We start from the raw sequence: 144,179 nt of genomic DNA, 5'->3' as shown, positions 1-144,179 counted from the left end.
GCAGACTGGTCATGGTGCCCATGCTGACCCGTGTCCATAGGCAAAAGCACCAACAATCGGCACATGGGTATCAGAACTGGACCATGGAGCAATGGAAGAAGGTGGCCTGCTCTGAGGAATTCATGAGCAACATAACAACAAGTTACAGGTGTTGACCTGGCCTCCAAATTGTTTCGATCTTAATCCACTGAGCATCTGTGGGATGTGCTGGAAAAACAAGTCATATTCATGGAGGCCCCACCTCACAACTTAGAATTTTTTCATGAGAACACAGCACAGCCAAGAAGTTCACCCACTTGACTCCAACAAGACATGCATGTCTGTAAATATATACTGTATAAAAGTAGAATCTTTCTCATACACTGGCTCAACACTTCTTATCCTGAAAGAAAAAGGATTCAAACTTTCCATGTAGGCAACATCGTATAGATACTAATGAGCATTTCATAAAATATCCAGGAAGCTGTTTGTGAGATCTATATTGAACATTGGCTGGAGGGTTTACAACATTCTGTATAGATGAAACAGGATGTAATTACATAATGCCAATGCTTATAATAGTGTGGATACCCCCACCATGGAAGGGCCAATGTTTCACTGCACAATTTATAACCGCTCTGTTTCTGTGATAAGCAAATTTAAATTATTTATGACAAGCAGAGAAGTAAACCATAGTTACCGTTTTAATAGTAAATATAATGTAGCATTAAATAAAACGTTATGTAGACAGCGATAAAACTTTCTGCATAGATTGAGTGATGCAGTAAGTTGGGAATATTGCCTGCAGGAGTCTGTGACATCAGGAAACCTGTCCACATGAACAAAGATTTCACAGTAGTCTGGACCAATCGTGTAAATCTATATCACATCATGAAGTTAAAAATAGATGTATTGATATTCTGTAAAATTAGTAATAAATATACAAAAAAAAGCTAGCTAGAGGTCCATTTATCACTGCTTGTATCTAGAATGGCCAAGTAACATTAGAGTTAATGATATCAATACCATTAGAATTTTAGAAAAAACAACCGCCCTTTCCGTATAGCGATTTTATATGCCTTTACCTGGCAGGACTGTCTGATTGTAGTTCCTATGTGGGGCCACTCCTCATAGCTAACCTGCTATTCTCACTGTAATTCCGATGCACCAATAAATATCCTTCTAGGACACCTATCATAGACCTTTTTTTTTTAACACATTGGAATGCGCCCAAGTTAGTGTTACTGGCATTGTCTTCTAATATGCACAGTTTAGCAATTACTCAGAAAATGTTCCTATATGTCTTTAATTTTGTGGATTGGATTAATCTAATAAACATGAATGCATTTCCCAAACACTTTTTATGCCGCGTACACACGATCGGACATTCCGACAACAAAATCCTGGATTTATTTCCGATGGATGTTAGCTCAAACTTGTCTTGTATACACACGGTCGCACAAATGTTGTCGGAAATTCCGAACATCAAGAACGCGGAGACTTACAACGTGTACGACGAGCCGAGAAAAAGTTCAATAGCCAGTGCAACTCTTCTGCTTGAATCCGAGCATGCGTGGAATTTTGTGCATCGGAATTGTGTACACACAATCGGAATTTCTGACAACGAATTTTGTTGTCGGAAAATTTGATAACCAGCTCTCAAATTTTTGTCGGAAATTCTGACAACAAATGTCCGATGGAGCCCACACATTTCCGACAACAAGCTCACATCGAACATTTGTTGTCGGAAATTCCGACCGTGTGTACGGGGCATTACACTACTCAAGCATTACCTATTCTACCAAGACACTTGGATCATAAACAACTCTACAAGCCATTCTGGGAATTTATATGGACTTTCAACACACGTTACAGTCTGACTATAGACTTTAGATCTATCAATAACTATGTAGTGCAAGCAGGGCCAAGCTGCACATGGGGTCAATTGAGGTGACAGTCATGGAGGCATGGTGAGAGGCGGCACTAAGGATGGAGTGTCCTTATCAGTCGCTTTATCCCCACGCAGCTCAAAAGTCATGGTAGTGGTGTATTATTCTTTATTACCATTGCAATGTGATGGAGCCATTTGCCGTCATGACAATGGTATTGATACCCTCCATTGACATGCCAATGGGCACAGCAGATAGATCCTTCTGTCAACATGAGAATGGTAGTGTAACAGATCATGTCCTTCCCTGTGGCAATAGTGATTAACCCTCTGTCACTCAGGCTATGGTGGTGGGATAGAGACCCCTCTGCCAAATCTGTACAATTCAGTCTTATCATGTCCATATTTTTTCACACCACTCTATACCACATATTCTATTCACAATACTATTTGCTGTATTCAGAACAGCACACCCCCTGATCCTGCTTTGAAATATACCCTACCTTGATGCCCACTGTTTTGACACCACTTTTGTGCATTATTCTGTTTTCCCTGTTCTCCACAATGCTGTCATTTCTCAGAATGCTTTCTCCAAACACTGTCCAGTAGCGGTTATAGTCAAGACAGAGCTTCAAGCACATATGAAATTTAGATTGACATTTCAAAATATGCATCAGTTTCTACGTTCTTGAGTCTTACCTTTAAGCCGGCCATAGACGGTAATCATGTATGAGAAAGCTGATTGTACCCAAGTTGATCGATTGTATTCAAGTTGGTTGATCAATCAACTTAGGTACAACCAGCATGTCAGATTTTTCATGCAATTATTGCCAGCGGCTATGGCCGCTAGCAATAATCACTGCGTGTTCTCCCAGCAGTGATGGCTCTCTCCACTCCCACTTGGGAGAACACAATAACTCAGTGGGAAGGATTCAAGAAGGATCAACACAGTCAGTGTTGGTGGGGCAATCGAGCAATCTGCTTTCCTGCAACCCGTAGTTGCAGGAAAGAAAATTGCACCATCTATGGCTGGCTTAAGCCCTACCTCTTTAAGCCATGATCAGTTTCTACTCTGCCTCTTCTATTTGTTGTCTACAGTCAACCACAAAACTGCCTCCTCCCTCCCTGCTTCAGTTCTCTCTGCTTCCTCTTCCTTCATTTCTCAATGGATGACCACCCACTGCCCTGTATCCTCTCCCAATAAAATATGATCAGCTGCTGTTGCTCCTTTTCCTCCCACTCTGCCTTCCCCAACTATCTTATCCTCAGCCACGTCCACAATGTTCAGCTCTCACTCTAGCTATTCTCTAAATGGTCCTCAATCACCCAATGCTGAGCATCCTATTTTATTTGTCAACAATTAGATCCTACTCTTCCACATATCTCCCCTAGTCCCTCATCAGCTCATACTATGCCTCTGCTCTGCCTACCCTTCAAATATGCTCAGCTGTCACTACTTTCTTGCTCCCACCCTCAGTCATTTGCCCCTCCAATTTACCCTTCTATGACCCCTTTTATCTAACCATTTCCCCATTCATGATGAGCTGCCTATCTGTCTTGTCCTTTTTTCCCACAAATGTCCACAATCAGTTCCCATTCTGCCTCACCTCCCAATGGTCCATGATCAGTTCTTGCTTTACCTCCTCGACTACTTCCCACCATCAGCTTTCTCCTGCAACGGTTAGTTCTATAGCGATGGCCCACCTGACCAGATTATAAAAAAACATTGTCTGAATGGGCGATAATTCATACCAGTAGTGTATAATCACTCATGAGAGCCATTACGTGAATGGGTACACATTTGTTTCTATATAGGAGAGGCATGTCTGGATAAGTTTACCGTCTTTTGTGTCACGTGGGAGAACTCATTGTGGTATCTAGGTTACCTTCCATAAATTTTTTGGCTAACTTAGTATAGGATTCTGAAAAACCTCCTAGTGCTGATGATATAAGTATGTCTGACAAAGTCCATTGCAATTGAAGATGCTCAAGCCAATCTGATTAAATAATCACCTTAAGATCTACCATCAACTATGTGGTGTACTGTAAGGGCCTGATTGATTGGCATATTTTTAATGCATTGTTTTGGTTTTTCCATATATTACATAGTTTTGGGAAATTTTATAGAGAATATACAATCAGATTGTATAGAGTTTGGCCAACTTTAGACTCTCTCCCCATTCAGAGGAGAAGTATCTCGACATATTCTCTTAAAACATATTAGAAACATTCCATGTGCAGTATATCCTTTTGCATGCTAGCCAGAATACATCTGAATTCAAGTTGAAGTAATCCCTACTATTTCTGATCTCTCCCTTTTTATCCTCTTACACTTCTTCCTGTTTACTTTCCTTTCTCCCTTTTCGCCTGCTTGCATCCCTTTTTATTTGACCTGACCTTGTTTTTTCCTTTTTTTCCCCTTTCCTTCTTTTTTTTAACATGTTCCTAAATCATTCATCTATACTTGATTTAATAATTTGCGTTTGGTTCATATATTTACATTTGCACTGTAATTGCTCCCTGCTTTGCTTTTTCTTTGCTTTATGTGTACAGTATTGTAAATGGGTAGATGTCAAGTTGAATTAAATGTTACATTTTGAGGCAGTTATACAACTAGAGATGTAAATGTTTATCGATGCGACTTGAAAATAGTTTTTTTTTTTAAATACACAGTTGATGATGGAGTGTACCCTCTGTACTTTATCGATGATAAAAATGAAACGTTTTTATTTCCCAGAAAGATTATGACTAAAATCAGTAGTTTTTGTTGAAGTGCATCTGAGTTTTTAGGGAAGGAGTAATAAATAGTTTTTTTAAGTGTGCAATATGCTCTAAATGGCTCATGTGGGATATGAAAGTTCCTTTAAACCAGTCTAGACAGTCTTAGATAACATCAATGTCATTAGCCTTACTATTTTAACTAAAACTGAACTACTCTAAGTATACCCTAAACACAAACACACCCTCTAAATCAGGGGTCTCATATCATTACAACTGTGCAAGAACCTTTCAAGGATGCAGTGGTGGCTGCGGCGGAGAGCCGATACCTCATAAGCCGTCTTGCATGGTGAAAGCATTCCCTTTTCCCTCTTATCTTGACAGTATTGTCCTTGAAGACTGGGAGGGTCTAGAGTGCATTTGTGTTTCAAAAAAAAAAAAACCCGCTTGCTGTAAGGTACCCATTTGGGAGTTCCTCTGCCTTTGCTGCATTGCCGGGCCTATGGTCTAGGCACTGCAATATGTCAGCTACGGCTCTTGGCCGTAGTTCCCCTGGTTGCTGAGCTTCTAAGGTCTCCTCAGTGGTGCTTTGACAGGTATTTTGGGGGCTACCCTGGATGTCAATACTTCCATTGGGCGTCTACTGCCGGACCGCTGGCTGTTCTCCGCGGGGGGGATGTGTAAGCTCTGTTGCTGCAGAGTGTGGTTGTCACAGTTCCCGTGTCGGGAACAGTTTAAGGCCCTGACCTGCCTTATGTGGGTACAGAAGGTCAGGATGGAGTCCGTTAGCACGGCGATAGCAGCCCTTCATCATGGGGACCTTCTGGTTTCTATCGACATCACAAATGCTTGTTTACACATTCCGATATGTGCCCGACTCCAGCACTTCCTCCACTTTGCTGTGGGTGCGGCACATGATCAGCGCATAGTCTGGCCACCACTCCTCGGGTATTCGCAAGGTGTTGGCCCCAGATCGGGCGTGGTTGCATCTGTGGAGGTTTACGGTCCTGGCTGCCTGGACGATCTTCTTCTGCCACTCCTTGACTACCCCGAGGGGCAATGTAGTTTCTATACAGACCTTGACTGATTTCAGTACATATCTATACTATATGAAGTCTGCCTGGGCCCTTCCAGAATGTCAGATTATCTAAGCCCGAGCTTCAGCTCTGGCCAGCGTGTTTTCTCCTCTTGGACAAACTCCAGAAGTTGCATGCCGTGTTTTTTATTTTTCTGTCCGGCAGATAGACCCTCTGTGGACCTGCGTGTGGGTGTTGGGTCTGAGAGTTTCTACCTTTTTTGAAACTATTCCATTTGCGCAGTTCGATACAAGCTCCCTTCGGGGAGATCCTGGCATGAGACAAATGCCCGAGGTCTTGGGACAATCGGATTCGGCTGAGTTAGGAAACCAGGGTTCCCTGGTCTGGTGGCTCGCTCTCCGATTCTTCGGCAGGATAAATCCTTTCTCCCCTTAAACAGGGTGACCACCAATGCCAGTCGGTCCAGGTAGGATGTCCTGGGACTTAGGTTTGCTCTGAGTCATTGTACGCTGGTGGAATCCAGACTACCAAGTAATATCCTGGAACTTCGAGCGGGCCTCTTGGTGGCTTTTACCTCTGCTCACAGGGTGTCAAAGGGTGGCGTTATCTTCTCGTTCACCTTACCCAGGATAAGACGGTGCTTTGCCCTTTTCTATAGTTCCGTCCCTGGGTTTCCATTTGAACAAGGACATTGTGTTTCCTTACTTGTATCCCTGGCAACACATCCCAAGGAATTTGCCTTATCTGCTCGGGATGTGGTTTGGGGGATTCGGTTGTATTTGCCAGCCACTGAGTCTTTTGGAGGTCAGGCTCTCTGTACTCACGGACAGGCCAAGAAAGGGGCTGTCTGCTTCTTCAGCGACCTTCTTCTGGATGGATCAGATAGATGATGACTCTGGGCTATTCTGTCAGGAATCGGGTTCCTACTTTCCCTGTTACGGCACATTCTTCTCGGGCGCCATGGGCCTTCTGTCTTCAGGCGTTCGTGGCGCATTTTTTCAGAAGTTCTACGAAGTGGATGGTTTGGTGCCCTTTTTGGCCACAAGCTTTTTGCAGGTTGCTGTTAAGAGGGTCTAATCCCTCTTGAAGGGGTATCGTTCAGGTTGGATTTCAGTTTGTCCTGTGTGACGCTCCTGTTACCTGGTTTGCTTTTGTGTTAGCCTTGGGATTTTTCGCTGTCCCACCCCTCATGTTCAGCACTGCTTTGGGACATCCCTACCGTCCTGAATAAAGAAGGCTGTGTCTGTCAATGAACAAATGAGAAAATAGGATTTTTTACTTACCGTAAAATCCGTTTCTCTGAGTTCATTGACAGACACAGCATCCACCCCTCTATGGAGTTTTTTGATACGTCTATTACTGCTTGCTACTAAACTGAATACCTAGAGCAGGGAGGGGGTTATATACTGATAGAGGACAGCCCATGGGCATAGCCAGGGGTTGTTTTTTTGTTCTGCCTAGTCCTACTCCTGCGGAGATGATATAACCCTACCCTAAAGAAGGCTGTGTCTGTCAATGAACTCTTTATCTCATTTACTAAGCTCTGGAGCAACTGCTCTTGCAGAGTGCAACTGCACAGTCTAATTGCCATTAGTAACCCCTTGGGCTCAACAATTTATGCAGGGCAATAGAGCATTGTACTTTCTCATCAGTCCCTACCCTCAAGTAGCTTACAATCTAAAGTTCCTAGTTTACATGCATAAAAGTACTAGGGCAAATTAGCCTGCCAGCGTGTCGGAGTGTGGAAGGAAACCCACACAAGCACGGAACACGCAAACTCCATTGCAGGTGGCGTCCTCGGTATTTGGACCAAGGACACCACTATGATTTACTACACTGGTGGTTCATACTAATCTATGCTATCTTATAGTGGTGCAGATATTTGCACTGGTCATTGTTTTTAAAGCAGTATTAAACTAAAAGAAAAATAAATTAAATTACAGCTTACTAATTCTTACATGTGGTGACTGCATTTGTTTTCTTTTTTAGGCTTTTTTCCTAAGTCTAGAATAGACTAATGCTGGCCATACACTATATGAAAAATCGTCCGAAACGTAGTTATTTGGCCAGTTCATTTGTTTTTCGGCCAGTTAATGGCACAAAATCGAAAATTGTTGGGACGTACATGAGCCGAAAAAACAAAGGACAAGTTTGGAAACTTTCTGCCGAACGAATGGTAAATTGAAAGGTTAATGTGCTTCCCATCTGAACTGTTTGCACTATGTATATATAAAAAAATAACAAAAAATTGATTCATTTATGTCCACTGAACGATTTGTCGGTCATTACATAATGGCAATATCGTTTGCTCTCACGGCCCAATGTTTGTTTTTTTTCGAAAATGGGTTTGGCCAATTTTTCATATAGTTTATGGCCAGCATTAGTCTATTGTTTTTCATTTTTCTTTATCAGGCCAAGCTGTCCACCTGAAGTGTCAGTTAGAGGGTCGGGATAAACCATCAACATTGACAGGTGTGCTTACAATGGGCCATTTGCTGGGCATTTAACACTACTTAACATTGACTGCTCAAATCCTGAAGAAGGTGGAAGCCCCCCCCCCCCCCCGAGATGGGTTGACCTTTTTTGATGCTCTTAAAGTGATACTAAAGTCTTGATTTTATTTTGGTTAAAAATAACAAACATGTTATACTTACCTGCTCTGTGCAGTGCTTTTGCAGTGGTTTTGTACAGAGAAGCCCAGGTCCTCCTCTTCTTAGGTCCCTCAGCGCCGCTCCTGGCTCCTCCCTCCTGCCGAGCCGCTGCTCTGTGTGTCCATTCAGACATTGAGCCGTGGCTTGGCCCCACCCTCTCTCTCTTGTCATTGGCTCACTGGCTTTGATTGACAGCAGCAGGAGCCAGTGGTGCTTGCTGCTGTCTCAGCCAATGAGGAGGGAGAGTCCCGACCAGCCGAGTCTCTTGTGCAACATCGCTGGATTGAGATGGGGCTCAGGTAAGTATTGGGGGGGGGGGTTGAGGGGGCACTGGTGCACACAGAACGTTTTTTATCTTAATGCGTAGAATGCATTAAGATAAAAAAAAAACCTTCTGCCTTTAGAACCACTTTACCCATTAAATGTTTCAAAAAGTCCTTCAAGTGAGATGAATTTTTGAACCAGGCGCTCCTCTGGACACATCCAAATATTTACCCTCCCGCGTAAAGCACCCTAAGACAGGAAGTGTGTTATTGGTTAATTCATCTGGTGTAAATAATGGGAAAAAAATCTAAAATAAGAAAATTAAACAAGCAGCCACTGCATTTAAGGACTGTAATGCCCCGTACACACGGTCGGACAATGATCGGACATTCCGACAACAAAATCCATGCATTTTTTCCGATGGATGTTGGCTTAAACTTGTCTTGCATACACACGATCACACAAAGTTGTCGGAAAATCTGATCGTTCTGAACGCGGTGACGTAAAACACGTACGTTGGGACTATAAACGGGGCAGTAGCCAATAGCTTTTGTCTCTTAATTTATTCTGAGCATGCGTGGCACTTTGTGTGTCGGATTTGTGTACACACGATCGGAAATTCCGACAACGGATTTTGTTGTTGGAAATTCCTATGGAAAATGTGTGAAGGAGCCCACATACGGTCGGAATTTCCGACAACAAGGTCCTATCACACATTTTCCATCGAAAAATCCGACCGTGTGTACAGGGCATTAGGCTGCAATATATTACATTTTTGCTTTGAGGTTTACCACTACTTTAAAGAGGAGCTCCAGTTGTTTTCGTGAAAATTAGAAGTCAGCAGCTACAAAAACTGTAGTAATAAACAGTCACTTACCTGTACCAGGGCCCAGCGCTGTGCTCACCTGAGGGGGCGTCTGGGGACTGTCTTCGGTCCCAGACGCCGGCATCTTAACTGTGGGCATCTAGATCTTCACAGCTAGGTGCCCACTGTGCATGCCCGAGCCGCGCTGCGCATTGTGACTGGTCTTGCAGTCTTCTGGGACCTAAGACGTGTCCCAGAAGACTGCGGGGAGGGCGGATGGAGAACTGTCAAAACCAGATAACCCCCCCCCCAGAAAGATTGCCAAATGTCAAAGAGGAAGGAAGGAGGAGGCCTTAAAGCGGAACTGCACCTTTTGGGTGCAGTTCTGCTTTAACTCCAGGGTATGCATGGTTCCTTGATCTGCATACTCATTGGTGCTGGTTTGCTGTGGTTTGGAAATACAAGTGCTTACATTACAGACAGTTCAAGTGCTCTCTTTTATATACTTAATTTTCTGTTTGGTGAGATCTCACATTACAAGTCTTCAAGAAATAAGCCAGTCGGTAACTTAGTGGTCTCACTTTTTATAGTGTATGATAGACTGTGTAGGGACATCTGGCAAATACTTAACCCAACAGAAAATGCATCTTTCCAGAGCAAATTGTCCCTCATCTGCCATTTAAAAAGAAAGGTAGTTGATGCATTACATGATACTAATGTATGTAAATGGAAAGTGTGGCTATTTTGATACCTAATGCGTAATAGGTCAGTATACTGTACAAAGGATTATGATCGGAAAGCTCTAAATTGCAAACATAGATTTCAATCATCCGGTTTAGTCCTAATAGAGTGCCTCACTATTTCAGAATCCATTTGTGTGAGACAGATAAGAAATTGGTGCCTAAAATACAAACAGGCTGACATGACACACAATATGTGAGCTAAACTTTCCCCTTCCCTGTTACATTGACATTTTTCTATTGGTGCAAACTTCCAACCTAGCAGCTTTGGTAAAATTATCAATACCCAAATGTAGATTCTGGTTTTTGGTAAAGTCGGTGGGTGTAGTTTTTACAGTATGTTTACTTCACCTAAATAAGTGTGTTTTGCAATGCGTCTTCTCATTCATTTCCAAGTTTCAAGGACATAACTCTTGTGTACTCACATTTATGCATTGTGATATGTTTACAGGTAAGCTGTGCTGATGTGTGTTGGTGGCCCATTAAAAATTAATGTGGTGCCTGGGGGCATGGCCTAATGCAGCATGTGAGCGGACATCTTTCGTAGCAGCTCCAGGATCCCCTCTGCATAATCCTGTGTAATTCTGCGTCCCTGCTAATCCATTTTGGCTGGTTTCTTCCCAGGCTACTTGGTGAAGGCCTCGTGATATCTTGTGAGTATTTGGTGGATGGGAAAATGCAAGAAGTACCAGCCCCCGGCCAAGATGAGTATCTCCACACGCTCTGGACAAGATGGCCGCCGCTCCACTGCTCCTCAACCATCCCTTGCTTCCACGCCAGAACTGTTTAGAGAGGAGCAGGACCCCTCTCCACCACCCTCCCCTGGGGCCTCTGCTCTGCCAGGGCTGCTGTCCCAGACCTCCCCTAGCAATGACGGCATGGAGAGCGATCCAGAACCGAAGCCGACCCTGCTGGATGTCCTTAAAATCATCAAGGTAAATCATTCAGATCTACCTTTTCGAAGGGATACCTTCTTCCTCAGAGTCTAGCTGCTAGACTTTGAGGAAGAAGGTATCCCTTTGAAACACGTCAGCCGGCAGTGGCCCTTGATATCTCCTGTATTACTATCTGGAGTCTGTTTGTCAACTAACTGCGGTCTTTTGGAGATCATTTGTACTGCGAACTTTATCCCACATGTTTGTGAGTAGTTTTTTATTTTATTTTTTTAATAAAAAGACGTTTAAGGATAATGCACAAGGCTGGTGAGCCCTCTTTTTCTCTTTTCCCTTTTGACTATTAGGATACCCCTATCCTTGAGGGCAGCAAGGCATGAGGCACCTTATACCACAAACTTTAGTCCACCGGGTACTCACTTGTGCACAGGAGTATTTGTCTTTCTGCTCTTTGAATCACCATTGGAGGTACTGTTGTCCTACCCAGATATTGAGAAACTGGTTACGACTGTCTACTCTCGTTTTCAGTCGGCTGGAATCAATCCCTTCCAATTAGCGCAAAGGAAATGGGAGGTTCTGAATCCGGGGCTGTCCCAGGAGGGGTGGGAGGAGGCCTCTGAAATCTGCTTGCAGGACCTTATAGGTTCTAACGATAAATATACACAGTTTAAATTTATACACCAGCTGCACTATACTCCTGCCAGGTTGGCCCGCATGGGCTTTGACTCTGCTTCCTCCTCTTCAAGATGTGGGTATAAAGAAGCAGAATACTTACACATGTTTTGGTCTTGCCCTGCTTTGTCGGTATATTGGAAGGCCTTATTTTCTTTCTTTGTCAACACTTTATATATCCCTTTACCTCATACTCCTAAAGTTTGACTACTTGGTGTGTTAAATGACTTCGTAGACAGGACCCATTCCTGTATTCTTGTATGTATATTATTATTCTATGCCAGGAAATTAATTCTGTTGCGATAGAAAAATGCTAATGTTCCGGATGTCCAAACCTTTAACCGCATGGTGAATAATGTTTTACTCATCTTCAAACTCATTTACAATAGCAGGGCTTGCCCCAAAAAGGTCTTCAGAATTTGGCAGCCATGGCTTGATATTGCTGATTCCTTTTGGAGTGACACTCCGCTCACCCAACAGTAGTGGGTAGTCGACTAAGGTTCATATCACTGTATTTGTAATTCGTCACGTGTTCAGATGTGGGCTTTAAGTTTTTTCCTATCTGATGGCTAGGGAGGAGGCAATGAGCTATTTATGGTTTTAGTACAATTGGTATGTTTGTGTGTGAATGGTGTCTGAAAGTTTTCCTCCTTTTGCTAAACTGTACTGTACAAGCTTTTGGTCCTATGCGGTCTCTAAAAAGTAACATGGATAACCCATTCTATGACATTCCCCACGTTAGGGAATTGGGGGTTCTGATTCTGTTGTTATACTAAGTTTGCCATGTTTGGCTAGTGATTCTATAATACTCATTGTATACCAGATGTACCTTTTGAAAAGTGCCTGTTTATATTAAAATTTAATAAACAAATATTTTAATAAAAAAAATGAATGTGATGCCTCCCAAAATGCATTTAAAACATGTGTTGCCACACATCTTTTATACACAGTGTATCTGTGGCTCAAGAAGAAGCACATTAAGGTCATGGAGTGACCTAGCCAGTCTCCGGACATTAATCCTATAGAAAATTTATGGAGGGAGCTGAAACTTCAAGTTGCCAAGCGACAGCCAAAAAACTTTAAGGGTGTAGAGAAGATCTGTAAAGAAGAGTGGACCAAAATCCCTGAGATGTGTGCAAACCTGGTCACCAACTACAAGAAACGTCTTACCTCTATGCTTGCCAACAAGGGTTGCTACACCAAGTCATGTTTTGCTTGGGAATCAAATACTTATTTTACTCACTGAACTGCACTTCAATTTACAATATTTCACAAAAGTGAGTACACCCCATTTTTGTAAGTATTTTATTATATCTTTTAATGTAACAACTAGGGGTGAGCCGAACACCTCCCCCCCCCCCCCCCCCGTTCGGTTTGCAGCAGAAAATGCGAACAGGCAAAAAATTTGTGCAAACACCGCTAAAGTCAATGGGACGCAAACATGAAAAATCAAAAGTGCTAATTTTAAAGGCTTATATGCAAGGTATTGCCATAAGAAGTGTTTTGGAACCCGGGTCCTACCCCAGGGGACATGTATCAATGCAAAAAAAAGTTTTAAAAACGGATGTTTTTTCGGGAGCAGTGATTTTAATAACACGTAAACTGAAGCAATAAAAATGAAATATTCATTTAAATATCGTGCTTGGGGGGTGTCCTTATTATGCCTGTAAAATAGCGCATCTTTCCCATGTTTATAACAGTGCCAAAGCAAACTGACATTTCTAAAGGAAAAAATGTAATTTAAAACTGCTTGCGGCTATAATGTATTGTCGGATGCTGGCAATATAGATAAAAATATCAAATATAGCAAAAAAAATGCTGTGGATGTCCCCCCCCCCCGCAAATCCATACCAGGCCCTTAAGGTCTGGTATGGATATTAAGGGGAACCCCGCACCAAAATTTTAAAGAAAATGACGTGGGGGCCCCCAGGCACTATATACTCTGAATAGCAGTATATATATACTATACGGCCTACCCTATATACTCTGCAGAAAATTGGGCCTTAGGTGTTGGTGGTACCAGAACACTGTAAGCCCTCACAGTTACTCTTGTTGGAGGCAGGAACGGGCCCTGCTGTAAAAAATATTACCAAAGATTGTAATTACATGCCCCTGTTAAACAGGGGCAGAAAAATTGGGCCTTTGGTGGTGGTGGCACTCCCACAACACTGTAACCCCACACAGTTACTCTTGTTGGGTGCAGAAACGGGCCCTGCTGTGAAATATTATGTCAACAATTGTAATTACATGCCCCTGTTAAACAGGGGAAGAAAAATTGGGCCTTGGGTGGTGGTGGTGGTCCCACAACACTGTAACCCCACATATTTACTCTTGTTGGGCACAGGAACGGGCCCTGCTGTGAAATATTATATCAAAAATTGTAATTATATGCCCCTGTTAAACAGCAGCAGAAAAATTGGGCTTTTGGTTTTGATGGTGCCAGAACACTGTAAGCCCTCGCAGTTACTCTTGTTGGGCGCAGGAATGGGCCCTGCATTGAAACATTATACCAAGAATTGTAATTAGGTGCCCATATTAAACAGGGGAAGAAAAATTGGGCCTTGGGTGGTGGTGGTGGTACCCTAAACCAAATATATGGTTGGAAGCTAGCATCATCAAGACTGAGAAGGAATAGGATAGCCAGCATAGGCAATCTTCAAGGGATCCCAGATACATAGCAAATTCAATCAGTTACATCAGCATCGGGTGCTTGATAGCTACTGATCCAAGACTGATTTATTTTTATGAATGTGAGCCAATCAACGGAGTCTGTGAACAGGCGCACTCTTTAATCTGTTACAAACCCTCCAGCAGCATTGAATGTGCGTTCAGAAAGCACGCTGGATGCGGGAAAGGCCAGTAGCTCAATTGCATATTGAGCAAGTTCTGGCCAGTGGTCCATCCTCAAGACCCAGTAACCCAGTGGATGCCCTGTTGGAAAGGTCTCCAAGTCTGCTCTTGCCCCTAGATATTCCTGCACCATATAATGCAGACGCTGGCGATGGTTGCTTGAACTGATCAGACCTTGGTGCTGAGGACTGAAAAATAGTTTAAAAGCAACGGTCAGCCGGCCACTTTCTCCACCGCTCTTCCTCTGACTGAACGAAGCCTCGGCAACACGTTGTCCAGCACCAGGAAATGGTAACCTCACAGGGTCTGGAAATGCGTTGCACAAACCTTTCTTCAAGGCCTCCTGAAGATGTTTCATCCTCTGCTCCCTCTGCGAAGGCAGGATGCGTTCTGCAACCTTACCCTTGTAACGTGAATCAAGAAGGGTTGCCAGCCAGTAATGATCCCTCTCCTTGATACCACGAATCCTAGGGTCCTTTCGCAGGCTCTGCAGAATCAGGGAGGCCATGCAGCGTAAGTTTGCACAGGCATTCGATTCTGAGTCCTCTGGGTCACTAAGGATCACATTATCCGTAACTACCTCCTCCCAGCCACGTACAACTCTGAGGGTTTCTGGGGACTAAAAACCATCCCTTCAAGACTGCTGCTGAGTGTTAACCTCTTTAATCCATGCTGACACAATCCTCCTCCTCCTCTTCTTCCTGTGTGTTTGGCGGGCCCACAGGAATGCTATCTGGATAAAGGGGGCCTTGAGAGAAAAGGAAGTCCTCCTCTTCCTACCGCTGTTCTGCCTCAAATGCCCTGTCCATGATTCCACGAAGCGCGTGCTCCAGCAGGAAGACTAGAGGGACAGTGTCACTGATGCATGCATTGTTGCTGCTCACCATCCTTGTGGCCTCCTCAAATGGTGACAGGACAGTTCATGCATCCTTGATCAGTAGCCACTGGCGTGGCGAAAAGAAGCCAAGCTCCCCTGACCCTGTCCTGATGCCATACTCGCACATGTACTTATTGATGGCCCTCTGCTGTGTGTGCAGCTGCTGCAGCGTTGCCAAGGTTGAGTTCCACCTGGTGGGCATGTCACAAATGAGGCAGCTGGTGGGCATGCTGCATTCCCTTTGAATGTCAGCCAGCCGAGCACTGGCATTGTATGACGGAGGAAATGACCACAGACCTTTCTGGCCTGCCTCAGGAGATCTTGTAAGCTTGGGTACCTGGTCAAGAACCGCTGCACCACCAAATTCAGGACGTGTGCCTAACATGGAATATGGGTCAAGTGTCCCTGTCGGAGGGCGGAGAGAAGGTTGGTGCCATTGTCGCATACAAACATTCCTGGCTGAAGCTGGCGTGGCATCAACCACCTCTGAGCCTGCCCCTGCAGAGCTGACAGAATCTCTACCCCAGTGTGGCTCCTGTCCCCTAGGCAGACCAACTCCAGCACCGCATGGTATCTTTTAGCCTGATTGCTTGCATAGCCCCTTGAACACTTACAGAGCACCGCTGGGTCAGAGGACAAATTTGCAGAAGATACCATGGAGGAAGAAGAAGAGGAGGGGGTGGAGGAGAGAGCTGTGGCAGAATCACCACTAGCATTTTGGAGGCGTGGTGGTGGAAGAAGCTTCAACAACACTGAACCCTGTCCTGCATCCTTTCCAGCTGCCAGAAGAGTTTCCCAGTGTGCCCTGAAGGAAAGGTAACATCCCTGCCCATGCCAGCTGACCCTGAGTCAGCGGTAATATGAACTTTATTGCTGACCGCCCTGTCCAACAAGGCCAAAACATTGTCTTCCACATGCCGGTAGAGAGCCGGAATAGCCTTCTGTGAAAAGAAATGGAGCTTTGGAACCTCCCACTGAGGTACAGCACATTCCACAAATTCATGAAAAGGGGCAGAGTCTACCAGCTGAAAAGGCAGCAGTTGCAGTGCTAGCAATTTGGCCAAGCTACCATTTAGACGCTGAGCATGTGGATGGCTAGGACCGAATTTCTTTTTACGGTTCAGCAACTGGGGTAGGGAAATTTACCTGGTAAAATCAATTGGTGGTGTACTGCTAGCAGATTGGCTGCAAATACTTGGAACACTTATTGCTATACCTTCATTCCTCTCAGTGCAGGTTTTTGAGAGGATTGGGGGTATAGTAAGGTTGGAGATCCCAGATGAGGAGCAAGGAGAAGTCTGCCTTTTTCTTTGATGTGGGTCTTTCAAGTGCTGTTGCCAACGGACTGCATGGCAGGTCGTCATATATGTCTGGTCAAGCATGTGGTGCCCAAGCGCCTGCTGTTCTGGCCACACTTGATCCGCTTCAGACATAGGTTGCAAACAGCAACGGTGCGATCTGCTGCACACCAAGGAACTTTTAAAAGTCAGCGGGGAGTCAGCAGCGCCCTGCACCTGTGGAGCGATGCAATAGGGTGGCTGCCCTTAAGCTGCCCCCTAGAGGACATCCTGCCTTGTTGGAGTTGTGCCTCCTCCTCCTCCCTTTCCTCCTGTCTTCACTCAGGCACCCAAGTACAGTCAGTGACCTCATCATCCCCTCCCTCCCCGTCACTGGAGCAAACTTGGCAGTATGCTGCAGCTGGGGGAACATGACTGCCAGTTTCTTGTCCTTCTGTGGCACCCCCTCTCTCTAAGCTCACGTTATTTCCTTCCTCAACCTGTGAACCAACATTGGAGCCTTCAAATCTCTGCACATCCTCCAGCAGCATATAACCGACACTGTGGTCGAATAATTCTGGGTACTCCTCTGTGCATGATGGTGGGGCTATGGAAGAAGTCACTGGACAAGACGCCGGTGGAATAGGCCTCTTTGGCAGCTGCATTGGAAGGCAAACTACTCTGAGTCTTGGTGACAGAGGATGAGGAGGATGAGGACAGCTTAGTTATCCACTCCACCAACTGTATGTTGTGGCTCAATAACACGGCCAGCAGCAGCAAAAAAGGACAAGCATGCCTCACGGCCACCTGCAGAGGATGCACCATGTCCACGACCACCACTGTTGACTGTAGACACAGAGGCTGCTTGCCCTCTTTTAGTGGCCTGTGAGCGTCTGCCTCTCCTTGGTGGCCTTCCTGACATGATGTATTTTTTGTTGTGCAACACTACACTACACTGTATTAGATACTGTGTACACCACCTGAAGTGTATTCGAAAGTGTACAATGGCTGCACTGTATTAGATACTGTGTACACTGCCTAAAGTGTATTAGAAAGTATACACCACTGAATGCACTGTATATATAGGCTACACTGAATGCAGAGTATATATATATATATATATATATACATATATATATATATATATGTATATATATATATATATATATATATATATATATATATATATATACAGTGGGGACGGAAAGTATTCAGACGCTCTTAAATTTTTTACTCTTTGTTATATTGCAGCCATTTGCTAAAATCATTTAAGTTCATTTTTTTTCCTCATTAATGTACACACAGCACCCCATATTGACAGAAAAAACACAGAATTGTTGACATTTTTGCAGATTTATTAAAAAAGAAAAACTGAAATATCACATGGTCCTAAGTATTCGGACCCTTTGCTGTGACACTCATATATTTAATTCAGGTGCTGTCCATTTCTTCTGATCATCCTTGAGATGGTTCTACACCTTCATTTGAGTCCAGCTGTGTTTGATTATACTGATTGGACTTGATTAGGAAAGCCACACACCTGTCTATGTAAGACCTTACAGCTCACAGTGCCTGTCGGAGCAAATGAGAATCATGAGGTCAAAGGAACTGCCTGAAGAGCTCAGAGACAGAATTGTGGCAAGGCACAGATCTGGTCACGGTTACAAAAAAATTTCTGCTGCACTTAGGCCTCTTTCACACTGGGGCGGTGGGGGTGTCGGCGGTACAACAGCGCTATTTTTAGTGCTGCTGTACCGTCGTTCTTGCAGCGGTATTCGGCCGCTAGCGGTGCGGTTTTAACCCCCGCTGGCGGCCGAAAAAGGGTTAAAATCCCTCGTACAGCGCAGCTATAGCCGCGGTATTGCCGCGGTATAGCCGCGCTGTCCCATTGATTTCAATAGGCAGGAGCGGTGAAGGAGCGGTGAATACACCGCTCCTTCACCGCTCCAAAAAAGCCATTTGCAGGACTTTTTTCACCGTCCTGCCTGCGCACCGCTTCAGTGTGAAAGCCCTCGGGCTTTCACACTGAACAAACAGCGGAGGCTGTTTAGGGGCGGTTTGCAGGCGGTATTTTTAGCGCAATACCGCCTGCAAACCGCCCCAGTGTGAAAGGGGTCTTAAGGTTCCTAAGAGCACAGTGGCCTCCATAATCCTTAAATGGAAGACGTTTGGGAAGACCAGAATCCTTCCTAGAGCTGGCCATCCGGCCAAACTGAGCTATCGGGGGAGAAGAGCCTTGGTGAGAGAGGTAAAGAAGAAACCAAAGATCATTGTGGCTGAGCTCCAGAGATGCAGTCGGGAGATGGGAGAAAGTTGTAGAAAGTCAACCATCACTGCAGCCCTCCACCAGTCGGGGCTTAATGGCAGAGTGGCCCGATGGAAGCCTCTCCTCACTGCAAGACACATGAAAGCCCGCATGGAGTTTGCTAAAAAACACCCGAAGATGGTGAGAAATAAAATTCTCTGGTCCGATGAGACCAAGATAGAACTTTTTGGCCTTAATTCTAAGCGGTATGTGTGGAGGAAACCAGGCACTGCTCATCACCTGTCCAATACAGTACCAACAGTGAAGTATGGTGGTGGCAGCATCATGCTGTGGGGGTGTTTTTCAGCTGCAGGGACCAGACGACTGGTTGCAATCGAGGGAAAGATGAATGCTCTCAAGTACAGGGATATCCTGGACAAAAACCTTCTCCAGAGCGCTCAGGACCTCAGACTGGGCTGAAGGTTTACCTTCCAACAAGACAATGACCCTAAGCACACAGCTAAAATAAGGAAGGAGTGGCTTCACAAAAACTCCGTGACTGTTCTTGAATGGCCCAGCCAGAGTCCTGACTTAAACCCAATTGAGCATCTCTGGGGTGCTGTGTGTACATTAATGAGGAAAAAAATGAACTTAAATGATTTTAGCAAATCGCTGCAATATAACAAAGAGTGAAAAATTTAAGGGGGTCTGAATACTTTCCGTCCCCACTGTATATATATATATATATATGTATATATATATATTAGACTGTATATATATATATATATATATATATATATATATATATTAATACACCGCTTGATGTCTATTAGAAACTGTACACACTGTATTAGATACTGTGTACACCGCCTGCACTGTATTAGCAACTGTACAACGGCTGCACTGTATTGTGTACACCACCAGAAGTGTAGTAGAAACTGTACACACTGTATTAGATACTGTTTACATGGCCTGAAGTGTATTAGACACTGTACACACTGTATTAGATACTATATACACTGCCTGCACTGTATTAGAAACTGTACAATGGCTGCACTGTATTGTATACTGTGTACACCACCAGAAGTGTAGTAGAAACTGTACACACTGTATTAGCTACTGTGTACACCACCTGAAGTGTATTAGAAACAGTACACCACGGACGCATTGTAGATATAGGCTACACTGGATGCAGAGTATATATACAGTACCTCACAAAAGTGAGTACACCCCTCACATTTTTGTAAATATTTTATTATATATTTTTATGTGACAACACTGAAGAAATGACACTTTGCTACAATGTAAAGTAGTGAGTGTACAGCTTGTATAACAATGTAAATTTTCTGTCCCCTCAAAATAACTCAGCACACAGCCACTAATGTCTAAACCGCTGGCAACAAAAGTGAGTACACCCCTAAGTGAAAATGTCCAAATTGGGCCCAATTAGCCATTTTCCCTCACCAGTGTCATGTGACGCGTTAGTGTTACAAGGTCTCAGATGTGAATGGTGAGCAGATGTGTCAAATTTGGTGTTATCGCTCTCACTCTCTCAAAACTGGTGACTGGAAGTTCAACATGGCACCTCATGGCAAAGAACTCTCTGAGGATCTGAAAAAAATAATTATTGCTCTACATAAAGATGGCCTAGGCTATAAGAAGATTGCCAAGACCCTGAAACTGAGCTGAAGTACGTGGCCATACGGTGGTCATACAGAAGTTTAACAGGACAGGTTCCACTCAGAACAGGCCTCACCATGGTCGACCAAAGAAGTTGAGTGCACATGCTCAGTGTCATATCCAGAGGTTGTCTTTGGGAAATAGATGTATAAGTGCTGCCAGCATTGCTGCAGAGGTTGAAGGGGTGTGTGGGGGGGTCAGCCTGTCAGTGCTCAGACTATATGTCGCACACTGCATCAAATTGGTCTGCATGGCTATCCTCCCAGAAGAAAGCCTTCTCTAAAGATGATGCACAAGTAAGGCCGCAAACAGTTTGCTGAAGATAAGCAGACTAAGGACATGGATTACTGGAACCATGTCCTGTGGTCTGATGAGTCCAGTATAAACTTATTTGGTTCAGATGGTGTCAACCGTGTGTCGCAGCAACCAGGTGAGGACTGAGGAGTGTCATGGTATGGGGCTGCATGAGTGCCGCCGGCACTGGGGAGCTAAAGTTCATTGAGTGAACAATGAATACCAACATGTACTGTGACATACTGAAGCAGAGCATGATCCTCTCCCTTCAGAGACTGGCAGTATTCCAACATGATAACAACCCCAAATGCACCTCCAAGACGACCACTGCCTTGCAAAAGAAGCTGAAGGTAAAGGTGATGGACTGGCCAAGCATGTCTCCAGACCTAAACCCTATTGAGCATCTGTGGGGCATCCTCGTGATGTCATCATGGAGGATTGGAAGAGGACTCTAGTGGCAACCTGTGAAGCTCTGGTGAACTCCATGCCCAAGAGGGTTAAGTCAGTGCTGGTAAATAATGGTGGCCAAACAAAATATTGACACTTTGGGCCCAATTTGGACATTTTCACTTAGGGGTGTACTCACTTTTGTTGCCAGCGGTATAGACAATATTGGCTGTGTGTTGAGTTATTTTGAGGCCACAGAAAATTTACACTGTTATACAAGCTGTACACTCACTACTTTACATTGTAGCAAAGTGTCATTTCTTCAGTGTTGTCACATGAAAAGGTCTAATAAAATATTTACAAAAATTTGAGGGGTGTACTCACTTTTGGGGATGATAAGGGACTATATACAAGATTTTAGTAATAAGAATGATATCATTAGCAGTAATCAGCATGGATTCATGAAGAATCGTTCTTGCCAAACCAATCTATTAACCTTCTATGAGGAGGTGAGTTGCCATCTAGATAAAGGAAGGCCCGTAGACGTGGTGTATCTGGATTTTGCAAAAGCATTTGACACAGTTCCCCATAAACGTTTACTGTACAAAATAAGGTGCATTGGCATGGACCATAGGGTGAGTACATGGATTGAAAACTGGCTACAAGGGTGTGTTCAGAGGGTGGTGATAAATGGGGAGTACTCAAAATGGTCAGGGGTGGGTAGTGGGGTCCCCCAGGGTTCTGTGCTGGGACCAATCCTATTTAATTTGTTCATAAACGACCTGGAGGATGGGATAAAGAGTTCAATCTCTGTATTTGCAGACGATACTAAGCTAAGCAGGGCAATAACTTCTCTGCAGGATGTGGAAATCTTGCAAAAAGACCTGAACAAATTAATGGGGTGGGCGACTACATGGCAATGAGGTTCAATGTAGAAAAATGTAAAATAATGCATTTGGGTGGCAAAAATATGAATGCAATCTATACACTGGGGGGAGAACCTCTGGGGGAATCTAGGATGGAAAAGGACTTGGGGGTCCTAGTGGATGATAGGCTCAGCAATGGCATGCAATGCCAAGCTGCTGCTAATAAAGCAAACAGAATATTGGCATGCATTAAAAGGGGGATCAACTGCAGAGATAAAACGATAATTCTCCCGCTCTACAAGACTCTGGTCCGGCCGCACCTGGAGTATGCTGTCCAGTTCTGGGCACCAGTCCTCAGGAGGGACGTACTGGAAATGGAGCGAGTACAAAGAAGGGCAACAAAGCTAATAAAGGGTCTGGAGGATCTTAGTTATGAGGAAAGGTTGCGAGCACTGAACTTATTCTCTCTGGAGAAGAGACGCTTGAGAGGGGATATGATTTCAATTTACAAATACTGTACTGGTGACCCCACAATAGGGATAAAACTTTTTCGCAGAAGAGAGTTTAATAAGACTCGTGGCCACTCATTACAATTAGAAGAAAAGAGGTTTAACCTTAAACTACGTAGAGGGTTCTTTACTGTAAGAGCGGCAAGGATGTGGAATTCCCTTCCACAGGCGGTGGTCTCAGCGGGGAGCATTGATAGCTTCAAGAAACTATTAGATAATCACCTGAATGACCGCAATATACAGGGATATGTAATGTAATACTGACACATAATCACACACATAGGTTGGACTTGATGGACTTGTGTCTTTTTTCAACCTCACCTACTATGTAACTATGTAACTATGTAACTGTATAACATTTATATCATTTGTTTTTTCTGAATACTTGGTTGATATTCTGTCTCTATCATTTAAAATACACCTATGAAAAAAAATTGTAGACTCTTCATTTCTTTGTAAGTGGGCAAACTTACAAAATCTGCAGGGGATCAAATAATTATTTCCCATATATATATATAATTAATGTATACAATATCTTACACATGTACAGGTGTGAATCAAACCTAAAGGTAGCAATCAATGTTCCCAGGACTTTAGAAGTCCATATTTGTTTTGGTGCCAGTGGGAGGAATAGTGCCCCATCATTGGTGTCAGTAGGTGGAATGGTGCCCCTGGGGGCCATATAAAGGCAAGCAAAGGGCCACACCTGGCCCCTGGGCCGCAGTTTGGAGACCACTGGGTTAGATGATCATTTGGTTAGGGAGGAAAGAAATAACTACAAATGCTTATATTAGTCCTCACTTGCAGGCTTCTTCTTCTCCATGCAACTGGCACCCTGAAGCTGCTTTGCTACCTGGCCAGTTGCAGCTCTCTAATGTCATTATGTACATGCAAGAGCATTCTATGCAAGGACAACATGAGCTCGCCCAAATTCCGGGATGCATCAGACATAGGAGGAGTAATCCAGCTGCTGGTGGGAGAGTATTAGGTAAGTACTTATTCCTTCTCCCACTAACCTTCTCTCCCTAGCCAAACAAGCATTTAAAGCGGCGTTCCACCCATATAAAAGTCAGCAGCTACAAAATGTGTAGCTGCTGACTTTTATTAATCAGACACTTCCCCAACCCCCGGTCCAGCGATGAGGGCAAACGAAGCCCCGCTCCTCTCCCCCTCCTCTCTGCGGTGCTGGCATTGTCACTGTGGGCGCCCGGCTGTGGCTTCACAGCCGGGCACGCACTGTGCATGTGTGAGCTGCGCTGCGCACTGTGACTGGCCGGGCAATCCTCTGAGACCTGTGACGTGTCCAGGATGATTGCCGAGAGGGAGCGGGGGAGAGGTGAACTTCCTTCTGGCGCAGCGGTGCCCCGGTAGGAAGTGGGAGCCGGATGCCTCTAAAAAGAGGGTATCCGCTCCCCGCCCCAAAAAAAATGACATGCCAAATGTGGCATTTCAGGGGGTCACCTTCACTTAAAGCGGAAGTTCCATTTTTGGGTGGAACTCCGCTTTAACTTATGTAGTGCGAGGGGACACCACTATGTGGGTAAATTTAATAGCAGCCTTTCCAGGTACACCTTTATGTCAAACAAAGGATCAGGTTCAGGTTCAGAGGACAGGGTCAATTCAGTGCAGTTATGGTACATCTATTAAAACAAAGTGTAATTGTCATATTATCTCCTTAAATATACCACCGGATTAACTAAATAAATAAAACTGTCACATTAGGGGACCCCTGTATTCACAACAAAGAGCAGGATGAAACTTCATTCTTCATTCAGACAGCTTTTCTCCATTCAGAAGATTCTCTTTTTACGGTTTGCATTCATTTAATTCAGAGCTTTCAACCCAAAGAGACCCAATAGATAATTAGAATCATTATATAACGTGTCCATATGAGAGGGGATCTCATTATCTGTGAATGATCCTTTTCACTTCATACACACTTCCACTATTCAGTACTGTTGAGTCATCTGGCCTTAAAGCTGACTTTATAGTCTGCATATATTTTGCCCTCCCCGGTTCCTCATTTCCTAGATCTTTAACATGCTAATGAATTTATTAAATATAACCTTTCTGTTTTTCTTACATAACTTACGTAAGATCAGTAATGTAGTAATTGCATCCCATGCTTTTTAATGTAATACAGGCACATCATGGCTGACCTCAGTATTACTCTTTAGAACTCTCAGCCTTGATGCTGGCCATTGGGAGGAGTTATGCAAAAATCCAAATGCCTTGATGAGCCGATGTCAATCTGGAGGTGTGGGTGTTCCTAGGAAGGATGCATTCATAGGCAGGCTGCCCTAGGCAATGCTCACATGTGAAGCCGAGTCTCCATGATTGAAAGAATTGAGGGATGGGACAGGGTCAGTCAGGCTGGGGGGGAAAGAGCTAGATGATGCTGGACAACTTCCAGGTGAAGTGGGATCTGTTTGATGTGCAGCAGATTCTGATGCACACTGTGGGAAGATAACAGTGTGCAGTCAAATCAGAGTAAGCAATTTCAGTACAATTTTAGAGAGGAGCCTGCACAACTTTGTAAGTTTGATGGAAAGGCCAGAGATCATTTTTAAAGTTTGATTCCCACCTTTGCAGAGCATAACTGCATGCATGTTAATGTGCTTTGTAATGAGATACCCCATTCATTTTGAATGGGCTACCAATGTGCCACAACAGACTTTCAGAGCACCAAAACACACAGATTGTTAACATCTGTCCTTTGTGGTGTGCTAAATGTAGGTCTGTTTGGTGCGTTGGGGATGTGTGTTGGGGTGCCACTGAAAATGAATAGAGCCACCACCTGCTGCAGTCTGTGTGTTTCTACTCATTACTGCAGTGCAAAGATGTAAACCTGTAATGAAAAGACCAAGGAGCAGCCATTGCTAACCTTCTTCTGTAAATGCTAGTTGTCTGGCTGTGTGCTGACCCTCTGGCTTGATGCAGATCAGGACAGTCAGTTCTTATCTGTTCTGAGTTAGCAAATAAAAACATTTGACATTAGATGTGCAGGCAACCAGCATTTTCAGGTTTCCTACCTAAAGTCTCACTAAATATTAGTAAAAATAATAATGTTTCCGTTTTTTTTTAATTCTTTTTATTGAGTTTTCAACAAGTGGCGAATACAATAGAAATCACCTTAAGTTGGCCACGCAGGGCCATGTAACAAAAAAATTCTATCTATCTAATAAGGCCCACAGTGCTTACATGTTAACAAGGAACATGCTGATAGAAGAAGGAGCAGAGTGACAGAGAGATGAGCTCATCAGTCTGCTGCTTCTCCTTCACTATCCAATCACAGGGTTTGTGTGGGGAGGAAACCTGTAAGGGTTCTTTAACATGTGCAGCAGTGCTTACCGCCAGGGGTGGACTGGGCGGGGACAGGGAGGCAATTAATGGCTGGTAAAAAGGCCGCACTGCTTCTGGTGCCTTATCAAGTGCGGGATGAGGACAAGGGCAGAGAGCAGGCCGCCCCTGGCATGGATGGTGTACTCGGTGTCCAAGCAGAGGCCCGCTCTGTGCCCCACTGAAGGTTTTCCTCCTCTGGCCAGCCCTGACTGAGCCGCCCCAGCTACCCCCGGCCGCAACCTGCCAACCAGTTTGCATACCCAGAATCAGTGCAGCAAGCAATGTCCTGCCCGACCTGCCCAGTGAAAAGAGAGTACCTTGCACCCTAGGCCAAAAGTTTCCAGTCAGCCCCTGCTTACAATGGAAGATGAGTACTCGTTAGCCGAAACATGTTGGGTGGACTCCCTACGATCACCGCGATTGATACATAGTTTTGAGCTTATTACGATCTCCTAACATGTGAGTGTTCTTTTTTATTGTTTTAATAAATCTATGTTTTTTAAACGATATCATGCCATGTGAGCTTTATTTCTCCCATGGTATGTAAATACATCCGGTTGGCCTGTTGAAAAGTCTGGACGGCTGAAGCTGTGACGAGATTTTAATTCCCCCCCCCCCATTTGAAGTTGAGGACACCTGAGGATCCATCTTGCCAGCCTTGGTGGCTAAACAAGCTTTCTGAGACTTGTAAGACGTATGTCTTCTCAAGTCACCTGGTTCCGGTAAGCCTCCTCTGATGCTCCGGTGGTGGTCCCGGCACTCATTTAGACGTCTCATCTACTTGGTGTTCTATCTATCCACTTGCCAGATGCTTTCCATTTTTGTTTTCATTATTCAACCCTCAAAGACTTTCGGTGGCGGGTGTTGAATTATATTAAGATTTTAGTTTTCAACATTTATGGACATTTTCTAATTTCTTCACTTTTATAGTATTTGTTTTCACATTGTTTTTTCAGTGGTTTATTAGAATCAATTTATATGACATTGTGTGGCACTCAGTACATTTTTGATTGTGTTCAGTTATTTGTATGCAATTTTGAATTATATTATTTCTATTTATTTTTCCGTGGGCCCTTCAGGAATGGTTCGGGCTTAGTTTATTATGTTTTTTCATCTATAATATTTACACATATAGCGCTACACTTTATACACTTTTATTTTTAGCCCCTGCTTACAGCATGCTGAAAAGCGATCCGCAGTGTTTTGATTTTAAGAGGGTGGTATAACCGCAGCTGGCAGGCATTCAGGAGGTGCTTACCATCTGCTGAAAAGCAATCCGCGGTGGATTGCTTTTAAGAGGGAGGTATAGCAGCGGCTAACAGGTGATCAGGAGGTGATCCTGCCACCTTCTGAATGTCTGTCTTTTTTTTTTTCTGTAATCCCAATGGGGATTTTGTATTCAAATATCACACTGCAACTGTGAGCCAACAGATGAATTTAAAAGAGAAGTATGGGTTTTTTTTTCTAGATGCATACTTACCTAGGTGGATGCAGCATCAGACCGATGCTGCATCTGTACCCCGCTGTCTCTTCACTGAGAACCGAGCCACCGAACATCACCGATGGCTCGGTTCTCTCACCTTCCCGAGCGGAGAGCTGCTGCCTGTCAGTCAGCAGCTCTCCTCTCTGCTCCTCCACGCTCATTGGAGCGCTGAGCTGTGAAGGGGCGGGGAGCAGCCGTCTCAGCCTCATAGCGGCTCGCTGGGAGGCTGAGACGGCCATCAGTCCAGGCAGCTGGTGGATCCAGACTTCCTAAGTCGAGATGACACGCTGCCTGCACTGATTCCAATGACGTCAGCAGAAAGCGGACTTCAGACCGCTCTCAGCTGAAAACGGGTCACAGGAGTGCAAAACGAATTGCACTCCTGTGACCCTTAGGAGAAGTCCAGCCTAAAAAGCTCAGGCTGGACTTCTCCTTTAACAGGTGGTGCTTTCTGTCAAACTCTGCAGGCCAAGCCAAAATTGCCCCAGCATGTGTACAGTACAGCCCCATCTGGCCGTAATGTTAGAATTTAGTTGGGGGGCAACTCAGCTGACTGTTTATACCACCATTTGGCTGCCCGTGTGAAAAAGCCCTAGAAACAAAATCAGGTCCTCTCCCCTGTCAGACAAGACTGTGCTGTATATAGCACACAAGCGGAATGTCCGACCGAAAAAATCAGATGGAAGCTTTTTATCGTCTATTCCGATCGCGTGTATGCCTCATGAGACTTTTTTTTGGAAAATTCTGACAGACCTAGAAATGGAACATGTTCTAAATATTTCCGACGGAACCAATTCCTATCGGGAAAACCGCTTGTCTGTATGCTGTTCCGACGGACCAAAAACGACGCATGTTCTGAAGCAAGTACAAGATAGAAGCTATTGGCTACTGGCTATTGAACTTCCTTTTTCTAGTCCCGTCGTACGTGTTGTACGTCACCACGTTCTGGAGGGTCGGACTTTGGTGTGACCGTGTGTATGCAAGACCGATTGAACGGAATTCCACCGGAGAAACCTTCAGAGTTTATTCCGACGGCAAAACCGTGTGCACGCGGCATAAATCTCAGAACTGGATGGACAAAATACAAATTCCCTGGCGGGTAAAGTGACGGGCATATATGTATTTTGTCGAAAAATGTAGCTGTTTTCCTAGAGTTAAGAATATGCACCAGAGCTTTTCTTTGGATGACAATATACATTACACAGAGAAATTGTTTTAAATCTGCAAATTTTGGATGGAAAACACGAATTCAAGTGGGTTTACGTTTTTTGACAAGACTATGCATTCCTCATACACATAAAACTGTTTAATCTGTGTCTCAATACATTTATATGACTGGTCTGAATGGGAAACTAAATACACAGCAGTTTGCGAGCTTTATCTATTGAGATCAATATACCTATTGACTGGTCTCTTCATTGAAGCAGGCTTCAGCCCATGCCCTGACAAGTTCATTAATGAATCATCAGTAAGCAAACGCCTGTCTCTCCTGCTCTGGCTGCGTCCCCTCCAATGTGTTTGCTAACTTGCAGCAATTGGATGAGCACTGCAGCCCTGCACTTCCAGTTAGCATTACAAGTGGAGTGTGGGGAGGACTTCGCTGCAGTCATTTCCAAGCCTGCTTAAGAAAGGCTCATCCTCATAGGGGACTGAGAATAAAGGTGATTGGCTAAAGGCCTAGGGCAGTACAGTGATTGGATCAAAGGATTGAGTCACCTCGGTGGTGATTTAATTTTATTCTCTGAAATTCCCACATGTGAGCCTGGACAAGTCAAGCAAACAGACTGACAGACAGAAGGGGCTAGCTATCAGGACCAGATTTGATTTTTTTTTTTTTTTTATAAAATAAGGGTGCTTCCCAAGCTGTCGGAACAAATGAGGAGGCTTTACAAAAGAAAAGTGCGTAATTAAATTAGGGGATCTGAAAACTTTTTTACGCAAGAGCAGAATATCAACAAGTCAAGTATGTCAAAGCAGGCAGTATTCAAAGGTAAGGACCACTTTTATTTAATATTCTATATAGGAAAAAAACCTGCGTTAGAGTTTAAGTGTACAGAATAATATGTGGTGCTTTGGGAGTCATACAGAGGTAAGGTGATGAGAGGCCAGGACACAAGGATTAGAGGAAAGAGAGACAGGCTTAAGGGAAACAGACAAAATCACTTGATCCTTTTTGAAGAGGTGAAAAGAAAAACACCATCGAGAACAGGATGTAAACTGGCACGCAAAGGCTAAAAACACTTCTGAGCCATTAATAAAATAGGGCAAAAGGAGGACACGTACTTAAAAAAAAAAACAAGGACAGTTAGAAAAGCAGGGGGCAGGAAAATACTGAACTCTGTGTATATTTTGAAAATGCGTATACTTTTTCTAAAGTTTGTATTGTTGTGTAATTGCTTATTTTTTATATATTATGTGACATAAAGAAGTAGCAAATTGCTTGACTTTAGGAAAGTCAAGATTATTATTATTATATCAATATTATCATCAGCAGCAACAGCGGCAGCAGTAGCAGCATATTATCATTATTATAAGTAGTGGTGGTATAATATTATTAATATTATTATTGTAGTATATTTATTATCATATTTATATTATTATTATTATTATTTTAGCTATGAACTAACATTTTCTAAATTATAAGCAGCAGTGCAGTGACCGTGGGCAAAATGCGGTAACCCATTTTCCATTTTTTTTTTGTGGTAAATTCAGAGATTATTCTTGGATTAGGTGCCCTGGATTACTGCACTTTGTACCTGGTCACTGCATGTTGCATTTATTACCTTACAAAATAGTCCAGTAAATTTAAGGATAGATAGCTTTTTTCCAACAATTGTCAAACTTTATAGAAACATAGAAAAGTGATGGTAAAAAAAGACTGAGCAGTCTATCAAGTTTGCCATTTTTATTTATTTATTTATTTATTTATTTATTTTTTGTTTGTTGGTTTTTTAATTACTTTTTTGTCTAAGTATAGATCTATGTTTGTCCCAAGCATGTTTACTGTTAGCATTAACTACCCTTTCAGTAAAATAATACTTTCTAAAATTACTTTTGAACTTTCCTCCAGTTAGTCCTGTCCCCGTGTTCTTGATTTTGGTTTCATATTGAAAATACTGCCCTCTTGAACCTTATTCACCTGCTTGATGTATTTAAAGGGTTCAATCACGTCTCCCCTTTCCATTGTGTCCTCCAGACTGTACATATTAAGTTCCTGAAGTCGCTCTCGAAATGTTTTACCCCCAAACCTTTCACCATTTGTGTTACCCATCTCTGGACTTGTTCTATCTTATACAATATCTTTCTGTAAGTGGGGTCTCCAAAACTGGACACAGTATTCTAAATGAGGTCTCACTATATAGGGTAATCAGGACCTCCTTCCTCCTGCTGGCGATCCCTCGAGTGATGCATCCTAGAATTCTATTTGCAAGTGTAACTTTTTTATAGTGTTTGATCAGATCATATCCAAGCTTCTTTCTAGTTGTAGTAAAAAAAAAGAAAAACATGTACTCTTATGTTAGCCACATCCATTGCAATCTGTTGCTTACAATCCAGTTTACTTTTGTTTTGGTCTTCTGGTGCTTCATTCAGTGTCCCCACACATGGCATTAAAAACTGTTGAATGTGTGTTTTAAATAATTCTATTTAAGGTCACACACAAAGATAAAGAGCCACCCTTGCATACTGCTGAAAGAAAAATCTAGATTATGTCAAAGTCAAACCCTCAAGTGGAATAGGCACTAAAATATTATGACATTTCTCTATGCACCTAAATGTTCTGATTGTACAGGCATGCTGACTGTCACAGATGACATCCAAATGGTACAGTTACATATACAGTATATAACTACTGTAAAACATTTTCAAGTTTGCCATTCTTTCATATACTTCCATCCTGTATTTTTAACCTGCCTTTTTTTTTTTGGGGGGGGGTGTCACACATATGTTGTCTTTTGCATACATTTCAGCATAAGTTTAGTGAACGTACTATCATTGGAAAATGTGTAACCAGCATTAGTGGTATATAAGGAGGACAGAAATATGTAATTATCATTAAACGTATTATAGCAGCCAGTATTTTATAAAAAACAAACAAAAAAAAAAAACAATATGTAAAAATATTACAAGTAATTGCCAACATACGGATTATAAATACAGGTAATGTACAGATCAGCAAACTTTTCCATCGTACTCTACTTTGTTGGACTCTTGTTTTTTCACCAACCCAAGTAGTCATTTAAGGCCATTAGTATTTAAAATGTACAATATGTCCAGGCAAAACTTTTTTTTGTTTTGTTTTGAATAGAGTGAGGAAGGTTAAGAAACGCTGTTCAGTTTTTACCACTATCCGGGGCTCTCCATCTCCAACAGCAATACGGATTTTTTTTTTTTAAGTAGAATAGGGTAAAGCTAGAACCCCTATCACTTTTTTATTGTTGTCTGTGTCCCTTTTGCAGTTTTTTCATCACTTCCTGTCTTCTGAAACCATTGTCAATAGAGCCTCATTAGCAGTAAAACTCGACAGGGGTTTGACTCTTTCCCTATTCTTTCCAACACTAAAAAAGAAAATATTTGGATACAGACCATCATTTAGTTTAGATGAATAAACGTAAATAAAATTGTGCACATCAAAAATTCACAACCAATAAATTGGCCTGGTGGGGGGGGGGGGGACATTTTCATGTGCTAGATCCAGGCTGTTGAGAGCTTTGGTTTTAGTTCATAATGTTCTGTTTTAGTTATGTTATTTACTAATTCTTATACTTCATGGTATATAATAGCAGGCAGAGTTACCCTTTGAGACTGTACCTAATGGTCTATTATAAAACAGCCAAAGAATTTACACTATGGTTTTATGCATGAAGGAATCATATCAATATAACATTATTAAGTTATTATTTATTTCTGAAATAATCCCTGTTTTCTTGCATCACTGTATCTATCAGAGTTTATCTGTGTTTTTTACAGAGACAAAATATAAGGTGATTTTTCACTTACATACATGATAAAAAAACAACCAACCTGTTTTCTGTTTTCTTCATAGAGAGTTTCTAAACAAAATACGATATGCCACACATAAAAACCCACAGCAACCAATCATTTGTGGAGCAGCTGTAAAATGATGTAGGGTGAAATGTGATCATTATAGGTTACAATATTCTTGTAGTACGTCTCGTTTTTTGACTGCCTTACTCAAGGATTAGCATACCAAAGGTGACATTTAAGATATAGGTGGAGTCTGATGGTCTGAGTCAGCTCCTAGTTTCCTATATGTCTGATACTCCAGTGGCGAGACTTCCCAACTCTACTCCACCTGGAGGATATAAACCCAACTCTATGTGTTCCAGCTCCTCCTGATCTGTTCTCCTTAATATTAAAAATAAAAAAATCTAGGGAAAGTGGAACCCCTCCTAATGGGCACAGCAGATGTGCAGATCTGGGAACTTCTTATCTCTAATGCCCCTTACACACGATTGGAATTTCTGTCAGAAAAACCTTGGATGGTTTTACCGATGGAATTCTGCTCAAGCTTGCCTTGCATACACACGGTCACACAAAAGTTCTCTGAACTTTCGACCGTCAAGAACGCAGTGATGTACAACACTACGACGAGCCAAGAAAATTAAGTTCAATGCTTCCGAGCATGTGTTGAATTGTTTCTGAGCATGCGTAGGAATTTTGCGCGTCGCAACTACAACAGGCGATCGGAATTTCCGATAGGAACTTTTTCCGTCGGAAAATAGAGAACCTGCTCTCAATCTTGTGCTGGCGGAAATTCCCCCAGCAAAAGTCCGATGGAACATACACACGGTCGGAATTTCCAACCAAAAGCTCACATCGGACTTTTGCTGGCAGAATTTCCAATCGTGTGTACGGGGCATTAGAGTTTTAAGAAACTGGTATGTCAAACACTGAGAGCCTGTTAAGATCTATGTACTACGATAATGCACAGTGAAATTTGTACAAAGTACATAACAAATATTAATCTCACAAACATTACAAACTTGTGTAATAAAATTGGATCCAGCTAAAATTCAATCTTCAAATGATAATATATTCAAAAGTAAGAACCGAACATGCATTCATTTTATTTGTGTAATCACACTGTTCATTATGTACTCTATGTCTTATGTATGTTATATTATTTTCTGGGCTGTAATATCATCTTATTACACGCAACAGCTTAGATTCTCCCAATTTAGGTTTACCAGCAGTTCCTCTTACCCTTTTTTTAGGACCTGTCCTGGTAGCAGTTATTTTCCCTGTAATTTACACCTTCCTATAAAATTACCTAAAACTGATAAAAAAAAATTTTGCCTGAGTAATTTATAAAATTTATAATTCCAATATTAGATGTGCTGGCCCTGGCACTAAGGCGTAAAATATATTCCTGAAGAAGATGTCCATAAAATAGGTGATACTTGGATCACGGAAAGTTTAAATAAATAAAATACCTTTTAGGTACTGCTGTACCTTTCTAACAACTAGCTCTAAATCCACCCCAGCAAGCTAAACATCACAAACCTCCCCCTCCCTAGTTGCTTACCATAGTTCCAGAGCTGCGGCCTCCTCCAGATCTGAAGTCTGGCTCCATTCATGTCAATATGCAAGTGTGACCAGTATGGAAAAGGTTTTTGTTGGAGAGGCTGGAAAACTTGAGAAGGCAGCAGCTCTGGAATTAAGGCAGAAGGGCAACTGTGGAGGAAAGGTGTGTGTGTGTGGGGGGGGGGTTAGAACAATTTAGGCCGGCCATAGACGGCCATAGATTTGAACCCTGTGTGGGCAGGCTGATCGTACCACGTTGATCGATCAATCAACTTGGGTACAACCAGCCTGCCGGATTTTGCTTGTGATTATCGCTAGTGGCTGCTATAGCAGCTAGCAACAATAACTGTCTTCTCCCAGCGGGGATTGCTTCCCCTGTTCACCTCCATCGGGAGCAGATGATTGCTCGGCAGGAGGGACCCCCCTGTCAGCACTGTTTGTGTTGATGGGGGAATCACACAAATTTCTTTCCTGCAACCCATGGAAGAAAAAAGTCGACATCCAGCCCGTATGTATGGCACCATGTTTGACAGAAGCCAGCCTTTTGGCTGGTTTTGCAGCGGCCAAGAAAGGGTTAAAAACCACCGCAAAGCGCCTCCGGCAGTATAGCCGCGTTGCCCCATTGATTTCAATGGGCAGGAGCAGGGAAGGAGCTGCTGCTAGCTGCTAGCAGGACTTTTTTCAGGTCCTGCCAGCGCACCGCTCCAGTGTGAAAGCCCTCGGGGCTTTCACATTGGAGACAAAGCAGCGGCACTTTCAGGTCGGTTTGCAGGCGCTATTTTTAGGGCAATAGCGTCTGCAAACCGCCCCAGTGTGAAAGGGTCCTAACCATTTGCCAGGTTGATGATAAGGAGATTACCATACTTATTTTATTTTTTTATTTATTTATTTTAGGTACTTATATAGCGCCGTCAATTTACGTAGCACTTTACATATACATAGTACATTCACATCAGTCCCTACCCTCAAGGAGCTTACAATCTAAGGTCCCTAATTCACATTCATACATACTAGGGACAATTTAGACAGGATCCAATTAACCTACCAGCATGTCTTTGGAATGTGGGAGGAAACCGGAGTACCCGGAGGAAACCCACGCAGGCACAGGGAGAACTTGCAAACTCCAGGCAGGTAGTGTCGTGGTTGGGATTCGAACCAGCGACCCTTCTTACTGCTAGGCGAATGTGCTACCCACTACACCACTGTACTTGGTAACTTGATGGCAATAACCCAGCTATGTTCGGCCCAGAACGTCTGTAAACATGCTCTAGCAACCGCAGTGAGTCAAATAACTGTGGTCTCATAGGCTCAGAGAATCTACTCCTTCATTGTAATGTGTAACCAATGTGTAATGAGAAATCTTGAAACTGCAGCCAATTTAGAAGTTCTGACACTGTCATTTCACTGTGTCAGATCATCCCTGAATGGCTGCAGTTCCAGAATGTCTGATTGGTTACACATTATAATTAATGAGTTTATGTCCTCGATGCGGATTGCTCACATGACATTTTGGAAACTGTACGGCTTACTGCTTGTGAGTGCCTTCCCCAATCGCCCCCTTCTACATCTGAGACTGGCGCCCCCTCTGTGGAAGATTGGGATAAAGCTTTTTGTTTCCTTACAAATTGACAATAGCCTCCCAGGCACAAGAGAGGGACTATAAAATATTCACTGGGTTGTACAGGAGTCCAGAATTCCTCCATAAAATAAATCCTTCCATACTGGACCAGTGCTGGAGATGCGGAAAGCCAGGCAACACTCATCTCCACCTGTAGTGGCCCTGTCCTTATATCAGACCGTTTAAGAAGACCATTTTTAATGTTAGGCCACGTAATCATGAGTAATCATGGGTAAACAATAGCCAGAAAAGGTGGAGATAGCTCTTTTATCCATGATTCTTGGTTCCATCAAAAGAGGCCTGTCTCAATTTCTAATCTTAGCTGGTCGAGCTCTGATTCCCAGGTACTGGAAATATTCCACTGTCCCTACCATTAGGGAATGGGTAACTGAATTGAATTATGTAATGAGGATGGAAGAGCTACATGCGGATGCTCCTGAGTTTTATGAAATTTAAAGACTTGTGGTTTGTGTGGATGGGGTTCTCCACATCACCCAAACTATTAACTTTTCTTGGATAATATTTGAATTAGCACTTTTCTGTCTGCCTAATTAGGTCGCCCCTTCCCGCCGCACAACTCCCCTCTTTCTTTCCTCTCCCCTCTTCCCTCTTTTTGTTGCTCATTTTTTTCTTTTCTCTCTCGCGTCCTCTTTTTTCCTAATCTCCGAAAAATAAAAGTGGCCTCTCGCCATGATTGTTACAATTTCCTGTAGAAACGATCCCTTAGGGAATTGTACCCTTACTGGTACAATACTGGTGTCCAACCTGAATCAAAACCTGGCCTTACCCAGCCTGGTAGACCCCATCCCCACTTCAGCTGCCCTTCAAGTGGTAACTTGGGCCTGTTACTTGCTAGATGTTGAATTCCAGTCCATATTCTACGTTTTATTGGTACATAGTCAAAATCCCATTTTTGTATTACCAGGTGTGTTATTTGCTTTTATTCTGACACAGATGTGTGAAAAGTATGTATCAGATTTCTTGTGCCACAAATTTAATAAAACAAATGTATTCTTTAAAAAACAAAAAAACAAAACAATTAATGAGTACATTCTCTAAACTGTGAGACCACAACTATTTCCCTCACCGGACCCCACAGTCACCACCTATGAGACTGAGCGGCTGTGGGTTTGGTTGGCTTATTTCCTGGATCTACCAGAGATGCAGATTGAGCAGATCCTGCAGGATGAGTTGCTCAGATATGCGCAGTGCTTCCACCTGGTTCTGGCCTGGAACCTCCTGAGGATCTGTACTCAATACCTGTGCCCAGAGGGTGAAGAAGAGGAGTGGCCACACCACCTATGCTGCCACTAGTTGAAGAGCCTATTACATACCTGGTAGAAACTAGTAGCTGTGGAGGCTTCTCTTGCATCTCTTGCCCAACACTACTGAAGTTAGAGTGGGCACAGAGTGGCATGAGTACTGGAGTTTAAAGGCTAGACCTGACCTGTGCCACAACCAGATGAGTAAAGATGGAAGCTGTAATTTAGTGAACAGTAACCAGACACAGGAACCACTTGGTACTGGAACAGGAGACAGGAGTGGAGTACAAAAAATGAGCCAAGGTCAGCAACAGCAGGGCAGTGTGGTAGGAGAATCAGGAAGCAAGACAAAGTCCAGGAAACAAGCCAAGGTCAGTAACAGCTGGGCGCCATGGTAACAAAATCAGGAGGCAATGACAGGGTCCAGGAAGCAGGCCAAGGTGAGTAACAGCCGACAACCATGGTAACAAAATCAGGAGGCAAAGACAGGGTTTAGGAAGCAATCCAAGGTCAGTAGCAGCTGAGCTGATAAATAAGGCAGAAGGTAGTAGCAAAGTCCAGGGAGTAAGCTGTGTCATACACAAATCAGCAGGTCAGGTCTCAGGTAAAGCAAGGACAACCTGAAGACCATGCAGCAACTTCTCTCTGCTATGCATCAGTTTATATAGGCCACTGGGCAGCAAACCCAGTTCATGCTAACTCCTGCGTGCGACTTCCCACTACTGCACATCCAACCTTTCCTCATAGAAGTGCATAGAAGCATGGGCAGTATAATGTGCACACGCATATGCCTGTACTGGTTTCTTTTTGCTGCTGAGAATCTGGCCTTCCTTACAGAGCCAGTGTCTCTCAGTCAGATTTAGTTACACAGGCAACAGGAGGGTCAGGGATTTCGGGGGAAAATTAGTGTAATGCTGGGGTAATGGTTTAATAGAGTGAGTCTTGGTGTTATTGGGGTAAAAGAGAATGGGGGTAAAAGAGAATGGGTATAGCCTATAGCCTATAAACAGTATATATAGCACTGTGTTTTTTTATATTGATGTATATTGGTGTATTTTACTGGAGTTTCCAGACCTAAGCCTCTTAAAGCGGGGGTCCACCTATCTATCGTTTTTTTTTTTTTGAGTTCATTCACAAACTTTTCTTCTCAGCATTACATACTCACATATTGTGTGTAATATGTCCGCCTGTGTCAGATTTCGTCGGAAAGAATAACTTATATTATTCACTGCAGGCGGTTTCCATCTTCATTGTGGGCATTTGAAGCCCACAAGCATTTATTTCCTGGATGTGGTGAATGCTGTGCTCCCAGCATTCACTGCTCATTCCCGCACATGCTCAGTGGCATCCTGGGAAGCCTGAGACTAGCTCCCAGGAGTCTGGGAGAGGCTAGAAACACGCCTACTCCCACGGGAGGAGAACTAGGAAGTGCAAAGAAGAATAGAAAAATAAAAGGTAATTACGGCGATTTAAATTTTTTTAAACGGCATGTCAGCATCTAGGCAAGGAAGAGAATACATACAGATATTGTTCAAAATTTGGGTGGAACCCCGCTTTAATTGACTTGCCCACTACCCCACCCCCTGCTCTGTCCCATTATCAGGAATCGTACATTTTCAGAAGTTCCCAAATATGGAGATTACACATAGAAATGGGTGTCACCTGCTGGGCTGTGCTGTGTGGTAGGGTTGTGTAAAGCTAAGAACTATTCAGAAATATAATTACTTTGGCAGGTAAAACATCTTCCTCACGTTTTTCATTAGTGTCGGTAGTAGTATATTTTACCTTGTTAGCCTTTAATTAATGCAGAAAGTGTGGAGTTCAAGTGATATACTTTTTTGGGTAAGATTATTATTAAAGATGCAGATGTTTGAGAAGTTCCTTAATCAGGCTTTATACATTTTTTTTTTTTAGTTTTGGACAGAGTAGAGAGGGGATAGAACATCTGTCAGTTTTTATTGCTGTCTGTACCCCGTTAAGGAGATTCCCCCTCTCTGTTTGTCCTGTTTACTATCATCATTATCATTGAAAGTGAAAGTAAAAGAAAATTCAGAATTTTGGGTTATCCCCAGAAAAGTAATAGAGGGGAAATCTTCCAATGGGTACACTATTTCTGGTGGCCTGGGGGTCCACAAGGAATTCCTTTAATTTGCAGGGAATTCATCGCACTTCCTGTTTGGCTATGAGACAGGAAGTAAAGGGAAATCTCCCCAATGGGACACAGATGGGGAAAAAAATCTGAATTTTTTTTTTAACTATAGTTATACTAGTTATACTTAGCTATACTAAGTCTACATTAATCTTTTACATAAATGTGCCCATGCAGACCAGAGGCCACATCAGTTTAAAGTGGAACTTCACTCTCTCAATCAACACTGACTATTTTTATTTATGCTGATAGCGTTAGTAAATAGATAGGAAAGTATATCATATTTACTTGTTTTAAAGGTTTTATTTTTAAATTTCTGCAGATATTTCCTGGTTTCCAGGCCTAGGCATATGATGTCATACATTTTCACAGTTCAGCACACCTTTCTGCTTGCATGCCTCAGGTAAGGGCAGATGGACTACAGGAAGTAAATGCTACATGTATTCATCTGCCCTTACTCTAGATGGCCCTAGCCAGAAATGCCAGGGGGTGGTTTTCAAAGTGATTTTTCAGCAAAATTTAGTATAGAGACATGGATAGATGGATGAATTTGCTTTGAATTTAAAAAATGAATCAAATAGTTTTTTTATTTGTGGCGCTCAGATACAGTGTAGTCTCCACTTTAAAGTGTACTATACTGTATTATTGTTTAATGCAAATGCCATGCCTGTAGGCCTTTTCTTTTACCATAAAACCTGACTGGTTTTTGAATCAGGAAGCAACCTCCACCCAGGACAGGATTTATCTCTCAGGAACCTACAGGCAGAGAATTCTGAAGCCCCCCCCCCCCTAAAAAAAAGTCAGCAAGACCGACATTTTTGGAAAATTGTCACAAAGGGCTAGGAAATGCAAAATGTCAGTAAATAACATACTAAAGAGAATTTTAGAACAAACACAATAAACTACCCAAATTTTCATAGGATGTATTAAGGTGAAAAAACACGAGGGTTTACAAGCCCTTTAAGTTGTTGCAGAGACAAAATCAGAGGTTACAAAAATATAAACAAAAATATTTCTTGCCACAAATGAACATAAACATAATGAACGTAAACGAATGGCATCCGTTTACATCTGCTCTGTTCCATTTCACCAGATCTGGATAGGGCCTTGTCCGTTTAAAAAAAAGTGGATGTGGATGTAAACAGAGGCATACCTCCCAACATTTTGAGATGGGAATAAGGAACATATACTAACAAACATATGTAGGCTTAGGACACGCCCCTGCCACACCCCCTTAAAGGAGAATTAACCAAAAAAAATGAATTAATTAAATCCACAAGGGCTTTTTTACCACTACTGTTCTTTATACTGGCTTTTAAAATTTACAAATGCAGCAATTTAGAAAGATTTAGCACTGGGAAACACTTTTTGAAAGATAAAAAGTGCATTTTATATACAACTCTATAGATCAGACCAAAATGAGGGACAAATAAGGAAGAAAAAGGGACAGAGGGACATTGCTCCAAATCAGGGACAGTCCCTCTAAATCAGGGACGGTTGGGAGCTATGCAGATGGTAAATGCATGATCATCCATTCACATCCGTTGGTCTGTAGAAATGCATTGCTGTCCATTTTTCATCTGTCAATGGATGAATAAAAAATGGAGAGACAGTCCCACAGTGTGAAAGTGCCGATTGTAATCAGATGACCACATAATTAGGTGTTCAGACGTCAGGCCCTCTAGTAATCACATCCCTGGCTGTTTGAAAGAAAGACTGGCTGAGAAAAAAATTTGTTTTGTTAGTGAATTTTTTGTATTGCCATTAAAACAGCATCCATATGAAAATGAATACAAATGGCATAAAAAATAGGCTAAATTCTCGTAATAAATTCATGAAACACCTCAATTAATGTAGGATTTTACACTTAACCATGATCTAAAACTCCCAGGATTTGGGAACAAATTAGCAAATTAATCTACAAAGGTTAAAACATGTTCACAGCGCAACAGAATTATTATAGCACAATTAAAATGTTTAGTGTAAAGAAGGGTGGTAAATGTGTTTGCCTTAATATTCTTCTTGTTCTGGCGTGCAAAGGAGTGTCTAGTTCCCAGTCATGTCTTTTTGTACAGTTTTCCCTGAGGGCCTTCACAAATGCACTGACCATTGCTAGGATAATTAAAACTACATTATGTAACATTGTGCTCATGTAAACAGGCTTACCATTGCTAACTTGTAGGTGAAGAGTTAACTATAGATGAGATAAAGGACAGTGCTTTTTTCTGTCTTTTTAATTTAGTCATATAGTACAATTTCAAATAGCACAATAAAAATCATCTGTACAAAGTTTAGTAGCTTTTAATAAGCAGCTAGAAGAGATTTAATTCCCTTTCATACCTTAGTTTTGCACTACTCCACACGCTTTAACATGTGCTGTTTCTTGCATTGAAATGCATTGCATTAGGGCAGCCAGTTCATTTTTAAGAGTGTTCCCAATGTACCACAAAGCAGCAAACAACAGACCCAAAGTGAATTTTTTAATGCAATGTGTGTTGTGTAATGTGCCCAATGCATAGGTATGAAGGGGGTCTTTAAGAAAATCTTTAACTTTGATGCCACTAAACTCTGTGTAAGCTCTGTGATGGTCAGTGTCCAAGCCTACTCAGGGTTAATGATCTTTCCTTCTTCCTCAAGTCACAGTATTAGGGCCTGGTGATTGGTCGCTCGGACCCAAACAATGCATCCGGGGAAGAAAGTGCACAAGGACACTTGCTGTCCCAGGAAGACAGGAAATGTGTAGGGAATTATGACAGGGAGGCTAAAATATCATCCTTTTTAGGTGTATTACAATGACAGCACACCGCTTGCTCCCATGCAAAGTCTCGCGTCCAACATGTTTCGCCCACAGCAATCGCTTAATCATAGGGTGATCCCCATGTTGTGGGTGAAACATGTTGGGTGCTTGGCTTTGGGTGGGAGTGAGCGGTGTGCTGTCATTGTCATAAACCTTGGCTGGAGTTAAACTTCTTCAGTTTGTGGCCTGTGTTTTGGCTGGTGGATTGTAGGAAGAGCAAACACCAGGGAATCAAGAAGGATACAGGATTGCCTGTGAGTGGGGAGAAGAGTTGGGTTTGTCTATCACTTTTCGGTGGACTGACATTTTTTAGTAAAGAGTGTCCAAATTAACCGCTCTCTAACCAACCACCGCAGTTATACTGCGGCAGGTTGGCTCCCCTGCGCGAGCCGTCGTAGCTATACGTCGGCTCACGGTATAGCAATTGCCGCAAAGGGCTAGGAAATGCAAAATGTCAGCAAATAACACACTAAAGTGACTTTTAGAGCAAACACAATAAACTACCCAAATTTGCATAGGATACATTAAGGTGAAAAAACACGAGGGTTTAAGTTGTTGCAGAAACAAAATCAGAGGTTACAAAAGTATAAACAAAAATATTTCTTGCCTACAAATGAACATAAACGTAACGAACATAAATGAATGGCATTGTTTACATCTGCTCTGTTCCGTTTCAACAGATCTGGATAGGGCCTTGTCCGTTTAAAAAAAAGTGGATGTGGATGTAAACAGATGCATACCTCCCAACATTTTGAGATGGGAATGAGGGACACCTACTCTCAAACATATGTAGGCATAGGACACGTCCCCTGCCACACCCCCTTAAAGGAGAATTAACAAAAAAAAAAGGTTAATTAAATCCACAAGGGCTTTTTTTTTACCACTACTATTCCTTTATACTGGCTTTTAAAATTTACAAATGCAGCAATTTAGAAATTGGATGAAAGGTTTAACACTGGGAAACACTTTACGAAAGATAAAAAGTGCATTTTATATACAACTATATAGAGCCACCTCCACTTTGCATAATTAGTCCTCTCTCCTCCAGGGAAGTATCTGCTCCCCAAGGTCTCCAGCACTTATAGTCATAGTACGTTTACTATGTGTACCTGCCTTCCGATTGAGAGCTGTGTTAGCCATTTTGGGAGTAGGTGTACACAGTACATTTTGACACCACATGTGAACTGTTTATAGACCTTTCCTTGGATTACAGGCAGTCCCCGAGTTACAAACATCCGACTTACATTTGACTCATACTTACAAACAGAGGGAGACAACAGGAAGTGAGACGAAATCTACCCCTAGGAAGGGAAATTCACTCATGTAAGAGATATTATGGGAAAAAGGTGACTCCACTGAAGCTATGTCACCAATCCTTGTTTCCACAACAACCCAAAATTTTCTAAATCCAATTGTCACAGGGACAGAAAGGGGAAATCTTCTGAACAGGGGCACAGACAACAAAACAATCATTACAGGGGCGTTTAGCCTTCCCTATGCTAGCCCAAAAACGTAAAAAAAATGTTTTGGCTGAAGTTACACTTAAAAAATGTACCTGTTCCATCTTACATCTAAAAAATGTACCTGTTCCATCTTACATCTAAAAAATGTACCTGTTCCATCTTACATCTAAAAAATGTACCTGTTCCATCTTACATCTAAAAAATGTACCTGTTCCAACTTACATAAAAACCTTCAGTTTGTAACCTGGGGACTGCCTGTACACATTAATGCCCCGTACACATGGTCGGATTTTCCAATGGAAAATGTGTGATAGGACCTTGTTGTCGGAAATTCCGACCATGTGTAGGCTCCATCACACATTTTCCATCGGATTTTCCGACACACAAAGTTTGAGAGCAGGATATAAAATTTTCCGACAACAAAATCCGTTGTCGGAAATTCCGATCGTGTGTACACACAGACAAAGTGCCACGCATGCTCAGAATAAATAAAAAGATGAAAGCTATTGGCCACTACCCCATTTATAGTCCCAATGTACGTGTTTTACATCACCGCGTTTAGAACGATCGGATTTTCCGACAACTTTGTGTGACCGTGTGTATGCAAAACAAGTTTGAGCCAACATCCGTCGGAAAAAATCCTAGGATTTTGTTGTCGGAATGTCCGAACAAAGTCCGACCGTGTGTACGGGGCATAAGTCACACATTTGGTCAACGTGATGGTGATGGCAAGGATGTTTAAGTATGACTAGTTATGGCTAGCCAGAAAAAGGGATCCAATTTCAAACACCTCTATATTAACTGGGCTCCTATGATACTGCCTTCAAGACTAAAGTTTACAGCACTTTTATGTCATTTTGTTATAGCTGCATAAGCCACATGTCAAATCAAAACACCTGCATTTTTGTAAGTTCTCAGAATAAATTACTCCTTAGAATTTCCTAGGCTGAAGATGCTGGAGCAAAAGCAAACAGGAAGAAAATTGTACACTGTTACATAACTTTTAGCACCCTAAATAGCAACCCCTCTGATATGTTTTTTTTTTTATCCTAACCGGGCTAAGAATTCTGTGAGAAATAATGTATAAATAAGCGTATAGGATGGGAGGTCAGAACCCTAAACCACCCACTTAAAGCTTCAAAAACATGTGCATGAAGGTCTGCTTTCATTTTTGGGCATTTACTGATATGTATTGTGTGTTCTCTGGTATCAAAGTGCAGTCTTCTCCGGTTAGAAAATCCAATTGCTAAAACTCAGCATCAGTGTCTAGCAGAATGGTAATGTACTGTGTAACCTCAAATGTCATCTCTTAGATGTCAAGTTTATGTAAGTAGGTGATGTAGATGGACAGGATCCTCTCAATAAAGCCGATGTTGTCAAAATCCAGACATAAAGAACAACTCAGCAAAGAATTCTACAATTTTACATTAAAACCCATAACACAGAGGACAAACTATTCCTTGTTAAAACATGGAAGATCGATCGATCCAACTATCTATCTATCTATCTATCTATCTATCTATCTATCTATCTATCTAGAAATACGTTGCGCTAGAGTGTGCTGAAATGATAAATTAAAATATGTGTATGTCCATAGACGTAGATGGATCCATATAGTGACACTTAAAAATTAATATAGATAATAATAAACCTAATACTGAAACATAAAAATATATAAGCTATACCTAAGTTCATTAAGGTACAGTACATGCAACCAATGTGACCTTGTATAAAGTGCAAAATGTGAAAACAATATACTACAGTGAAAACAATTTTTTTTTTATATAAGTTACCAAAAGGGCTTGGTGCCACACAATATATGTGAACAGACAGTCCTCAACAGAACAATAAAAAAAATATATATATAGTGAAATCAGGAAAATAAAAAAAATGTGCTTAAGTGTCGAATGATGTTATTTTCCAGCGTGCTCATAAATTTTCTTAGTGATGAAAACCATGCTTTGGTGCAATCCAGTGCCCCCCCCAGGAAATATGCTCACCTCAGGGCGTGTGACTCAGTTGTTAACTAAGTCAAAATACGCCTTTGAACCACTCCAGGGTTCAGTATGGGTCACCAGATATCAGGTTCCAATGTGATCAGCAAGATTATAAGGGAAAAAAACGCTTGATGGTGTGATAACGTTTTATGAAAATTTAATCAATAAAAACTCTCCCCAAATGGGGTACTCACAAATTCAAGGTGCGTCAGTGCACCATTCTATATACAGTGTACAATCAATAAATCGGTGCAGGGGTATGGTGTGCGTCCCATCTGTGACGGATCCACAAAATCTTGTTCCATCCTGGCCCCTCCACTATGCGTGTTCGACACAGGGATCACGTGTCTTCATCAGGGGGATTAATCCCAAACTCCGACAAACCTCTGTGTTCCCGGGGCAACCATGGGGCATAAGACAGATTCCATACTGCCATACATTTCTCCAGGGGGATAACTTGGTCCCCCTTGGTCTGATAACCCTATAATACCGCTTGATATCAGAAATTCCTAAGCCACCTGCCTTTTTAGAGCACTTCAGTACCTTCATAGCTATTTGCGGTCTCCGTGCATTTTACACAAACCAAGAAAGCATACTTGTAAGTTGCAGGAAGAAACTTCTAGGTGAGGGCACAGGCACCATCCACAGGAAAAAGAGTACCCCTGGGAGGACATCTTATAACTTAATGATATTTACCTGCCTAACCAGGTAAAGGCTGTCTTTGTCCAGATCGATAAGTCCCAGCGTACTGCACTCAGTAGAGTGGGGTAGTTGTTAGTGTACAATGTTTCAAAGCGATCTGTGAGTTTGATGCCCAAAATACTTTTAAGAGGATTTAGCCCAGGCAAAGGGAAAGGCCATCTGGAGGTTGGTTGCGAGAGCCGAGGGCAGCGCAATGAGCAAAACTTCAGATTTAGTATAATTGATCTTAACCCCTTGGAGCTTTTCTGACCCTTGTTGCTTAGCAGTTAAAATCAATATTTTTTGCTAGAAAATTACTTTTAACCCCCAAACATTATATATATATTTATAGCAGAGAACCTAGAGAATAAAATGGCGGTCATTGCAATATTTTATGTCACACAGTATTTGCACAGCAGTCTTTCAAAGCAATTTTTTTGGAAGAAATACACTTTCATGAATTAAAAAAAAAAAACAGTAGAGTTAGCCCAATTTTTTTGATAATATGAAAGATGATGTTATGCCGATTAAATAGACACCTAATGTGTCATGCTTTAAAACTGTGCACGCTTGTGGAATGGCGACAAACTACGGTACTTAAAAATCTCCATAGGCGACGGTTTAAAAATTTTTAACGGTTCCCTGTTTAAAGTTACAGAGGAGGTCTAGTGCTAGATATATTGCTCTTGCTCTAATCATCGAAGCGATTTGTGGTGTGAACACTGTTTAGATTTGCTGGCGCGACTTGCTTCTGTGTGCGAGCACGGAGGGATGGGCACTTTAAATTTGAGTTTTTTCTTATGTATTTTGTTTAAATTTTTTTTTTTTTTTTTTTACACTATCCCTTTTTTTTCTATCACTTTTATTGCTGTCACAAGGGATGTATACATCCCTTGTGACAGAAATAGGCAGTGACAGGTACTCTTTATGGAGGGATCTGGGGTCTATAAGATCCCAAATTCCTACTTTGCACTTAAAAGCATTTAAAACACCAAGTTTGGCTGTTTTGAATACTCTCGTTTTTTAAAATCTGGCGCCTTTACTTTAGGGCTCCAGCAAACTGTAAGTGATGTCATGACATTGCTTCCGGGTTACTAGATCCGAGACCCGAGCAAAGCCAATTCTGGCTTTGCTTGGGTCTCTGGCTAGCTGGCGGACGTGCTGTCTGGTCGTTCGAGCCTCCCTGTGGGACAGAAGAGGCCGGGCGAGCCACGGAAGGCAGCGGGAGTGGGGGGACGTCCCGTCCTGCTGCTTGTAATAACAGCCGCATTGGTTGTTTTTACAAGAAAGCCGTCCATCAGCTCTAAAAAAAACAGTACCGGCGTGATTCCTGTAGCTGCAGGCACCACCCCAGTACAACCCCTTAAAGCCGAAGGCTGCAAATATGCGTTATGTCAGCGTGAAGTGTTTAGAGTTGGAAAGCACACTAAAACTTATAGGTTTCTGCATCAGGTTAGGCAGTGAGATCAGGGGGTCCATAAGGTGAAATTGCACATCATCAGCATAAGCTGACAACTTGTGTTCTGTGTTCTACACCTTCAACCCCCTTATGTCTTGGTTCGCCCGAGTAGAAAAAAAGACCTGGATTTATTCCAAAATGCACATAATATAACTGGATAATCATTTTTTTAGGTAAAGTTGATCCAGGAAATATGAGATTGCCTCTTTGGGAGATAAGGAAGGACTTTTTCCCCTACTGGATCAAATTGGATCAGGCTTTGGTTTTTTTGTCTTTCTCTGGATCAACTGTGGGTATTGGATAGTGTATATGGAGGTTTTCTATTTTTTCCTCTGTTGGTTGAACTGGATGAACCTACGTCTTTTTTCAAACAGATTATGTAACTACTCTGACCTATTCTAGGTGGATGAATTAGAACATTTGGGGGCTCAAAGGGGACTGTTTTGTTAGCATTAAGTGATGTCATTTATGTATGTTGCGCAAATGTAATAGTATTTATGGCAGTAATAAGACCATATTTATCAAGTGATGCCTACCATCCCTGGCAGGGATGTGTGAGCCAGTCTTCTTAACCGCTTGCCGACCAGCCGCCCTCATTATACTGCAGCAGGTCGGCTCATTCCTGCAAATTGCCGTAGCTGTACATTGGTCCTTTTAACATCTATAGCAGGCGCATGCCCACTGCACAGCAGAGGAGCTGATGCGCGTGGCTAGCGGTGGCGATGTCCGCTGGCCACCCGCGATCGCTCCACAGAGAGCCAGAACAGGGATCTGTCAATGTAAACAAACAGATCCCCGTTTTGACAGGGAAGTACAGAGTGATCGTCTGTTCCAGGTGATCAGGAAAAGCGATCTCTCTGTACTCCCAGTCAGTCCCCTCCCCCCACAGTTAGAAACACCTCCCAGGGAACACATTTAACCCCTTGATTGCCCCCTAGTGTTAACCCCTTCCCTGCCAGTGTCATTTATACAGTAATCAGTGCATTTTTATAGCACTGATCACTGTATAACTGTCACTCGTCCCAAAAAAGTGTCAAAAGTGTTCGATCTGTCCGCTGCAATGTCGCAGTCCCGCTAAAAATCGCTGATCATCGCCATCACTAGTAAAAAAAAATTAGTAATAAAAATGCCATAAATCTATCCCTTATTTTGTAGACGCTGTAACTTTTGCACAAACCAATCAATATATGCTTATCGCGATTTTTTTACCAAAAATATGTAGAAGAATACACATTTGCCTAAACTGATGAAGACATTTTTAATTTTTTTTATATATATTTATTATAGCAAAAAGTAAAAAATATTGTTTTTTTTCAAAATTGTCAGTCTTTTTTTGTTTATAGTGCAAAAAAAAGATAAAGCGCAGAGGTGATCAAATACCACCAAAAGAAAGCTCTATTTGTGGCAATTGTTTGGGTACAGTGTCGCATGACCATACAGTTGTCAGTTAAAGCGACGCAGTGCTGCATCGCAAAAAATGACCAGGTCATTAAGGGGGAAAATCTTCTGGGGCTGAAGTGGTTAACCACTTCAGCCCCGGAAGGATTTACCCCCTTCCTGACCAGAGCATTTTTTTGATTCGGCACTGCGTTGCTTTAGCTGACAATTGCGCATTGTATCCAAACAAAATTGACGTCCTTTTTTTTCCCACAAATAGAACTTTCTTTTGGTGGTATTTGATCACCTCTGCGGTTTTTCTTTTTTGCGCTATAAACAAAAAAAAGAGCGAAATTTTGAAAAAAAGCTATATTAGGGCGGACTGGACCTACATGAAAACGGTATTGACCAGATTCGGATTGGGTCCCAAAATGCTGGCTTGGATATCCTCCCTGTATGGCTCCCCGACTGCCAGAGTGAAGGTCAATGGGCTATTGTCCAATGCCTTCCAGATTAGCAATGGGACACGCCAGGGATGTCCGTTATCCCCTCTTATTTTTGCTCTAACCCTCGAACTGCTGCTTAATAGGATCCGCCTCAATAACGATATCAAGGGCTTTAAGGTGGATCCGATAGAACATAAGATATCCGTGTACGCAAGAGATGTCTTGTTTTATGTCTCTGACCCCCTGATATCGTTAGCTAACATTTTGGCAGAGTTGAAAGAATTTAACCTACTATCTAACTTCAAGATAAATTATAACAAGTCCGAAATCCTGTCACTGAATGTCCTCTCGGGTTTGCGTACACAGCTGCAATCTGCTTTCTCATTTACATGGTGCCCAACCGCCCTGAAGTACTGAGGGGTCAATTTGCCCACGAGCTGCTCTCTGCTTTATAAATGCAACTACACACCACTACTTTCCAGATGGGACAGGGTTGCATTTTCATGGATGGGCCGAGTCAGTGTTCTTAAAATGAATGTGCTACCTCGTATATTGTTTTCCCTGCAGATGGTGCCAATTGCCTTTCCTAGGACTTTCTTCTCAACCCTCAATAGTCTGTTTATTAAGTATATATGGAGTGGGAAATGCCCTCGGCTGGCTCTCCGTACGTTACAGCGCCCTAAGACGAAGGGAGGTTTGGGGGTGCCCATGGTCCACAGATACTATGAGGCTGTAGCTTTACAACGCATTTTAGACTGGTATCATAATACCCCTTACAAACTCTGGGTACCCCTGGACAAGTTTATGGCAGGTCGTAACCTATCACATGCCCCGTGGGTCCCCCAGGAACATAGGGGCCTCTCGATGCTGGTCTCTCCACTGGCCGCCCATGCCTTGGTGACTTGGGACGCGCTGAACAAGGGAGGAAAGCTCGTACTACCAACTTCCCCCTTGGCGCCCCTAAGCGGCTTCCCCTGAGTTGAAAGAATTTAACCTACTATCTAACTTTAAGATAAATTATAACAAGTCGCCCCTGGGTTCGCCCCCTGGTTCGCCCCTGGGGAAAATCCTTCCTTTTTTCGGACCTGGGCGGCTGATGGGGAGTCCAGATTTGTTCAGGATCATGGTCTGTTAACGCTGGCCACGCTGAGGGAGCAGTTTGGCCTCTTCCCTATGGATGAATGGCGCTACAGACAGCTTCAGCACTTTATCACTAGCCTTCCCCAAGGAGTCCGGCCACCTACTCTAGCCTTGCCATTCGAACGCTTATGTATGGTGACCACGGCTAATCCCCATGCCATCTCAGTGCTGTACAACCTATTACTGACCATGCATACTGGGGAGAAACCAGGGTTCATTAGAGAATGGGAGAGGGACCTTCAGCACGTCTTCACTGAGCCTCAGCTGGACCATCTATATAGACTGACACATTCGAGCACAGTAGATACAAAAATGCAGGAGAATAGTTATAAAATTTTGACCAGGTGGTATAGGTTACCCTCCAAGCTCACTAAGATATACCCTTCCCTTTCAGATGCATGCTGGAGCAGTGGTGTATTTAGGTTTTGTGCTGCCCTAGGCCTGACTAAACTCATGCACCTCCCTAATTTAAATATGATAAATATGATAAATAAAGCATTTGATGGGGCACAGTGGCAGCATTTGATGGGGCACAGTGGCAGCATTTGATGGGGCACAGTGGCAGCATTTGATGGCACAGTGGCTGTGTTTGATGGCACAATGGCTGTGTTTTATGGGCATAGTGGCAGCATTTGATGGCACAGTGGTGGCAATTGATGGGCACAGTGGGGGAAAATGATGGCACAGCGGCGGCAATAGATGGACACAGTGGTGCCAATTGATGGGCACAGTGGCTGCGTCTGATGGCACAGTTGTAGCTATGGATGGTCACAGTGGCTGCGTTTGATAAGCACAATGGCAGCAATTGATGGACACAGTGGCGCCAATTGATGGCACAGTGGCACCAATTGATGGCACAGTGGTTGCGTTTGATGGCACAGTGGTGGCAATTGATGGACACAGTGGTGGCAATTGATGGGCAGTGTGGCTGCGTTTGATGGCACAGTGGTGGCAATTCATGGGCACAGTGGCTGCGTTTGATGGCACAGTTGTAGCAATTGATGGGCACAGTGGCGGCAATTGATGGGGTACAGTGGCAGCATTTGATGGGGCACAGTGGCAGCATTTGATGGCACATTGGCTGTGTTTGATGGCACAGTGGCTGCATTTGATGGCACAATGGCTGTGTTTTTTTTATGGGCATATTGGCAGCGTTTGATGGCACAGTGGTGGCAATTGATGGGCACAGTGGGGGAAAATGATGGCACAGCGGCGGCAATTGATGGACACAGTGGTGCCAATTGGTGGGCACAGTGGCTGCGTCTGATGGCACAGTTGTAGCTATGGATGGTCACAGTGGCTGCGTTTGATGGCATAGTGGCTGCAATTGATGGACACAGTGGCTGCTTTTGATGGCACAGTTGTAGCTATGAATGGTCACAGTGGCTGCGTTTGATGGGCACTATGGCAGCAATTGATGGACACAGTGGCGCCAATTGATGGCACAGTGGTCGCGTTTGATGGCACAGTGGCGGCAATTGATGGACACAGTGGTGGCAATTGATGGGCACTGTGGCTGCGTTTGATGGCACAGTGGTGGCAATTCATGGGCACAGTGGCTGCGTTTGATGGCACAGTTGTAGCAATTGATGGGCACAGTGGTGGCAATTGATGGGCACAAAGGCTGCGTTTGATGGCACAGTGGTGGCAATTCATGGGCACAGTGGCGGCAATTGATGGCACAGTGGCTGCATTACTAAAAGGTGACTGGGTATACAAGATTTTATTCTAGACTGCTGACTCAATTAATTTATATATATCAAGGACCTGGGGACCATTCACTCTCTCTTATCTTTACCTGAGCCGTTCCCGCCGCCGTCCTCCTCTCTCTCGCTCGCTCCTCCTCCTCTGGGCTCTGGCAGTGGTTACAGAGACCCGTCCGTCTCCCCGAGAATGTGCAATGATGCCGCATGGAGGTGGGTAGGCGGAGCATTAGGCTCCGCCTTGCCCTCTGTCAGGCCAGTAGTAAGTTCAGTTTACCATATATGGCCAGTGACTGAGTGACTGACGGTCACTCATAGTCCGTTGTATGGGGGCGGCAGTCGCTCCCCCCCCCCGCCAAGTACGCACCGGCAAGTGCTGAGTTCAGTGCAGTGCACATGACTTAGCAAGGCAAACTGCGGGACGCTGTATCTGTCAGGGAGCCGTCCCCGGCGGTAGGCTGTATATGTGCGGAAGTCGGGACTGAGGAGTACGGGTCGGGGGGGGGTTTCGTGCGGGGGGGGCGGCAAGAAGCCGCCGCCCCCCGCCAAGTGCCGCCCTAGGCCTTGTCGGCCTAGGCCAAGACACAGCTCTGTGCTGGAGAGAATGTGGCCTCAAAGGCTCATTCCTTCACATCTAGTGGGAATGCCCCAAATTGCGGCCCTTTTGGCCAGATATCCATGCTCAGATCAAGATTATTCTGGACTTGGAGCTCCCAGATCCCCTATTGGAATCTTTGTTGCACTTCCCCACCACGCCTCTTAACCAATACCGCAAATCCGTACTACCCCATCTGCTTAATGCAGCACGACGGCTAATCTCAATCCACTGGAAAACACCCCGAATACCTACCCGCACCGAATGGGTGACTTTAGTTAATCATATTATGGCTGCTGAGGAGTGGATGGCACAATATAAAGATAGGACATGAGAAGTTCTATTCCATGTGGGCTGCCTGGATGAATTACGCAAACCCAACTGGCCTATCTGCCCGGAGACCCTCGACGGCTGCGGCCCCCTCTGTCTGACGGGGTCGGGCCGGGGGGGAGCTTCGGGCACCAAGGATCTGAATATGTATAGGGGCAGCCGAACCTTGGCAGGATTGCCACAGATTACTTCAGCCTAACATGCTAGCAGATGTTTTTGTTTTTTTTTTCAGTTTAATGACACTATACTACCTTACTTTTATTTTAGTTTTTTCCTCTTTATTTTAGTTTTTCCCTCCTTAATTTAATTTGCTTCCCTTACCCCATTTGTTTTCTTTGTTGATGGGCCCATGGTCTAAATGTGCGGTCTGAGTTTTACCTTTGATTAGAGACCTACATCCTCTGCAGTGATGTACCAGACAGGGACGATAGGGGTGACCCATTGCTGTTTGAATTTACCGTATATCATGGTTGTAAGATGTTGATAACCAATCCCCCGGGGCAATTCCCCAAAAAAATGTGTACATCCCTGAGTAATTTTCCTGCTGACCACATGCACCCGATAAGGGGCCCTTCATTTCATAACCTGGCATGTCATGTCCTTTTCTACCTACATGTCTTGTTAAATGTCTACTTGTTTGTTATCTGAAAAAAAATTTCAAATAAAGATTACATAAAAAAAAAAAAAAAAAAAAAAAAAGCTATATTTTTTGCGATTTGCTATAATAAATATCCCCCAAAAATATATAAAAAAACTAATTTCTTCCACAGTTTATGTATTCTTCTACATATTTTTGGTAAAAAAAATCGCAATAAGTGTATATTGATTAGTTTGCGCAAAAGTTATAATGTCTACAAAATAGGGGATAGATTTATGGCATTTTTATTTATTTATTTATTTGTACTAGTTATGGCGGCAATCTGCAATTTTTATTGTGACTGCGACATTGCGGCAGACAGATCGGACTCTTTTGACACTATTTTGGGACCAGTGACATTTATACAGTGATCAGAGCTAAAAATAGCCACTGATTACTGTATAAATGTCATTGGCAGGGAAGGGGTTAAACACTAGGGGGCAATCAAGGAGTTAAGTGTGTTCCCTCAGTGTGTTCTAACTGTGGGGGGGATGGGTTCACTACAACATGGCAGAGATCACTGCTCCCGATGACAGGGAGCAGTAGATCCCTGGCATGTTGCTAGGCAGAACAGGGAAATGCCTTGTTTTCACAGGCATCTCCCCGTTCTGCCTCTCCTCACCACAATCGCGGGCCACCGGCGAACATCGAGTTTGCGCGTGCTCCCGCTAGGCAGGAATTTTAGAGGGAGGTACGGGTACGCCCTTTTGCCTGCCCGTGACATTCTGCCGATGTAAATCGGCGTGAGGCGGTCGGCATGTGGTTAAAGTGAATGTAAAGTCAGAAGTTTTTTTTTATCTTAATGCATTTTATTCATTAAGATAAAAAGCCTTCTGTGTGCCTGTGTGCATCAGCCCCCCCCCCCCCCCCAGGTCCAATATTTATCTGAGCCACATCTCTGTCCAGCGATGTCCATGAGTGTATTGTCCGTCCGGGACTCTCCCTCCTGATTGGCAAAGCAGCAGCGCAATTGGCTCCAGCTGCTGTCAATCAAAGTCAGTTAGCCAATCTGGAGAGAGAGGGGGTGGGGCCGAACTGCAGCTCTGTGTCTGAATGCTGCTTGCTGTGGAGGCACTCAACAGGAGGGAGGGGCCAGGAGCAGCAAAGAGGCCCTGAGAATAGAAGGATCTGGGCTGCTCTTTGCAAATCCACTGCAACAGAACAGGTAAGTATAATATGTTTGGTTTTTTTTATAGAAAAAAAACAAGATTTTACAATCACTTTAATTACCTAATCACTGTCATATGTCCTTAAATGGCAAAGTAGTGGATGATAATTTATCCAGAGCTATTTATAAATGGTACCGAATAAAGCACCATCAGGCGGGCATTGCGCTCAATAATGTATGCAATAAGGCAGCCCATTTAACATGATAAAAATTGACATGCACCATGAAAATCTGTAAAAGGGAAGAAAGCATAAATAAAAAACTGACGAGTTCTAGACTTTCCCTACTCTACTAAAGAAGACGATTTTTATTTGTGTTTGTGTTGCTGTTGGAGAGATCCCCTCACTTCCTGTCTTGTGAAAGAAGAAGTGAGTAGAAATCTCTTTAGTGAAGCTCCAGATAGTAGCAAAAACACAACAGGGATTCTAAACCAACTCCATCCAAACAGGATAAAATAAAAACCTGGTGATCCTGCCAGTCTCCCTGCTTTCCTATTTCATACTGACCACAACAGACATTTAAGCACATCCATCCTAGAGTGGTCAGATTGCTATTCTACTTGGAAGGAAGCACAGCCTGCCAGTACAATAGTCAGACTTATGCTGACATGCCCCCTTGCACAGCTCTTCACTGGGAAGATCAGTGCTCTGATGTTTTTCCACCTCCTGCTGAAACTCCCTCCCCAGTCTTGGCCATTGGGGTACAGGAACAGTGTTCTCTCAGCACAGCCAGAAAACTGACCACGCTGGGATAGATGTGCTTTCATGCCTAGTGTGGTTAGTTTGAAGTAGAAAAGCAGGGGGACTGACAGGATCACCAGTTATTTCACACAAAGGAAGCAATACAAAGAGGATACTTTTTAAAATAAGTACATGGCACAACCAGTGGCGGCATTGTGGGCGCACGGGCGCCGTCCCCCCCGACATTATTCATGTGCCTGGCCGCTTTCAGGATGCCAGACACATGAAATACTATGGCGGGGATAGGCGTGAGGGTGTATTTTGAAGCACGTGATTAGAGTCAGAGGCTCTAATAGGCTTCAAAATAGGGTGGGCTTGGGGCGTAGAGCACTGCGTCCCTATCCCACCCTGTTGTGTGACATAGCAAATTAATTTTTGCTATTTTCACATTAACGTTCTGAAGAAGAGGAGGAGAGCCTCGTCATTCCAGGAGAGAAGCAGAGCCCTGCCACACGAGCGGCAAGTGCCGCCAGACCAGCCGCAGGGGAGTTGGTTAAAGTGACAGCCTGGGGACGTGCCTGGCTGCATATGATGGGCACATGGCTGTATTTGCTGGGCACAGTGGCTGCATATGATGGGCACAGGGGCTGCATTTTATGGCAAAGTGGCTGTATTTGATGGGCACAGTGGCTGCACATGATGGGCACATTGGCTGCACATGATGGGCACAGTGGCTGTATTTGCTGGGCATAGTGGTTGTATTTGCTGGGCACAGTGGCTGCATATGATGGGCACAGGGGCTGCATTTGATGGCAAGGTGGCTGTATTTGATGGGCACAGTGGCTGCATTTGATGGGAACAGTGGCTGCATATGATGGACACAGTGGTTGTATTTGATGGGCACAGTGGCTGCATATGATGGGCACAGTGGCTGCATTTGATGACACAGTGGCTGCATTTGCTGGGCACAGTGGCTGCAACTGATGGCCCAGTGGCTTTATTTAGTGGGCACATTGGCTGCATATGATGGACACAGTGGCTGTATTTGGTGGGCACAGTGGCTGCATATGATGGGCACGGTGGCTGCATATGATGGGCACAGTGGCTGTATTTGCTGGGCACAGTGGCTGTATTTGCTGGGCACTCTGAGGATCTGAAAAAAAGAATTGTTGCTCTACATAAAGATGGCCTAGGCCATAAGAAGATTGCCAAGACCCTGAAAATAAGCTGCAGCACGGTGGCCAAGACCATACAGCTGTACGGTTATACAAGCTGTACACTTACATTGTAGCAAAGTGTCATTTCTTCAGTGTTGTCACATGAAAAGATATAAAAAAATATTTACAAAAATGTGAGGGGTGTACTTACTTTTGTGAGATACTGTATTTAAGAAAAATGGTAGAGTTTACTAATTTAACCCTTCTCGCTCCGGCAAGCCTCTGCTTTTTGCTGGTGTTCTTAGGTGATAGATGTTCTCCTTTTTCTTCGACTGGGAGAAAGAAACTTACCTCCTTAATGTTTTTTTTTATAAGATCAAGTTCACAGCTGCACAATAGCCATTGTGGCTCTTCTTCAGAAAATTTCTGGATCAGTAGACTCCTTCCTGGGTTCAGCAGCCTACAGTGCCTGGCACTCCTAGCAGAAGCTAAGGTTGTGAGTATCCCTTTGATTTTGCACCGTACATGGCAGATCATAGGTGCAGGGGCAAGAGGTCAGATGACCTCGCTGGCTCAGACTCAGCAAATGGCTGGGGGGAAGGGGTAATAGTCTCTCTCCAAAAATAGTCTCTCTCCAAAGGGCCCCAGTTCAAAGAATTGTCCCCAGTCTGATTTCCTGCCATCTTCTGGAAACCCTACTGGCACTTCAGCTGTACACCCTTCTTTCTACATAACTAGAGAGAAATTTTCTCCCACTATGTCTGATTTTATAAGTGGGATGCGAGTCCTCATGGAGACTGTAGCTTGCAGGGGTCACAAAAGAGACCCTTCAGTCTTTCCTCCTGAGTCAGTCTCTGACGTTGCTCTTGTGGCTGATACACTGCCCGAGGAGAAGGTAGACAAGAAAGACCCCCCTACTTTTGAGGAATCAAATCAGGATGAGACACCTATAGCTAAGATCCCACCACTGCTACCCTTATTGATGTGGTACATTCATGTTTAGTGGTAGAACAGCCTGACTCGGGGGATCTCCGAGGAAGGTGGAAGTTCAGGTGGCTTCCCTTACATTATCTTTCCGTTTTTGTTCAGTGACGAAAATCAATAGTTTTCGTCAATTGACAAAAATTTTGATTGACTTTTATTTAGATTTCGTCACTGAAAACATGCCACTGATGAAAACTATGACGAAAATATTTTTGGCAAAATTAACACTGCATGGTACCCTGGGTCTTCACCAAGGTGCATGCCCTGGTCCTAGCTCCGCTCCATTCTCAGGGAATACATGTTGTAGGATAGCTGGATGATCTCCCATTAAGGACTAGTCCTCCCTAACTCTGTCAGCCAATGTCCACCAGATAGCGCAGGCTCTGCAAAGCTGAACCTTTGAAAGTCCTTGTTGGAACTCACTTACCGATTAGAGTATTTCAGCCTGACATTAGATGCACTCCTGCCCAGGAATATTATTATTATTATAACAAGTATTTATATAGCTTAGGCAGTTTATGCAGCACTTTACATGTACTGTATATTATACTGTATGTTTACATCGTCCTGCCCCAAAAAAAGATTCTGTCCCTCTGCTGTTATGCATGGGTCCTCTGATTTGTGCTTGCATAATGGTCCTTTGTCTGATAGTAGTCTCATTAAAGTTAGTGCTGTACACTCAGTTTAACTCCAGACCATTGCAAAATGTTGGCAACGTGAGATAAACAGACACGGTCCTTAGGTTGTCCCATGTCTCTGTCCCGCAAAGCCATGATCTTCTTGATGTGGTGGAATTCTAAATCAGTGCTGGAGTCGGGGAAACACCTCCCCCAGTGGAAATTCTCAGAATAAATGCCAGCCTTTTGAGGCTGGGGAGGAGTCCTGGATGCTCTTTTGGTGTCAGGGACTTAGTTGTCATAAGAAGCTTAACTTCTTTTCAACATCAGCTGCAATGTCATGTAACCAGAATCCAGTCTGACAATGCCACGGCAGCAGTTTACATCATCCATTGACAAGGTACCAGAAGCTGCCCCACTCAAAGAGAAGTGGACTTGATTCTCACTTGGGAGAAACTGCAAGTTCTGGCTCCCCCTCCCTTAGTCCACATGCCAGGTTTGGAAAATTGGGTCAGCTGTCAGCGTCTGGATGTGGGAAATGGGCTCTCTACACAGAGGTGTTCCAAGTCCTTTGTCATTGACCATCTTGTCTTTACACTGGACACTCTGGTGACTTCGTCCTTCTCTACGGCTCCTCCCTCATCTGTTCTGCAGAATCGAAATTCTCATTGCACCAAACTGGCCCAGAAGGATGCGGTACTCAGAAACACTCATTCACTCCTGGTGAATGCTCTGTAGGCACTTTCAGATCATCCAGACCTGCTTTCCCAAGAGCCAGTCCACCATTCTGCTTCTCAGGTGCTAGTTTTAAAGACTTGATTGTTGAAGCCCAGGTCCTGAAAGACAGGGGCCTGTCGGATCAGGTCCTCCCTACCCTTGTGAAGGCTTTCAAGTCAACTTCTAAGTCTACGAATTCACCTGGAAGGCCTGCTTTGCATGGTTCAAGTCTAGGAAAATCCATCATAAGAAGTACTCTGTAATGCCCTGTACACACGATTGCACATTCCGACAACAAAATCCATGTTTTTTTTTCGGTCGGATGTTGGCTCAAACTTGTCTTGCTTACACACTGTCACACAAAGTTGGTCGGAAATTGTGAACGTCAAGACGTACAACACGTATGACCTCACTATAAAAGGGAAGTTTCAAATCAAGTGCGCCACCCTTTGGGCTCCTTCTGCTAATCTCGTGTTAGTAGAAGTTTGGTGAGAGACGATTCGCGCTTTTCAGCCCTGTGCTTTTCAGATCGTTACTGCTCTTCAGTTTGTGCTTGTGGGTTCGTATCTGTTCTTCAGTGCATGTAGTCAGTGCGTATTATTATTATTATAGTACGTATTTTATTTGCAGTGCGTTCGCTCGTTTCTGATTTTCAGCTCTCTCCTCTCAGGCCTTTCTGTTTTTCAGTGCTTTCTGTTAGTTTGTTCTGACCAGCTGACCGCTTTGAAGCCATGTTGCGGTTACGTACTCGTCGTAGAGTTCGTGCTATGCGGGGGTTTGGTGTTGGGGTTCTTGCTTTGACCCAAGCCCAGTCCATGAACAGGGCGGGGAGGAGTTCATGGACGAAGAATTGGTTGCTCCAGCGATACCAATTCTCTCACATGCCTTTGTTGCAGAGATCCGTGAGAATAATCCTGACGATTTCAGGAATTATCTCCGGATGACGGACCCCGTTTTTCACTGTTTGTTAGCTTTGCTGTCCCCTTATATTAGCAAGCAGGACACCTGCATGCGGCCACCCATCACTCCTGAACAGAGGCTAGTCGCCACATTGCGGTGCTTGGCGACCGGGAGAAGTCTGCAGGACATCAAGTTCTCGACAGGCATCTCCCCCCAGGCCCTGGGGATCATTATTCCAGAGACCTGTTCTGCCATCATTCAGGTCCTGCAGAAGGACTATATTAGGTTAAGTTTTCTCCTTTAACATCACATTCTATGTATTTAATGTTTGCTAATGTATTGTATTTCTTTCATCATTCCCTAATTACCATGATTGTAATATGCTGTGAATGTCCTCTTTGTCCTCATGCATGCTGGAAGCTTTTAAACTTCCTTTTTTGTCCTTCATGCATATTTGCCTTCATTAACCTCTCCAGCATGCTATCCTGGGCCCATACACACCTAGTCTAGTCACTTAACAATGTATTTTGGCAGCTCCATAGTAGTGTTTTACCCTAAACACCCCCTAAAATGTGTTTAAAAGTAATTTGTTTCCTTAACTTCATGCAGAGTGCCAGAGGCTTTTTTTTTTGGTGTCCCAAACTCATTTTGAATCCTTCCTCCCCCCAACCGCTAAGTCAACCGATACCAATCCTCTATCTGCTGACGTTGCCAAACCCATACACACTATACCTACCTCTTTTGTGGTCATATTTATAGATGAATTCACCAAAGCATGTAGTGAAAGGGCCTGCCTGAATACTTTTCAAATGGTACTGTTTAAAGTTTTGTTCCTATTATCTTGATTGGTAATTGCAGAATGTCAAAATGTGCTTCAATTTGTACAGTGTGTATTCATATTTTTGTATTATGACACTTCTTACCTGTCCAGTGGGCTGCCAATATTGTAAGTAAGGAGGGGCTGGCCAAAGTAACACACATTATGTATCCATTCAGCTCTCAATGTAGTGGAGAGGGTTACCTGTCCAAAACACCCCCCCCCCCTAAAATTTTTACAATGGTCCATCAGTGAGGGTGAGGAATCTGATAAGTGGACCTTCTCTTTTTGTCTTTAAATACTCCTTCAAATAAATGTTATACTGATGTTGGCCAAGAATGTTTGCGTCTGATGTGCTTGCAATGTTTATGTACAAAATTAATTTTTTTTTTTTCTTGTTTGACTCCACAGTTTCCTTCAAACCCACAGGAATGGCAGACTGTGGCCTCCCAGTTGCCCAGCGGTGGGACTTTCCCAACTGCAGAGGGGCAATAGATGGGAAGCACATCCACATCGGCCCACTCCCCAACTCGGGGTCACACTATTATGGTCCAACATATTTTTATTAATTTTAGTATTTTTGCACAAACAACAAAACACATATACATACACAAATTAAATAAAGTCATTCAAAATACATATCTAACCTTAATATTAATTAAAGTTATGATTATTAAATCGTAAACATAAAGAAAAAAGAAAGAAAAAGAAAGGAAAAAAATTAAACAAAAAAAAAACGGGAAATTTTAATGATAAACAGAAAACATAGTAAGTGGAGTCTCACATGGAATCATAGTATCTCTTTTCAGATTTTAAAGCTGTTTTTATCAAGTAGAGTATATATAGACTCCAACGGCGCTAAATTTTTGAAATTAATACATTTCCAAATGAGTTTTTAAATGTAATTCAGGTCTGCCACACCCCATTAAACTTCTTTATAGTATCCTTATTTTCAGCTACCAGTTTCTCCATATGTATAATACTATTAAGAGTCTCAAGCCACTCTAAGATTGTGGGAACTGTAGAAGATTTCCAGTATCTTGGTATTAATTGTCTAAATGCTGATAAAAAAAAACAAAGAAGGGATTTTTTGGCTTTAGGTAATAGTTGAGGTAGGAAGGAGAAAAGAACCAATTCGGCAGAATTATTAATCAATTCACCTGTAACAGTATTATATAGATTAATTATTTGATCCCATAGTTTATAAATAGCAGGGCAGGCCCACCATAAATTGGATAAATTACCTATAGCGATATTACAGCGCCAACATCGATCTGATTGCGCTGGGAACATTCGGTTTAAGTTGACCGGAGTGCGATACCATCTAGAAAGCAATTTAAAATTGCGTTCTTGGGTGTCACAAGCTATTGAAAACTTATGAGTATTATTAAAAATTTGATCTCATTCTTCCTCTTGTATCGACCGGCTTAATTCTAGCTCCCATTTAACCGCATATGGTGGTAGACCCAGTGACTTGAGAGTATATAGTAGCATATATATCTTAGATATAGTGTGTGCTGGTGGATCCAAAGATAAACATAATTGCTCAAAATCTGTAAGCGGTCGATGAATAGAATGTTTCAGGGTAAGAGAAGAATAAAAGCTTCGCAGTTGTAAGTAAACAAACCATATACCTTTCTTCTAATCGTGTAAAGTTTGGAAGTTTACGAATGGCATAAAGATACCCTCCAGAATCGTATGTCTAATCTGGGGCCAATAAGATTTATCCCAGCTTAAGATAGCATTTGAATGCATGCCAATAGGAAGAGAGGGATTATCTATTAAATGAGTAAGTGGAGAGGGGCTAGAAGACAGAGGAAATATTTTTAAATAATGATGCCAGCACTCCAAAACCTTATAGGTAAGTAAAGGCCAAGAGGAACGTGGACCTATATCCTTAGTACAAAGCCATAAAGCAGCTTTAGGATATCCAAATAAATTAATTTCTTTTAAAACAGAAGGAAAACTAATCTTGGGTGATGTTATATAAAGTAAGACATCATCTGCATACAATGCGGTTTTATAATCTATTTCATTAATAGTTATACCATGTATAGAGGGATTTTTACGTATAGCTATTGCTAAATGTTCTATAGTGATCACATAAAGTAAGGGAGATAAAGGGTACCCTTGACGGGTACCGTTGTTAATCTCAAATGTATTAGAAAGAATACCATTTGTTCGAACTTGAGCAGAAGGACTTCTATATAGCGCCATGATTTTATTTATCAGATTATCCCCCAGACCAATCTGGCGAAGGGAGTGAAACAGAAATCTCCAATTTAATCGCTCAAAAGCCTTTTCGGCATCTATTGTTAACAAGCAAGCTGGAATTTGTCATTTCTGGGCCAGGGAGATCAATGAAAGAGTCTTGCTAGTATTGTCTTGAGCCTCTCTGGCCTTCAGAAAGCCGGCTTGGTCTGTATGGATCATCTGAGGCAATAGTGGTTGAAGTCTATTAGCGATAAGTTTAGCATAGAACTTTATATCTTGATTCAACAATGAAATAGGACGATAGCTATTTGGATTTGTTTCATCTTTACCCGGTTTCAAAATAATAGAGATGTAAGCCTTTAGTGTCTCTGAGAGCTTGAGATTGAATTAAATGCGTACAAAAGGATTGGAGACAGATCTGCCGCAAAGGTTTTGTAAAACCGGCTCGAGAATCCATCTGGTCCTGGTGATTTACCAATCTTAGTAGTCTTAATAACATTTAACAGTTCTTCTAAAGTAAAAGGATCCTCTAAAGAAGAGCTAGTGGCCGGATCAAGACTAGGCAGAGCTGTTTGTTCAATGTATGAGATAATTTTTTTTTCCATCTCTATGAGAGAATGGTCAATTTCAGGATTAATTTGTGAGATATTATATAATGAGGAATAATAATTACGGAAAGTCTCTACAATATCAGAGTTAGTATATCCTTTACCGGGGTCATACTATTATAACTATAAGGGGTTTAATAGTATTGTCATGTTGGCGGTGGTGTTGGCGACATATGAGTTCCTGTATTTAGAGGTGGGGAAGAATGGCCGGATGTCGGATGGTGAAGTCATTGCCCAGACCGAATTCCAGGCTCCAGAATGGTGGCTTGGGATTGCCACCTGCTGAAGAGAACATGGAAGGACTCCTGTTCGTCTTTGTCACTGATGAAGCGGTCTGAGTCTGGGTGAACACCTGATGCGGCCGTTCCCAATGAGGACCCTCACCGCGGACCAGAGGGTTTTTAACTACCGGCTGGCCAGAGCCAGAAGAGTGGTGGAAAAAGCCTTTGGAATAATGGCCAGCCGGTTCTGCATATTCGTCACTGCAATAAACATGGCGGATTATAAAAGCAATCATATTGTTATGGCATCCTGCATATTGCATAACTTTTTAAGAAAAAATGCATCGAACTACGTGGCCTCAGTTGGGACTGAGGCTGGCTTATTACCAGATACAACAACCCTGATGGCTCTTGAAGCTGGCCGTCCTGGCTTGCCCCCCCAAAGCGCCCGTGAAGTTCGTGAAAAGTATCTAGAGTACTTTGCGGGTAGGGGGGCCATTAATATGCCACAAAATGTTTAACAAACATGTGAAAAAATTATTTTTTTTAAACGGAATTAGTATTTACTTTCATTTACTGTTTGTGTTTCTTTTAGCGGGCTCCTAGGTTATCCAATGGGCTTTTCTTTTTTCCCTTTTTGTTCAATATTGCAAACGTAATTTTTTGGATACATGAGGTGACAATCTCTTCTTCAGCGAACTATTATGTTGTGGGTCTGCTACACACACACCTTTTTTTTGTTGTTAATGTATGTAATGCATTACTGATAAAAATGTTCATCATTTTCAGCACCATGACTGAAATTTGTGGAGTCACGAAAATGGCCTGATTGTGGCAAATTATAAAGCACTGTGGGAGTTATTTACTAAACGAAATTCCACTTTGCACTCCAAGTGCACTGCAAAAGTGCACTTGAAACTGCACTGAAAGTGCACTTGTAGTGCAAAATGGATTTACCTTTAGTGAATAACCCCCATTGTCACTTTAAACACCAAGTTACTACAAAAATTGCTTTTGAGCATTGAAATAAGAAACCACACATTGTTGAGTAGAAAACATTTTACTCAAAGCACATTCACATGTGCGTTAGAAAAGGGTTTTTAAACAAACCAACATCTTTGTTGTATAACATTTTTTTTGTCACATTAGAAATAGCTTTTTTTGGTTAAATAGGCATGTTTCAAAACATAACATACACAACTCAGGAACTTACAAAGTTCAACTTTGATAAAGTGAAGGCAATATCAGACATTAGTATGTCCAAACTGTGTTGATCTTGCCTTCATCAGATGGGGTGATGTCACCCCTGTAAAAGCAAAATGTTGAAGATGCACACAAATTGGGATTCAAAATGGGGATTTCCCTCCTGATCCCATGCCTAATGTCAACATGTGCTAGCTCCCATCATGGGGGATCAATGGACGTGTTTTGGGGGTGCAACCCCTTCCTCTCACCTATTTGAGTTGCTTGGAAGGGGTTGCACCCACAAAATGCGTACATAGATATCCCATGATGGCAGATAGCACATGTTGACACACCGTGTGCATCTTCAAAATTTGGCTTTTAAAATACTTTAAAACTTGTTTTTAAAAGCAAAAATACACGATAAAACGGTACAATTTTTGTGTGTTTTATATTCTGCCTAAAACATCAATGATTTTCTTCATTTTTTGTTGAACATCATTGATGTTTTCCTTTATATTTTCTAAATCACGATTGCACACCATTATCTTCCCGATGAGGATTTGGGCACTTTCACTTGTGAAATGAGATTCTTCTTCCACAACATCCACATCACCTAAAATAAAATAACACAATGTATTACAAATATGCAGGCATCCATCTATTACCTGAAGCTGTGGTCTCAGACACTCACCTGTTGTGGTCACTATTTCGCCCACTTCATAAACCTCTCCTTCCTCCACATCCTCTGCTTGTGGTTTTGGGATTTCCCCTTCTTTAGAAGGTGGGGGGTTCCTGGTGTCCTCAGAAGTTCCGAGTCTTTTCTCCCCTATGTGAATAAAAAAAAGGTATACTTAGCACACAGATATTTGAGGCCAGAAATAGGAATATGAAACATTGCTTGGAAGTGTCGTCCAATTGTCTGTTTTGGCAGAGTTCCAAGCTGAAGACATTATTTTTTTCCCATTATAAAGCTGGAATACTTACCTTTTTTGTACATTTTTTCCCCTATGGAGACACCCCTAGTATCCACTGGAGCACCTGTGTGGGACACCCTAAAAAGTTTGTTCTGGTGTCCCACGCTAGTGCTCCTGTGTCCAGATGTGTAAACAGCTGCGGAGTGTCCTCTCCTTACACTGAATCAATTTTCCATTTCATTCTAGTTGCAAACCCATCTAGACAACAAACTTCTTTTAATACAAATAGGACTGAACAAATGTAGTTAACCTGCATCGGCCCAAAACATCTTATAAGTGGGCGAACGAATGATGTTTCCTGCGACCGATTACTGTGCCCATAAACATGAAAGTTGCCATTTTAAACTGGACAACAGAAAAGAAAAGTACATAGAGCAGCATGCAAGTAATAAAAATAATAATAGGGACACACGACAACTACTTACTTTTTTGAAGAACTCTCTTGATCTTTCCTTACTGATCGTGCTCCCTCAATTTCAGGTCTGACCAGAGTTTTCTCAATTGATCCTTGGATCATCATACCCCAAAATTCCTGTGCAGACTCTTCACAACTTTGGTCATGATCTTGGCCTTTCTCACATTTGGGTATAGGTAAGGTCCATATTTCCCATCATAGTTGGCCCTCTTCAAGATGTCCACCATCTTTACAAAGGACATATTTGAGGCCTTAAATCTCCTCCGGGATCGAGACGTTCATGGCTCCAGGATTTAGTCGTTGATGCTCTCCTCTGCATGCACCTGCTGTGTCTCCGCCATGCTCTCTACCCACTGCGCCGAAAGAGAAGGGGAGGGGAATATACTAGAAAGAACATCAGGGGCGGGTGGAGTTTCACGCATGTGCAGTGTATATAAAGAGTAACACGCGTACATCGTACGTATGATCTGTGAGCTGAGGACGGAGTAGCGGAAGCGACTATCACGAAGGTACAATTTTAACTTGGTGCATCAGTGGCCTATACTGCTTATAGATTGAGGCCTATATTGGGTCAAGATTTCGCCTGACATTAGGGTTTGTCTTGTGTTGTGTCTTGCAGAGAAAATGGATGGGTTCAAAGACCACAGCTTCCTCCCAATATTCATTGATAAACACAGGGAGCTGCCCTGTCTGTGGCAGGTCAAACACCCGCATTATAATAACAAAATAAAGAGGCAGGCAGCGATGGAGAAACTGCTGGAGTTGGGGAAGCCGCAGGTCCCTACGGCAGACATTACCTAATTAAAAAAAAAAACATTGGTGGCCTGAGGAGCACATATAATAGGGATAGCAATAAGGTTCAGAAATCCATGAGATCAGGAGCTGCAGCAGATGACATTTATGTCCCCAGGCTGTGGTACTATGAAAGACTTCATTTTCTGGCAGACCAGACTGAAGTCAGGGAATCCCTCTTGACCCTACCTTCCACGCTTCTTTCCATGCTTCCTTCCACCCCAGCTGAGGCTTCTGACGTCCAACCTGGGCCTTCCAACCAGAAAGAAGTGGAGGAGCCCAGCTTGAGCCAGGTATAGCATTGTTCAACATATTTCTTGTCTTAAAATAAATTATGTGAAATAGATGTTATTATTGATCACTAATTGCTGTTTTCATAAAGTGTTTTATATATCAATAGACAGTAGTGGCCAAAAATGTTTGGGACACGAAAGAAAAATGCTGGGGTCAGAATGATAGTCTTTTCTATTTATTAACATTCAATTTGCAACAGTCATGAGCTGAAAATTGTGTGTGATTGATGAACAAAAAACTAAAACTATGTCCCTTTTTCATACACAGGAAAGCCTCAGCCAGGAGGAGGCTATGGAATGTGGCAGCCAGGAGGAGGCTGGGGAATGTGGCAGACAGGAGGTGGCAGGGGTAAGTGGCAGCCAGGAGGTGGCCGGGCCCAGTAGGAGCATCACCGAATCGCAGGTCCCTCCCCTCCGCCTTCCAACCAAAAGGGCCAGGAAGGGGAGTAACGTGGAGGAGGCAGCGCTCTGGCTGATTAGGGAGGCTGAGGCCCTCAAAGCCAACCCCACTCTCCAAGAGGCCTTTGCATGCATGACTGCATACAAAATACAGCAAATGGAGGAGGGCCAACGCCTCTTGTGTGAGGAACTTATGGTGATCACCCAAAATAAGGGGTTGAGGGGCCAACTCACATCCAAAACACACCTGTGTGAGTTGGACCATTCTCCTCCTCCTCCTCCACCACCTTCTGCCACACCTCCAACACCAAAGCCACGGCCTGAAAGGAAGCTTGTAAGGAACACAAAAAAGTGATGTCCTGGGTTCAGTCTGGCCTGGCAAAAGATGCAGGCTGTGGTATGACCACAGCCTGGGGACATAGATGTCATTTGCTGCTGTTCCTGATCTCTCTGGAGTCTTGCACCGGATTGTGCTCCCTATTATATGGACTCCTCAGGCCACCATTTTTGGCTGGCAAATAGTTGATGTGTGCCCTGGGGTACAAAGGCTTCGCCAATTTCAGCAGTTTCTCCAGCATTGCCTTCCTCTTTATTTTGTTATGACCCATATTAAATGTCAGTTTCTCCAGCGTTGCCTTCCTCTTTATTTTGTTATGACCCATAATAAATGTCTATTTTTTTTCAGAAATACTTGCCTATGTGTTTTACTTCAAAAAGGACAGTCTGTTTGTGAGTAGGCAGGTACATTTAAAAAAATACAATGTCAAATTAACAAGGGACACCGACACCAAACAATCTCCTTGATAATAATGATTAATAATAAAAATGAATAAAGATAATAATGGTGTTGTGATAACTTGACAAAAACGAGAAATAATATTATGGAGATCACTAGAAAAAAAAATAGGAGATCTTGATAAAATATATATATATATATATATATATATATATATATATATATATATAAACAAAAAAATAAACAAAAAATGTAAACATTATTATGGAGATCTGACAAAAAAGAAATCAGTTTGTGAGAACTCTGTGTGAATATCAGCAGCAAAACAACTTCATTATTCTAGCATTATAAAGAAAAAGAGAATGCGCTGCATTAAAATATTTTAAAAATTGCAGCATGATGAATGTGCTATCTCCATTATGAACGCTAGTTTTACCAGACCGAGCGCTTCCGTCTCGTAATTTATTCTGAGCATGCGTGGCACTTTGTGCGTCAGAATTGTCTAAACATGATCGGTATTTATGAGAACAGATTTTGTTGTGGGAAAATTTGAGATCCAGATCTCAAATTTTGTGTGTCGGAAATTGGAAAAAGATAGAAAAAGTCCGATGGAGCCTACACACGGCTGGAATTTCCGACAACAAGCTCCGATCGCACATTTGCCGTCGGAAAGTCTGACCGTGTGTACGGGGCATAAGATGCATCCTGTCCCTTTTCCATTTTTGTCTGGACTAGCATCTGGCCTTGAGTACTATCAAAGGTCACATCTCAGCCCTGGCCATTCTCTTTCAGACACTGTTGGCCTCTTGATCCTTAAAGTGGCTCTAAAGTCAATAATGTTTCCTTACTTAATGCATTCTATGCAAAAAAAAAATATTTTTTTCAAAATGTATTTTTTTTAGTCTTAATAATCAAATAAAATATATGCAAAACTATTTAACTATATAAATTAGGCACCAATAGCAGCTATTGTTGGCTAAGTGTAGTTATTCAAATTTTGAGATAAGGTATAGTCCACATAACTCATATTGATCTATTTATAAATATTTTGCTGTGCAAATGTCTCAAACATTTACATAGCCATCACAAATAATCGCTGTAATTTGTCTAATATGCGCATTTAATATGATCATCTGTTCCATCTAGTGGCCATTATTTTGTATTTTATTTTGATTGAGGTGTTTCAGGAAAATACAGCATTATGAAACCTAGATGGAGCTGACGACCATAGGAAATAAGCAAATTAGGCAAATTACTAGGGTTATTTGTGAAAGCTGTATGAATGCTTAAGACTTTTGCACAGTGATTTTTTTTTTTTTTTTTATGAATAGACCCTATAGACTTGTATTGTGAGAATAATTAGTAAAGCGCAATCATTGTGTTTAGTTGCATAGTAGGAAGCAGAGCCTGTTTATGTATTAAGCAAATTGTGCTGACCCCTCTACATTTACTGTATAATAATACTAATACAGTTTTAAGAAGTATAAGGTTTTTCACACATCAACACATAAAGACAAAATTATCTATATCAGCCAATCTCTTGTACACTTTATGTAAAAGAGGAAATGCTATAAGTTCTCATTAAAAGACATGAAATTTAAAAGTGTTGCGCAGAACCTTTTAACAGACTGGGATTCCATCTGCCTAGCAGCTGAAATTGAATAATTTATTACAGTTGAAAATAAAATCGAAAGGATGTGTACATCCATAAATATTATGAATAATTGATAAGACAATAAGAATGCAGCTACCCTTGTGTCACTGGGCTTTGGGTCATTGGCTATAATGGGAGTTGGGAAAATATAAGGATTCTCCTGAGGGATGTGGAAAATTTAACAATCGGAACAAAGCATCAATAATGGAAATGTAGTGTGACCTTTTAGCACAGTCCTAACAGAATAAACAGTATAAGTTTTGTTGAATCGCTTTATGGAGTATAAATTGTGAGAATCTAGGCAACCTGAGCATTTAGAAAGGTATAACAGACAAAGTATTGATAACCCTGAAAAATTTTAATATCAGGGCATATTTATGTAGCCTGGTTTATTATTACAATTCAATCACTTTGAGTGAGAATAAACTATACAATATTTCCAAGCTTTGTGACCAATTCAATCAGTTTTAATGCAATGTTTTGGCCAATTAAGTAAAGTGAAAATTTAGTCTGCAAAATGAAGATTCTGTACCTTAGTAAATCAACACAAGTGTCTCGCTAAGCGAGAATATTGTTGTGATAGAAAATAAAGGGATGCATGTAAGTAATCCTTAGAAAAGAGTAATTAGTTGGTTATAGAAAGGTACACTATGCTGGGTAGCTGGGTCAGAAACCCTGATTGGAGGATTGTGATATTATATAAAGGGGAGTTTCTAGGAGGTAGAGACAGAATTGGACCACGTGACCTTCCATGCAGGAACTGCTCCTTCTGTATTTCACCCAGACGAGAAGCAGAAAATATTAGGCAAGTGTTCCTGCGTTCTATAAGTATAATAGTTGCAGCATCTGTGTGTATCTGAAGCCTGGCAACACAAGTATCTCCCTCCTATTGTTATTATCTACATGCTTGGTGCAATGTCTGTGCTACAATATGTTGGTAGTGGTCATATGTAGCTCCTGTTACCTTATTTAACTGCTGTCCCTTCTGGTCTGGGATTCTCTAGCTAGATTTAGCTCAGGGCTCAGTAAACAGCATAGAGTAGAGCCAGGTTAGGCATTTATTGGCCCATGTGTAGCTAGTGGTCTGGTTGCTTCTCAGATTAGAAACTATTAGGAAACGAGAAGTAAAGTAGATAGGCTGACACTGAGTTGCAGACTTTCTCAGTGAGAACCCGCATCCCAGGCTTGTTGGATAGCCATGACCATCCAACAAGCAACAAGAGCTTGTAGGATGGTCATAACCATAAATAATCGGGGTGGGGGTAGGATGGTCAATGCAAGAAATGCTAGGGGGTGGTTTTCAAAGTGATTTCTCAGCTAAGTAAAGCATGAAGACATGCATGGGGGAGTTTGATTTGAATATTAAAATGAATTGAATAGCATTTTCAATTTGTGTGCTCAGATACAGTTTAGTTCCGCTTTAAAAGAGAAGTCCAGCCTGAACTTTTTAGGCTGGGCTTCTCCTCTGGGTCACTGGAGTGCAATTCGTTTTGCACTCCTGTGACCTGTTTTCAGCAGAGAGCGGTCTGAAGTCCTGCCATCAATCGAGGCAGCACATCATCCCGACTTCCCAAGTCTGAATCCACCAGCTGCCTTGATTGATGGCTGTCTCCGCGAGCCACTGAGCTGCTGAGACGGCCTCTCCCTGCCCCTCCACAGCTCATCACTCCAATGTGCGTGGAGAAGCAGACTAGGAGCAATGCTGACTGAAAGTCAGCATTGCTCTGCTCGGGGAGGAGTGAGAATTGAGCCATTGGCGGTGTTCGTGGCTGAGTTCTCAGTGCAGAGACACCAAGGGACAGCTGCAGCATCAGTCTGATGCTCCATCCACTGAGGTAAGTATGATTAGCAAAAAAAAACAAAACCCATACTTCTCTTTTAATAACCTATAAACACAATAACTGACAGAGTAGGGGTAGCGATTTAATAGGTGACATTTTTTGATCCTGCCCATCTTAAGGGCAGCAAAGTGATGTAGTGGTTAGCACTTTCACCTAGCAGCAAAAAGGGTCGCTGGTTTGAATACCAACCTCGACGCCATCTGCCTCGAGTCTGTATGTTCTTCCTGTGCCTGCATGGGTTGCCTCTGGCTACTCCGGTTTCCTCCCACGCTCTAAAGACATGCTGGTAGGTAAATCGGATCCTGTCTAAATTGGCCCTAGTATGTATAAATGTGTGTTAGGGACCTTAGGTTGTAAGCTCCTTGAGGGTAGGGACTGATGTTAATCTACAATGTATATGTAAAAGCGCTGCGTAAATTGACAGCGCTATATAAGTACCTTAAATAAATAAATCTTATCAGCATAAGTACATTTTCCTGGGAATCAGTGGTATATCCACTTTTCCTTCAGGCAATCAGTAAATAGCAGCCTCCCGCTGCAAGAATATACTGAGAGCACTCGTGAAACTTTGCAATATTTTCAGCATTGGTTTATTAAATGAAGCAGTAAATGAAAATGTTATCATTTAGTCATTTTCTTCCCTTACCATAACCCAACAACTGTTGAAAATTTCTCTTTGCTGGATACATTTCTATAGATACATATTTGAAAATACATACAACCCCCCCCCCCCCAAAAAAAAAAAAAAACAGAAAGAGAGACCGCAACACTCTCCTCCTAGGTCTGGAGTCACTGGGTAAGTATATCAATACACAAAAATAAGAAAGCTTTTTTGTCCTCTTTAGGACCGGTTCACACTGGTGCGATGTCAGAGATCAGATGTGATTCGCACCGCACTGAAAATCACATGCGATCTCTGTACGATGCGATTTCAGCTATAAAGATTGTATGGCTGAATTTGCATCAAACTTGCACAGGACCCTTTTTTTTTGTCCGCAGCAGAATCGGATCGCATGGGTGTTCACACCCATGCGATCCGATTCCTGTCTGAGTTTGCAGATCACACTGGGATATGTGAACTGATTTGGGGGTGTCATTAACTTTTACCTGACACTCCCAGCAGTTTGCATAGGGCAGTGTGAACTGCCGCCGGGAAACATGCGATGCGGGAACCTGCAGTGTTCCAGCATCGCAGCAGTGTGGACCGGCCCTTATGCCACTACCGAAGATCCTATTTTTAAAGAAAATGAAATACATACGAACAAATATCTTTATTATTCACATAACATTGCTAAACCATTTGCACAATTATATGCATATGATAAGTACCACCTACCTATCTCAGTTTGTGTTATGGTTGCCCAGCTCTATAAGGTCTTTTGCACACTGCTTTTTTAACTGATTTAAAGGAGAAGTTCAGCCTGAGCTTTTTAGGCTGGGCTTCTCCTAATTCGTTTTGCACTCCTGTGACCCGTTTTAAGCGGAGAGCGGTCTGAAGTCCACTTTGAAGTCCGTTTCCCGCCCGTCCACAGCTCAGCGCTCCAATGAGCGTGGAGGGGCAGAGCAGGAGAGCTGCTGACTGACAGTCAGCAGCTCTCCTGCTCGGTGAGGTGAGAAAACCGAGCCATCGGCGATGTTCGGTGGCTCGGTTCTCAGTAAAGAGGCGGCAGGGGACAGATGCAGCATCGGTCTGATGCTGCATCCACCTAGGTAAGTATGAATATCCAAAAAAAAAACCATACTTCTCTTTTAGTATCAATTGCATTGTTGTCTATGGAACCATGCATGCAGCTGTGTAAAGATCAGTAATACGGTGTTGTGTACACAGCAGAAAAAAAAAGTAGAAAATGTTACATTTGAGTGCAGTAATTTACTTGCATGCGCGTGCTTATTCGTCTATAATTGTGTTTACGTGAGTATAACTGAGTATATTACAACACTGGCAATGAAGAAGGTGGCCTTTTTTCGCATTTATATATATCTTTTTGCCTAGGTTTATACAGGTGGTACGTATATGACAGTGCATCATTTAGTCCTCATAAATGATTTTAGACTGTTTTTATGGCTATGTTATAAAATAAAGATTTTCTGTATCATTATTGCATATAACTCTCCCTTTAATTATCTTTAAAAACAGGATCTATGGTATTAGGTATCATGGTATTAGTTGGTTAAAACTTAGGAGTGCATGTAAATTTGTTATGTGCGAATGTGGCAAAATTGATTATTTTCCAGCTATATTCTCTGAATGTGAATGCACAAAATACCATATTATGGCCGCTGGCTGGCACTGATTATGATAGGAAATAAATATGCTCCTCAGTGCCATTTAGTGGTTATAATGCAGTATTTTCTGCATTTCACATTTGAGTTGCAGAAAATAAAGCCTGAGAATATGACCTGCATTTGACCTGCTACAAATGAGTTTTTCAGTCCTATAGACTTGTATAGGAGTGTAACTCCTGTATAAAGCAATCAAAAGCTCATCAACACAGACCTTTAGGCAGTACCATCCACGCTTCCCAAAATACAGTATAGGAAGAGTTGCATGTTGATATCTCTCTGTAACTTTCAGACAGGGAGATTACATAGCATATAATGACTTTGAATAACACACAGCAAAATAATTGGACTCTTATTAGTTCAGATTCCTGGATAGCATTAGTAGTTTACTAGTAGCTTGGAGTTGCTCAGTAATATCACAGTGTGAATTTAAGACTAATGGCAACACTTGCATTTGTAAGTCATTCAAATGCATAAATGCTACTCAGTAGATAGATGAAGAGTTTAAATGATACAATGTCAATATTTGCAATGTATCCAATGTTGTCCTATGCTATGCCACCGATGCTTAAAGTGATGAGATCACATCGCTAAACCCAACTACATTCAGGATTTTCCTGCAGTTTGTATAAAAATTCTCCCGGAAAGTCTCATGACTCATGCTTTCTTACTAAGGCTTTCAGCGCCATGACACGTGCCGCTTTGTTGCTCATCCACCATAGGCTGAAAGATGTTAAGACCTTTATTATTGAAGTTGATTGAGTGAGGTGTTAAAATAACTATACAGTTAACCCTGGACCATTAGAAATCCCTGCCCGAGGCTGTATAAAATAACAGACCTAGGCAAATTCCTTCCAAGAACTGGGCACATTTTGTAAGCTAGGGTCAGGCTATGAATGAGATGTACGGAAAGGGAAATTCTTTAGAACTTGTTTGTGCTCCTACAGATATTTCAACAAAATTAAATAAAAGAGATAACTTTAAAGCTGTCTGGTTATACCAAAACAAATGAACCAAGAGGTAAGAGAGAAAAAACAGAGGTGGGGGTGCGCACAGGGCTGGGGAGACCTCCTCATCAGTAAATTTAGGCTGGCCCAGAGATAGGCTTTACCAGCTTTTGAAAGCTTCAACCTCAGTTAATGATGAGTACTGATCTGCAGGACTGCATTTGCTCTAACATTATTTTAAAGCATAGTGTGATAACATCATCTCTCTTCTCATGTGATCTGTGAAATGTGGCTGGTGGGTAGCAATTGGGTACCAATGACCTCACACGATTGTGGGTGACATCACAAACCAGACATAGGGCTGAAACTTACTGAAACTCAAAATTGGGTAATGTTCACCTGTGCTAAGTGGACACCCATTTGCCTGGCTATCTCGGAAGCATTCCTCACCCGTGTCCATAGCCCAAATACAATCCATCAATGGGGAAATTCTAACGGATCCTACCCACATTAATGCAGATTCTCTTATTATCAGGAGCTTTATAGTTCAAAGGTGCAATATAATGATGGGGAGCTATGGGGCTATCTGGACCAAATAGATCTGTCCTGTCTCACAGATGCCACCAGGGAAAGACTAGATAGTCCATTAACCCTTAAAGAGATCCAGACGGTGGTTAAATTTTTGCAGAATGGGAAAACGCCGGAATCAGAATAAATTGGGACACATCCCTTATATATCCCTTGGATCACACTAGGCCTAAACCCCCCATTCAGGGCCCATTGGTGTGGGTAGACAGTTTTAAATACTTGGGGATCCGTATAGGTGGGCCGATAGCCAGCTATATGGATCTTAATCTGACACCTTTGCTGGAGTCATTTTCAAAACGTTGCACGGAATGGAAGTCACTCCCCCTGACCCCTGTGGGTAGGATCAATTTGATAAAGATGATTTATCTCCCCAAATTTGTATACTTTTTCAGAAATAGCCCAATCCTGATCCCGGCATCATTTTTAAAAAACTGCAATCAATATCCTCCTCTTGTCCTAGATGTGGGGACTCAGAATCCTCTTTTTTGCATATGACTTGGTCGTGCCCCCATCTGCAGGGTTTCTGGAGCCAGGTTTTGGATGATATAAATCAGACAGTGGGGACCTCACTCCCTTTGGCCCCAGAGATCATGTTGCTAAATATACTTGCTGACCCCACAGTGCGCAAATATGCCAAATTGTTTATAGTATACTCTACCTTCTATGCTCGTAGGGAAATTTTGCTGCGTTGGAAGAATGGGGCACCACCCACTGCCACAGATTGGAGAAATACCTTGAACCCTGTTTTACCCTTGTACAAAATAAAATACATAAACAGGAACTGCCCAAATAAGTTTGATAAAATTTGGTCCTCCTGGATAGATTCCTGGGGATCCTTACAATTGGCTGTACCTCCGCTTGATCCGGACGAGGGTCCTTAATGGATCAGGACCGGGCTGGGCGGACCATGGCCTGGGAGATGTCGGGGCATCCCCCCCCTCCCCTCCCCGCCCCCCCCCCTTGTAATCCTCTAGTCTCATCCCCCCTTCTTTCTCCCCTTCCTGCTCCTGCTCCCCCTTTCTCCCCTTTACAATTCTTGTAGTATCCTATCCTCTCTTTCCACCCTTTCCTGCTTCCTTCTGCCCCCCCCCTCCCCCCTTAATTCATCCAAGACTTACAGGTTCAGGTGAGAGTATTCTCCTATTGGTATACTTAAAATCAAATGGGATATAATTGCAGGATAATCACTGTACAGATGTATGTATGTAACGCATTACACTTTTATTTGTACTCCTTCAGTACTATGCAAAATGTTGTGAACTGACATGTGAATACTGAAAAAAGTGGACACCCATACATGGGGAAGCAAAAGGCATGTAGTGTTTGACCTTCAAATATCAGAATAGTTCAGTGGAGAGTTATGCCTGGAACACACAATGAGTTGGGGAGCCTGCGAGGGGGTCTCTGTACTAACTGTGCCATGTTAGTACAGTGATCTCCCCGCTGAGCTATTGTGTTCTGACAGGGGGACTGGCCCCCCGCCAGAACACACCAGTCAGTGCTTGCTGCGAGTGCTGACCTGATGCCAATCGGCAGATGTTTTTTCTGGCATGCCTGCTCTACAGGAACCGGACATTCATCCAGATTCTGTTGAACAGGCTGCTGTACACACAAGCCAAATGTCAGACGTTTTCTGTTATACTGGCTGTTATTCAGCCTGTGTGTACCAGGCTTAAGCAAAGAGACCTCTGTAGGTCTGTAAATGCTTTGAATCCTCTAGGAGTCAACAAGGAGCGAAAGCGAATCACTTTGGAATTTTACCAATGCCTGAAGACTTCAGGGGCTTCAGGTGCTTGTGAATGAAGCACAATAATGGAAGGTGTGGGGAGAGCAGACCTCCTGAATACTTGATACTATTCCAAATCTGCAGGGAGTGCCGTGTAATAGGGTTCAGAAATAATTTCCAATCCCGAGGGTGTACTGTAGCTGGCTTTTTATTTTCATAGTGATCTAATGCTAGCAGTGACGGTGCAGCAGGGGCCTGTGTTAAAAGCTACTGTAGTAATGGACTTGGAGCTGGTCAAAGGGCTTTTTTTTGTACACCTTAGTTCCGCACAGTGGAAGAGAAAACAAAGTGTCTACTTTTTTTTTTAATTGTGTTTTTTGCACAATAATGGAAGGTGTGGGGAGAGCAGACCTCCTGAATACTTGATACTATTCCAAATCTGCAGGGAGTGCCGTGTAATAGGGTTCAGAAATAATTTCCAATCCCGAGGGTGTACTGTAGCTGGCTTTTTATTTTCATAGTGATCTAATGCTAGCAGTGACGGTGCAGCAGGGGCCTGTGTTAAAAGCTACTGTAGTAATGGACTTGGAGCTGGTCAAAGGGCTTTTTTTTGTACACCTTAGTTCCGCACAGTGGAAGAGAAAACAAAGTGTCTACTTTTTTTTTTAATTGTGTTTTTTGCAAAGTTTAATAAGTATTTGTTGAAGGTCTACTGCTGTTTCTATGAACATGAGTTTCTGTACTTTCCATTTCATCAAAAATTAAGATTGTTGACCAAATCTCTAACTATAATGAAAAATTGTAGGCAATATACAGTTCACTGCATCAATGAATGGTGACTCGTTTATTTTGAGAAAGCGTTTCATGACAGAAACACATAGAGGTTAATTTACTAAAGGCATGTAGACTGTGCACTTTGCAAAGTGCAATTGCCCTCTGCAAGTGCAGTTGCTCCAGAGCTAAGTAAATGAGGTAAAGCTTCACTTTGCAAAGAATACCCAATCGCATGCAATGAAAATTTAAAAAAACAGCCTTTTTGCTTGCACATGATTAGATGATGGAATTCAGCAGAGCTTTTCCTCATTTACTAAGCTCTGGAGCAACTGCCCTCGCAGAGGGCAACTGCACTTTGTAAAGTGCACAGTCTATTTTCCTTTAGTAAATCAACCCCATAGGCTGCTACTTCTGACCTCTTTCTGGAAATGCTACTGGGTCTCATACTGATCCTTTATCTTTGTTTAGGAGTTATGATTTCACTGGCAGCATGCCACAACAAGTAAGTGAGCGAAGCAGGTGACTAATATTTTAAAGAGGAAGTAAACCCTGATGGGTTTACTTCCTCTTTGTTCCCCTGCAAAGGTAAAGCATAATGGGCTACTATGCATCGCATAGTAGCCCATTATGTGTCACTTACCTGACACAGGAGCTCACCAATGGGCAGCTCACACATTTGTGTTATGACAGGTTTCCTTGAAGGGATGGAATCACCAGCTGGAGACTGATATAATTTAAGGACCAGAGCAAGATCCCTCTCTCTGACCGTGACCATCAGCTCCACCTTTCTGACTTTCAGCTTTACCTTTCTATTACAGTAATTGCAGTCATGATGTTGAAATGAGTGAACAGACATGAGTGAATAATTTGGTAGGGACATATTTTTGCTGGAGTCCACTAGAAATCAATAAGGGCTAGAGCAATCTGAAATTTTTATTTACCTCTGTCAACCAAACAGAATAATTTCTTAGTAGCAAACTTCAAGAAAATGGAATGTGATTAGCTGCTATGAGCTACTGATCTTAATGCATCATCACTGGGGCTTGCTTTACCAATGAACCCAATATTTACTACCCTTAATAACGAATGTGGTCTGCAGCTAAACTGACCATATAACATGTTTCATAAAAATACACCCCTTCTGGGAAAAGATAAAAATGTATGGTTTATGGGATTCCGTTATCTCTGGAAGTTATGAAATAATTATAAAATTAAATATGAAATATTAAGCTGTATGAAACCTGTCCTTCCTTTCATCATGTACATCTGAGCCAAGGACAATGTAAAACCCCTGCTTCTCTGAACCAACAGAAAATGTTCTTCCCCACCTTCATGTCTTAGTGGTTGCAAACACACAACGTGTCTCCCACTGAACCCTAATGATTAGGGATGAGCTTCGCGTTCAAGTGGAACGTAAGTTCGACTCAGACATCGGGTGTTCGCCGAACAGCGAACTATATGGGGCGTTCGCAGCAAATTAGAGTGCCAAATAATGCACTGCAAGACCGCAGTGCATTGCTGTATGATGATTGGCCAAAGCATACACCTGACCTGCATGCTTTAGCCAACCACAGCACGCTCCTCAGTTAGAGCCATAATGCCTTTGGCCAATCATGGCTCAGGGGGACTAAGTCCACGCCCCACACTATATAAGGCTGCTTACACAGCGCCCGTATAGTGTGTTATAGTGGATGGAGATAGAGAGATTGAGCTAGATTAGGCAGGCAAGTTAGTTAGTTAGTGGCAGTGTATTTGAGATATATATATATATATATATATATATATATATATATATATAGTCAGGCTAATATATATATATATATATATATATATATATATATATATATATATATATATATATATATATATATATATATACAGATATATATATACACTGCATTCAGCATTAGCCTATATATGCAGTGCATTCAGTGGTGTACGGTAGAAAATACAGTGCAGGCGGTGTACACAGTATATAATACAGTGTAGTGTGGTGTTAAAAAAAAAAAATACCCATCTTGTCCGGAAGGCCTCCAAGGAGAGGCAGACATTCACAGGCCACTAAAAGAGGGCAAGCAGCCTCTGAAATAATATTTAACAGCAGGGACCGTTCCTGCACCCAACAATAGTAACTGTGAGGGGTACAGTGTTCTGGCACCACCTACACCTAAGGCCCAGTGTTTCTGCCCCTGTTTAACAGGGCCATGTAATTACAGTTTTTGAAATAATATTTAACAGCAGGGACCGTTCCTGCGCCCAACAAGTGTAACTGTGAGGGGTTACAGTGTTCTGGCACCACCAACACCTAAGGCCCAATTTTTCAGCAGAGTATATAGTGCAGTCCATATAGTATATATACTGCAGTTCAGAGTATATAGTGCCCTCAGTGTAATATATATAATACAGTGCAGGGTATATAGTGCAGTGTACAATATATAATATAGTGTATTGAAGTGGCTAAGGGGAGCCCTATGACAGAATTAAGAAAAAAATGGCATGGGTTCTCCCTGTCCATACCAGGCCCTTTGGGTCTGGTATGTATTTTGGGGGGTGACCCCCACGTCATTTAAAAAAAAAAAAATTGGCGTGGAGTTTACCTTAACCACTTAAGGACCGCCTAACGCCGATTTACGTCGGCAAGGCGGCACGGGCAGGCAAAATCACGTACATGTACGTGATTTGCCTCTCGCGGGTGGGGGGTCCGATCGGACCCCCCCCCGGTGCCCGAAGCGGTCCCGTTCTGTTCCCCGGCGATCCGAGATGAGGGGGAGGCCATCCGTTCGTGGCCCCCCCCTCGCGATCGCCGCCGGCCAATGGGAACACTCCTTTGCTGCTGTATGCTAAACAGCAGCAAAGGAAATGATGTCATCTCCCCTCGGCTCGGTATTCCGTTCCAGCGCCGAGGGGAGAAGACATCAATGTAAGTGCACAACACACTACACACACAGTAGAACATGCCAGGCATACAAAACACCCCGATCCCCCCCCCGATCGCCCCCCGATCCCCCCCCAATCACCCCCCCCCCCCGTCACAAACTGACACCAGCAGGTTTTTTTTTTTTTTTTTTCTGATTACTGCATAGTGTCAGTTTGTGACAGTTACAGTGTTGGGACAGTGAGTATTACCCCCCTTTAGGTCTAGGATACCCCCCTAACCCCCCCTAATAAAGTTTTAACCCCTTGATCACCCCCCATCGCCAGTGTCGCTAAGCGATCATTTTTCTGATCGCTGTATTAGTGTCACTGGTGACGCTAGTTAGTGAGGTAAATATTTAGGTTCGCCGTCAGCGTTTTATAGTGACAGGGACCCCCATATACTACCTAATAAATGTTTTAACCCCTTGATTGCCCCCTAGTTAACCCTTTCACCACTGATCACCGTATAACCGTTACGGGTGACGCTGGTTAGTTTGTTTATTTTTTATAGTGTCAGGGCACCCGCCGTTTATTACCGAATAAAGGTTTAGCCCCCTGATCGCCCGGCGGTGATATGCGTCGCCCCAGGCAGCGTCAGATTAGCGCCAGTACCGCTAACACCCACGCACGCAGCATGCGCCTCCCTTAGTGGTATAGTATCTGATCGGATCAATATCTGATCCGATCAGATCTATACTGGCGTCCCCAGCAGTTTAGGGTTCCCAAAAACACAGTGTTAGCGGGATCAGCCCAGATACCCGCTAGCACCTGCGTTTTGCCCCTCCGCCCAGCCCACCCAAGTGCAGTATCGATCGATCACTGTCACTTACAAAACACTAAACGCATAACTGCAGCGTTCGCAGAGTCAGGCCTGATCCCTACGATCGCTAACAGTTTTTTTGGTAGCATTTTGGTGAACTGGCAAGCAAGCACCAGGCAGCGTCAGGTTAGCGCCAGTAGCGCTAACACCCACGCACGCACCGTACACCTCCCTTAGTGGTATAGTATCTGATCAGATCAATATCTGATCCGATCAGATCTATACTAGCGTCCCCAGCAGTTTAGGGTTCCCAAAAACGCAGTGTTAGCGGGATCAGCCCAGATACCTGCTAGCACCTGCGTTGTGCCCCTCCGCCCGGCCCAGCCCACCCAAGTGCAGTATCGATCGATCACTGTCACTTACAAGGCACTAAACGCATAACTGCAGCGTTCGCAGAGTCAGGCCTGATCCCTGCGATCGCTAACAGTTTTTTTGGTAGCATTTTGGTGAACTAGCAAGCACCGGCCCCAGGCAGCGTCAGGTTAGCGCCAGTACCACTAACACCCACGCACGCAGCATACGCCTCCTTTAGTGGTATAGTATCTGAACGGATCAATATCTGATCAGATCTATACTAGCGTCCCCAGCAGTTTAGGGTTCCCAAAAACGCAGTGTTAGCGGGATCAGCCCAGATACCTGCTAGCACCTGCGTTTTGCCCCTCCGCCCGGCCCAGTCCAGCCCACCCAAGTGCAGTATCGATCGATCACTGACACTTACAAAACACTAAACGCATAACTGCAGCGTTCGCAGAGTCAGACCTGATCCCTGCGATCGCTAACAGTTTTTTTGGAAGCTTTTTATTGAACTGGCAAGCACCAGCGGCCTAGTACACCCCGGTCGTAGTCAAACCAGCGCTGCAGTAACACTTGGTGACGTGGCGAGTCCCATAAGTGCAGTTCAAGCTGGTGAGGTGGCAAGCACAAGTAGTGTCCCGCTGCCACCAAAAAGACAAACACAGGCCCGTCGTGCCCATAGTGCCCTTCCTGCTGCATTCGCCAATCCTAATTGGGAACCCACCACTTCTGCAGCGCCCGTACTTCCCTCATTCACATCCCCAACCAAATGCAGTCGGCTGCATGAGAGGCATTTTCTTTATGTCCTCCCGAGTACCCCTACCCAACGAACCCCCCCAAAAAGATGTTGTGTCTGCAGCAAGCGCGAATATAGGCGTGACACCCGCTATTATTGTCCCTCCTGTCCTGACAATCCTGGTCTTTGCATTGGTGAATGTTTTGAACGCTACCATTCACTAGTTGAGTATTAGCGTAGGGTACAGCATTGCACAGACTAGGCACACTTTCACAGGGTCTCCCAAGATGCCATCGCATTTTGAGAGACCCGAACCTGGAACCGGTTACAGTTATAAAAGTTAGTTACAAAAAAAGTGTAAAAAAAAAATATATATATATAAAATAAAAAAAAATAGTTGTCGTTTTATTGTTCTTTCTCTCTATTCTCTCTCTCTATTGTTCTGCTCTTTTTTTACTGTATTCTATTCTGCAGTGTTTTATTGTTATTGTTATTATGTTTTATCATGTTTGTTTTTCAGGTATGTAATTATTTATACTTTACTGTTTACTGTGCTTTATTGTTAACCATTTTTTTGTCTTCAGGTACGCCATTCACAATTTTGAGTGGTTATACCAGAATGATGCCTGCAGGTTTAGGTATCATCTTGGTATCATTCTTTTCAGCCAGCGGTCGGCTTTCATGTAAAAGCAATCCTAGCGGCTAATTAGCCTCTAGACTGCCTTTACAAGCCGTGGGAGGGAATGCCCCCCCCCCCCACCGTCTTCCGTGTTTTTCTCTGGCTCTCCTGTCTCAACAGGGAACCTGAGAATGCAGCCGGTGATTCAGCCAGCTGACCATAGAGCTGATCAGAGACAAGAGTGGCTCCAAACATCTCTATGGCCTAAGAAACCGGAAGCTACGAGCATTTTATGACTTAGATTTCGCCGGATGTAAATAGCGCCATTGGGAAATTGGGGAAGCATTTTATCACACCGATCTTGGTGTGGTCAGATGCTTTGAAGGCAGAGGAGAGATCTAGGGTCTAATAGACCCCAATTTTTTCAAAAAAGAGTACCTGTCACTACCTATTGCTATCATAGGGGATATTTACATTCCCCGAGATAACAATAAAAATGATTTAAAAAAAAAAAAATGAAAGGAACAGTTTAAAAATAAGATAAAAAAGCAAAAAAATAATAAAGAAAAAAAAAAAAAAAAAAAAAAGCACCCCTGTCGCCCCCTGCTCTTGCGCTAAGGCGAACGCAAGCGGCGGTCTGTCGTCAAACGTAAACAGCAATTGCACCATGCATGTGAGGTATCGCCGCGAAGGTCAGATCGAGGGCAGTAATTTTTGCAGTAGACCTCCTCTGCAAATCTAAAGTGGTAACCTGTAAAGGCTTTTAAAGGCTTTTAAAAATGTATTTATTTTGTTGCCACTGCACGTTTGTGCGCAATTGTAAAGCATGTCATGTTTGGTATCCATGTACTCGGTCTAAGATCATCTTTTTTATTTCATCAAACATTTGGGCAATATAGTGTGTTTTAGTGCATTAAAATTTAAAAAAGTGTGTTTTTTCCCCAAAAAATGCGTTTGAAAAATCGCTGCGCAAATACTGTGTGAAAAAAAAAAATGAAACACCCACCATTTTAATCTGTAGGGCATTTGCTTTAAAAAAATATATAATGTTTGGGGGTTCAAAGTAATTTTCTTGCAAAAAAAAAAAACTTTTTCATGTAAAAAATAAGTGTCAGAAAGGGCTTTGTCTTCAAGTGGTTAGAAGAGTGGGTGATGTGTGACATAAGCTTCTAAATGTTGTGCATAAAATGCCAGGACAGTTCAAAACCCCCCCCAAATGACCCCATTTTGGAAAGTAGACACCCCAAGCTATTTGCTGAGAGGCATGTCGAGTCCATGGAATATTTTATATTGCGACACAAGTTGCGGGAAAGAGACAAATTTTTTTTTTTTTTTTTTTTTTTTTGCACAAAGTTGTCACTAAATGATATATTGCTCAAACATGCCATGGGAATATGTGAAATTACACCCCAAAATACATTCTGCTGCTTCTCCTGAGTACGGGGATACCACATGTGTGAGACTTTTTGGGAGCCTAGCCGCGTACGGGACCCCGAAAACCAAGCACCGCCTTCAGGCTTTCTAAGGGCGTGAATTTTTGATTTCACTCTTCACTGCCTATCACAGTTTCGGAGGCCATGGAATGCCCAGGTGGCACAAAACCCCCCCAAATGACCCCATTTTGGAAAGTAGACACCCCAAGCTATTTGCTGAGAGGTATAGTGAGTATTTTGCAGACCTCACTTTTTGTCACAAAGTTTTGAAATTTGAAAAAAGAAAAAAAAAAAAAGTTTTTTCTTGTCTTTCTTCATTTTCAAAAACAAATGAGAGCTGCAAAATACTCACCATGCCTCTCAGCAAATAGCTTGGGGTGTCTACTTTCCAAAATGGGGTCATTTGGGGGGGTTTTGTGCCACCTGGGCATTCCATGGCCTCCGAAACGGTGTTAGGCAGTGAAGAGTAAAATCAAAAATTCACGCCCTTAAAAACGCTGAAGGCGGTGATTGGTTTTCGGGGTCCCGTACGCGGGTAGGCTCCCAAAAAGTCTCACACATGTGGTATCCCCGTACTCAGGAGAAGCAGCTAAATGTATTTTGGGGTGCAATTCCACATAGGCCCATGGCCTGTGTGAGCAATATATCATTTAGTGACAACTTTGTGCAAAAAAAAAAAAAAAAAAAAAAAAAGTGTCACTTTCCCGCAACTTGTGTCAAAATATAAAATATTCCATGGACTCAATATGCCTCTCAGCAAATAGCTTGGGGTGTCTACTTTCCAAAATGGGGTCATTTGGGGGGGGTTGTGCCACCTGGGCATTCCATGGCCTCCGAAACTGTGATAGGCAGTGAAGAGTGAAATCAAAAAGTTACACCCTTAGAAATCCTGAAGGCGGTGATTGGTTTTCGGGGTCCCATACGCGGCTAGGCTCCCAAAAAGTCCCACACATGTGGTATCCCCGTACTCAGGAGAAGTAGCTGAATATATTTTGGGGTGCAATTCCACATAGGCCCATGGCCTGTGTGAGCAATATATCATTTAGTGACAACTTTTTGTAAATATTTTTTTTTTTTTTTTTTTTTGTCATTATTCAATCACTTGGGACAAAAAAAATAAATATTCAATGGGTTCAACATGCCTATCAGCAATTTCCTTGGGGTGTCTACTTTCCAAAATGGGGTCATTTGGGGGGGTTTTGTACTGCCCTGCCATTTTAGCACCTCAAGAAATGACATAGGCAGTCATAAACTAAAAGCTGTGTAAATTCCAGAAAATGTACCCTAGTTTGTAGACGCTATAACTTTTGCGCAAACCAATAAATATACGCTTATTGACATTTTTTTTACCAAAGACATGTGGCCGAATACATTTTGGCCTAAATGTATGACTAAAATTGAGTTTATTGGATTTTTTTTATAACAAAAAGTAGAAAATATCATTTTTTTTCAAAATTTTCGGTCTTTTTCCGTTTATAGCGCAAAAAATAAAAACTGCAGAGGTGATCAAATACCATCAAAAGAAAGCTCTATTTGTGGGAAGAAAAGGACGCAAATTTCGTTTGGGTACAGCATTGCATGACCGCGCAATTAGCAGTTAAAGCGACGCAGTGCCAAATTGGAAAAAGACCTCTGGTCCTTAGGCAGCATAATGGTCCGGGGCTCAAGTGGTTAATATCCATAGCAGACCGAAGGGCCTGGTATGGACTGGGGGGGGGGGGACACGCTGTTTTTTTACATGATTTTTTATGCATATTGCCGGGATCTGGCAATACATTACAGCCGTGAGCAATTTTAAATGACATTTTTTTCCATTAGTAATGTCATTTTGCTGCAGTACTATTGTAAACATGGGAAAAATGTGCTACTTTACAGGCAGGCTAGGGGGACCTCCCCAGGCACGATATTTAAAGGAATATTTCATTTTTATTGTTTCACTTTAAGCATTCTTAAATTCACTGATCCTGAAAAAACGGCCATTTAAAAGCTTTTTTTTGCCCTGATACATGTTCCCTGTGGCAGTAACCGGGTCCCAAACACTTTTTATGGCAATTACATGCATATAAGCCTTTAAAATGAGCACTTTTGATTTTTCACATTCATGTCCCATAGACTTAACGGTGTTCGCATGTCTGCACAAATTCTTTGTCTGTTCGCAAGTTCTGGTGCGAACAGAACTGGGGGGTGTTTGGCTCATCCCTACTAATGATATCCATATCTAAAGCGAGCCATACAACAGTAGAATTTAGTTTATACTTTCACTCAAAATTCTAAAAAATCGTTCGGCAGAGCATTAAATCTGGTAATAATTGAGTCAATTATTTGTAGTTTCTTTTGTGCCTAGCACATGCATATGTAGCAAAGTCCCATGGGCCCCTGAAGACCAATGGTGACCTCCAGAGTTAAGGACCGCTGACATCCTTCAGTGTAGGGTGGGTTACAAGGCATGGTGGGTGTGATGCAAGATGAAAAGGGGGGCACCAGACACTTTTTGAATGCAAAGAGATTTTCGTGTCTCTTAAACAGAGGGAGAGGGTTAGGGCCAGGACACCCTTAGGTATATGCAATGTTACTTGGCAGACTAGGTAGACAGCTATACAGGTGAAGGCCTCCAACCGGATACCACTTCTGTATAGGTAGGACCGCTGTCTCCTATGGCAACAATCTTGTAGCTGTTACTAACGGTAAAGGTATTCAACTTCTGCAATACGAACAGTTCTCTTTACCCCACGCTCACTCACTATGGGTCCTCACTCAACAAGCTCCCAGTCTCTCTCACTAGACTTCAGATCCACTAGCCAATGGATCCCCCGAGCTCTTTCACTGTAGAACTCAGTATCTTCCTCAAGTGTCACCTCCGCTTCACTGCTGGGTCCCTGGCTTGGCACTCACAGATACTCCTCAAGCTTCACCCCTGATGACATGTTATGTCCCTGGCTTGGCACTCCACATGCGTCACCTCTGCCTTCCTGCTGGGTCCCTGACTTGGCACTTGCTGATGCTTTCCCACTTCTTCACGATCCCCGGTTGGCGAGAAGTCTGCTGTGGTACTAGCCTCAGTTCACTTACTGTGGTCTCCGGTAGCAAGATGGATGGTGCCTTTGTGGCGACAGCTTCCCTTCTACCTCCGACCACGACAGGTTCCCTGGCGTTGGAACCATTACTTCTGGTTGGACTACAAGCCCATAGTCCCAACCCTGCACTACTTCTGGATAGGCTCTCAGATAGCCTAGCAGCCAGATGTCCCGGGATAGGCCTTAGGGGTAATATGACACACGTCCACCCAGACAGCCATCCAGGTGACACAGAACCCTGATCGCCTGACTCCACCCAAATAAATAGACTCTCCCAGCAGGCCAAGGGACCCAAGAAAATCCCTGCCCATTGGCTGAGAAACCCCATTCATTCCTAATCTGTCCTTGCAATGCCCTTGTCTTGTCTAATGCCACCAGATACCCGGCCATCTAGTAACAGAAGAGAGAAGTGCAGCAACTCCAGAATTAGGGTGAAATCAATTGACCTCCTATCAATTGGCCAAGGCAACTATCACTTGGCAAATAAATGTAATAGCAACCCTGCCTAAACATCAGGGTGTTACACATAATATATGTATGATTTTTCTCAAACAGAAATCACATTCATGAGTTTTGACTTTTGTTTTGTTAGTTTATTTAGATAAGAAACAAGAAAAAATTTCTATCCTACTCCTTCACATTTTCTCATCACTATGGTCAAAAATAGACATTTGACTCCAGTGACAATTAGAAAATCTAATGAGCCTTTAGAAAATTACATTTTTTAAAATTAAATTTATGGCCAGCCTAATTGTCACCTGCCTGCCTGCCCTCAAATCACAGACAACAATTAGTTCTGTCTGTCTTAAAGTTTAGGATATTATTTATTCATGTTCACAGATATATTTATCTACAGAAATCTAAAAACATATGCTATTAGAAATGATATTCACATTTATGTTAAGAAAGCTCTTCTTTAACTGAGATCTAAGGCAAAAAATCATCCTGAAAACACAGTCGGTATCCTTGATGTGGATATTTGTTCAGGAATTGTTCCTAGTGTAGCTGCTTTCGTGTAACTTTTGTCATTGTGCCTTTTGAGAATGTGAAATGGCTTTCGCATAATTATTAGAACTGTTGACTCTGCAACTGTATTGTGTTGTTTCTAGCAACAGGTTTGGGATATACAAGCTTGGGAAAGCTATGTAGTCGCGTGCAAGGCAAAGTAAACTAGTCCTGCTTCGGGGACTAAAGGATTTTGAGTATTGGGCTATGCGGTGTTGTATGTGCACATAGTCTGTCTGCACGCCACTGGATAGGGTGGGCATTTGAGGACACCGAGATTGATTTGTGCACACAGCAAAACTTGCATAACCAGCAAGGAACCTAGATAACCTTTTACCTTAAGGAACATTTTACCAAAGTACCCAGAACAACATTCTCCAAAGACCTCCAAGACATGAGGTCCAACAGGAGACATGAAAGTAAAAGAGCTTGGATCATAAGGCTGTATATGAACTTCAATCTCAGCCATCTTTCTCTCTGGAAAGATAAGAGACCTCATGTTTTCATTAACCACTTCAGCCCCGGAAGGATTTACCCACTTCCTGACCAGACCATTTTTTGCTATACGGCACTGTGTCGCTTTAACTGATAATTGCGCGGCACTGTACCCAAACAAAATTGACGTCCTTTTTTTTTTCCACAAATAGAGCTTTCTTTTGGTGGTATTTGATCACCTCTGTGGTTTTAGTTTTTTTCGCTATAAACAAAAAAAGAGCGACATCTTTGAAAAAAAACAATATTTTTTACTTTTTGCTATAATAAAAATCCCCCCCTCAAAAAAACAAACTAATTTCTTCATCAGTTTAGGCCAATATGTATTCTTCTACATATTTTTGGTAAACAAAATCGCAATAAGTGTAATTGATTGCTTTGCGCAAAAGTTATAGCGTCTTCATAATAGGGGATATATTTTTTTCATTTTTATTATTAATTTTATTTTTACTAGTAATGGCGGTGATCAGCGACTTTTAGTGGGATTGCAAAATTGCGGCGGACAGATCGGACATTTTGGAAATTTTTTGGGACCAGTGACATTTATACAGCGATCAGAGCTAAAAATAGCCACTGATTACTGCATAAATGTCACTGGCAGGAAAGGGGTTAACACTAAGGGGCGATCAAGGGGTTAAGTGTTCCCTAGGGAGGTGCTTTCTAACTGTGGGGGGGAGGGGACTGCCTGGGAGTAGAGAGAGATCGCTGTTCGTGATCACTAGTTACAGCATATCTCTCTCTACTTCCCTGACAGAACAGGGATCTGTCTGTTTACATTGACAGATCCCCGTTCTGACTCTCTGAGGAGTGATCGTGGGTCACCGGCAGACAACGTGGCTGCCGGCCACGTTTATCGGCTCCAGCTTCATGCTGTGGGTGCGCGCGCACCCCCTATTGCCCTTAAAGCAGCCGCTGCACAGCTAGAGCGATTCACGCAGGGGAGCCAACCTGGTCGGCAAGGTGTTAAAGGGGTCAATCTCTTTATTTTTGTTAGTACTCTGCCCCCCCCCCTTTGCCAGAACACACTGATCAGCTGTCACAGTCATTGGCTGCCAGCACTGATTGGATGCTGGTCGGATGCTGGTTTTCCAGCATGCCCATTCAACAACTATACACATGGGCGGAAGGTCGAACAATTTCTGCCAAACCAACGCTTTCAGACGATTTTCAGACCACCAGTTTTGGGAAAAGAAACAAAAACAATATTTTTTACTTTCTGCTATGAAACATATCCAAAAAAATAATGAAATAAATTGAACTTCTTAAATTTAGGCCAATATGTATTCTGCTACATGTTTTTGGTATCACAATAAGCGTATTGATTGGTTTGTGCAAAAGGTATAACATCTACAAACTATGGTATACATGTTGGAATTTTTATTTATTTATTTATTTTTTGTATACTAGTAATTGCAGCGATCAGTGACTTGTAGCAACTGCAATATTGAGATGGACAGTCGGACACTAACTGACAGTTTTGACTTTTGTGGGAACCAGTGACACTAATACAGTAATCACTGCTAAAAATATGCACTGTCACTGTGCTATTGATACTGGTTGGGAAGGGGTTAAAAATCTAGGCCATCAAAGAGTTAAATGTGTGCCTAGCCAGTGTTTGTGTGTACTGTGTGTGGTGCTTTTACTAAGGGAAGTGATGGATTTTATTTCCCTGCTTTGCGGTTATTAAATTGTTAACGTAGCACAATAATAACTATTATATAATTACATGTATTTTTTATTGCAAGCAGTGTAACTACCTGAATTTGTTTGGTTTTACCATACATCTTACAGTCTACTGTACAGCAGAGCTTAGGGAGGGGGAAGGAGAAGCAACACAGTGAGCTAATGAGTTTTGGTGCAGTGCAAGGAACATGCTAACAAGAGAAAAGAGACAGATGAGTGGATCATTGTGCAGCTTCAACTTTCACTGTCCAGTTACATGGTCGTGGTGGTGGTCGTGGTGGTGGTGGTGGTGGTGGGGGGGTTGTGGCAGCTTGTGAGTGAAAGTAAAACTGCAGCAGAGAAGGAACGGGTCGTCTCCCCTGGTCCAAAAAAGAAGCTGTTGTTTCGAAACGCATTATCGCCCAATCCATGTCAGCACGTCCAACACGCCCAACGTGTGACATCATGTCCAGCCTGGTCCCACCTTTTGTTCCACGCTGGTTACGAGGGCGATCGGCCGCTTCTTGCTTCTACCAAAGAATACAGCTTGTTCCCAAGGCTGCCATGGCATTATGACGGTCTGGAGAGGCTCTGAGACGGACGTTTTCGCTCTTACATATATTGCACCAGTATTATCCAGCTATCTCGTAAAAATTGCCATTTGTCGTTTTTTATTAAATCATTGATTTTTAAACAGTGCACTTAGTCTGGCACCCCTCTGTTTCCTACTTTCACTGAAGACTGAGAACTGAGTGATCGATGGAGTTTGATCACTCAGTTCTCGGTGTGGAGGCGTCAAGGGACAGATGCAGCATCTTACCAATGCCGCATCCACCTAGGTGAGTATGGGTGTTTGTCTTTTTCATATCCCGCACTTCTCTTTTAATATCAATTTTATTTTCAGGTGTCCTAGAAGCCAGTTCAGAGATTGGCAGAGAAGGGCGCAGATGGTGGTGAGAGAGATGGATATGTTTTACTGCAGCATTCATGGAAGGTGGCAGAGGTGGGAGTCTTGTTAGTTGACAACTAGGCAGGGTATGATAGTAGTAGAGACAATAGATGGGGAAGGTAGGGAGTTTGCTATACTCTTTAGTAAGGAAGGGGAGTTACACAAATACAAACAATAGGGCTGATATGTTCTGAAAATGAGGGATGAAGGAGAGAATTAAGGGTGGCCATGAGCATGTTACTACATAGTGCACCATCATGCCCATTTCTTAAAATGGCCACTGACTGCAAGCCATGTTGTCTGTTTAGTTCAGCTGTCTCTAAACTGCAGCCCGCGGGCTGAATGTGGGCCTTTGCTTGCCTCTATCCGGCCCCTGGAGCACTATTCCATTCACTGACACCAATGATGGGGCACTATTCCTTCCATTAATATCAACAATGAGGCATTATTCCTCCCACTGACACCAATGATGGGGCACTATTCCTTCCATTGATATCAACAATGAGGCACTATTCCTCCCACTGATACCAATGATGGGCCACTTTTCTTTCTATTGATACCACTGATGGGACACAATTCTTCCCACTGACACCAACGATGGGGCACTATTTCTTCTATTTTTACCAACGATGGGGTAAAATAACTCCCATTGACACCAATGATAAGGCACTATTCCTCCAACTGACACCATATTCCTCCCATTGACATCAAAGGTGGCTCACTGTTTACCCCCACTGGACACCAGGACATGTTCTACTCCCACTGGCCCTAGTCTGGACCCCCCTAAAGTCTGAAGGACAGTAAACTGGAATTATCACTGATGGTTTTTACAGACTAAACTACAAGATTTCAAGGAGAAAGTGTGCAGATAACACCTCTAAAACCATTTCCTGGTGATTTTTCAAACCACAACAGAGACTTTATAACAGTAAAAGTTGTAACCAGTATATTTTCTTGTATCATGTTGACAAGGTAGACTGAGGCTGAAAAAGACAGATTTTCCACCCTGTCTACTCACCTAAAAACAACACGTAAAAGAAAAAGACTCCTGTTGCCATGCTTTGCTAGTGGTTCTGTTGTAGGTGTGTGGACCCAGAAAGAGTGGTCTATAATTACATAGTACACTATTCCAACAAACATGCACAGTGTGAAGGTAACGCAAAGCTGAGGTAGTCTCTGAGAGGGCGGGCAGGTTCACACTATAGAACAGAGCTGTGTTTTTCTGTAGAAAGTTCTCATTTAGGAAAAAATAAATAAACTGTAGGTAAAAAAATGTGCATTTATTATTTTTGCACAGAAGTGCCTGCAAAGTATACTGCTTGGGATCAGTGGGTTGCAATGTCAGGCTGCTGCTCCCTGCCTATACTTCTATATGGGCTTTCAGTTATTGAGCTGCAGGAAGTGTCAATGGACTACAAGTATGCTGATCAGCGCATTGAGAACTACAAGTCCATCTGCCACAGTGGCAGACAATACTTGTAGTTTATTCATTAACAGATTCCTGAGCTGATTTTAAATGTGATAGCGGCTGAGGGAGAGAGGAACCCCCCGCCTGTTACAGGGGGTGAGGATTGAGGTGTTAGCAACATGTTACACATCACCAGCTTTTATGAAAATCAGATCCAATAATCCTGCCATGACGGTACGTTTTTTAGGCATTTCCTGTTATAGGGTAACAATGTTGTCTGCCAAATACTTTGCTGCTTCAAGCAGCTGTGCCAAAGCACATTATACAAGCATGATCTACTGCTTTTAGCTTCAGAAAACTTGCCCTGAGAGATGACATGCAACATTTTTTTTTTTTTTATATACCATCTAGGTAGATGTAGCATGGTCGCAATCCTACCCCAGCCAGCAGGCTTCTGTCTGCTGAAAATGGGTCACAGGAGTGCAGAACGGACTTCACTCCTGTGAACCACAGGAGAAGTAGAGCCAAAAGAGCTTTGGCTGTACTTCTCCTTTAATGGTGCACGAGTTTAAAAGCGATGAGCTACAACAAACATTGAAAAAGTATTTACATTAAAAACAATATTTTATTTTTAAAATGGCAGCTTTCTTAATTATAGGGTGCTTAAAAATAAATAAATATAGTTGTGTGGACAAAAATTCCTTGTTGATGTCAGAGGTCAGAGAAGAATGGGCAGACTTGAGTTTGAGATGATAGAAAGGCAACCGGAACTCAAAAAAACACTCCTTACAACCAAGGTATGCAGAATACCATCTCTGAACGCACAACACATTGAACCTTGAACCGTGCCACTCCTGTCAGCTAAGAACAGGAAACTGAGGCTACAATTCACACATTCTCACCAAAATTGGGCAATAGATGATTAGAAAAATGTTGCCTGGTCTGATGAGTCTCAATTTCAGCTGCAACATTCAGATGGTAGGATCAGAATTTGGCATAAACAACATCCTGCCTTGTATAAACAGTTCCGCCTGGTGGTGGCGTAGTGTTGTGTTTTGGGGTTGTTTTTTTTGCCACACTTTGGGCCCCTTAGTACCAATTGAGCATCATTTAAATGCCACAGCCTACCTGAGTATTGTTGCTGACCATGTCCACCCCTTTATAACTACAGTTTATCCATCTTCTGATGGCTACTTCCAGCAGGATAATGCACCATGTCACAAAGCTCGAACCATCTCACCACTGGTTTCTTGAACATGACAATGAGTTTACTGTACTCCAATGGCCTCCACAATCACCAGATCTCAATCCATTAGAACACCTTTGGGATGTGGTGGAACTGGAAATTTGCATCACGGATGTGCAGCTGACAAATCTGCAGGAATTGCGTGATGCTATCATGTCACTATGGACCAAAATCTCTGAGGAATGTTTCCAACACCTTGTTGAATCTATGCCATGAAAATTTAAGGCAGTTCTGAAGGCAAAAGGGAGTCCAACCTGGTACTAGCAAGGTGTACCTAATAAAGTGGCCAGTGAGTGTATACAGTATGTGCGACATAAAGGTACAGCAACTTCAAAGTAGTTAATGCTCTACTTTGGTCTGATTTTCATGCAACTTGAGGGCCATAGACTTCAATGTTGACCCTCAAAAGTTGCCTGAAAGTCATACCCGAATGTTATACAATGCAACAGTTGTGCAACAGTTGTCCATTATCCATTATCACTGGTCAAAGCCAAAGTCACCCATCCAAAGTTGCACCAAATTTGCACTCCAAAGTCAGCAACTGTGGAATCCTATAAGTGTAATGGAGCCTTAGCTGAAACCAAAAAATATACAAATTGGTTTTATTTCATGCAAGGAGTACTGCTACTGTGAGAAGTACAGTAAGGTACAGCAACCAATCAAATTTTAGTCAATTGTAGGGGAATCAGTGATTATTTCTAAATGGTTGCTAATGGATATTGCAGTTAATTCTTTACATTGCTGAATAAGCCAAAAACATTCCTTAGGCAAGTAGTCTAAAATCAAAATTTTAACTGCTCATTTTATAGTAAAGATGTATAGTAAATAGTCTTATAGTATAGTGTTTAGTAAAGATGGATATCAAAAATAAAAACTGTCATATACAATAAAACAATATGAGCATTTCACACTGTGGCATACCAGCTGAACAGTAGCTATCAAAGCTGGACAATAAATTATTTTTAGATAAATGTAATTAGGGGAAATCTGTAGATGTTGATGTTACATCACTGAATGTGATAGACTGCTGACTGTCAGTGCTGTCAATAAGGGAAACACAGCATAGATTTTTTTCTTGCTGCATCATTGACCTTACATGCAAATTGGATACCTTTGCCTGAGATTAGATATGACATTGTCATGAAATTCCGAGTCTGCTGCCACTAAGCTTCACATCTGCTTTATATGGAAACATAAGCAGCTCTTGTTCGGAGAGAGAGTATAAGTGTATGTGTGTGAGAGAGAGGTCTGCAAACAGTCACGAGGGCCAGAGCCATGAGAAGGACTTGACCCACATAGATCAAGGGACACTGAGCAGTTACATAACAATTTCCTTCACATAATTAATAATGCCAACTAACTTTAAACTTTGACATGTTTACTTACTTCCCAACATTCTGAGATAAGAAAGAAGGACACCTTTAGCACAAAATAGGTAGGGAAGGGACACATCCCTACCATGCACCCAGTTATGTGAATCATGATCAGTGATGAGTTCAGGCGTGTTCAGACTAGGATCCAAACCCACATGTTAGAGCCCACCAGGAAGTGGTTATCTGTATGGCCCAATAATCTGTGGCTGGGGTTTGTATACACGGGGCTGTGGGGTAGGGAATGCCCTGGCTACAGATGATTGGCCCCTACAGGTGACAGCTTCCTATGTATCCCATACAGGTGACATGCCGAGCCCATCACTAATAACGAAGAACTATCATGCAACAAAATGTCTGGTAAAACCTATGCTACTTTTTCTTTATATAAGCTCTTCAAATAACAAATGCAATAACAGCCTTTCTCAACCAGGGTTCTATGGAGCCCCAGGGTTCCTCCTGAGATTGCCAGGGGTTACTTGAGCACTAATATCAGGGGGTAATATCCCAATGCCACCATTGTAAGGAGTTATGTCTATACTGACCACTAATGTTAGAGTATATCACAATTTTTATATGTCTAGAATGAGAAGTGAAGTGTTCTGTAATTAAATCATCTCCCTAAATTATACAATCTAAACAAAACACAGGGGGCTATTTACTAAAGGAAAATCCACTTTGCACTGCAAGTGCAGTCACTGTAGATCCGAGGGGGACATGCAAGGAAAATAAAAACCAGCATTTTAGCTTGCACATGATTAGATGATAAAATCAGCAGAGCTTCCACTCATTTCAGATCTACCCCTTAGAGCGACTGCACTTCCAAGTGCACTTGCAGTGCAAAGTGGACTTGCCTTTCGTAAATAACCCCCAATATGTATCTTATATGTTTAATATAGAAAAGACATCAGAAAGCAAATAAACAACGTGAATCAGTATAATATAGCAGATATTAAAATATACATCCCAAAGAAAAAATTAGCAAATTGTCCAAAACAATCATACAGTCCCATACACCATCCAATCTTCATGTGACAACAATCTTCATAAAGTGCAACAAATTTCTTCCATGTGCATAAGGAATTCACACTTTGTCCCCCAATGGAAATAGCACTGATATGCCTACCACCAAAGCTCCTCTCTGGGTGTCCTCTTACCTGGTTTGATGGACCCCACTAAGAACAGGAGGTCAAACTGGCCATTTTAGTATAAAGATGTATCACAACTTTCATTCATGACCACTCTTCATAATGGCCATCAGTCTCTCCAATATAGATGTCATAGAAAAGAAAGGGCAAGATAGCGCAGATCGCAAACCACTATTTTATTAAAACATTTGCAAAAATACACTCACATGGCAGAAAGGTTAAAAAGGACTTCTTCACTATACAAAAAAACCTCAGCAAGATGGCATCCTAGCTCCACCCTACATAATGACATCACCACTCAGTGGACGCGTATTGCCCAATTGGCTTTCTCAAAGGCTGAGCTCAGTGTGGACCCTGTTCCTTTTAAAATACACAGAACCAGTGGGTCTGTGTTTTTAGGTTTTCATTTTGGCAGGCTTTGTTGGGTTCGACCCACTGGTTCTGTATATTATAAAAGCAACGTGGGTCCACACCCAGGGAGCTTGGAGCTTGAGAGATGCATTTCTCAGCCTTTGGGAAAGCCAATTGGGCGATACGTGTCAGGTGGGCAGTAACAACATTACATAGGGTGGAGCTAGGATGCCATTTTTCTGAGGTTTTTTTGCATAATGAAAAAGCCCTTTTACTCTTTCTGCCGTGTGGGTATTTTTACAATTTTTTAAATAAAATAGTGGTTTTAGGGAGAGGATTTAATCATAGAGATCATATATAATTTAGGGAGAGTATTTCATTACAGAGTGCTTCACTTATCATTCTAGATATATGCTTTTTATTAGTGTGGTGATTGCACTCTTTGTGGTGGCTGCTTTGAAAAATATTTTTTTCGGGTTTTCATTTTGGTGGGTTTTGTTGGGTCCGACCCACTGGTTCTGTGCATTATAAAAGGAACAGGGGTCCACACCCAGGGAGCTCGGAGCTAGAGAGCTCATTTTGACAGGCTTTTTTGGGTCCGACCCACTGGTCCTGTGTATTTTAAAATGAACAGAGGTCCCCACCCAGGGCTCAGAGCTAGAGAGATAATTGCTCGTTGCCTTTGAGAAAGCTGATTGGGCTATACGCATTAGGTGGGTGGTGACGTCATTATCATTTCATCTTTACTGAGGCTGTAGTTTTTCACCATTAGTGAGCCGCATGTGTCACATACCATGTATTCACTATGCATTCACACTGTACAATGTATGCAGGAATAAAAGCAAAGCATAAACTGATATCAAACTAATGTTAACTGATCTGAGATACCAATATACATTAGGGGGTCTATGTATAATACATTAGTATGCAATGCGATGAACATACATACATTTAGAATGGAAATTGCTGTATTTTCTCTAATATATATAGTTCCTATGGCATCAGCACCACTGAGTGGCCATATTGCATTTTTTTTCCTGATTGATTTATGTGTGGAACAAAAACACATTATGGCCACCAGGCCATATTCAAAAAAATATAGCGATTTTTATTCTAAATGTGCAGATATTTGTCACATCTACACAACTAAAGTTGTATTCATAGACCACCTTGAAGTCGGAAGTAAAAGGTATAAGATTTTGCCCAAGAGCAAGCGTGTTTTAATTTCAGACCTGTGCGGAAACCTGGCTCAGCATTTCCTGCCTTCTTCTCACCTGCACCACAATTCTGTGAAACATTTTATTCTGGGCTCCCTTCTGCCTTCAGTGATAGGAAAAGGTGGTATTAACCCTTCCTGCTTTTCAGTGTTATTGTGAGCATCCCTAGAGGAGTTCACCTACACCTATACCATGACTGATCATAGGCTGAGAAATCCTCTCAGTACAAGTGACATGGTCACCAGAAAAAGCTTGTCTGCCAAACAATATTCTGGAACTTGGGGTGATTTGGTTATCCCTTCAATGCTGGACCCCTCATCTGTGAGGCAATCAAAACAGGATTCAGTCAGAAAATGCCATCAGCGGGACACCAGAACTTTCGTGGGTTAAAGAGAAGCAGATCTGATTTTGGCTCTGATCTGATTTGGATGTGATTTTGGCTCTGGCAGAATTTTACTTCCAGCCCTGACCGCCATGCGGCCATGGACATTCAAGGTGTGAAAAACTGGCAGATGAACTTCTTCATTTGTCAGTGTCTGGACTCTGATACATGGCCTCTTCCTCTTGAGGTGTTCCAAGGACTTTGTCGCAGGTGGGGGACCCAGACTTGGACCTCCTGGCTACCAGGTACAACAAAAACTCAGCAGGTTTGCCTTCAGATCCAGGGATTCTCTAGCCTTCACAGTGGATGCTCTGGTGACTCAGTAAGATCAGTTCAGCATGATTTATGTCCTACGCAGGATCGAGATGGGCACATTTTGGTGATTCCCACAGCTTCCCGCTGGCCAAGGAGGATGTGCTAATCAGACCCATCAGATTCATGGCAGACTTTTCATGGCTTCTCTCCGACTGTCTGGATCTTCTGTCCCATGGGCCAGTTTGGCACCCTCTTTTTAAAGTTGTTGGCTTTAACTGCTTGACTGTTTAAACCCAGGTCCTGAGGTACATGGCCATATCAGATTCGGTCCTCTCTATGCTCTTGAAAGCTCAGAAATTGACTTCTCACATAGTCTACCTTACACTTGGAAAGGATATTTCTCTTGGTGTGAGACAAGAAAATTGAATCTCAGGAAGTTCTCCATGGGACAACTCCTGTCTTTTCTCCGGCCTGCTCTGGAGCAATGTTTGGCCTTGGGTTCCATGAAGGGTTAAATCTCAGCTTTGGTGGTTCTGTTTCAGAGACCGGTTGCCTCCCATTCCTTTGTGAAGGCCTTCATACAGGGTATTACCCACACTGTTCCTCCTGTGTGTTCCCCAGTGATTCAGTGGGGTCTCAACTTGGTTCCATCAGAGCTTCAAAGACCATTAGTTGAAACGGTTAGGAATATTCTCCTGTCTATGCTAACTTGTAAGGTTGCCTTTCTCATTGTCATAGCTTCTGCAAGGCAAGTTACTGAGTTGGCAGCATTGAGCTGTAAGGAACCCCCTCTTTTGCATCACAAACACAAGGTTGTTTTGAGGCCCAGGACCTCTTTTCTTCCCACAGTGATTTCTTCCTTTTACCTTAACCAGGACATTGTTCTACCATCTCTCTGTCCTGCTGCTAAACATTCTAAGTAGATTTCCCATCAATGTCAGGGAGTGGTACGCGCTGTTTGAGGCTATCTCCCAGCTTCAGGTTACTTTTGACAGCCCAACTCTCTGTTTATCCCCATAGAGGATAGCTTACTTCTCATTTTATTATCGCTAGGTGGATATGACAGCTCACATCATTAAGGTTTATGACCTCAAAGACAAGCTTTCCCCTTTCAATGTGTAGTGCACTCCACTAGGCTGCCAACTGATCTTGTTTGTTACATTTTACCAGGGTGGATGCTTCCTCTCATTTTATGTTGCCAAATTCTCAGTTAGACTGCTTTTGGAGGTTCCAGTGTGTCTAAATACTATCCTGTGTCCTATAAAGGAAATAGAATTTGTGTCTTTTGTTAGAGAGACACAGGTCCCTCTCATTAGTTCTTATGATCTGCTGCTATCATTGCTTGATAGCGGGAGGGGTTATACTGGGCTGTCTTTACAGCTTTGCTTGCCACTGTTAAATTCTCCTGACGGTGGCAGTATACCCCAGTGTTTCAGAATACTATCCTGTGTGCCATAATGTACTCAAAGAAAAAGGATGTTACAAATAATACAAAAAGCCTATTTTATGATTCCTTTACAAAATTTCAGAAACTGCAAGTAGGCTGCTATATTTGCATTTGTGAAGAATGATATGTAGAACGATTTGAGTTCTTTGCTATATTTAACTTGCAATTAATCTTTCCCAGGGGGGCATTCAGATCTCATCTGACTCCTCTGGCTGAAAGGTCTTGGAGGAAAAGTCTACTGGTTGGACTGAATGTATTTGGACAGTATGCTGTTGTTTCCAGAAAACATTGGCAATGGGGATGCTGGCCATGAAGGTTGCTTATATCTGAATATATATCAGTGCAATACATTGGGGGTGTATCATTAACACCAGATTGTTTTTACACTGCCAAACAAACACAGACACTTTAGGTATGTGCCTAGTTTGCCTTCAAAATAAATGCAACTTTATATCCTTCACAAACATTAACTATTGTTTCTTTTGTTTTAGGACTGGTTGAAAGCTTTGCATCATGAACTTTTTGTGCCTTTAAAGCTTTTGAGAACCTGAATTTCTCACCAAACTTGCTGTCTCCAAAACTTAGGATGGGTAGCACCACCATCCTTCCCCGTGGTGCCCTGGCCATGGGGGTGGCGCGCGCCATCCGTCGCTTTAGCACAGATATTCCAGACCCACTCAGAGAGGAAGAGGAATCAGAGCTGACACAGGGTATGAAGCCAACTGCCTATCGCAATGGGAAGGTACACACAAAGCCTATTCGTCAGCGTACCCGCTTTGTACAAAAAGACGGTCACTGCAATGTAGAATTTATTAACCTCAGTGAAAAGAGCCAACGCTACCTGACTGACCTTTTCACCACATGTGTAGACATACGTTGGAGGTGGATGTTCCTTATATTTTCCTTTACTTTTGTGGTTTCCTGGCTTATTTTTGGTTTCTCTTTCTGGCTTATTGCCTCATTGCATGGGGACTTAGCACCCCCACCTGAGCCTGGCTCAGAAGCGACCCCACCTCCTCCCTGTTTCTTACAAGTCACCAGCTTCATGGCCGCCTTCTTGTTCTCCTTAGAAACACAAACTTCCATTGGATATGGATTCAGAAGTGTGACAGAAGAGTGCCCATTAGCGGTGTTGACTGTGGTGCTGCAGTGCATTGTGGGCTGCATTATCGATGCCTTCATTATTGGAGCCATCATGGCAAAAATTGCTAAACCCAAAAAGAGAAATGAAACTCTTGTGTTCACAAAAAATGCAGTGATTGCTCAAAGAGATGGAAAACTGTGTCTCATGTGGAGAGTGGCTAATCTGCGCAAGAGCCATCTAGTGGAGGCCCATGTACGAGCTCAGCTCCTGCAGGTAAGCAGCAGCATTATTAATAACTAACCTGAGTCATAATACAACCTCACTCCACTCCCCCCGCCCCCGAACTAAATCAGTGATTTTTATTTGCTCTTTATTTACAATTTTTAATTTTTTTTTCTGGCCACTGATCTAGGCAGGAATAACTTATCCCTAATTTTGCAGTGTACTGGGATAGCTATGTTGAAGGAAGCTGCAAGAGTAGGGCATACAGCAGCACACTTCATTGTGGGCTGGCTGCCTGAATCCAAAAGAGGCAGCTGGCTCATGATCACTGAGGATGACGATGTAAAATCTGGGCTGTCACACTTTACAAGGACAGGTGAGCATGTGAAACCAGGACAGCACTGCATAACAGATAAGAGGGGCTTAAAAAATATCTGGAGGGAGCAAACTTCCTCTTTAAATAACAAAAATTAAAGCAAAACAAAAAAGGGAAACAAAATAGCATATCAATATTCTGTACAAAAAAGTCCCTTTAACGGTGATATTCCCAAATATCCAATGCGGTATATATACAGTATATATATATATATATATATATATATATATATATACAGTATCTCACAGAAGTGAGGAGTACACCCCTCACATTTTTGGAAATATTTTATTATATCTTTTCATGTGACAACACTGAAGAAATTACACTTTGCTACAATGTAAAGTAGTGAGTGTACAGCTTGTATAACAGTGTACATTTGCTGTCCTCTCCAAATAACTCAACACACAGCCATTAATGTCTAAACCACTGGCAACACAAGTGAGTACACCCCTAAGTGAAATCGTCCAAATTGGGCCCAATCAGCCATTTTCCCTCCCCGGTGTCATGTGACTCGTTAGTGTTACAAGTTCTCAGGTGTGAATGGGGAGCAGGTGCATTAAATTTGGTGTTATCACTTTCACTCTCTCATATTGGTCATTGGAAGTTCAACATGGCACCTCATGGCAAAGAACTCTCCAAGGATCTGAAAAAAAGAATTGTTGCTCTACATAAAGATGGCCCAGGCTATAAGAAGATTGCCAAGACCCTGAAACTGAGCTGCAGCACAGTGGCCAAGTCCATACAGCGGTATAACAGGACAGGTTCCACTCAAAACAGACCTCGCTATAGTCGACCCAAGAAGTCATATCCAGAGGATGTCTTTGGGAAATAGACGTATGAGTGCTGCCAGCTTTTCTGCAGAGGATGAAGAGGTGGGGGGGGTGTGTCAGGCTGTCAGTGCTCAGACCATATGCCGCACACTGCATTAAATTGGTCCGCATGGCTGTCGTCCCAGAAGGAAGCCTCTTCTAAAGATGATGCACAAGAAAGCCCGCAAACTGTTTGCTGGAGACAAGCAGATTACTGAAACCATGTCCTGTGGTCTAAAGAGACCAAGATAAACTTATTTGGTTCAGACAGTGTCAAGCGTGTGTGGCGGCAACCAGGTGAGGAGTACAAAGACAAGTGTGTCGTGCCTACAGTCAAGCATGGTGGTGGAACTGTCGTGATCTGGAGCTGCATGAGTGCTACCGGCACGGGGGAGCTACAGTTCCTTGAGGGAGCCATGAATGCCAACATGTACTGTGACATACTGAAGCAGAGCATGTTCCCCTCGCTTCAGAGACTGGGCCGCAGGGCAGTATTCCAACATAATAACGACCCCAAACACACCTCCAAGATGACCACTGCCTTGCTAAAGAAGCTGAAAGTAAAAGTTATGAACTGACCAAGCATGTCTCCATAATTAAACCCTATTGAGCATTTGTGGGGCATCCTCAAACAGAAGGTGGAGGAGTGCAAGGTATCTAACATCCACCAGCTCCATGATGTCATCATGGAGGAGTGGAAAAGGACTCCAATGGCAACCTGTGAAGCTCTGGTGAACTCCATGCCCAAGAAGGTTAAGGCAGTGCTGGAAAATAATGGTGGCCACACAAAATATTGACACTTTGGGCCCAATTTGGACATATTCACTTAGGGGTGTTTTCACTTTTGTTGCCAGCAGTTTAGACATTAATGGCTGAGTGTTGAGTTATTTTGGGGGGACAGAAAATTTACACTGTTAAACAAGCTGTACACTTACTACTTTACATTGTAGCAAAGTGCAATTTCTTTATTGTTGTCACATGAAGAGATGTAATAAAATATTTACAAAAATGTGAGGGGTGTACTCACTTTTATGAGATACTGTGTGTGCATATATGTATATGTATATCATATTACCAAAAGTATTGGGACACCTGCATTCACACTTTAATGGTATCCTAGTCTTAGGCTGTAGGGTTCAATATTGAGTTGGCCCACCCTTTGCAGCTATAACAGCTTCAACTCTTCTGGGAAGGCTGTCTACAAGGTTTAGGAGTGCGTCAATGGGAATGTTTGACCATTCTTCCAGAAGCGCATTTGTGAGGTCAGGCCCTGATGTGGATGAGAAGGCCTGGCTTGCAGTCTAATTCATGAGAAAGGTGTTTTATTGGGTGAAGTCAGGACTCTGTGCAGGCCAGTCAAGTTCTTCCACCCCAAACTCGTTCATCCATGTCTTTATGGACCTTGCTTTGTGCACTGGTCCAAATCATTTGGTGGAGGGGGGATTATGGTGTGGGGTTGTTTTTCAGGGGTTGGGCTTGGCCCCCTATTTCCAGTGAAGGGAACTCTTAGGGTGTCAGCATACCAAGATATTTTGGACAATTTCATGCTCCCAAATTTGTGGCAAAAGTTTAGGGGTGGCCCCTCCCTGTTCCAACTTGACTGTGCACCAGTGTACAAACAAAATCCATAAAGACATGGATGAGCGAGTTTGGGGTGGATGAACTTGACTGTCCTGACCTCAACCCCTTTGGGTTGAATTAGAGCGGAGACTGCGAGCCAGGCCTTCTCGTCCACATCAGTGCCTGACCTCAAAAATGCGCCTCTGGAAGAATGATCAAACATTCCCATAGACACAAGATTTCATTAATGTTTTGCAAACCTATGGACTATTTTTTATTCATTTATATATCGTAATTACACCTGGTGTGTTGGAATCAAAATGAGATATATACATTCATCATTATTCTGTGTGATAGGCTTGTTTATCACAACATCATCCTCAGCGCAGTTTCACTTTAATTATTGTTCTTACCTATGTGTGTATCGCACCTTATTGAACTGCTGCTTTTCTGTGTTGGTTTTATTTAGCGCAATTTTTTCCTTATTATTTATTGCATTTTTTGATACCCACTTATTGCTGCTTTGTCGCTTATCATTTACGTTTTTTGTTAGGTTATATCACTATTTACATTATATATATATATATATATATATATATATATATATATATATATATATATATATATATTTTACGCTCACTGTCAAATGGATGTATTTGACTATAGAGCCACAAGGGTGGTCAACACTGAGGGTGTGTTTGAAATTTATAAAGAGGAAGAGGGTGACCTGGGAGGTCTATTTATGAGGTTAAAGAATTTAACCGTGACTGAAACACATACCCAATGGGATATTGCCTACCTGGAGACCTATGTTAAACATAATATGGTCCCCAGGAGCCTGAGGTGGGAGGTCAGTCCCCAGAAGGGTGATATACAACTGGAGGATTGGTATAAATATTTTAATGAGGCGGGGGCTGGTTTCCTTAAGTTCCTTATTGAGAGAACGAGTTTAAAACTCTCTCGTTTGGATGAGGAGATTAAGGGTATCAAGGAAAAACTTGCTTCAGAACAGTAATGAATACAAGGATAAATCACAATTACTTATAAAGTTATTAGAAAAAAAGGACAGAGAACAAAAAATTTAAAAAATAAAATGTACAATAGAGATTTGAATGACTACCGGGGGGTTGTTATTGAGCGACAAAAAAAAACTCCTGGCTGAACAGTCAAATGCGGCCAATACAGAAATGGAGGTAGTACCACATATGGATATGAGTAGGAGTCGGGTACCTTTTGGGGTCAAAGCTATCTACAAGGAACCCCCAGGGTGGTCATCAGGGACTGACAGGAAGGGGAAGGAAGGGATCCTTTCAATCCCCCCATAGGATGTTGGGAAGAGGGGGACCACCACCCAATTATTCTCAGGCACTCCCACAGCGTCCCCAGAAACAGAGTTCGGGAAGGGGACATGGTCGTGGTGCCCATTATTCCAACTTGGGATATGGTCAGGGGCGTTTTCCTGCCCCCCGGGACGTCCTATAGTAAGTGGCATTAATTCCATTACATCCCGGGTGGCCAGGTATATAGGATGCCCTCCCACATTAAAGAGTCACATCATGTGATTAATCTTCTGTCTAGATATATCCCTAGAGAGGGTATGTGGCTAGTGACGGCTGATGTCACATTCCTCTATACAGTTATACCCTAAGGTTTAGGGTTATTTGCAGTAGAGTACTTTTTGAAGCGAGACTCTGGGTTGCTGGATGAGCAGATCACCTTTATTATGGAGCTGCTAGAGTTTGCGGCCTCACACAATTATTTTTGGTTCGAGAATCCATTTATCCACCAAGATAGGGGGGTTGCCATGGGGGCTAAATATGCCCCCAGTTTGGCCAACCTCTTTATGGCCCTATGGGAGAAGGAGTCGTCTATGCCCACCAGAGACCGGAGCTGGTGCTGTGGGCAAGATATATAGACGACATCCTCCTCCTCTGGGATGGCAATTGAGCCGATTTGGATATATTCATGGGGTACCTCAATGATAATTGAGGAATCTCTCTGAATTATGAAGCTAGTGAGTCCGAAATTAATTTTTTGGACTTAACCATCACATCAAAAGATGACCGGTTCAATACGTCAGTGTTTTCTAAGACTACCGACAGGAATTCGTACATTCCTGTCGATAGTTGTCATTATAGACCTTGGCTCAAAATCTGTCCTAAAAAGTCAATATATGCGGTTGAAACACAACTGTACAAGCAATGAGGAGTTTTTAGGACAAGCAGAAATTCTAACGAAGAGATTTGAGGAGAAGGGTTACTCCAGAGATGCCCTGAAGGATACTCTGGATGAGATTGCCCTCAGAGAGGAGATCTTCTCAGGGAGAAGCCCTTAAGAGAAAATAGAGCACCCCTTTATCACTTCCTATTCTGTACAACATATGAGCATAAAAAAGCTGATACAAAAGCATTGGCACATCTTGAGCAATGATCCGGTATTGAGTACAGTTTTGCCTTGTAAGCCCCAGGTTATCTATAAAGGAGCCCCTTCACTCAAGGATAGAGTGACACCCAATATTTTTAACCCTCCACCCATTAAGAGGGTTTTTTTCAGAACCTCACTGGCTTTTTTCAATGTAGGAGATGCCGTGTTTGCTCCCTAAATGGTTGTACGCATAGGAGAACCCAGAAATTTACATCATCGAGTACTCCTATGGAATACGAGATAACACCTTTTATTACGTGTTCCACCAAGGGGGTCGTATATTTGCTCCAATGCCCCGGTGGGCTTCAATATGTGGGCAGGTCTAAGCGCCCCCTCTCGTGAGATTAAATGAGCACATTACAAACATTAAAAACTTTTTTTTGAAACATTCAGTTTCCAAACAATAGCTAGTGGCCCACAACAAGGATCTTTCAAAGACAATATTTTTGGGAATAGACAAATATTGCCCCAGTGGAGAGGTAGCTCCTTGGTGATAGGCATATCTAGACTTAAGATGTCTTGGATACGTAGGATTAAAAGTTATATTTCTTTTGGCTTAAATGTTGACATATTGTTGCTATTGTCTGATGTGAACTTGGTTTGAGTCTCTAGGAGCAATGCCTTTAATCAAGCCAGTTAACTAATCTTGGAACTACCATCTAAGATTTCCAATGATTCCACCTATATGTGTGTTTAATGACATTTATTGTAATAGCTACCTTTACTATTGGGGACATTAGTGAGTCTATTCTTTGTTCCCATAGTTCCAATTTGGCCAACTTCCGGGAGATGCCATCTAATGGCGGTGTGTTTCTCAACTATATTTTTTAGGATACCATTTAGCCCCCTTAGAACTTATATATCGGCCAATTTTTGGTGGGGTTTTACTGTTTTTGGTTTAACAGTTTAATTTCACCTATTTCTAATTGTGTATGGCTCCAAGTTTAATTAATCTCAGTAATTATCTTAGTACCTTAGGGTTGCTATTCTTATGTGTGTTCAGTTACATTTGTTGTAATACCTACCTTTACACTGGGGACATGGATGAACCTTTTCCTCTTTTTGTCCCCATAGCCTAATTTTGGCCAATTTCCGGGAGATGCCGTCCAATAACGGTATAATTCTAGTCATATACCCTATGATATGATTTAGACTCTCCTAGATCAGCCACGATATTGGGTGATTTTTTTATTGTGGCGGTCTAATTCCACCAAATTCTTCCTTATTATGCATAGGCCAGGGCTTACGATACAAGCACTGTTCGATTGGACTTATTCGTAAGTTTCATTTTTTTAGCCCCCCATATTGTTCCTGTCCATCTGAGATATATTATTGTTGCTAATTACAATTTTAAATATACTTGTATGATATTATGAGTAGTTATGTTTGCTCATTTGTGTTCTCCTATATGGAGGCTTGGTCCCACTGCTCGAGGCTCAAACCAAGGCGTGGTTCTTCCTGTTTACTACATAGCGCGATGAGTCAGTGCGTCGCCCGTGCCCCAGGATGACGTCAATGTGTGACGAAACGCGCATCAAGAAAAAAAAAGGTGAGGAGTGACGTGCTGACGTCATCGCGCTGTTCAGCTGAGAGGACGGGTGTTCACAAGCCGACCGGCTTTTTTACAAACCGTGATATTTAATTTCTACTTTTGTAAGTGCAACTTTTAAGACTTAATAAATCCTTGTATGTAACGATTTACACTATGGTGAGCTCCTTTTTATTTTGGGTAATACCGGATCGCTAACCATGACCACTGAGTGATCAAGTTCCCTGGTCGTTTTTGCTGTACTAAACCATTCTACCAATCAAGTTGTTCCGAGCTGGTGGTACATACTCCCTGGATAAAGGCCCTGGCTGGGTATTAGCCGCAGGCTTATAACAGCTTGCCTTCCGGTAAGCATATACTTCATGTGGTGGTGGTGCACAGATTCATGGTGGTGGTTTGAAGATAACACAAGATTTCATTAATGTTTTGCAAACCTATGGACTATTTTTATTCATTTATATATCGTATTTACACCTGGTGTGTTGGAATTAAAATTAGATATATACATTCATCATTATTACTCTTTGTGATAGGCTTGTTTATCACAACATCATCCTCAGCGCAGTTTCACTTTAATTAATGTTCTTACCTATGTGTGTATCTCACCTTTTTGACTTGCTGCTTTTCTGTGTTAGTTAGACACACTCCTAAACCTCCTAAACCTTGTGGACAGTCTTCCCAGAAGAGCTGAAGCTGTTATAGCTGCAAAGAGTGGGCCAACTCAATATTGAACCCTATGGTCTAAGACTGGGCTATAGTGTATATATACACACAGTACTGTGCAAAAGTGTTAAGCAGGTGTGAAGAAATGCTGTAAAGTAAGAATGCCTTAAAAAATATATATTTGATTTGCTTATGTAGCAAGGTCCCAGGCCTCCTTTGGTCTAATGAGAACCTCCAGGACCAGGGATAGCTGACACCCTTCTGTATGTAGTGTGTTGTGAGGCATGGTGGGTGTAGAGTAGTTAAGTTATTGGGCGCCAGACACTTCTTGGATGCAAAAAGAAAGTTTATTTCTCTTAACAAACCTTTTTTTGGGGGAGAAAGGGTTAGGGCCAGGACACCCTTAGGTAGTTGCAAGAATAATTGGCAGACTCCGAGATGTCAATAGGACAGCCATGCAGGGAAAGGCATCCAGCAAGACGCCACATCTTCATGTGTAGGAATGCTGTCTCCCATGGCAACAGTCTGTAACAGTTCCAAACACAAGGCTTAACAGTTCCTTTACTTTCACTACAATCACTCCTTGTAGTTCTTCAATACACTGAGCTCCCGGTCTTCTCACTAGACCCACTGATTCACTGCCACTAAATCCCTTGAGCTCCTCCAATCTTCACGGTGATATCTTCCTCAAGCGTCACCCCCGCTTCTTCTCTGCTAGGTCCCTAGCTTGGCACTCTAGACACCTCTCAAGCTTCAACCACGCTGGCCTGCTCGGTCCCTAGCTTGACACACAAGGCTGCTCTGCAAGCGTCACCTACGCTGGCTGGGTCCCTGGCTTGATTCCCACTGAAGTTTCCCGATTCTTTGGTTGGTGAGAATTCTGCCCTGTACTTGCTTCTGTTACTCACTGTGGTTCCTGGTAATAAGGCGGATAGTCCCTTACTGGAGACAGCTTCCCCTCTACCCCCGACCATGACAGGTTCTCTGGCCCACAGAACCGTCATTTCTGGTTGGACCGCAAGCCGCAATCCCAACCCTGTACTGCTCTCCTGTTTCTGGATAGGCCCTCAGACAGCCTAGCAGCCAGATGTCCCGGGATAGGCCTTAGGGGTAATATGACACACATCCACCCAGACAGCTGTCCAGGTGGCACAGGACATGAACATCTAACCTCACCCGAATATATAGGCTCTCCCAGCAGGCCAAGGGATTCAAGAAAACCGCTGCCCATTGGCTGAGATAATCCATATACCCATAACCTGACCTTGCGTTGCCCTTCTGGTATCTCGTACCAAGCACCCGGCCACCTAGTGGTAGAAGAGGAAAGTACAACAAGGCCAAACTTGGGGAGAAATCAATAGATCTCTAGCAATCAACCAGGATTGGCAAGTCCTGGCAAGAAAATTTTTGAGGAGCAACCCTGACTAAATTCCAGGGTGCTACACTTATTTTTATCAATTTACAAAATTAAATGCGAGCGAACAGAAAAAAAATCAAATCAATATTTGGTGTTACCACCCTTTGGCTTCCACTTGCACACTTTGTCAACTTACACAAAGTAAGGGATTTCGTAGGATTAGAGTCAGATGTATGATTAACCAATTATACCAAGCAGGTGCTAATGATCGTCTTCATATGTAGGTTAAATCACACTCATCGAAGCTGAAACGGAAACAGCTGCTTAGGAGGTTTAAAATTGGGCTGCCAGAAGTGGTCTTCATGGGAGAATTAAGGCCACAAAGCCATACATCTGACTTGGAAACAAGGCTAAGCGACTCAACTATACACAAAAATATAGAAACTGGGGTGCCAAAAAATGGCAGCCGATGCTCCGGACTGACGGGTCAAAACGTGAAATATTTGGCTGTACAGTAGCAGGAGGCAGTTTTTGTTCACCGAAGGGATGGAAAGCAGTATAATAATGAATGTCTGCAGGCAACAGTGAAGCCTGGTGGTGGTTGTTTGCAAGCTTGGGGCTGTATGTCTATAAATAGAGTTGAAGATTTGGTCAGGATCAATGGTGTCCTCAATGCTGAAAAATACAGGCAGATACTTATCCATCATGCCATACCATCAGGGAGGTGTGTGTGATTGGCCCCAAATATATTCTATTTTTTCTAGTAATGATGGCAAACAGCTATTTTATGCGGGACTGCGAAATTGCGGCGGACACTAAGTGACACTTTTTGGAGACCAGTGACACCAATACAGTGATCAGGGCTAAAAAAAATGCACTGTCACTGTATAAATGACACTGGCAGGGAAGGGGTTAACATTAGGGGTGATCAAAGGGTTAAGTGTGCTCCTAGGGAGTGATATCTAACTTTGAGGGGGATGGTTTAACTTGAGGAAGAGATCCCAGTGATAGTGCTGCTCCGTCGACGCGCCCCACAGCCAACAACAGAAATCATGTACAGGCACATGATTTTGCGCTTAAGGGCCGCCCTGCCGCAGTACATGTACGTGTGGCAGTTCTTACGTGTTAAGAACCATCTTCACTGTAAAGAAGAACAAGGAGACCTGGAAGTGATGGTTTGGCATCCACAGAGTCCTAATCTCACCATCATCAAGTCAGTCTGGGATTGAAAGATTTGAGGCAGCCTACATCCACAGAAGATCTGTGGTTAGTTCTCTAAGATGTTTGGAGCAACCTACCTATTGAGTTCCTTCTGTGTGCAGGTGTACCTAGAGGAATTTAAGTATTGATGCTGTTTTGAAGGCAAAGAGTAGTCACACAAAATATTGATTTGATTTGGATTTTTCTTCTGGTCATTTACTTTACATTTTGTTAATTGATGAAAATAAATTATTAACACTTCTATTTCTGAAACATTCTTAGTTTACAGCATTTTTTAGTACTTGCCTAAACCTTTTGCATAGTAGTGTATATCTCAGTTCTTCAATATCTTCACATTTTGCCACTCAACACCATCCCCTCCATTTATGGGATTAGATCTCCAGTTTATAGGTTGGTTTCACTGAGCCAAGTGTACAAATTACTCCAAATATTAAACATCCATTGGGCAAAAACTCTCCAGTAGGGATGAGCCGAACACCCCCCTGTTCGGTTCGCACCAGAACATGCAAACAGGAAAAAAACTTCAGGTCTGGTATGGATTTTAAGGGGAACCCCGCGCCAAAATTAAAAAAAAAAAAACGGCATTGCATTTTTGCATTGATACATGTCCCCTGGGGCAGGACACGGGTCCCCAAACACTTTTTATGACAATAACTTGCATATAAGCCTTTAAAATTAGCACTTTTGATTTCTCCCATAGACTTTTAAAGGGTGTTCCGCAGCATTCGAATTTGCCGCGAACACCCCAAATTGTTCGCTGTCCGGCAAACTTGCGAACAGCCGATGTTCTAGTCGAACATGAGTTCGACTCGAACTCGAAGCTCATCCTTACTCTCCAGGTTATGGATAAATGGCTTTCATCCATATAATCACATTCATAAGATACTGTTTATGTTGCTCTAATAAAAAAATGCATATAACTTAACCAAATTTTTATTAAAATGAAAAGGCAGATAAACTCACATGCAGCAACTGCACCTTGTGCACTAACAATAATTGCATATGTGCAGATCCAGTAAGCCGTAATAAATCAGTCTCTGTGGTCCTCTTGAGTGGGATTGATGCAATTTCAGAGTAATTCCAGTTTTAGTAAATCTCCCCCACTGTGATGGTGTAGGTGAATCGTTAATCCCACCCTAATGCCCTGTACACACGGTCGGAAAATGTGTGATAAGACCTTGTTGTCGGAAATTCCGACCGTGTGTGGGCTCCATCACACATTTTCCATCGGAATTTCCGACACACAAAGATTGAGAGCTTGCTATAAAAACAACAAAATCCACGCATGCTTAGAATAAATTAAGAGACGAAAGCTATTGGCTACTGCCCCCTTTATAGTCCCGACGTACGTGTTTTACGCCACCGCGTTCAGAGCGATCAGATTTTCCGATAACTTTATGTGTCCGTGTGTATGCAAGACAAGTTTGAGCCAACATCCGTCGGAAAAAATCCATGGATTTTGTTGTCGGAATGTCCGATCAATGTCCGACCATGTGTACAGGGCATTAGTGTATTACCATTCTAATTAATTATATGTTTTCCAGATTTAACACTTTTTGGCCTCGAAGTACTAATACTGAACAAAATGTATTCCCAGCAGAGACACATAACGGCTATACTATATATTGCCAATCTATAAATATAACACAAGCAAACACATCTAATGACTATATAAAATTTCATGAAGAATGACAAAAAAAGCTAAATCACAACAATGCAAGTATCCTATATATGTCATGTATATTCATAAAAAATATAAATACAGGGGTAACAATAATGCAAAACTTTAGGCCCCTGGGGTCCCCTCTGTGACACTGTCTAAAATGCAAGGATGACGTATGAGTTTTAGGAGCTTTTTCAATATTAAGATGTTCTCCCAAACAAATTTTTAATCACCTTGTGGTATGCCCCACATACTGGTAGCCACAAGGCATTCCAGCAAGTATATATCTTGGGTTGTATCATAAGAAGCAAATGCTCTTATATCCTCGTCCATTGTTTGACATATATTATATTGATATACAGTATACAGTACTGTATAATATTACTATTGTTAACATATATAGCAATTGTAGGGGGTTATTGTAGATGCTGATGTGCATTGGGGATTGGTAATCAGCAACATTAGCAGTCGTATTGGTTCAAAAACAAAAGTTAAAACAAAACCAGTAAAGAAAAAAGGTTCCCAAGAAGAATTAGAAGACAAAAAATGAGATTGACCAGTCTTATTTTTTCTGAAGGTGTAAAGATGGGCGATACCCTTTTAAATAAATATGAATAAGACTTTGGACAAACAGCAGTTATGCATACTAACCCATAGTAACAACTCTAAAACCAGCTTTCATTGGACTTTTGCATTTTATTTTGTTGCACAATGCAATGTAACTGGATGGTGTGAATCACTACCCATCATTTTTTTTTCTCTTAAATTTTATTAAAGAGCCTCAGTCACAAATATTCTTACCTTAATTTTCACATCCCTGGCAGCTGGCTCTTTCCTCTGCTTCCAAAGCTGCCATAATGTAAGCAGCCACTCAGCATCCTCATCCTCTGTGCAGAAGCACTGGTCCTGAATTGTATGTACTCATGTCAGAAATCTGCGACTAGTCAGGCAGCAAAGAGGTCAGCTTTTGAGGACCAGTCTTACAATGAGGAAACCTATAGAAGGGATGGGGAAAATAAGTATTTCACCTTATTCCAATCCCCTAGACCAGCCATTCTCAACCAGGGTTCCGTGGAACCCAAAGGTTCCTCCAGAGGCTACCAGGGGTTCCTTGAGCTGTGGCTGATTGATCTCCCATTTGATGGTGCTTGCATAGTTCCAGGGTCATTGCCATTTGGCAAAGCCAGTAGCATGACAGCAATTTTCATTTTAACTGTCCATAAGGGTGGCATTCTTACCACTACTGTAGGGTTTTATTCTTCCTACTGTAAGAGACATTTTCTCATTGACCCCAATAAATTGGTTTTAACAAGACCTATAAAATTTACTTCTGGGTTCCTCTGTGGTTAAAAGGTTGAGAAAGGCTGCCCTAGACAAAACGAGTATTCAACCTTTGCAGTGAGGAGAAGGCTCACTGCAAGGGTAACACTTGCTCCAGTTCAGAGTTTAAATTAGAGACTATTGCTTTTCTAAACTAAATGACTGTAAAATGCTCAAAAGGACAGAAAAGTGGTCCATAACAATGGGATTCAGAAACCAGCAAGCTTTATGTTGAAGTAGAGCACCAGAATGCAAATTATACTGTAAGGCCTTATGAGTAAGTATGAATGTGTTATACATGTACTATACACATTCTACAATAATTACTGTGTATCTTATTACTTCAATAAAACGCTTGCTGGTTTCAGGATCCTATTGTAATGTTTGTTTTTCTGTACTTCTAAATTGATCAGATAGCTATGAAATGCAATGTACTGCACCTGTCAAAATATGCTTCACACATGTAAATATATACTGTAGATGGAACTTTTAAGTAGTTAATTTCTTTGTTCAAACCTCTTTAAAGATACACTGTCACCTTGCCCATGCAAGAGCCTCACTGATACTCGTAAGCCTCATTTTCATGGGCGGGCAGTGGCAGTAAAAACAGACGTTTGAGCTGCAGTTTTACTAATCCTCCCACTCCTCTGAGTCACAGCAGCCATGTTAGTACACACTGCTGTGGTGCGGCACAGCAAAATGTATATCACAGTTCCTGATTGCCAGGCAGTACTGCCACAAAATTTCACCTATTAAAGTGAATAAAGCTGGCCTGCATTGAGTGGAATGTGTGTGCTCTCAATGCATGCAGTTGTTTATGTTTATGTACATTATGGTAGTAGGGCCAAGCCTTAGAAGCCAATTGCCAATAAAACACAGGAGGAACAACATCACCACTCATGAATATTGTTGCAGTAATGCTTATACCACAAAGCACAGGTGACCCATAGACCTTTAACTTGAATACACTCAGAATGTTGCCAGAAATAAGTCACTTGAAATATGGTCAACTCTGTGAATTTTGTTTTTTAAGGATACTTATATGAATGTATATAATGAATAAATAAAGTAACTAATAGAATAAAAAGGTGATTACTACTTCCTAAAAATTTAAAATATAGGTAGGTGTAAACCTTAACCGAAACAATAAACAATTGCCTTTTTTAAAATAAAATACTTGTTTCCACATTATTTCACATTTTGTTGCATATCAGCCTCTTTGTAGCCACCTTCAGTCTAATTGAATGTAGTCCATTATATGGCCTTTCTTAGAACACCTGTCATGATGGTGAAGACTTTGTATTATGCCTGCATACTATATGTTGAAACAGCCAATTGTAGTCTCGGAAGCTTGTGTGATAGTATGACTTTGCAGGAGAACAATTTGGGGACTGTGATAGAGCATTAACACTTTACAAAAGGAAGTGCCTGAACAAGGACTTTTATGGCAGGATCACCAGTTATTATTTAATGAAAGTTGCATATTTTAAGTGCAACCCGCATTCGGAAGCACAAGTGTTTCGTACATCCCTATGCGGGCAATCCCATTGATGTCAATTGGGACGCTGATGTCGGCAGCTGTACGGACATAGCCACTGCTCCCAATTTGACATTGCACAACCCCAAATTACAGTATATCGAAGTTCAGCAATTAAAGACTTGAGCCCAAAATCCTGGTGCCAAGGATAAATCTTGGTACTGTACTGGATACATTGAATAATATAATCTCTGCTTGAGGGAAGCCTCCTCTTCAGACCCAATGTGGGCACAGGTATTCATTGATCAACCATGCAGATCAGCTGACTGGTTACACACTGCCTTTCAACTAATTCATTTTTTATGTAACGTGTTGAAGCTGTTGTAGCTGCAGAGGGTGGGCCAACTCAATATTGAACCCTACAGACTAAGACTGGGATGCCATTAAAATTAATGTGCATGTAAAGGCAGGCATTCCAATACTTTTGGTAATAAAGTGTATGTGTGAAGTGACTGTAAATCAGCTTTTAGGCTCCATGCACACTGGCGTAAAAAACGTTGCTTCTACTGGAGTTTTATGTTCTGCCTGTAGAAACTACGCAATGTTATCCTATGTGTCCATGCACATTAGGATGATTTCAGGCATATTTTGAGGTCAACGTTTAGAGGCAGGAAAAAAAACCCTTCTGGTTAATGTTTCTGATTGGAGCTTAGTGGCAGAAAAACGTAAAACTCTCCTAAACTCGTCTAAACTTCGTAAAAAAAATGCTTTATATGAGCGTTTTTTTACTGCCAAAAGAACAGACCTTTTTTTAAGCCCAGTAAGCATGGAGCCGAAAAACGACTTTTTAACATGGTACATGTTTGTTTCTTTGGTCTCATCAGCCATGATAAGCTGTAGAGAGGCTGTGATAAGCACACATAGCTTGTCATCGGTGTCCTTCCAAAGGATTAGTTGACAGGAAGTCAAAAGTATGTAACTAAGTTCCTTTCCTAATAATACAAGTATGTTGTGTATTATTTGTATAAATTACATCATCTCTTTTATTAACTGCTTGGATATTGAAATAAAGTATTTTGAGCATATGATTTATTTTTTCCATTATGGCAATGTTCTTCAAGAAGCAATAAACAAACAGTTCAAATAGCAGTACTCAAGGTCATATTGGTGATTACGCCACAGAATAAAAGAGGTTATTTAGGGTTACATAATTTCATTTCTGCTAAAATATTAATCCGATTTTTTACTTAGGACATGTTTTGCTTCTTTTGAAGGAAGTAGGAAATTAGAATTGTTTGGGGGGTTCACCAGAATTGTTATAATAGATTAACAATGTTGATGTAATTTGAGATTAATGGGGCTTTTTTGTGGATAAGGCAGATATCAATGTGCCAACACAGAGTGACCCCTTCCACAAAGGGTAAAACTCATTTTTTATATTGTAATGCACATTCTTGTCATCGCTGGACTTTGAACTCTATTGTTGAATATTTAATTTACTTTTTACTGTGATTGATGTGTATTTTACAATGTATTAGTCAACCTATAAAATAAAATGCATTGCATTCCAAAATTTTGTTTCCTTACATTAGCAAAATTGCAGGCAAGACATTCAAATCAGTATGTTAAGTGAAAAAATAGGTTATCCATGTTTGCAATTACTTTTTGGACACAAAATAGATTTAAAAAGTATGTCCTACTAAGTTTTGGTATTCTACCAGAAAATTAAGCCTACCCGATTGTGTTTTTCTGCAGTCTTGACCCTGTGCAGCCATTGCAAATTATGCAGTATGAATCCCTCCCCATACCTTAAAGTGGTATTTAACCAAAATAGGAACATTATATTGCAGGTTACCATTTCTAAGAAGTGATGGCTGCATTCATTTTCTTTTTTAGGCTTTCCTTCATCTATTTTCATCTGGTGATCCAGCCAGTAAGTTTGCTGTTTTCCAAAAGAACAAGCTCTCCAGCAGAATGTATCAGTTACAGAGATGAGACAAACCATTTAACACTGACAGGGGTGTTTACAATGATCACATTTTATATACACATATAAAACCTTTATCCCCAAAGGAAAAAAAACAGCTGTAACTGCTTTGTATTAGCTGGAGTTTGGCTTCAATGTGTTAGTATATTTAAATCTGCTAGTGTATTTAATTTTTCCCTCCCCCTCAGACTGACAATGCTTCTGTCCAAAAGTGCTCCTGTGCTCATTCGTCCAGAGTGGAGGCATTCTAATACAGGAAGTGTATTACTGGCCAGATTACAAGGTGAAAATAGAGGGGAAAAAGCCTAAAGCCCCATACACACTATCAGATTTTCTGCTGATATTTTCTTCAGATTTACCAAAACCATGTAGTGCAAGGGCCTGCCTGATTGCATACAAATTGAAACTCCTAAGCTTTGACCTCATATTATATGGTTTTGGTAAATCTGAAGGAAAACATCAGCAGAAAATCTGATAGTGTGTATGGGGCTTTAGAAAAGAAAACTGTTGCAGCCACGATATCTGATGATTGTTAAGCTGCAGTATATTAGATTTTGGATTTGAGTGCTTTAATGCATTTGCTGGCCCGCAGCTAGAGTTAGTGGTGTGTCTTCAGACTCATATAAATTGGGGAATCAGATCAGTTGGCCTCTGCATCTTATGGGGGGGGCTGATTTAAGAGGGCGCTCTGGCATGGACCCTGATGTATGGGGGAACTCTGATATGTAAGGGGGGTTCTGAAGTGATGTGGGAACTTCTGATGTGTAAGGGAGACTCTGATGTGGTGCGGAGGCTTCTGCTGTGAAGCAGGGACTTCTAATGTTTTGGGGGCTTTCAATATAAAGTTATTTCTTGGAACATGCTTATTCATATATTTAAATTTTATTTATTTCTAAAACCATTTTTTCAGCCCACAAATATTTTTAAAATGTACTATGTGGCCCATGTACTGAAAAGTTTTTAGACCCCTGCCTAAATACATAAACTGCTATCATTAGGAACTAACACAACAGGGAGAAACCTTCAATTCAGAAAGCCATAAAGTGCAAAATTAAAAAAACAAAAAAACCCCCCACAGCAATTGCACATGACCTGACAACATATACATGTGCTAATAATTTTTATTCTGGCCGTGGTCTCCTATAATTTTCCTTTAAATATTATATTGTATTGAATCATTAATGTTATGAAGAATGAGCCATTGATTGGCTGATTAGGCAGAGCCAGCCAATTGCAGGCTGTGCCAGAAGACATTTTCTGAATGATGATAGCATTCACCTGACACCTTTTCTTTAATTGAATGGTATTATATAATCACTGATTTAATGTTTTTTTTTCCAATGTTTTAACTAGCCTAGAGTCACGCCTGAAGGAGAGTACCTACCACTGGACCATACAGATATCAACGTTGGGTTTGACAATGGCACTGACAGAATCTTCCTTGTGTCTCCAGTTACCATTGTCCATGAAATTGATGAAGAGAGCCCCCTGTATGAAATCAGTAAGGCAGACTTGGAGACAGCTAACTTTGAACTAGTCGTCATCCTTGAAGGCATGGTAGAAGCTACAGCAATGACCACGCAATGTCGTAGTTCTTATCTTCCATGTGAAATTCTTTGGGGGAGTCGATTTGAACCAGTCCTTTTTGAGAAACGTAATCATTATGAGGTGGACTACCTGCACTTCCATCGTACTTATGAAGTCCCCAATATTCCCACATGCAGCGCCAAAGAGCTTTCCGAAAGGAAATATTCCATGGTGACCCGCAGTTCATTTTGCTATGAGAATGAAGTAGCTCTTAACTGCATCTGTGATGAGGAGATACCTGCTCTTGTGGACACAAAATCATTGAATGCTGAGGTATCTCTTGAGTTAGACATGCTAAGGGTGGTGGATCCCCTAGAGGAAATATTGCTAACATGATTTTATGAATGGATTTTACTCAACCGTTGGGTTTTGTTTAGTGGGAACATAGCAGAGATCTGCTACAAATAAGGATGTCTTTTCTCCACTACATCTTTTACAAGAAAAAAGACATATTTGAGGGAGAAAAAGGCACATTTGCTGGACAAAGGTACGATCTAAAGAAAGCTTCTACTGGTGCTTCTGCAGCATCCAGCTTTGTACAAACGATCAATGGATACTCAAGTCACTTACTTTAACAATGTTAGATTGCTTTATTTCATTTCCTTCTTCTCAGCGAATGCAGCTTTTGCACTTTGTTTGGTGAACACAAGTAGCCAAGAGTTTATCACTCACACATAATGCAGCTTAAGCCTATCAATAATGTCAAAAGCATCAGCAAACTAAGGTCATGTTGAAATCCTCATTAAAAAAGGCACAGGTGTCTTATTATAACTAGGAGAACACTCTAATGACTTCTGTGAAGTGTAGAATTTTGATTCTCTCTAGATATCATATGAGTATTTGCTGAGATTTTCAGACGAAACATAAAAGCCAAATACAACAAATAAACCATACAATGATAACATGCTATACCTGTCACATTCCTGAATGAATGAGCTATTTTGCATCCTGACCATATAAATGTGTTATGATCTGTTAGCATTTTTGAGAAATATGTTATATAGTATCTCACAAAAATGAGTACACCCCTCACATTTTTGTAAATATTTTATTTTATCTTTTCATGTGACAACACTGAAGAAATGACACTTTTCTACAATGTAAAGTATTGGGTGCACAGCTTGTATAACAGTGTAAATTTGCTGTCCGCTCAAAATAACTCAACACACAGCCATTAATGTCTAAACCGCTGGCAACAAAAGTGCACCACTAAGTGAAAATGTTCAAATTGGGCCCAATTAGCCATTTTCCCTCCACAGTGTCATGTGACTCGTTAGTGTTACAAGGTCTCAGGTGTGAATGGGAAGCAGGGGTGTTAAATTTGGTGTTATCGCTCTCACTCTCTCATACTGGTCACTGGAAGTTCAACATGGAACCTGATGGCAAAGAGCTCTCTGAGGATCTGAAAAAAAGAATTGTTGCTCTACATAAAGATGGCCTAGGCTATAAGAAGATTGCCAAGACCCTAAAACTGAGCTGCAGCACGGTGGCCAAGACCATACAGCGATTTAACAGGACAGGTTCCACTCAGAACAGGCCTCGCCATGGTCGACCAAAGAAGTTGAGTGCACGTATTCAACATCATATCCAGAGGTTGTTTTTGGGAAATAGACGTATGAGTGTTGCCAGAATTGCTGCAGAGGTTGAAGGGGTGGGGGGTCAGCCTGTCAGTGCTCAGACCATACGCCGCACACTGCATCAAATTGGTCTCCATGGCTGTCATCCCAGAAGGAAGCCTCTTCTAAAGACGATGCACAAGAAAGCCTGCAAACAGTTTGCTGAAGATAAGCAGACTAAGGACATGGGTTACTGGAACCATGTCCTGTGGTCTGATGACACCAAGATAAACTTATTTGGTTCAGATGGTGTCAAGCATGTGTGGCGGCAACCAAGTGAGGAGTACAAAGACAAGTGTGTCTTGTCTACATTCAAGCATGGTGGTGGGAGTGTCATGGTCTGGGGCTGCATGAGTGCTGCCGGCACTGGGGAGCTACAGTTCATTGAGCGAACCATGAATGCCAACATGTACTGTGACATACTGAAGCAGAGCATGATCCCCTCCCTTCAGAGACTGGGCCGCAGGGCAGTAGTCCAACATGATAATGACCCCAAACACACCTCCAAGACGACCACTGCCTTGCTAAAGAAGCTGAGGGTAAAGGTGATGGACTGGCCAAGCATGTCTCCAGACCGAAACTCTATTGAGCATCTGTGGGGCATCCCCAAATGGAAGGAGAAGGAGCACAAGGTCTCCAACATCCACCAGCTCCGTGATGTCATCATGGTGCAGTGGAAGAGGACTACCATGGCAACCTGTGAAGCTCTAGTGAACTCCATGCCCAAGAGGGTTAAGGCAGTGCTGGAAAATAATGGTGAACACACAAAATATTGACACTTTGGGCCCAATTTGGACATTTTCACTTAGGGGTGTATTCACGTTTGTTGCCAACGGTTTAGACATTAATAGCTGTGTGTTGAGTTATTTGAGGGGGCAGCAAATTTACACTGTTATACAAGCTGTACACTCACTACTTTATATTGCTGCAAAGTGTAATTTCTTTAGTGTTGTCATGTGAAAAGATATAATAAAATATCTAAAAAATGTGAGGGGTGTACTCACTTTTGTGAGATACTGTATATTCACAATAATAATGCTTCAGAATACAAAATGGCTTTCTTAACATGCATAGGAACCAGGCACTTGTTAATCATTTATTAAATACAAACCTACAAAAAACTGTTAAACAGGGTATTGATATCACCATTTTTTTTAAAGAAATGAACAATTCCCCATAAAAAACAGAAAAAACATAAGAAGGGGTATATGTTATGATATAATTCATAAATGTTAGATGTCAAAGGTTTTTTCAAAACAAAACTCAGTAACATAACATACATCTGAATCTTTTTTTCCCAAAAAGAAAAAAAAATTAATACAAATGTTTTCAATACATTATGTGGCTGACTGATCAAAGTGACTAAATCTTTACTCTTTTGAGCTTCTGTCAACTGTTGAACGGGTCTCCGGCAACTGTCCAAGAATAGTGTGGAAGGTCTTCGTTAGTCATGTTATTTCCTGGGTGGTTTTATCTTCGTTGAGTGGAATGCAGGGTTTTTCAACTAGTTTTTTAAGGTAGATATAGATAATGTGATGGGCTGGCAATTCAAGATCACTATACAGTTATTAAAACTTGAAACAGATTGGTGTCAAAATGTCTAAATTTATCTCAGCTACACACAGAGTGCCAAATGTAAACATTTGCAGAAAAAGTGGATTAACAGGTCACTGCCAAGCCCATCACAAGATGATTTTATTTTACTCTTTTTGGTACCAAGCTGAAAAACCCTATAAGTGCTATACATCTCGCCCATCACCAACCAAAGCAGAAAATGTTATTAGCAATCAGCATCAGGAACCAATCAGGTCATTCCCTTTACTATCAAACTTTACAAGATAATGAAAATGAACCATTTACTCTCTTGGGGACTTCTTGGCAATAGCTTTGACCACATACCTTGATCATTGGGAGAGTTTCTCACCTATTGTTGTTGCTTTTTCCATCTGTTGTACATCACCAACAATGCAACAGGAGGACAAAGACCTACAAACGTGTATTTGTAATGGCTGGACTAAAATCTTCAGTGGAAGGACCTTGACCCTGAAGCCCCTGAGTAAAGACAGCACCCAAAGCTAAAGCAGACCATACAGGGGTTGAATTCCGATAGAATTTTCCTCCGAAAATCATAACTAAGAATTTTCTTTTGAATTTCGCACCATTAGTGGGCTACAGCTATGGCCAATTTTCCTGCAGTCTTCGATTTTGAGTGATTTGGCATATTGTAAATTTTTGGAAAAACCAACAAATTTCTAATTAATGATGGGAGAATGGTGCCAGAAATATAATTAAAAAAAAATGTGCATGAGCGCATGAAAAGATTCCCACGAAAAAAAAAATTTCTGTAACAACATGAGGTGAAATTGAAGGCTTGGTTGGTAGAATTTCGAAATCAGTGGCACCATTGAATTACAAAACACACAAAATTGTGTGTTTTTCTGAATTCTGATTTTCAAAATAGAAATTAGTTCAGGATTTGACCCGTGTATGTCCTGCATAAGATAGCACCCAAATCTACGAGCCTTTAAAACACACCTGATAGTTGATTGCATTGGGTTAACTTGAACATGAATGTTTAAATAAGGAAAGTATCAAAGTCTTGGACTAGACAATTAGCACTGAATGATCTTGCTAATTATTATTACGAACTATGCAAAATAAAAATATTAACAGGATGTATTCATTAACTCTATTTGGAACAAATTATACAAAAAAATTGCCAAATGAAATATTCAAGTGTATAGATGGGCAATTTCAGCAATGTTCATGATGATATTCAGTTACCCCTGCACATGGTGCAAATGTTTCAGCTTTGTTTCAAATAAAGCATATTTTGGACCTTAACTGAATTATGAAATTGATTATTTATTTGTTCCCAATGTGTGCATTATTGTTGCCTATTTTTTTGCAGGAATCTGGATAGTGGCAGGCTTGCTTTCTAACTATAAACTTTAAGCGAAAAGTTGAAATCGCCTTACCTGAAAAGGTTTAGATACTAAATTAAAATAGATAAATCATTTAGGAAAAAGAAGGGGAGAAATGTGAGTTAAAAGTCCAGCTCTGTATTAAGGAACTTTTGGTGCTTTTTGCATGCCGAATGTAAAATATGTTAAAGAATGCTTTATAACATTTTGAGATTATAAATCTTTAAAGCTGAACTCCAGGCAAAGAGCTAAATACATAGATGAAATATACTGTATGCAAAAAACTCTTACCTGCCAAAATAATTAGTATTTCTGTCCAGCAAGTCTGGAGAGGGGGCTTTATCTTTTTCTGCTGCAGGTTCACTTTTATTTTAGGTCTCTCAACAATCCCCAGTGAACGTTTAGTGGAAAGAGTAGCACAGCAAGAGACGCAGTGTGGATACTATTCAATCCACACTACATTTTTTAAACAACCTTTAAAGTAAAAAGCAGTCAAGTACAAATTGTGTTTCGCAACTCAAAAGGAAATAAGACTACTGAAACTTGTGGTTAGACCACAGTCTACAGTGGTGACTGACAGTGTATTTTAATACTAATGTGAAACACTGAACATATGATACTCATATCAGAAAATGTCTAAATTTATCCACAAATATAGTTGTCATAATTAGATCAGTCCTTGCTAAGGGTAAAAAACATAGCAATATGATAAATATTTTGTCCTGTTGTTGAGTATCAAAAGCCTAAACTATTTTCTTGAACTTTGGATACAGTAGGAAATGGTTAATTACCTCACAGGTTGCTGTCTGTGTCCTGTTGGGGAGATTTCCCTTGACCTCCTGTCCCAGAGACAGGAAAAAAAATAAAGAAAATATCTCCAAAGTGATGGGAATTTCCTTCTTATATAATTGTCATCTGAACAGGTGTCCTCATTGGGTGATTTTCCATCACCTTCCATTTTTAGTGACAACTGTAAAATGTTGAATGTCCTATGACTTTGTATTCTGGCTCTGTCCCTGTGACAGACAGGGCTTTAGATATACTTTAAAGTCAATATAAGTCCATGCTCCATTATGCAAACAATGGATTCAAGAATCTGAAGTTGAACCCTCTGCCACTATGATGAGGGACCAATATTAAAGAAAAAGACTTTACTCTCTAAAGTTACTGTTTGCATAATGGTTTGCAGTGAGGTTTGGCTATCTGAGGAGCTTTAAAAGCTATGTGAAAGTACGACCAGGCACCTTTAGATTAAAAAGGAACTGAGCAATCAAAGCTGTGCCTAAAAAAAGGCAGGCAGAGGGCTGTCACTAATATTGCTTGTGGTTTCCATTTAGCTATTTTTTCTCTAGTAATGACTTATTGTGCTTTATTCTGTACTGTGTATCTGTGGAGGTGGCCATCTTAATGGAGGCAAGGTTTTTCTTCCTTATTTCAGAGCCTCCAGCAAGTAGAACCATGAGCAACACAGTAGTGTTATCACCAAATCTCACCCCATATTTCCTGAGATTAGCATTCAGGCTCTTAGATTCACACTGTAAATATACAGCTATGAGGCTGTAGGCACAGGAGTGCCTAGGAAAACTCACATGCCAGAAAGTCCACTGCTATCTTTTATGAGCAATTCCAGAGAAGGTACATTTTCAGGGTACTGTTTAGGCACAAATAACACTTCTAGATGTTCCCTTTAACATAGGAAATCTTATTTTTTTTTGTTAAGGCCCACTTTAAGTCTGCATACAGTGTACAGATTATAAAAGCTGTGCAAATTTAGACTGTTTACAGCAATGTCTCTGTGTATCAATGAGGGTAACATGTGGCTGCATAGAGTATTTTATGTAAGACTCCATAGCAAGAGAGAGTCTAGCTAAAAATCACTACTTCAGTAGAACACTTCAGAACACAAACAGCTTGTGCTTATTCCCCGGGGTAGCTCTGGAAAACAGCTAGAGTGATCCAAGGCCCAAGGACACTGGAGCCACCCCACTCGAACACTCTGGAGATGCTTCCTGCAGTTGCATGGTCTCCCAGAGAAGCTGCATGCTATTAGGTTCTGGCCTGGCTGCCCACACACTGATTCTGACAGTTGGGTGTCTAGGAATACCATCTTCTGGGACAAGAGGTGATGCATCTCTGTCTTCAGGCATCTGAGCTCAGTGGTCATTGGGCTGTGTAATATTGTCAGGATCCATGGGTTCTTCTGGGTGGGTCTTTGAGATAATGATGAAATAACACCAGGCAACTGTTGAACCTCTGGTGACAGAGACATTTGTTGCTCATCAACTTGGACAAGTTCTTTGAAAACCCTTGTATGGGCCTCTCTGTGAGTCTCAATAGGTTTGAGACATTTATGGTGTAGGTGTCTCATTTTTTTGGGGGGTTCTCTCTTGACATCATAAACTGACACTCCTAGAATAGGCTGTTGTAGGATGACTCCAGGGAATTCTTCCCAATGTGTTTTCTTTCTGGTGTGTGCCTTTACGTAGGATTAGTACATTGTCCCCAAGGTAAAAGTTAAGGTATAATACTTCCAATTCTCCTTGCTCCACCCATGACTGGACTGTAACAAACTTTTGGGCCTCAAACAGGTGTTGTTTTCAATTTGAAAATAGGGATGATGGGACCCCTGAGAGTCAAACGTAACATGGTGGTGGGAGCACCCTGTCAAGGAATGTAGAGTATGGTTGTATTTCCAGACCATTTTGTCTAACTAATGGGCCTATATCTTTAGTTTCCCTGAACTAAGTCTCTCAGCAATTGTTTCAGGGTGCAACTGAACCTCTTACATGTCAAATTGTCTTTGTGAGTGGTATAGGGTTCTGTGTGTGACTTCCTAATGCCTAGTGAGTGGCACCATTCTTAGAGGAACTCAGTTTTTAAGCATGGCCCCTGGTCTGAAAGTATCTTATGCAGGTGGCTATAAGGAGGGGAGAAATGATTTTACACTATCTGAGATGCGGTTTGGGCAGTCTAGTATTGGGCCAGTGCTCCCACTGCAAACTTGGTAAAGTGGTAATTTAGAATAAGATGGTATCTGTCTTCTGACATGTCATGTCTAAGAAGGTTCATGGTAAGTATTGACAGTGGGGCAGCTGTGTGCCAATTCAAAGATGGAATTCATGCCTCTGCCCCCTTCAACACTGAACACACCAGACAGATTTGTTAAAACAACTGAAACAGATGCACACACGGCTTGAACCATGTGATCGTTTTATGAACACCTTTGTGTCCCGCATCCACATGGATTCTCTTTGCCACAGGAAAGGCAGGGGCCCTTTTCAGTATGACCTCCCAAGTCACATTATTCTGCAATACAGTATACTATCTTTTAGGACAAGACAGCACCATTCACACACAAGTTTCCTTGTTCTCAATAATAGCTTTGTTCAATTGGCCTGGGCCACCGTTGTAATCATATCTCCTCTATTGGTCAGGGGACAACACTAGATCATATTTCTGTGTCTCTGCCCAGTTGTACTCTTCCACTAAATAGATTTCCATTTTACCTCACATCTCAGTGAGGCTTGGCTAGTGCTTACCATAACGGGGCATTTGCTGCCTCATTGCTCTTTCTAGGGTGATCAGGCAAAGTAGAATACAATATTTGCCAGATGGCCGCCTAATGTTGCTCCAGAGTGCCAAATTTCGCTGTGTAGAGATACACCAATGGGCTACTATCTACCCAGAACTTAAACTTGGCTCCTGTCAGACGCTCAACAAAGCTTTCGGTGACTGTGGACACCAAGGCCAACAGCTCCAATTTGAATTAGCTGTAGTTTTCAGGGTTCCACTGAGTCACTTGCAGGCTTGAACTAGCATAGGCAATGGCCCTTTCCTGGCTTCATTGTACTTGTGAGAGTCTATCAGTGTCCCACCTACGATGGCTATGGATGTGTCCAAACCTGTAAGTTTCTGCTTTTGACGCCCAAAGGACACTTCTAACAGTTCATTTTACTTCAGATTAAGGTTGCTTTTATATTTCTCTTGCAAGGTTTCTATGATCTTTTTGGATATCAATCCATCTACAAAATGTTTCTTCAGCCATACGTCCACATCAGACCAGCCAGGCCTTCCTACTCCCTTTCCCTTTAGCATATCTGTGCTGCTATGTCTTGCAGTTCCAGTGCATATTGTGGAACAGATTCTCCTGCTCTCTGCTTTCTGATCATGAAGTGGGCCCTAAGGACCCCTAATGCTACTGCTTTGCTATGTACTGCTTTTCCGTGGTTAATTATCTAGTCAAGGGAATCCTGGTTTTCCACTGGGAGGTTGCAGGATTAACCTTCTTGCATCCCCCTCTAAATCATTAATGGTGAGTTCTTCCTGCTGAGTGGATGGGATCCCATATGATCAGTTTAGGCCCCACAGTCTCTTGACCCAATCCCCTGCCCTGGCCCTGTGTACTTGGATAATTTTTTACACAAGAATCTTGCCAGCAATAAGGGGATCATTATTGCAGGGGAAGTAGGCAGCTCTACTTGCCTGTGAAGTAGTGCTACCGGGCACCACAATGGTGCCATCCTCACCACCATTGTCAGACCTTGCTGATCCTGTTCATAGAGGCCAAGTATAACAGGATGGATAACTGGCCAGAGAGTAACTGTAACTTTCAATTTAGTAAACAGGTGCCAGTTTGGAAACAGAACAGGATCAGAATGTCAAAGAATATGCATATACTGCAGAACAATATAAAACAGTTCATAAAAGCTCCATGGACTGCACCATCTCCCACTCACACTCTGTGAGCGGTGAGAGTTTGCACTGCACCAACCCTTGGGAGATATTTTCTTGCAGTCACTAGATGAGCCTGATTGTTTTAAGATACATGTAAGTGTACATTTATTTTTATCATACAGCTGTTGGGTGTTGTGGAGAGCTTTATGGTTTCCGTTCATCATCATACAGGGGATCTCTGCATCGAGTGAGCTGAATTTGGAGTTAGGCTTGTCCTGGCTTTGCTCTGCATGACCTTTAGGCACAACGGTCTCTCTAATAAAGTAAGGCATCCCATACTACTCTACAGGCAAGGAGAGCAGCCTACTACACCTGCAATGATGATCCCCTTTTTTCCTGGCAAGATTCTAGCAGCAAAAAAGAAAAAAGTACCTAGGGACAGAGCAGGTGATTGGGTCAAGAGACAGCGGAGCCTAATCTGATCATATGGGATTCCACCCACTCAGCAGGCTAAACAAAACAAAATTATCTGACTCCCCTATTAACACATTCGATGTGGATGAAGGATTCCCTTTGATGTACTATTGTGTTCTGACGGCAGGGAGCCTTCCCCGCCCTCAGAATACAATGATCAGTGCCACTGGCAATAGCTGACCCAACAGGCTGGTTGTACAGAAGTCGATTGGAAGTTCTTCTATACAACCAGGGTGCAATACATGGATTAAAATCCGTCTGGTCCATACTGAACCAGATGAATTTTGATACATGTTTGGCCAGCTTAAGCATGTGCTCACTGGGGAAGGTTGAGCTCACAATCGTTTTGGCACCAGTGTATGTTTATGACTTCCAATATTGCACAAGCATATTCGAAGATGTAATTTATGGACATTGTTATGTGTATATATTGCCTTCAAGTTTTTGATTTTCTGTGTTCACATAAAGATTTGTTATTGTGTTTTGATTTTTATATTAATCTGTTACACAATCTGTTGATTTTTTTAATTCATGTGGTACATGTCATTATGTATCATTGCAATTGATGATTTATGGTAAGTGTATGGAGCATGTGATTTGAAGCACTAGATAGAATTGATTTATTTGCATTTATCATACCATATTTTATATGTACACAAACACAGCTACTGCCCATATCCCTCCCTTACTGAACCCAAAGCTCTTATGATTAAAATCTGAGGAAAAATCTGATACTCTGTCACCAAAAGCTCTATTCAACATTTAGCCCATGCAAGCAGGTTGCATGTCCCCTATTTTTCATTGGTGTTCTCTTTGTGCCTTTTTTCCCTTCTAACAATTTGTGCAGCATTTGTTACCAGTAAAGATATTGAACAATATGCTCACTCCAAATTATTATTATTATACGCGATGTATATAGCGCCAACAGTTTACCCAGCGCTTTACAATGTATAGGGGGGACAACACAATTACAGTACAGTTCAATACAAAAGGTACAGGAGGGCCCTGCTAGTAGAGCTTACATTCTAAAGGGAGGGGGTGGTGGTACAAAAGGTAATAGCTGCAGAGAATGATTTGATGGGGGTGGCTCAGGGATAGTTGTTATGTGGGTGTGGGATAGGCTTCCCTGAATAAATGAGTTTTCAGGGATCTCCTAAAGCTGGACAGGGTAGGGGCTGATCGGACTTACTGGGGCAGGGAGTTCCAGTGGATGGGAGAGGCTCTGGAGAAGTCCTGAAGGCGAGCATGGGAAGAGGTAACAAGGGAGCTAGAGAGCAGGAGGTCCTGGGAGGAGCGGAGGGGACGATTTGGGTGATATCTGCAGATGAGGTTGGTGATGTAGATGGGGGCGATGTTGTGAATGGCCTTGTATGTTATGGTTAGCATTTTGAATTTTACACGGTGGGGTAGGGGAAGCCAGTGAAGAGATTGGCAGAGAGGGGTGGCAGTCACGGATCGATTAGCGAGGTGTATTAGTCTAGCAGCAGCATTCATAATAGACTGAAAGGGGGATAGCCCGCTTAAGGGGAGGCCATTAAGGAGAGAGTTGCAGTAGTCAAGGCGGGAAATAATCAAGGAGTGAATAAGTTGCTTTGTGGTGTCATTAGTCAGGAAGGGTTGAATTCTGGAGATGTTGCGGAGGTTAAGGCGGCAGGATTTAGCCAGTGATTGGATATGGGGGCTGAAGGAGAGGTCGGAGTCAAGGATTACACCCAGGACCCTGGCATGTGTGGAGGTACCAATTGTTGTGTTGTTGATATTAATGGTGAAGTCACGGGGGGGGGGGGGGGGGCATGAAGGAGGAACTATAACAAGCTCAGTTTTAGAAAGATTAAGTTTGAAGAAGTGGTGTGACATCCACTTCTTACTTGTCATTCAGTAAGTTTGAGATCCATGAAAAGATCAAGGGGGTGAGTTGAGGAGTGGAGAGATAGATCTGGGTGTCATCAGCATAGAGGTGGTATTGGAAGCCATGGGAGGTTATCAACTGGCCCAGGGAAGAGGTATAGAGTGAGAATAGGAGAGGCCCAAGGACGGAGCCTTGGGGTACCCCAACAGAAAGAGGAAGGGGAGCGGAGGAGATGGAGTTGTAAGTGACACTGAAAGTGCGCTGAGATAGTTAGGAGGAGAACTAGGATAATGCAGAATCACGGAGGCCAAGAGAGTGTAATTTGCTGACATCCACTTCTTACTTGTCATTCAGTAAGTTTGAGATCCGTGAAGAAATCGAGGGGGTGAGTTGAGGAGTGGAGAGATAGATCTGGGTGTCATCAGCATAGAGGTGGTATTGGAAGCCATGAGAGGTTATCAACTGGCCCAGGGAAAAGGTATAGAGTGAGAATAGGAGAGGCCCCAGGACGGAGCCTTGGGGTACCCCAACAGAAAGAGGAAGGGGAGCGGAGGAGATGGAGTTGTAAGTGACACTGAAAGTGCGCTGAGATAGTTAGGAGGAGAACTAGGATAATGCAGAATCACGGAGGCCAAGGGAGTGTAATTTGCTGAGGAGGAGCAGGTGGTCAACTGTGTCAAAGGCAGCAGAGAGGTCTAAAAGTATGAGTATGGAGTAGTGGCCATTGGTTTTAGCAGTTAGTAGGTCATTGGTGAGTTTTAGTAGCGCAGTTTCAGTAGAATGTTGTGGGCGGAAGCCAGACTATAGGGGGTTGAGAAGGTTGTTGTGCGTGAGGTAGCGACTCATTTGGTCATGAACAAGGCAAATGGGAGCAGGGCGATGGGTCTTAAGTTATTCAAACAGGTGGGGTCTAGTGAGGGTTTTTTGAGTATGGGGGTAACCAGTGCATGTTTGAGCGGGGAAGGAAAGGTGCCGGAGGAGAGGGAGAGGTTGAAGATGTGGGTTAGGGAGTTGAGGATAGAGTAGGAAGGTGGTCGGAGAGGGGACAGGGTTCAGGGGACAGGTAGTGAGGTGGGCCATGGAGAGGAGTTTATCAACTTCATCTGTGGTAACTGGGCAAAAGGAGGAGAGTATTGAGTGTGGTGTTGGACCTGATATGTTGGGTAGGGGAGGAATTTGAATGCTGGATATCTCCTTGCGAATTGTGTCGATTTTGTTCTTGAAGTGGTTGGCAATCTGTTGAGCAGTAAGCAAGTTGGTGGGTGGGGGCAGTGGGGGGTGAAGTAAGGAATTAAGGGTAGAAAAGAGTTGACAAGGTTTGGATGAGAGGGTTTTGATGAGAGTGTTGTAATAGGTTTGTTTAGCAGTGTGGAGGCAGGAGTTGTATTTGAGAAGGGCAGATTTGTAGAGGGTAAAGTCTTGCAGATATTTCGATTTACGCCATGCTCGCTCAAGAGCACGGCTGTGTCTCTTGAGACTTCTGATGTTGTCTGTTTGCCAGGGTTGTGGCAGATGGGGCCTGGTTCTGCGTATAGAAAGAGGAGCAAGTACGCCTAGGGAGGATGACAACGTGGTGTTGTAGATGGAAGTGGTTAGGTCTGGGCAGGACAGGGGTGCGATTTTGTCATAAAGGCCATCAGTAGCAGAGTGAAGAAGGGAAGGGTTGAGGTTGCGAAAGTTCCTGCGGGTAGTGGTTTTTGGGTTGGCAGCATGGGATGTAGGAGACAAGGAGAGTATGAAACGAATAAGGTTGTGATCAGAGAGAGGAAAGGGTGTGTTAGAGAGATTGCAGGGAGTGCAGCGATGGGAGAATACGAGGTCGAGAGTGTTGCCGTTGGAGTGAGTGGTGGTTTGTGTCCATTGTGTTAGGTTAAAAGAGGAGGTTAGATTGAGTAGTTTAGAAGTGGTAGCAGTATTAACATTGATTGGAATGTTAAAGTCATCTAGGATGATGGCAGGCACTTCAGATGAGAGAAAATAGGGTAGCCATGCAGAGAAGTCATCCAGAAAGTGTGACACTGGTCCAGGAGGCTCAAATGGAGGCCCACTCCAAATGGAAATCATAATCTTGGACAGGTCCCCAAATGTTTTACTTCTGGTAAATATGTCTTGGGTTGTACCGCAATCTTAAAAGGAAGTATAGGAATGACACAAAATATGTAAATTCCTGATCCCCCAGAAGGCAATTTGATATTCCCCGGATCAATAATCTCTGGTGTAATAAATTAAAGTGATTGTAAAGGGTATTTTTTTAAAATTACACTTACATGCTCTGTGCAATGGTTTTGCACAGACCAGTCCTGATCCTCCTTTTCTAGTGTCCTCTGCCAGCACTCCTGGCTCCTCCTCTTGGTTTGCCACCATAGGAAGTTGCTTCTTTTTGTGGCACACCTGAAGACTCGATCCTGAGTCACACTGCCTGTGTCCATAGACTCCAGCTGTTATCAATCTGCCCTATGAGGAGGGAAAGAGTGGAGAGACTCTTGGGCACAATGCTGGATAGAGTTTGGGCTCAGGTAAGAGGGGGCTGGGGAGCGGGGTTGATTTGCACATACAAGGTTTTTTACGTTAATGCAGAAAATGCATTAAGTTTAAAAAAAAAACCTTCTGCCTTTAGAACCACTTTAAATGTAAATATTCTATTATATTTTGTGCATGTGGGAATGCATCTAACTCTTTTTTAAAACAATCTACTGAGCTGACCCGAACTGGTTGTTGAGGGAGTCTATTCCACATTTTCACAGCTCTTACTGTGATGAAGCCTTTCCATATGTGGCAGTTAAATCTATTTTCCTTCAGATCTGAAGAGTGCCGACCTTTGTAATGACCTTAAAGTGAATAACTCTACACCAAGTTCACTATATGGACCACTTATGCCTTTATACATAATAATCATATCCTCCATAATCTCCTCTTCTCTAGAGAGAATACATTCAGTTCCTCTAATCTTTCCTCATAGCTGAGCTCTTCATGCTTCTTATCAGTTTGGTTGCCCTTCTCTGCACTTTCTCCAGTTCCCCGATATCCTTATTGTGAACTGGTGCCCAAAACTGAACTGCATATTACAGATGAGGTCTTACTAATGATTTCTATAGTGGTAAAATGATATCTCTCTCTCTGGAGTCCATACCTCTCTTATTACAAGAAAGGATTTTGTTTGCTTTAGAAACTGCAGCTTTGCACTGCATGCTATTATTAGGTCTACAGTTTGATCTACCCCAAATTACATTTATCAACATTATACCTCATTTGTCCCATAGTTACCCAGTTAAACAGTGCTTTAAAGTAGAAGTCCAGGTTGCCACCTAACTCGTCTTAAAAATGCCCCCCCCCCAACACCTATGCTGACTAACCTGTGTAAGAAAGATGTATATACTTACCTATTTTCAGCCTGCTTCTGTCACGTGATCCACTGTGTCAGCCAGTGGCAGCTGTAGGGGAGAGGAGAAAGCACTCAACAATGGCTGGAATGCCTGGGAGTGGTGACATCATCCATAGGCTTCCTATGGTGCTTCCATTATCAGCGGTTCCTCTTCTAGGGGATAGACGACGCTGGCTGGCACAGGGGAGACGGATTACGTGACTGGACTGGAGTGAGCAGTTAAAATTCTTTGTAGCCTTCAAATGATGATGGTGTTCCTTAATTTCTATATTTTGTAGTGCCTTTTTCTTATTATTGATAGTTCATTTTTTAACTTTGGATGTGAGTCACATGCTTTGCAGTGGGGGTTATTTACGAAAGGCAAATCCGCTTTGCACTACAAAAGCACTGCAAGTGCACTTGAAAGTGCACTGAAAGTGCACTTTCGAGTGCAGTTGCTGTAGATCTGAGGGGGACATGCAAGGAAAATAAAAAACAGCATTTTAGCTTGCATATGATTGGATAATAAAATCAGCAGAGCCTCCCCTCATTTCAGATCTTCCCCTCAGATCTACAGCAACTGCACTTCCAAGTACACTTTCAGCGCACTTCCAATTGCACTTGCAGTGCACTTGTAGTGCAAAGTGGATTTGCCTTTCGTAAATAACCCCCAGTGTGTTTTCAAACATTCTCATTTCTGTTCTGTGTTTTTCGATGACAATTATTCCTCCCAGTCTAAAGGCCTGTACACACGATACGAAAATCGGATTGAAAAATTCGTACGACGAGCTGTCTGACGATTTTCGGATTGTTAATACGGTGCTTTCGACAGCCGATTCCAAAAAGCTGGATGTGCAGACTATAAAATTTTTGTCGGATGTGAACTCAACGTCCAATTTTCATTTCACTAGTACGGCTTTCGTATGAAAAAAATTGTAAGAGCAAGACTATGCATGCTCAGAAACAAAAGAATGCATGCAAAACTTTTCAACACATTACGTCACTTCTGATGTTGTATTTTGTCGTACAAAAATTTTCGTATTGTGGGTGACCTCTTCACTTTCGACATGAGACTAGCATGCCACAAAAAAACGGATGTTCGGTCATCCGAAAATCTAAGCGTTTGTAGGCATTAAGCTGTCCATAGAGGGGTCAGAATTCGGCTGGTTCAGCAGGGACTGACCCAATTTCAGTTTGCGTGTAGCCGAACCTGTTTAATAGAAGTAAACCATTAGACCAACTTCTGTTTAACGGGAATGTTGGAAAATTGGCTGCAGCCGCTAATCAGTGTATTCTGACAGCCGAAAGTCCCACTGCCAGAATAGTGTCCCAGCAGGGAGGATTCCTCATTCACTATGCTTGTGTAGATGGAGGAATCTGTTTTTTTTTTATTATTTCATTCAGCACACAGGATGAACAAAAAAAAGTATCATCTACGAACAACTTAAAACTGTCAATTGCCTAAAGTTGGCCATATACTGTTTTTTTCTTTCAACCAGGGGGCTGGGACATTGTATTCTGACAGTGGGACCTGCTGCTGTCAGAATACATCAGTGGCTGCAGAAGCTGATTGATAAACATATTCCAGTGTGCCCCTGGAATATGACAACATCTATCGAACAGTGACAGCCACGCACTGAGCAAAGTTGAATTTCAATTAGTGTATGGCTAGTTTAAATCTTGAAAAAAGCCCCCAGCCTTGGAAAATCTGCTTGCTTAAAATTAAAGCAGCATTAAACCCCAAATCAAACATTTATTATATTGCAGTTTACCAATTCTTAGATGAAATAACTGTATTAGGCCAGACATGTACAGTTTATCTAATCCAGCAGGCTGGTTGTACCCAAGTTGATCAACTTGGTACATTCAGCCTGCCGATTAAAGGCTTGAATCTCAGCCAGTTCCTGCTGAACCCGCTGAGATTTGAACCATCTATGGCCAGCTTAAATCTGCCAATACATTTAACACTCCCCTCCCCAGACTGACAATGGTGCTGTCTACTGTGCCCCTTGTGCTTATTCCTCCAGAGTGGTGTCTCACTAATACAAAAGATGTGTTACTGGCCAGATCACGGGGTGAAATCTGGATCTGCCACCACATCTAATAATTAGTAAGTTGCAATATAATACATTTTTTGTTTGGGGTTTAATACCGCTTTAAATGTTTTTATCTTTCCACTACGTGTTTGCTGTATACAGCTTACATTAAACGCTATAGTCACTGCTACCCAGATATTCTTTTATATGAGCATTATCAATTAGCTTCACATGGTTTGAGATTACCAGGCAGAGCATCATTTCTAGTTGGGGCTTCTGTAAACTCTATCATAAAATTCTCTTGTAATAGGTTTATACATTTCTATTCTTTTACTGTTCCAGCAGTGCCATGTATACAGTCAGTTTCAAGGTAGTTGAAATCTGTTATGCGTTTGGTTGCTGCATGCAATACAGTTACTTTGACATATAAAGCTACTTACCTAACTGAAAGTATGTCAACATTAACCAAGGATCATCATGAGCACACCCACCTCTGACACATGGATGAAGGATTCTTAAACCATCAGTTACGTCAGAAAGGGAGACAACGGCTCAAAGAAATCTCCTCCGGATTTTAGAATCTAACATGAGTATATCAAGTAAAAGCTGATTAAATCAGGACATAGCACTAAACCAGTGTTTCCTAGATACATTTCCCCTTCCACCGCCAGAAATAAGATGATCCTACTTCAGTCCATGCTCTTGATGCCATAATTATTTCATATTTACACCTTGCACCAGAATGAAGTCAGATTGTCAGATATCATGTTCTGGGCTCTAAATCATTTTTTTAAAATCATCTTCTCATTTAATAAAACATTTCAGAGAGCAAAGCTGATGTTCATGCCATCACCATGAAATATATCAACCAGTAAACTGAAGCCAGATTATTTTCATTTGTCTGACCTAATAAGCATACAACAAGAGTTTATTTAAAAATAATGAAATAAAATTTCAAGCATACCTACATAGCTATATTTACGAAGATGATGGATAATTACCTCTCTGTTAGCACGATATAAAAGGTTGCAACCTGTTTTGTACATTTTCAAAGCAACATGAGAAAATTATGTTTTAAAAACGAAACAAGTTCTAAAGAGGTGTAGCAGAGTGACCATTTATACTCACCACGCTCAGATGCAGGCACAGGCCACTTTGCTTTTCCCACAAGTCTTTGGGTTCTTACACATACCCAGGGAAGATGAGTTTCTTAGCTTCCCTTGCTAAGCAGCTCAGAGATGCCACACCCGATGAGTGGGAGGTAACTGGGTAAGTGTTCTGCAGCCAGATGAGTGGCCCTCTACTATCAGAACCAGCATGCAAGCAGCCAGATCGGAGCATAATAACACACAGCTTCTCCAAAAGACTCAGCTACTGTGGTCAGCTATAGCCCAATTGCTACCAGTGGGGTGGCACTTGTTCTTGTTTGTTTACAAAACTTGGTTTTATTTATTAGGCCTCATGCACATGGTTTCTTGTAAACCTTCCTTATCCTGACAGAAGAAAATCAGCGTTATAAACTCACCTAAGCTGCATTTTTTCAAAACAGATTAGGTGAGTTAGTAAAGTTTAGCAGAGTTTGGGAGTTTATTTATTTCATTGGCCAGAATTTTATCCTGGATTGGCCGGAAGTGCTAAATGTACCTAAAGTTTATGCGCGTTTATGATTCAGCATTTTTTGTGGTCTGAACACGATATTAGGACTTTCATAAAACAGCTAATAGGACCAGTTCACACAGCATGAAGTTCAGTGTGTTTTTTTTCTGCATCAAAAATGCATGGAAAGTAGGTTATATGGTTTTCAATGGCAAAGTTCACGCCAGTGCTTGCGGTTCGAGTGCGTTCCAGTTCCAGAAAAAAAAGTAGAACATGTTGCATTTTTCCTGCACTGCACTGTACTGGAACGCTGTAAAATGCATCAACAACGCACTGAAATGCACAGGAAAGCACAGGAATGCACAAAAACGCACTGGAACACACATGTCCTTATTTAGGGTTAAGAAAAAAAGGGAAAAATGCACTGGACTGCACCAAAAACGCATAAAAAACGCACTGGAACGCATTAAAAACGTGCATGTAGAAAAGCATCTGGAACACATCTGGACTGCGTTTCTATGGTGTGAACTGGCCCTTAGGGCATAAAAAAACTGCCAAACTCACAAAAACGTAAGTTTAACAGCAGCAGTGTGCATGAGGCCTAAATAAGTTTCTTGACACTTGTTTTAATTATTAACAGAGAATTGTTAACGTTTTTATATTCAGGTAATATGTGCAATGGCATTACAACCAACAAAGTTTACAGTTTTTTAATTCTGTTTGTCAAAAAGCAAAATTTTGGTTTGTTCATGGATTTTAGTTCACTAAAATACAACTAAACTAAAACAATTCAGATGACTAAAATACAACTAAAATTGCATTTTAGTTAATAATCTAAAACCAGATTGAAATCTGGCATCAAAATTAACGCTGCTGCTGTGAAGAGTTCATGTTTGTGCAGCTTTCATTATTCTGCAGTGTATGCATGTGTTTCGCCATCCTAAACCGGTTCTGCATTATTGATTGTAACTTTACCTATTTTGTAAACTGCAAGTTGCAGTTACTCACTGTCTGATCATTTTGCCGATTCCCCTTTCCACTGTACAATCAAGGAGTTACATAATGGGTACCTGGTCATTGGCCAAATGATCCAAAATTATTTATTGTTTCAAGGGTAATATATCAGGAAATTCCAAACTAGGACAAACAGTGTGGCTGCAAAAAAACTCACTAACAGGTATTAATATGCACTAAACATTATAGTTTCGGAATATCACTAAAGTATAACCCTCAAATTATCAACAGAGCAAATCCATAAATCTGTTCTGTGGTTGTGTACCATTGAGAACCTCCACCAGCTAAAATGTATGGCTGTATGTAAGACCACAAACACAACCTGGTGTATAAAGCACACAAGCCAGATCCCTAAACAAAAAAATATGGTATGAGAAGTGATATTTCCCTTTATTTTATATATTGTATTTGGAAAAAAACAAACTTTTCATAAACACCAAAATTAAATCCAATGCTTTCCATGGCCTTACCAATTACCAGTTCTAAACAACAATAAACCTTCGTGGGACGTTCTGGAGTCTACAGTATGTGAAATTTCCACTTTCTTCATCCTATCATATGACCCAAGCTGAGACCTACTCTGCACTAATGAACTAGAAGGACTAACAATAAGCCTCTGCCAACTTGTTCCTTGGCAAGATGGTACAGATGGAAAAAGTGATTTCTTCAAAATTACAAGAGGAAAATGTAAGTATGTATGGATATCTGTAGGTGATTATTATAAAAGGACACTACACTATGATATAAATCTTTTTTTTTTTTTTTTTGCATAGAGGTTATATTTATTTTGTTGCCATGCCGTATATTACTCCTATGTTTAGTTTTTTCCGTAAAGAAGTGTTAAGGTCAATCATGAAGTGCAAACATTGGAACCCCATAGTAGACAAGTCAAATTCAGTTTACTCTAGTCTGAAAACTGTACAAAAGTTTATGTGGTACTGCACAGCACAACAGCTCCTCCAGTTGCCTTATTTTATGAGCATGTGTACTTACCAGATACTCTGCACAACTGGTTACACAATAAACAAATAATTTGAATGTGGTCACCCTTAATGGATAACTGTACTGTAATTATTAGACTGGCTGCAAAATATGTTTATACTTAATGTACCTGTATGCTGCAGAAAGCTTAATCCTGAATGCTAAACCAGTATATGTGAAAACTACAGGATTGATTACTCTGCTCCTTCTGGCTCTGTCAGGCTTTAATATAATAAATAATGGTCTGCATGACACAGACCATACCCTTCATCTTCTTCTAGCAGATGATTGGACATGTGCATGACGAAAAAATTTGTTTTGATTTGTTTCGTTTCCTTAGTCTAGTTATTTAGTTTCGTTCAATTCGGTTGATTAGTTCAATTCGTATTCGGGATTCGTATTAGGAAGTTTTCAAATTTTCTTTGAATTTACAGATTTTTTCCGATTTGAAACGTTCAAATCAATACATTTTCGAATCGGTGGAAACAAAAATGTTATATTGTTTTCAATTTGAATGTAGCAAAGTGAACAAACAAAAGAAAAATGTTCACCAAATGATTGCAATGGGGGTTATTTACGAAAGGCAAATCCACTTTGCACTACAAGTGCACTTGGAAGTGCAGTCGCTGTAGATCACTGTAGATCTGAGGGGAAGCTCTGAAATGAGGGGAGGCTCCACTGATTTTATCATCCAATCATGTGCAAGCAAAAATGCTGTTTTTTATTTTCCTTGCATGTCCCCCCACAGATCTATAGCGACTGCACTTCCAAGTGCACTTGTAGTGCAAAGTGGATTTGCCTTTGGTAAATAACCCCCAATGACTCTTTAAATCACCTTTGGCTTAACAAAAACAGCATTATTTCGAAATGGTACTCTAATAACACACACTGGGGATCAATTACTATAGCGTCGGGAAGTACTGGGCACTATTATATGTCAGAGAGCCCATTTTAGGCAATTAGGATTTCAACAGGTGAACGTACAAATGAAAAAGAGCGCTATTATCAGCGAACATACATTAGTAAATTCGGAATTCAGCGCTAATTAGCAATTCCGCGAATGTGCAAATGCCAATTTCTATTAAGTTATTATATAGCACTACACTGCAACCATGATCCATGGATGTGAAAGAAACATTTTTATGTGAGGTGTGATACCTCGTGTGCATCTATTGATGTATATTGTAATTAGTATTCCTAGTTTTTTTCCTTCTTTTGCTAACGAATGCAGTTATGAATGATTATTACAGAGTAATGTCTGCTATTCTGTAAACTTAGATGTATTGAACATTTAGGTTACCTATTTGTTGTATGTTGTTTTTTTTCATGTTTTTTTTTTTTATTATTTATTTAGGTGACTATGAAGCGGTACTTATTTATGTTCATTCTTTAATCATACTACACTATTATGCAGTTCTCAGCGTACTTAGCACAATGGCTTGGTGGTCTGCTCAGATGTCTCCACAGCACTCAAGATATGAGTTCAAATCCCAACCTACCATCCATCAGCTGTGTTTATTTTTTCAGTGCACAAGTGAATTAAAATAAACAAAGAAATTTAAACTGCCCGTTAACTAGTGTGTGATGTTTGGAATTCCACACCATAATATTATTGAAAACTTACATACCATTGCATGCATTTGAAGAGTTAATATAATAGAATCAGCCAAAATAAAGTGCATTGGCTAATTGGCATCCACCTATTTTCAGCATAAGCTGCTTTGGCTAATTAGCTAATAGGCATTCACCTTTTTTTCATCAATGCAATCTTTAAGTATTTCTCTGGGGGACCTGAACCCATTAGTCCTCCAAGGCCTGAGTTTTTCAAGGTAGAAGCGCTGACCACTATCCTATTGGGCTTAGCACAATAATACATACAAAATACATTTACTAGTGTTTGATGCTTCTTCTCCCAGAGCTGTCTTCTCTCCAGGCCGTCTCTCCTGCCGCCACCATCTTCTCCTGCTGCTGTGCTCTTCCGCACAGCCGGTTACCCGCTAATAAAAAAAAAGCCGCTTTTCTTCTTTGACGGTCTTTCGTGGCCATCCGATGACATCACCCAGAGAGCCCGCCCCATGGCTATGTAAGAGACGCCACACAGCGGGTGACAACACAGAAGAAGAGCAGCTTTTTTCTTTATTAGCGGGTAACCGGCGGCGCGGAAGAACACAGCAGATGGGGAAGACGACGGTGGCAGGAATGGCGGCTCAGGAAAAACACAGCTTGGGGAGAGGATGACGGTGGGAGAGACAGTGGCAGGAGAAGACGGCTCAGGGAAGAGGATGGCTCAGAGCTATTTTACAATAAAGGACTTGTCAAAAAACGCTTTTTTTTTTTTTTCACATTTCACTGCTTTTTTTGGTGAACAGGTAGGGGTACAATGTATCCTATACCTATTCACCCAGAGAGGGCAGGATCTGGGGGCCCCCTTGTTAAAGGGGCTTCCAGATTCAGATAAGCCCCCTGCCCCCAACAACCACCGGCCAGGGTTGTCAGGAAGAGGCCCTTGTCCCCATCAACATGGTGACAAGGTGCTTTGGGGGTTACCCCAAAGCACCCTTCCCATGTTGAGGCTATGTGGCCTGGTACAGTTCAGGAGGGGGGGTGCTCGCTTGTCCCCCCCTATCCTGACCTCCAGGCTGCATGCTCGGATAAGGGTCTGGTATAGATGTTAATATTTTTTACATTTTGGTGTGGGGTTCACCTTAACCAGTTCCCGACCGGTGCACGCCGATGTACGTTGGCAGAATGGCACGGCTGGGCAAATGGACTTACAGGTAGGTCCATTTGAATTCCCCGCCGTGCCATTCCGTGCGCGCTGGCTGGGAGATCCGTGAGTCGGGTCGCGGGTCCCGCGGACTCGATCGCTGCGGGGATACCCACGATCGGCTCACGGAGAGGATGAACGGGGAGATGCTGATGTAAACAGCATCTCCCCGTTCTGCCTAGTGACAAGTGTCACTGATCACTGCTCCCTGTCATCGGGAGCAGTGATCAGAGTAATGACACTGCTAGCCCATCCCCCCTACAGTTAGAAACATTCCCCTAGGACATACTTAACCCCTCCCCGCCCCCTAGTGGTTAACCCCTTACTGCCAGTGTCATTTACACAGTAATCAGTGCATTTTTTATCGCACTGATCGCTGTATAAATGACAATGGTCCCATAAATGTGTCAAAAATGT

At 42.2% G+C, this 144,179-nt stretch overlaps 1 protein-coding gene across 1 annotated transcript; it reads left to right on the top strand.

Moving 5' to 3' along the window:
• Nucleotides 1-28,997: 28,997 nt before the first annotated feature.
• Nucleotides 28,998-121,539, top strand: KCNJ14 (potassium inwardly rectifying channel subfamily J member 14). The gene is made up of 3 exons (XM_073602768.1): nt 28,998-29,447; nt 101,663-102,528; nt 120,237-121,539. The coding sequence occupies exons 2-3, from the start codon at nt 101,758-101,760 to the stop codon at nt 120,804-120,806; spliced, it is 1,341 nt and encodes a 446-aa protein (XP_073458869.1). The 5' UTR covers nt 28,998-29,447; nt 101,663-101,757; the 3' UTR covers nt 120,807-121,539.
• The last annotated feature ends 22,640 nt before the right edge of the window (nt 121,540-144,179 follow it).

The sequence above is a fragment of the Aquarana catesbeiana genome, linkage group LG10, assembly GCF_042186555.1.
Source record: "Aquarana catesbeiana isolate 2022-GZ linkage group LG10, ASM4218655v1, whole genome shotgun sequence".
In the NCBI taxonomy this organism is placed as follows: Eukaryota; Metazoa; Chordata; class Amphibia; order Anura; family Ranidae; genus Aquarana; species Aquarana catesbeiana.
Note: the sequence above shows the minus strand (reverse complement) of the source record. Positions and strands in the feature narration are given on the sequence as shown.

What these genes read in the sequence shown, in the direction of transcription:
- KCNJ14 (XM_073602768.1), top strand. Translation starts at nt 101,758, where the DNA reads ATGGGTAGCACCACCATCCTTCCCCGTGGTGCCCTGGCCATGGGGGTG. An exon ending in TACGAGCTCAGCTCCTGCAG is followed by an intron (nt 102,529 to 120,236) that starts GTAAGCAGCAGC and finishes TGTTTTAACTAG; the next exon opens with CCTAGAGTCACGCCTGAAGG.